The 115,650-nt window shown below is 41.9% G+C and overlaps 1 protein-coding gene and 1 non-coding gene across 2 annotated transcripts; both read right to left on the minus strand.

Moving 5' to 3' along the window:
- Positions 1 to 23,171: 23,171 nt before the first annotated feature.
- Positions 23,172 to 89,502, minus strand: LOC135505738 (A-kinase anchor protein 12-like). Its single transcript, XM_064924826.1, has 4 exons — positions 88,947 to 89,502; positions 56,415 to 56,520; positions 29,934 to 34,517; positions 23,172 to 24,125 (listed from the first exon to the last, which is right to left on the minus strand). Exons 1-3 carry the CDS (start codon positions 89,061 to 89,063, stop codon positions 29,959 to 29,961), a joined length of 4,782 nt encoding a protein of 1,593 aa, XP_064780898.1. The 5' UTR covers positions 89,064 to 89,502; the 3' UTR covers positions 23,172 to 24,125; positions 29,934 to 29,958.
- Positions 89,503 to 111,163: 21,661 nt separating this feature from the next.
- On the minus strand, positions 111,164 to 111,246 carry trnal-uaa (transfer RNA leucine (anticodon UAA)). Its single transcript has one exon. It is a non-coding gene; the product is annotated as a tRNA-Leu (tRNA).
- Positions 111,247 to 115,650: the final 4,404 nt, after the last annotated feature.

The following is a 115,650-nucleotide window of genomic DNA, read 5'->3' on the forward strand; positions in this document are numbered from 1 at the left end:
TCAGCACTCGGTGGTCCCGTTCTGTGAGATTGTGTGGTCTACCACTTCGCGGCTGAGCCATTGTTGCTCCAAGATGCTTCTACTTCACAATAACATCCCTTACAGTTGACCGGGGCATCCCTGGTGGGCTGACTTGTTGGAAAGGTGGCATCCTATGACTGTGCCACGTAGAAGGTCACTGAGCCCATTCTACTGCCAATGTTTGTCTATGGAGATTGCATGTCCATGTGCTCAATTGTATACACCTGTAGCAACCGGTGTGGCTGAAATAGCCAAATCCACTAATTTGACGGGGTGTCCACATACTTTTGTATATGTAGGTACTGCAGTCGCACAAAATACCACTCCTTTCTGACACTGACTTCAAGTCAAATCATTATTGAATGTGCCTATCACGGGACTGACTTACTTGCAAATCTGAGAAATATCCTCAAGGCAAAATGACACAAAACTAATCCACAAGTAGAAAGCTATAAAATAGGAACAAATTACAAAGATATATATATATATATACACTTACCTTCATGTCATTATGGATCAATTTTCAGCTCTTCCTTTGGGTCTAATCATGAACATTATTGTGTAGGGACTGTTCCTTCCCTTTCTCATCTCACTTTCTCCTGTCTTTCTGAGATCTGCCGTTGTTCCACAATGAGAACAAGATAAGTAGGTACAAATAAAATAAGAGAAACAAAGTAAAGATGCAGCCAGTACGATATTGATGGTGCGTCTCTGGAGCAGGTCACCATAACACAGCAAACAGAATGGGAGGTCAACACTCTCTCCTGATGCCAACATTATGCAACTCAGTGGGGAAACGATAAGTAGATAGACAAATCAGGCAACGAATGGTCCATCTTTTTATAGTTTTTTGTAAAAACATTTTTACAGATAAACATACAGCAGCATTGCAGATGACACCAAACTACACTAAAACAAGCCCTACTGTGCTGAAGAAAATTATATATATTTTAAGTATATTTTTTACTATAGGGCCTTTCCACAGGGATACCTTAAAACTGATTGCTACTGAGCAAATATAAACGATCAACCAGCCAAAGCAACAAACAGAGGGGTTTTAAGCACATGCTGCATCACAGGGATAACCCTGCACGTTGAAATTAAACCAATGCTTACAAAGTTATTGTTTTTCTATGACTCCTCCATTCCCTTAGGCAGGTTTCAGGGCATACAAGGAAAACAGCTGACCTTCAACCTACAGTGGCTTCAAAAAAGCATTTTGATGACTTACAAACTGGAATTAAATTTGATTTTTTTGGGAGGTTTGTATAATTTGATGTACACAACATGCCTACCATTTTGAAGATACAAAATATCTTCTATTGTAAAACGAACAAGAAATAAAACTGAACAGTTGAGCATGCATAATTATTCACCCCCCCAAAGTCAATACTTTGTAGAGCCACCTTTTGCAGCAATTACAGCTGCAAGTCTCTTGGGGTATGTCTCTATAAGCTAGCCACTGGGATTTAAGCCCATTATTCAAGGTAAAACCGCTCCAGCTCATTCAAGTTGGATAGGTTCTGCTGGTGTACAGCAATCTTTAAGTCACACCACAAATTCTCAATTGGATTGAGGTCTGGGCTTTGACTAAGCCATTCCAATACATTTAAATGTTCACCCTTAAACCACTCGAGTGTTGCTTTAGCAGTATGATTAGGCTCATTATTTTGCTAAAATGTGAACCTCCGTCCCAGTCTCAAATCTCTGGAAGATTGAAACAGGTTTCCCCTCAAGCATTTCCCTGTACTTAGCGCCATCCATCATTCCTTCAATTCTGACCAGTTTTGGCAAGAGCCGATGTAAAACATCCCCACAGCATGATGCTGCCACCACCATGCTTCACTGTGGGGATGGTATCCTCGGGGTGATGAGAGGTGTTGGGTTTCCGCCAGACATAGCGTTTTACTTGATGGCCAAAAAGCCATCAAGGAAAGTCTCGTCTGACCAGAGTACCTTCTTCCATATATGTTTAGGGAGTTTCCCACATGTCTTTTGGTGAACACCAATCGTGTTAGCTTATTTTTTCTTTAAGTAATGGCTTTTGTTCTGGCCACTCTTCTGTAAAGCCCAGCTCTGTGGAGTGTACAGCTTAAAGTGGTCCTATGGACAGATACTCCAATCTCCACTGTGGCGCTCTGCAGCTCCTTCAGGGTTATCTTTGGTCTCTTTGTTGCTTCTCTGATTAATACCCTCCTTGCCTGGTCCGTGAGTTTTGGTGGGCGGCCTTCTCTTGGCAGGTTTGTTGTGGTGACATGTTCTTTCCATTTTTTAATATTGGATTTAATGGTGCTCCATGGGATGTTCAAAGTTCCTAATATTTTTTTAGAACTGAACCCTGACCTGTTTGGGAGCTCACTATGGTGCCGCTTGCTTGGTGGTACCCCTTGCTTAGTGGAGTTGCAGACTTTGTGGCCTTTCAGAACAGCTGTATGTATATATATATACACAATGAGATCATGTGACACTTAAAAAGTCCACCTGTGTGTAATCTAACTATTTAATTGGATGCACCAGGTAATTGGTTGTGCCAGATCTTATTTAGCGGCTTCACAGCAAAGAGGGTGAATAAACACTGCTCAAAAAATAAAAGGGAACACTTAAACAACACAATGTAACTCAAAGTCAATCACACTTCTATGAAATCAAACTGTCCACATAGGAAGCAACACTGATTGACAATACATTTCACATGCTGTTGTGAAAATGGAATAGACAACAGGTGGAAATTATAGACAATAAGCTAGACGCCCCCAATAAAGGAGTGGTTCTGCAGGTGGTGACCACAGACCACTTCTCATTTCCTATGCTTCCTGGCTGATGTTTTGGTCACTTTTGAATGCTGGCGGTGCTTTCACTCTAGTGGTAGCATGAGACGGAGTCTACAACCCACACAAGTGGCTCAGGTAGTGCAGCTCATCCAGGATGCCACATCAATGCGAGCTGTGGCAAGACGGTTTGCTGTGTCTGTTCATATCCAGAGCATGGAGGCACTACCAGGAGACAGGCTAGTACATCAGGAGACGTGGAGGAGGCCGTAGGAGGGCAACAACCCAGCAGCAGGACCTCTACCTCCACCTTTGTGCAAGGAGGAGCAGGCAAAATGACCTCCAGCAGGCCACAAATGTGCATGTGTCTGCTCAAATGGTCAGAAACAGACTCCATGAGGGTGGTATGAGGGCCCGACGTCCACAGGTGGGGGTTGTGCTTACAGCCCAACACCGTGCAGGACATTTGGCATTTGCCAGAGAACACCAAGATTGGCAAATTCGCCACTGGTGCACTGTGCTCTTCACAGATGAAAGCAGGTTCACACATAGCACATGTGACAGAGGTGACAGAGTCTGGAGATGCCGTGGAAAACCTTTGGCTGCCTGCAACATCCTCCAGCATGACTGGTTTGGCGGTGGGTCAGTCATGGTGTGGTGTGGCATTTCTTTGGGGGGGCAGCACAGCCCTCCATATTTTCCACCATAATTAGCAAATAAATTGATTAAAAATCCTACAATGTATCTTCTGGATTTTTTTTCTCATTTTGTCTGTCATAGTTGTACATATGAGTGTACATATGAGGAAAATTACAGGCCTCTCATCTTTTTAAGTGGGAGAACTTGCACAATTGGTGGCTGACTAAATACTTTTTTGCCCCACTGTAGGTTCAGCAAATCCCCATATTGTTTGGGATACCTTCAGAGATCATTCAATACAATATCAATAATAAAAAAGCAGTTTATGGCTAAAGAGACAAGACTAACAAGGGAAATACCTGAACTAGACAGGTAGATAGCAATAAAAATGATACTACAGAGAAGTTATTTTTGTTTTTCCTCAAACTTGAGGAACTTATTCAAGAACGGTCTAATGTAATCTATTACAAAAATAAAGCAAACTGGATGGAATATGGGAAAAAATGCACAAAATTATTCCTGAATCTCCAACACAGGAACACTAACAAAAATATTTTGCAGAAACTCGTTACTGAAGACTGAGTCATCTATGATTCTCTGAATGATATTTTAAAAGAGTAAGCTAAATATTTAAAGCAGTTGTTCTCTTTTCTGACTCATCCTGTCCCACTGAATGAAGATTACGTCAAGGAATTCTTTCCAAATAATATACTTTTCAATTTTTAACAAAATGAAAGAAATATGAGTGTAACGGTCAAATCATAGGGGAAGAAATTTGAGGCAATTAAATCCTTTCAGTCAGGAAAAACCCCAGGGCTTGATGGCATACCGGTAGAGGTATATTTAGGGGTGGCAGCGTAGCCTAGTGGTTAGAGCATTGGACTAGCAACCGAAAGGTTGCAAGATTGAACCCCTGAGCTGACAATGTATGAAATCTGTTGTCGTGCCCCTGAACAAGGCAGTTAACCCAAAATCAAGCCTTTTTTGATATACTAAAAGCTCCATTGTTAGATTGCTTTAACTACTCCTATAGAAATGGTAGTCTGGAAGGTCTTATTACACTATTATTAAAACAAGACCCAGATGGCATGTATAAAAACCTTGTCTAAAAAACTGCAGGCCCCTTACACTTCAATGTGTGAAGCAAAAAGACTAGCTGAATGCATAGCACTCAGAATTAAATAAGGTTTTACCAGATGTTGTTCATCCTGATCAGACAGGTTTCTTTTTTACATGGATGATACATTGGATATAATATACAAGAACTTCTAGAAAACTTGAAACATCTAAGCCAGGACTGTTATTTATATCAGATTTTGAAAAGGCATTTGATAAATTAAGATGGGATTTTATTTATAAATGCCTGGATTTTTTCAACTTCAGTGATTATCTTATAAAATGGGTAAAAGTAATGAATAGCAACCCCAGAGTTTTTAAATTGTCAAGAGGTGTTAAACAAGGATGTCCACTGTCACCATGTCACGCCCTGGTCGAAGTATATTGTGTTTGTCCTTATTTATTTAGTTAGGCCGGGGTGTGACATGGGTTTTTGTGGTGTGTTTTGTCTTGGGGTTTTGTTAGGTATTGGGTGTGTGGCTTAGTGGGGTATCTAGCATAGTCTATGGCTGTCTGGAGTGGTTCTCAATCAGAGGCAGGTGTTTATCTCTGATTGGAAACCATATTTAGGCAGCCATATTCTTTGAGTATTCCGTGGGTGATTGTTCCTGTTTCTGTGTTTACAGAAGTTATTTCATGTCTAGTTCCTTTTATTAAAGAACATGAATAACCACCACACTGCATTTTGGTCCGCTTCTCCTTCACCAGACGAAAACCGAACACACCATATCTATGCGTTATGACCATCGAAATGCTAGCTTTTAAAATCAGATCCAACAACATTAGTGGATTGGAAATCCAAGGCTTAAAAACAAAGGTGTCCATGTGTGCTGATGACTCAAGTTTTATATTTAGTCCGCAAGCTAGATCCCTGCAATGTCTCATTGAAGCTCTAGATAACTTTTCTGGATGAAAACCTAATTATGATAAGTGTACAATATTACTGTACTGGATATTTAAAAAAAAATACAACTTTTACATTACCCTGCAGTTTACCTATAAAATGGGTTGACGGTGAAGTCGACATACTTGGTATTCATATCGGAAAATATATAAATGAGCTTTCCAAAATGAATTTCAATAGAAACTTGTATCCGGTATGAAGACCCAAATGCAGACACATCGAATTAACAATGGTTTCATAATCCAGCAGGGGCAGGCATTAGACAGGTAATGGCAGGCAGGGGTCAGTAAAATAGAGGTGATGCAACAGTACCGGACGGCAGGCAGGCTCAGGGTAGGCAGAGGTCCATAATCCAGAGGTGGGGCAAAGGTACAGGTCGGCAGGCAGAGTGATCAGGCTGGCAGGCTCAAAGGGTCAAAACCAGAAGGGCGAAAAAGCGAGAGACTGGGAAAAGCAGGAGCTGAGACACAAGCGCTGGTTGATATACAAGATATACAAGACGAACTGTCGACAGACAGAACAAAGGTATAAATACACAGGGGATAATGGGGGAGATGGGCGACACCTCGAGGGGGCTGAAGACAGGTGCAGATTCAGTCTTACAATTTTGTTTCTGCTGTCCTTTGACAGCTCTTTGGTCTTGGCCATAGTGGAGTTTGGAGTGTGACTGTTTGAGGTTGTGGACAGGTGTCTTTTATACTGAACAAGTTCAAACAGGTGCCATTAATACAGGTAACGAGTGGAGGACAGAGGAGCCTCTTAAAGAAGAAGTTACAGGTCTGTGAGAGGCAGAAATCTTGCTTGTTTGTAGGTGACCAAATACTTATTTTCCACCACCATTTGCAAATAAATCCATTAAAAATCCTACAATGTGATTTTCTGGAATTTTTTTTCTCATTTTTCTATCATAGTTGAAGTGTAACTATGATGAAAATTACAGGCCTCTTCTTTTTAAGTGTGAGAACTTTAATAACTTTAATATTTTTTTTGCACCACTGTATACCCGCTGGAGCGAGTGCTTCAGATGGGTGCTGCTATGGTGACCAGTGAGCTGAGATAAGGCGGAGCTTTACCTAGCAAATACTTATCGATGACCTGGAGCCAGTGGGTTTGGCGATGAATATGTAGCAAGGGCTTGGGAAAGATGAGGATCCCGGGTGCACCACCCCGCTGACCAGAAGCTCTCGGCGTGGAGAACACGTGGGCGGACGAAGGAGCAGTGAGCAGTGTTGTCTGTGGTGATCCATGTTTCAGCCTGGGACCACCAGACCACGGTGTGGAGCGTTTTGTATGGTCTGGTGCAGAGAGGAGAGAACAGGGATAGATAGACACATAGTGCTACGCTAACGAGAGCATACAGGTCAAAGTGGTGGGTAGTATATTTTGCTCTGGAGAAAAAAACGGATGGCACTTTGATAGACTACATCCAGTTTGCTGAGTAGAGTGTTGGAGGCTATTTCATCAATTACATTGCCGAAGTCAACGAGTTTTGACGGTGACCGGGAGGATGGGACCACCAGATTAGGGAGGGTATGGTTTGATAGCAGCATGAGTGAGAGGAGGCTTTGTCTGGATGAGTTGTAGCAAGAATCTTATGACTAAAAGGATGCAGATTACAGATTTAATTTTGGATGTTGGAGATGCTTAATGTTGAAGTCTGGAAGGAGAGTTTAGTCTAACCAGACATCCTAGGTATTTGTGGTTGTCCAACATATTCTAAGTCAGCTGGAACCTGGGGTAACCATTAAGATAATCCAGAGTAGTGATGCTCGTCACAGTAGGATGCAGCAGATTTAATTTTGGATTGGAGATGGGCTGGAAGGAGAGTTTAGTCTAACCAGACACCTAGGTATTTGTGGTTGTCCACATATTCTAAGCAGCAATAGGTTGAAGAGCTGCATTTAGTTTTACTATCATTTAAAAGCAGTTGGAGGCCACGGAAGGAGTGTCAATTGGCATTGAAGCTCGTTTGGAGGTTTGTTAAGACAGTGTCTAAAGAAGCGCCAGATGTATACAGAATGCCGTTGTTTGTGTAGAGGTGGATCAGAGAATCACCAGCAGCAAGAGCAACATCATTGATATATACACAGAGAAAAGAGTCAATCCGAGAAATGAACCCTGTGGCACCCCCATAGAGACCGCCAGAGGTCTGGACAACAGACCCTCCAATTTGACAAACTAAACTCTATCTGAGAAGTAGTTGGTAAACCAGGTGAGGCAGTCATTATTAATCCAAGGCTATTGAGTCTGCCTATAAGAATGCAGTGATTGACAGAGTCAAAAGCCTTGGCCAGGTCGATGAAGACGGCTGCAGAGTACCGTCAAGGTAGTTTTATCAATGGTGGCTATGATATCATTTAGGATCTTGAGCATGGCTGAGGTGCACCCATGACCAGCTCAGAAACCAGATTGCATAGCGGAGAAGGTAGGCTGAGATGAACTCTGCCTTGTTGGCCGCAGGTGGGATTCGAAATGGTCAGCGATCTGTTTGTTAGCTTTCGACGTAGCAAGAATCTTAGCTTTCAGAAAGTCAAGGGTAGGATAGATATAGGTCTGTAGCAGTCATCGGAAGACGTTTGGCTAGCTGTTTAGCTAGTAGCAGTGATGTTAAGACGACAAATAGCTGGCTAGCTAATCGGTAAATGATAATCACTCTAAGTCTACACACTCTAAACTACACAATTACCTTGGATACGAATGGACAGCATGAGGGTATGATGAGTGAATTAGGATGCAGATGGCTGAAGGAGAATTCAGAGTTCAGGCAACATCATTGTTGAAAGACCCTGTGGCACCCCATGAAATTTAGTAATTTAAAACTATCCTCATGCATTAGTTGGTAAGCAGCTGAGAGGAGTCATTATTAATCCATGGGAGGCCTATAAGAACGACTGACAGGAGTGCGATTGGTCTTTTATCAATAGTGTCTCCCCCTTTGAAGAGGGGGATGATCGTGAGCTTTTGACAGGCAGCTTTCCAATCTTTAGGGATCTCAGATGATATGAAAGAGCAGTTGAACAGGCTAGTAATGAGGGTTGCAACAATTTCGACTGATAATTTTAGAAAGAGGGTTCAGATTGTCTAGCCCAGCTGATTTGTAGGATTCAGATCCAGATTTTGCAGCTCTTTCAAGAACATCAGCAGTCTGGATTTGGGTGAAGGAGACGGGGGGCTTGGGCAAGTTGCTGCAGGGGGTGCAGAGCTGTTGGCCGATGGAGGTTTTGTCTCTAGGGGTTGAAGCCAGGTGGGAAGCATGGCCAGCCATTGAAAACTGCAATTTCGACTGATAATTTTTGAAATTAGCGATTATTGTAGATTTTCCCTATCCTCAGTGCATTGGGCAGCTGAGAGGTAGATTTTATTCTCCATGGACTACACTGTCCCGGAACCTATTGGAATTAGTACTACAGGATGCAAATTTCTCTGAGAAAGCGAGCCTTAGCTTTCCTAACTGACTGTGTGTGTATATTGGATGAAGCTCAAATGAACTCTGCAGGTTCCTGACTTCCCTGAAAAGTTTAATATCACTGGGGCTATTTGATGCTAATGTAGAATGCCACAGGATGTTATCGTGCCTAACTGACTACAATCTGTTGGCAATGCTAGCCTCTGAGTTCTAAAGTATAAAAATATCAGATCCGGTACACATCCTGGTTGAGGCGGGTTGCTGGTCAAGGGCAGTCAAGTCTGACTAAGCCTCCAAAACTGACATTTGTGAACCAAGAATAAGGCTATGCTGGGTTCTACAGCTGTTCTTTTTTGAATGGGGAATGTTTATTTGAGATGCTCAATATTGTTTGGACACAGAAACTGTATAGGGTTTGACTTTTTAACCTCTTGAAACTCCCCATCCCGGATGCCAGGGATCGTGACTAAAGCCTCAGGCTCATTAGCATAACGCAACATTAACGATTTCTGAAAATCTCAAATAAAAATGAAAATAATGCATGTTTGCTCTCAAGCTTACAAAGCCTTTTCTTAACAACACTGTCATCTCAGATTTTCAAAATATGCTTTTGAACCATAGAAATTGACTAATTTGTGTAAGAGTATGCAAAGCTAGCATAGCATTTTGTGTAGCATTTAGCACGCAACATTTTCACAAAAGCCAGATAACCAAATAAATAAAATAATTTACCTTTGAAGAGCTTCTGATGTTTTCAGAGGAGACTCAGTCACATACCAAATGCGCAGTTTTTCCTGAAAGCGTCTGTGTGTAGGAGAAATTGTTCCGTTTTGTACATTGCGCCTGGCTACTGAAACGAACCGAAAATGCAGTCACCTACAACGTCAAACTTTTTCCGGATTAACTCCATAATATCGGCCGAAACATGGCAAACGTTGTTTGGAATCAATCCTCAAGGTGTTTTTTCACATATCTCTTCATTGATATATCGTTCGTGGAAGCTTGCATTCTTCTCTAAATTCCATGGAAAAATACTTGCAGCTGACTTTTGCGCACCAATTTGGGCGCAGGAATCTTCAACCGGGCGGACACCTGGTAAATGTGGTCTCTTATGGTCAATCTTCCAATGATATGCCTACAAATACGTCACAATGCTGCAGACACCTTGGGGAAACGACAGAAAGGGCAGACATTTTCACTGAAAAACCTCCTCTCGCATTCACAGCCATATAAGGAGACAATGGAAAACAGAGCCTCAAATCCTGCTCATTTTGCGCACCAATTTCGGCGCAGGAAATGACACCTGGTAAATGTGGCCTTATGGTCAATCTTCCAATGAATGCCTACAAATACGTCACAATGCTGCAGACACCTTGGGGAAACGACAGAAAGGGCAGATACTCTCTCGCATTCACAGCCATATAAGGAGACAATGGAAAACAGAGCCTCAAATCCTGCTCATTTCTAACAGCGATGCCGTCTCATCTTGGTTTTGCCTGAAGCTCACGTTCTAGGGCACGCACAGAAAATATATTGGTAGTTCTGGACACGTCAGAGTGTTTTCTTTCGAAAGCTATCAATTATATGCATAGTCGAGCATCTTTTTGTGACAAAATATCTTGTTTAAAACGGGAACATTTTTCATCCAAAAATGAAATAGCGCCCCCAGAGCATCAAGAGGTTAAGGATCAGCGTGGCAGATGTAGTTCCCAGAGTCATTAGCTTAGTGATGAGCTTTGTGGGCACTGTAGTCGATGAACAGCATTCTCACATAGGTGTTCCTTTTGTCCAGGTGAGAAAGGGCGGTTTGGAGAACGATTGAGATTGCGTCATCTGTGGATCTGTTGGGGCGGTATGCAAATTGGAGTGGGTCTAGGGTGTCTGGGAGGATGCTGTTGATGTGAGCCATGACCAGCCTTTCAAAACACTTCATGGCTACCGACGTGAGTGCCACTGGGTGGTAATCATTTAGGCAGGTTACCTTCGCTTCCTTGGGCACAGGGACTATGGTGCCCTGCTTGAATCATGTAGGTATTACAGACTCGGTCAGGAAGACATTGAAAATGTCAGTGAAGAGACTTGAGTTGGTCCGCGCATGCTTTGAGTACACTCCCTGGTAATCAGTCTGGCACTGCGGCTTTGTGAATGTTGACCTGTTTAAAAGGTTTTGTTCAGATCGGCTACTGAGAGCGTTATCACACAGTCATCCAGAACATCTGGTGCTCTCGTGCATGCTTCAGTGTTGCTTGCCTCGAAGCAAGCATAAAAAGGCATTTAGCTAGTCTGGTAGGCTCGCGTCACTGGGCAGCTCACATCTGGGTTTCCCTTTGTAGTCCATAGTAGTTTGCAAGCCCTGCCACATCCAACGAGCATCAGAGCCGGTGTATTAGGATTCAATCTTAATCCTGTATTGACACTTTGCTTGTCAAATCAAATGTTATTTGTCACATACACATGGTTAGCAGATGTTAATGCGTGTGTAGCGAAATGCTTGTGCTTCTAGTTCCGACAATGCAGTAATAACCAATGAGTAATCTAACCTAACAATTCCCCACAACTACTACCTTATACACACAGGTGTAAAGTGGATAAATAATATGTCCATAAATATATGAATGAGTGATGGTACAGAACAGCAAAGGAAAGATGCAGTAGGTATCGAGTACAGTATATACATATGAGATGAGTAAAGTAGGGTATGTAAACAAAGTGGGTAGTTTAAAGTGGCTAGTGATACATGTATTTCATAAAGATGCAGTAGATGATAGAGTACAGTATATACATATACATATGAGATGAGTAATGTAGGGTATGTAAACATTATATTAAGTGGCATTGTTTAAAGTGGCTAGTGATCAATTTCCATTATAAAAGTGAGCTGGAGTTGAGTCAGTATGTTGGTAGCAGCCACTCAATGTTTGTGGTGGCTGTTTAACAGTCTGATGGCCTTGAGATAGAAGCTGTTTTTCAGTCTCTCGATCCCTGCTTTGATGCACGTGTAGTGACCTCGCCTTCTGGATGATAGCGGGGAGAACAGGCAGTGGCTCGGGTGGTTGTTGTACTTGATGATCTTTATGGCCTTCCTGTGACATCGGGTGGTGTAGGTGTCCTGGAGGGCAGGTAGTTTGCCCCCGGTGATGTGTTGTGCAGACCTCACTACCCTCTGGAGAGCCTTACGGTTGTGGGCGGAGCAGTTGCCGCACCAGGCGGTGATACAGTCCGACAGGATGCTCTCGATTCTGCATCTGTAGAAGTTTGAGTGCTTTTGGTGACAAGCTGAATTTCTTCAGCCTGCGCCTTCTTCACAACGCTGTCTGTGTGGGTGGACCATTTCAGTTTGTCCATGATGTGTACGCCGAGGAATTTAAAACTTACTTCCCTCTCCACTACTGTCCTGTCTGTGGATAAGGGGGTGCTCCCTCTGCTGTTTCCTGAAGTCCACAATAATCTCCTTTGTTTTGTTGATGTTGAGTGTGAGGTTATTTTCCTGACACCACACTCCGTGGGCCCTCACCTCCTCCCTGTAGGCCATCTCGTCGTTGTTGGTAATGAAGCCTACCGCTGTAGTGTCATCCGCAAACTTGATGATTAAGTTGGTGGCGTGCATGGCCAAGTAGTTGTGGGTGAACAGGGAGTATAGGAGAGGGCTTAGAACGCACCCTTGTGGGGCCCCAGTGTTGAGGATCAGCGGGGTGGAGATGTCTTTACCTACCCTCACCCCCTGGGGGCGGCCCGTCAGGAAATCCAGTACCCAGTTGCACAGGGTGGCGTCGAGACCCAGGGTCTCGAGCTTGATGACGAGTTTGGAGGGTACTATGGTGTTAAATGCTGAGCTGTAGTCAATGAACAGCATTCTCACATAGGTGAGAAGATGTTAAGCTTTTAGTTTACTTGTTTTTCGCTGTGTCAATTATAAAATTTGTATTTATGCAAGCGGTTTGTCTTTACCAGGGGTTGGAACCGAAAATTGTTTCGTGAATAGAACCACAACTTTTGGGGGATTCGTTTCACTATTGTTTCAACCAGTAAAATAAAGTTCTGAACCGGTTCAAACCACTAAAAAGTACCAGTTTATATTGTTCCTTTCTGTTCCTTTTAAACCTGGGAAAAACTTTTTTTTTTACATTTAGCTCATTAAAATACTTCAACAATCAGTGTGGATAGAGCAGGCAAGCTAGTTGTTTTTAGTTGTGATGGACATAAAGTGTAGCCCATGGTGTAAGATGTAACTGAAATTTTGCGAGTGGGAGAGAGCGAGAGAGAGCGAGAGAGAGCGAGAGAGAGCGAGAGAGGGTTGAGGAGGCTTGAAGCACTGGGCATCTTATTACATGCATTATCGGAATTATACCTAGGAGGAGCGGCTTCTGTGGAGTAACGCTGAATGTCCTTTGAGCTAGCTAGCTAATAAGATTGAGCTAGCTAGCTAACATGCTTATGTATGCAGAGCAGCATCAGAATTAAAACACGTCTTACCTTTTTGTAGTTAATAAGTCAAACATGATAACAAGGCCTATAGTATCCTGAACTAGCATTGAACAAGTGAATCCATTATTCAAGCTTAAGAGTTTCTATCCCCATCTTGTGTCAAGCTTGTAACATCAGTACAGTAGCCTATGCTTTGGAGGGGGGAGTGGCAGATAAAGACAAACTTAAAATACGATTTTTAACAATACCCCATAATGAAAAAGCGAAAACAGGTTTATAGAAATGTTTACTAATTTATAAAAAAAAAATAACAGAGACCTGATTTACATATGCTATGAGACTCACAATTGAGGTCAGGTACATCCTGTTTCCATTGATCATCCTTGAGATTTTTCTATAACTTGATTTGAGTCGAGCTTTGGTAAATTCAATTGACTGGACTAGATTTGGAAAGGCACACTCCTGTCTATATAATGTACCACATTTGACAGTGCATGTCAGAGAATAAACCAAGCCATGAGGTCGAAGGAATTGTTCATAGCGCTCCAAGACAAGATTGTGTTGAGGCACAGATCTGGGGAAGAGTACCAAAAAATATCTGCAGCATTGAAGGTCCCCAAGAACACAGTGCCCTCAATCATTCATAAATGGAAGAAGATTGGAACCACCAAGACTCTTCCTAGAGCTGGCCGCCCAGCCAAACTGAGCAATCAGGGGAGGAGGATCTTGGTCAGGGAGGTGACCAAGAACCCGATGGCTTCAGAGTTCCTCTGTGGAGATGGGAGAACCTTCCAGGACAACCATCTCTGTAGCACTCCACCAAGCAGGCCTTTATGGTAGAGTGGCCAGACGGGGCCCACATTAAACGGCACATGACAGCCTACTTGGAATTTGTTAAAAGGCACCTAAAGGGCTCTCAGACCATGAGAAACAACATTATCTGGTCTGATGAAACCAAGATTGAACTCTCTATCCTGAATGCCTAGCCACCAATCTGTTACAGTTTCTGTTTTATTTTGAGTGCGCTTCCTTAGGTTATCACTGGAGGGCACCCTTACCTTGTTTCTAGTTTCCAGGTTACCCTGATTGTTTCTTATTGGTTTCACCTGTGTTTGTTTCCCCCTTCTGGTCACCTGGTTGCCTGGCTATTTAGGTTCCTCTGTTGGCCGGGCATCCTGAGAGGTGTTGTGGGTTCCTGTTCCAATGCTCTCTGGTATTCGAGCTGCAGGCATCATTTCCCACCGAGCGTTCCAGAGTGGCATCTCCTTGCACTCAGGATGGGCTGTGGCCTGGGCCACGGACATATGGGAGCAACAATTAGACATTGGTTTTAATTGGCAAAGCTTCACCTAGGAGATGAGGGTTTCTGATCACCCCATCAGTGGCAGGAATGCTGCTCAAAGACTGCTTCAGCAGGGAAGCCGGAGCGTAGCCGATTACGCCATTAACTTTCGGACACTCGCGGCTGAGAGCGGATGGAATAGAGAGTAGAGTTTGACCGATTATGATTTTTCAACGCCGATACAGATTATTGGAAGACTAAAAAAAGACGATACTGACTAATCTGTCAATTTTTTTATTTTATTTGCAATAATGACAATTACAACAATACTGAATGAACACTTATTTTAACTTAATACATCAATAAAAATCAATTTAGCCTCAAATAAATATTAAAACATGTTCCATTTGGTTTAAATAATGCAAAAACAAAGTGTTAGAAGAAAGTAAAAGTGCAATATGTGCCGTGTAAAAAAGCTAACGTTTGAGTTCCTTGCTCAGAACATGAGAACATATGAAAGCTGGTGGTTCCTTTTAACATGAGACTTCAATATTCCCAGGTAAGAAGTTTTAGGTTATAGTTATTATAGGAATTATAGGACTCTATACCATTTGTATTTCATATACCTTTGACAATTGGATGTTCTTATAGGCACTTTAGTATTGCCAGTGTAACAGTATAGCTTCTGTCCCTCTCCTCTCCCTACCTGGGCTTGAACCAGGAACACATGGACAACAGCCACACTTGAAGTAGCGTTACCCATCACTCCACAAAAGCCGCGGCCCTTGTAGAGCAAGGGAAATAATTACTCCAAGTCTCAGAGCGAGTGACGCTTGAAACACTATTAGCGCGCACCCCGCTAACTAGCTAGCCATTTCACATCAGTTACACCAGCCATTAGGCTGATAGGCTTGAAGTCATAAACAGCGCTGTGCTTGCGAAGAGCTGCTGGCAAAACGCAGAAAAATGCTTATGAGCCTGCTGCTGTCTACCATTGCTCAGTCAGACTGCTCTATCAAATATCAAATCATAGACTTAATTATAATATAACACACAGAAATACGAGCCTTTGGTCATTAATATGGTTGAATCCGGAAACTATCATTTCGAAAGCAAAACGTTTATTATTTCAGCGAAATACGGAACCGTTCGGTGTTTTATCTAACGGGTGGCATCCCTAAGTCTAAATATTCTTGTTACATTGGACAACCTTCAATGTTACGTGATAAGTACGTAAAAGTCTGGCAAATTAGTTCACAATGAGCCAGGCTGCCCAAACTTGCATATACATTGACTCTGCGTACAATGAACGCAGGGTAGCCTAGCGGTTAGAGCGTTGGACTAGTAACCAAAAGGTTGCAAGTTCAAACCCCCAAGCTGACAAGGTTCTGCCCCTGAACAGGCAGTTAACCCACTGTTCCTAGGCCATCATTGCAAATAAGAATTTGTTCTTAACTGACTTGCCTAGTAAAATTAAGGTAAAAAAAAGAGAAGTGACACAATTTCACCTGGTTAATATTGCTTGCTAACCTGGATTTCTTTTAGCTAAATATGCAGGTTCTGTGTTCTGCTTCTGTGTATTGATTTTAAGAAAGGCATGGGTGTTTATGGTTAGTCGTGCAACGATTGTGCTTTTTCGCAAATGCACTTTTGTTAAATAACCCCCCAGCGTTGCATCGATTATATACAATGCAGGACACGCTAGATAACTAGTAATATCAACCATGTGTAGTTAACTAGTGATTGATTGATTGTTTTTTACAAGATAAGTTTAATGCTAGCTAGCAACCTACCTTGGCTTCTACTGCATTCGCGTAACAGGCAGGCTCCTCGTGGAGTGCAATGAGAGGCAGGTGGTTCGAGCATTAGACTAGTTAACCGTCATTGAAAATAAGAATGTGTTCTTAACTGACTTGCCTAGTTAAATAAAGGTGTAAAATAATAATAATAAAAAATTGGAAATCGGCGTCCAAAAATACCGATTTCCGATTGTTATGAAAACTTGAAATCGACCCTAATTAATCAACCATTCCGATTAATCGGTGGACCTTTAATACAGAGGCACTTCACTCAGCCATTCTGAACAGACTCGGTGACGTTCAAGGGTGAACTGGCTTCCCGGGACAACCCTGACACTCTGGATGAGCTCATCGTTCTGGCCATCCGGATTGACAACCGGCTTTGGGAATGTCGTCGTAAGAGGACAGATGGGTTCCGAGTGGTCTCCAGTGTTTTGGGTCACGCAATTGTATTTACATTTTTCTGCAGCCCTTTCAGCACCCCTTCCTGCAGCGCTGTTTTCTTCCATGTGCTGTGCCGCCAAGGCCAAATAAATGTATCAACACTTACTATCATTAATTCATTCGATTGTGGTCAGTAACTCCATATGAGGTTATTGTGTAGGTAGGCCTACTGTTACAATAATACTTAAAATAATCTATCAGCATGTAGCCTAGCATAAAATTACGAGAATAGATTCAGTAAATGAATGAAGCCAATAGTGGTTTCAACTATATTGCTATTGAAACGATATAGGCCTCATTAACTTTTTAAACAAAATATATCAAGCCATAATTTTTGAATGAAATTTAGTACCAACATGAGGTTTATTGTATAAAATCATTTTAGAATATAGGTTACATATAATGCATCATCCAACTTACATTATGTAAAGGCATAGGAAATAATGCAAGAGGAATTTTTTATATTTTTTAAATCCTAAAACACCAAATTACGCCCATTTTATTATAGATTATGACATCATCATGGTCGATCGTGAATGATAACATCCATGCTGCATACATGCTAACCATTTTATCCCAATCCGTTTCATGGGAATATACATGTCGATCTTCTTGAATGATGTAAGGAAAGGTGACTAACTAGCCTAACTAATCAAATTTTAGAGAAGATGAAGTCAAACACAGCCACCGCATGAGGAACAAAATGCAGCATTTCAGCACAATCATCCTAAATTGTCATAAGAAGTTACATGGTGTTTTTGGTATAACAGTAGCCTGATATTATCATGCTATTATATTTGGTTTGTTATGAAGAATATAATTAATAATGAAGTGATCTTGCAAGACAAAGCACCATTCTAAGAAGAGGCGTAGAGCCGCTCCGCTGTGCACCCGCAGCCCTGATTATAACGGTTGGACTGAACATCCATGAGTAAGAGACACCTTCAAGACCGCTTAGTGGAACACAAGTACGCCATAAGGGTAGGCATTGAAGACTACCCCCATGGCAAGGCACTACAAGTTCTTACACCATGGCGACCATGCCTTCCTACAAGTTTTAGGTATGGATCATGTTCCGGCCTCAATTAGAAAAAAGGGGACCGTCTTAAACAACTAAACCCAAGGGAAGGTTTTGGGATTTACAAACTACAGGCCACTAAGTGTCCTAGTTTAAATTAAGATATGGATTTCTCACTTTTCCTGTAGGGTTGAGAGAGTTCCCTTTGCCGTCACCTAGTGGACATAATGCTCTATTGCCCTCCAGGTATGTTTAGACTGCCGCGGCCCATGTTCGCTGTTCTCTAGTGTACTATAAAAATAGATGGTTCTCCTATTCTCAGTTGTAGAAGAGTACCAAATTGTCATACTTGAGTAGAAGTAAAGATACCTTAATATAAAAAGTAAAAATGAGTCACCCAGTAAAGTCTAAAAGTATTTGGTTTTAAATCTACTTAAGTATCAAAAGTTAATGTAATTGCAAAAATACACTTTACTAAAAGTTTAAAATCATTTCAAATTGCTTATATTAAGAAAGCCTGATGGCACAATAATGTACTATTTTTAAAATGTACAGAGGCACAGTCCAACACTCACACATCATTTACAAACAAAGCATTTGTGTTTAGTGAGCCCGCCAGATCAGAGGCAGTAGGCATGTTGTTTTGACAAGTGTGTGAACTGGAACATTTTCCTCTCCTGCGAAACATACAAAATGTAACGAGTACTTTTGGGTGTCCGGGAAAATGAATGGAGAAAAAAGTACATTCATTTCTTTAGGAATATAGTGAATATACTTGTCATATGAAGATAAAGTATCAGTGCGCATTGGCCATAAACATTTCACAACAAAGTTGGAAATCGCAAATTCAGCAATGAGTGATTTGGAAGGAATCAGTGCCTAACTGCAAGCATTGCAAACAATCACTGGCCTGCTATTCAGTGGAGTGGATGTGTGGTCCAAGTCTGGGTTTAGTGGTCTCTTAGACAATTTAAAAGGTTAAACATTCAGCATTGGTCAATCCAGCATGACTTTTGCCGTGTTCAAAACAACTGGAAACAACTGGAGTTCAAGAGAACTGGGAACTCTGGGGGGGGGGGGGGGGGGGTGAATAGCTCAGACTGGGAAATAAGTCTCAAACTGAAGATAACTAATGTCATGATTGGACCTCGTCCCCACCCAGAGTTCCCAGTTGTCTTGAAATAAAAACAAATCCAGAGAATGCCAGACTGATGACAGAATTTGCCCACAAAGGACCACTGCACCACCTTCCTGTTCAAGTGAGCACAGCACAACAAGAGGAGTTCAAAAATGTATTGTATGCTACTGCATAAATTATGTAATATGCCAGGGAGATAGTATTACTGTCCTAGCTACAGTATACATAAGTGTATGTTGTGTAGTAAGCTGTTTGTAGCCAATGTGACTCTCCCTAATAATGTGGTCCCTTTTCCCCCTCATAATTTAGCCGACTGTTCTGACTTGGTGGTGCACATGTAGCCTGTAGCTTGTTTTAGAGAAATGTCAAATATTTTAAGAGCTTTCATTGTCTGCTCATTTTCTTTTCACCATTATATGCCACCTGTATTTGTCCTACGGTTCTGACTTGGTGTACAGGGAGAATACTGTAAGAACGGCCTATGTTCTGAATTCTGACGCTTTAAACTTAAAGTGCTAAACATATAGTTGTATTAACTACTTCCGTCCTAGCTCACTCTGGAGCGGTGTCCCGAAATCGGGACAGTTTTTTTTAATCAATATTCAATCATGTGACTAGAATTGACATTGTCAACAACAGCCAACTTTCCGGGACAAAGACAGGACGCTTAAATTATTGCTGATCTGACTGCAGTGTTCAATTTACAGTAGCTATTACAGCGGAAAAAAATACCATGCTATTGTTTGAGGATAGTGCACAACAACAAAACACTTATCAAGTGGTTTGATTACATTCACCTCTGAAGGTAAATCATGTACTTCCATTCAGTAGTCTCGCTCTGATTTGTCATCCTGAGGGTCCCCGAGATAAAATGTAGCATAGTTTTGTTTGATAAAATACATTTTTATATCCTATCATGATCCATGTTGTATACAGCGTTTCTCATGAATTCCGACTCAACTTACATCAAAACAATTTATGAAATATAAACACTACACCATGCTTTACCCAGTCAAGTTCGATTACTGTGCAATCCACATACACTCTAGGAGGCAACCAAACTTTGTTTCACCATTCTACATTAGGTATTGGCTACACAACACCTCTTTTAGCCCATGAAGGACAGACATTACGCACCAATAAGACAGGCGGTGTTCACTTGATTGACTGTGAATTGGTCCAATGACCACTGATCGTTTTTGAAACATAACTAGCTAGCCAATGAGCTGGGCTTTACATGAGTATGTGATGGCCCTTTGTATGAGTAAAGGCCATTGTGCTAAGCTCATGCGCAACGGGATTCATTCTCCATTGAAAATAAACTGGTTGAAGAGGAGTTTGCATTATGCATAGCTCAATTAGTTCTTCCCCATACTCTGTATAATATGTTTATTTGTTTATTTGATGTATTGATGCAGGGCTCATCCGTAAAATGGTTGATGCTCATCTCCTGCTAAAATAAAGGTTAAATCAAAATAGTAATAGTAAACTTGAGTTCTAACTGATCTGGATCCTTCAGTCTGACCATTCGGCTGTCTCTGGCTCCACACTAACCCCGTCCGGACATCTAGATGTGTGAAGGTTAGTGTCTATTATGTAGGGAAGCTAATGATCCATCATGTATGACATTACTTGAAGTGTGTAAACTAAAATAATGTATTACCATAATATTTGTGCATGTTCTCTATAGTTACGTACTTGGGAATTTATCAATTGACCAATTCAGACACTTGGGTATATTTGGGCAAACTCTTGAGGGACACCAGGGATAAAAAATATTATGTAGAATCAGTCTGGTGCACACACACTGCCGCCATCTTCTGGACAACATCTAAATTACACGCATATTCCTCATGTATGGCCTTCTTTTTGCATTTCAAAGAAAACTTGTTATTTTGTTTGTTTTTATCATGAACCATATCTAATGTTATTCTCCTACATACTTTTCACATTTCCACAAACTTGAAAGTTTTTCCTTTCAAATAGTTTCAGAAATATGCATATCCTTGATTCAGGTCCCGAGCTACAGGCAGTTGATTTGGTTATGTCATTTTAGGTAGAAATTGAAAGGGTCCAATCCTTAATCAATGTCTTAATCAAAATTACGGGTTGCCTCTTAACATCCCCTTATGCCATAGTGTGTACATCTCAATTGTCAGTAGAAACCACATTTGTTTAAGCAAATCAGCCATTTCAACTATGTTTTTTTAATGGCAAAAAATGATGTTGAATTAACTGTTTCGCTGCCAGACAAGGCTCCGCTGATAGCCAGGTGTAGTGGTGGTAAGGAGTTGGGACTGCTGTTTGGACAGATTTATGTAGGCCCTAACAGTTTGTGGGGACCGTTTGTCTCAGTCATAGTTCAATGAATGTATTGTTTCGTATTGTGCTGTGTAGTGGCTTTGCTGGCATGCAGCTAAAACTTTTTGGGGGAGTTTGCCCCACCAAGATTGCTAAAATTGCCACGGCTACTTTACCCAGTTATATTCAAAGTTAGAACTACCTTTCTATGGGTTCTGATACTTCTAGACTTTATTTGCATTTTGATAACATATCTACAGTATTTCACTTTTTAATGAGTATAGTATTGCTTACTAGGTATTGTCCAATGAATTAGGTAACCTCTCCCCCTTCAAATCAGGGTTGATTGGAAAAAGCTGTTCCAAGAGGACATGGTTTTATCAGATCTTTGTACTCCCGGCCAAAGCCAAGCAGCCAAAACGCGTTGTCGTTTTTCACCTTTGTTTCCCTTGAACATGTCTTAGAAATGAATGCATTTTAATTAATTATATGAAGAGTGCCCTGGTCCTCCTTTATTTTAGATTACCAGTGTTCCCCTTCTACGAAAGTGTGCCTTCATGTCGACCAAACCCTACTATTTTGTACCTTAGCAGTGCTTCCTTTCTTCTGCAACATAGTACCATACTTGGCAACATTCTGAAGATGGAAAACATTGGTAATGCTTTTGGAATGACAGTAACAACCATAACAGTTTAACTGCTACATGCATACTTGGAAACAAAGGTCGCCACCTAACTATGCTATTTATTGACATTGCCATCAAACAAAGAAAATGTATGGTATATCACCATTCATTCTCAAACGTTATCCTACATGAACACATACTCCAAGACCCTTTGTCGATATTCGCTCTGGTAAAATGTGGCCTAATTTACTACATTGGTTACTTAAGGCCAAGAAAGCATTACTGGTGTGGCACCAGGAAAAAAACACATTGATTTATATTTTGCTTATGACAGAATTTCACACTACTTCGCCTCATATAAACATTCTTGAAATAGCAAAACATTTAGTTTAACATAACTTCAGATGCATTGCCTACTTTGCTCATTTATACGATCACCATTATCCTTTAACTAGGCAAGTCAGTTCAGAACTAATCTAATTTACAATGACGGCCTACACCGGCCAAACCTGGACGATGCTGGGCCAATTGTGCGCCGCCCTATGGGACTCACAATCACAGCCAGTTGTGATACAGCCTGGATTTGAACCAGGGGGTCTGTGGTGATGCCTCTTGCACTGAGATGCAGTGCCTTAGACCGCTACACCACTCGAGATAGTTTAGAAATGTTTGTGTCAGATGTAACCTGTTGAGAAATAACCTTTCCGATGGACTATATCAACGTTACACAGCGCATGCATTAGTACTTGTTCTTAACACATTATTGCAAAAACTATTGGCGTACTTGTACTGTATACTGTATCAAGCAAGTCTTAGGATGACATTTCAAAACCCTAGTTATTTAGATAGACAAATCAGTGGAAATGCAATCTTCATAACGAAAACATTAACTTACCTTCATAATAATATAGATACCCTTCATGGAAGAACTGTCAGCCTTTGTTTTTTCCTAAATTTGTTTGTAGATGCCATGTCCCAAGTTCTGTGGAGATCGGTCATTCAGTGGCAGAGGAGTATCGAGTGTTTTTCCACAAAATTAAAAATAGCGAATAATTCATCATGGAGGCCATTATGTGTTCTTGAGGCAAATTTGTTCCTTGTGAGGGGAGGGACCTATGTACTGAATTTCAGGACTTTAGGTCACATGGGGTGAGGGGCGTTTCCCTTTTCAATCGCTTTTTATAGCGCCACTATGTGGCCAATTGGCATTGCATGAGAGTACATAGCCTTTACCATTATGCAACTTTACATCCTCATAGGCCTTGTTATCTCAGCAAAATTTGCATTGCAGTGTATTAGTGTTTTATTGTATTTCTACACACCATATATTTCAGAAAGTAACAATACTTTTTTCACAGTCAGTCAGACAGTGAAGTATGTTTTATCTACAGTAGGAGCAGACAATATATTGTCAGGCTGAAGGTAAGTACAATGTCAAAGGTTAAAGTTTAAGATTGTTGCACTTCTATAGGCTTTCACCTCACGCCCTGTCTATTCACATTAAGTCATCCTTTGCAGTCAATGATACCGGACCATGCCATTGAAATCACATCTGTACCATTGTTAAGGTAGAATTTGTCTTACATATATATGAGAAAATAGGGCACATAATCTATACAATCAGAAATAGAAAAGATAAAGGATGGGGAGAATGAGAAAATACTCACGAAATATAAATACAATAAACAAGATAATAATCCTTCAACTCTAAGACCACACACACACACTTTCTCGAACTCACTTTACACACACACACACACACACACACACACACACACACACACACACACACACACACACACACACACACACACACACACACACACACAGACACACACCACACTCTCCATGGGACAGCATACTCCCGAGTTGCAGCAAGGGCGATGGAAGCTCATCAAGACAGGAAGCGTACATCACATTGATAATCAGCCAGGTGGGAAGCTTCAGATGTGTGGGACGAGGAAAGTGGCTTTGTGTGTGTTTAGGGGGATTGATGCTTCACCCCAGGGGTGGGGAGGGGTCACCTCTGTGTGAAGGGGCTGGTGCTGCAGGACAGGGGGTGAAGGGGGCAGGGGGGAAGGAGAGGGGTGAAGTTGTCGCTCAGTCACTCTGGGCAGGGTGGGTTGGAGCTGAGTCTCAGTGTGTTTCTCCATAGAGCATTCTCTCGCTCCCTTTTTCACTATCACTCCCTTCCTGGTCAGGACAGTCGGTCTTCCAGTCAACCATCTTGCATCTACAGCTGAGGTAGAGAGAAATACATGTTATTAGTAAATGGATACCATTATCCTTGGAAACACACGTTATAACTATAACTACTGTTCCCTGAAGGTGGGAAACAAGGTTCAACACAACTATGGGCAGTTGCACTCTAGCGACTTCGATTGAAGAACAAAAATCAGGCCAAAAATCATGGGTGATAAAAAAACACAGGTGATAAGCGTGATGCTCGGAATAATTCCTTCAATTCAGTACTGCACTTCACAGAGCCTAGGAACGGGCGGTGCGGGGCCAAACAGGTTTCCCAACTCATTTCGCTTCTTCAGGGAATAGTAGTTATATTCATAACATTACGTTCCCTTTCAGTCAGTACTCGTGGTACAACACAACCATGGGGAACTAGAATCCCGCCCCAAGCTGGACCCAACGGATACCAAATGAAATGGCCCATGGCAGACAACCCAGACCTCCACCCCTCAAGATGCAGTAGTTGGGTATTGTGGACATGGGACATGCTGCCTAATGACCCTCTCCTGTCCTAGCTGTATACATGCTGTGGGCTACGCTGGGAGCAGTGACATCCAAGCAATAAAACCTCACAAATGTGAGTGGTGATGCTCGCCTCAGCACAAATATGCCCTACAGTCAACCCTTTAAATAATGTCCAAGACGCTGCCAGACACCTGGTGGAGTGGGCGCGAAACACTGCTATGTAACCCTTGGCCCTTTCTGGTATTTGCCAAGGAGATAGCCTCCACAATACAGTGGGAGAGACGCTTAGAGAGTGCCCTGACGTGAGCTGGTAAAACAGAAAAAAAGCTGGTCACCTCACCGGAAATCCCAGGTCCGCACAATGTACGGTGCCTTGTGAAAGTATTCGCCCCCCTTGAACTTTGCGACCTTTTGCCACATTTCAGGCTTCAAACATAAAGATATAAAACTGTATTTTTTTGTGAAGAATCAACAACAAGTGGGACACAATCATGAAGTGGAACAACATTTATTGGATATTTCAAACTTTTTTAACAAATCAAAAACTGAAAAATTGGGCGTGCAAAATTATTCAGCCCCTTTACTTTCAGTGCAGCAAACTCTCTCCAGAAGTTCAGTGAGGATCTCTGAATGATCCAATGTTGACCTAAATGACTAATGATGATAAATACAATCCACCTGTGTGTAATCAAGTCTCCGTATAAATGCACCTGCACTGTGATAGTCTCAAGAGGTCCGTTAAAAGCGCAGAGAGCATCATGAAGGAACACACCAGGCAGGTCCGAAATACTGTTGTGAAGAAGTTTAAAGCCGGATTTGGATACAAAAAGATTTCCCAAGCTTTAAACATCCCAAGGAGCACTGTGCAAGCGATAATATTGAAATGGAAGGAGTATCAGACCACTGCAAATCTACCAAGACCTGGCCGTCCCTCTAAACTTTCAGCTCATACAAGGAGAAGACTGATCAGAGATGCAGCCAAGAGGCCCATGATCACTCTGGATGAACTGCAGAGATCTACAGCTGAGGTGGGAGACTCTGTCCATAGGACAACAATCAGTCGTATATTGCACAAATCTGGCCTTTATGGAAGAGTGGCAAGAAGAAAGCCATTTCTTAAAGATATCCATAAAAAGTGTCGTTTAAAGTTTGCCACAAGCCACCTGGGAGACACACCAAACATGTGGAAGAAGGTGCTCTGGTCAGATGAAACCAAAATTGAACTTTTTGGCAACAATGCAAAACGTTATGTTTGGTGTAAAAGCAACACAGCGCATCACCCTGAACACCCCATCCCCACTGTCAAACATGGTGGTGGCAGCATCATGGTTTGGGCCTGCTTTTCTTCAGCAGGGACAGGGAAGATGGTTAAAATGGATGGGAAGATGGATGGAGCCAAATACAGGACCATTCTGGAAGAAAACCTGATGGAGTCTGCAAAAGACCTGAAACTGGGACGGAGATTTGTCTTCCAACAAGACAATGATCCAAAACATAAAGCAAAATCTACAATGGAATGGTTCAAAAATAAACATATCCAGGTGTTAGAATGGCCAAGTCAAAGTCCAGACCTGAATCCAATCGAGAATCTGTGGAAAGAACTGAAAACTGCTGTTCACAAATGCTCTCCATCCAACCTCACTGAGCTCGAGCTGTTTTGCAAGGAGGAATGGGAAAAATTTTCAGTCTCTCGATGTGCAAAACTGATAGAGACATACCCCAAGCGACTTACAGCTGTAATCGCAGCAAAAGGTGGAGCTACAAAGTATTAACTTAAGGGGGCTGAATAATTTTGCACGCCCAATTTTTCAGTTTTTGATTTGTTAAAAAAGTTTGAAATATCCAATAAATGTCGTTCCACTTCATGATTGTGTCCCACTTGCTGTTGATTCTTCACAAAAAAGTACAGTTTGATATCTTTATGTTTGAAGCCTGAAATGTGGCAAAAGGTCGCAAAGTTCAAGGGGGCCGAATACTTTCGCAAGGCACTGTACGTGCGCAAAGCTCGTACTGGACACAGGGCATGTGACCTCTGTTGCTCTTCAGAAGCAAAGGGAAATTGCTCAATTTAACCTCTTGATACTACCCATCCCGGATCCGGGATCGTGAATACAGCCTCAGGCTCATTACCATAACGCAACGTTAACGATTTCTGAAAATCGCAAATGAAAATAATGCGCCTGCTCTCAAGCTTAGCCTTTTCTTAACAACACTGTCATCTCAGATTTTCAAAATATGCTTTTGAACCATAGCAAATCAAGCATTTGTGTAAGAGTATTGATAGCTAGTTTAGCATTTAGCGTATCATTTAGCACGCAACATTTTCACAAAAACCAGAAAACCAAATAAATAAAATCATTTACCTTTGAAGAACTTAGGATGTTTTCAATGAGGAGACTCTCAGTTACATAGCAAATGTTCAGTTTTTCCCTGAAAGAATCTTTGTGTAGGAGAAATCGCTTCGTTTTGTACATCACATTTGGCTAACGAAACGAACCGAAAATTCAGTCACCAAAACGTCAAACTTTTTCCAAATTAACTCCATAATATCGACCGAAACATGGCAAACGTTGTTTAGAATCAATCCTCAAGGTTTTTTTTCACATATCTCTTCATTGATATGCCGTTCGTGGAAGCCTACTTTCGTCTCAGAATCCCATGGAAAAATACCAGCAGCTGAAAATGACGCACCAATTTCGACGGAGGACACCGGGCGGACACCTGGCAAATGTAGTCTCTTATGATCAATCTTCCAATGATATGCCTACAAATACGTCACAATGCTGCAGACACCTTGGGGAAACGATAGATAGGGCAGGCTCATTCCTGTCGCATTCACAGCCATATAAGGAGACTATGAAAAACAGAGCCTCAAAAATCCTGCTCATTTCCTGGTTGCAGTTTCATCTTGGTTTTGCCTTTAGCTCCTGTTCTAGGGCACTCACAGACAATATCTTTGCAGTTCTGGAAACTTCAGAGTGTTTTCTTTCCAAAGCTATCAATTATATGCATAGTCGAGCATCTTTTTGTGACAAAATATTGCGCTTAAAACGGGCACGTCTATTTATCCAAAAATGAAATACTGCCCCTAGAGTTCCAAGAGGTTAAGACCTGTGGGACATAACCATGACTTTCAGGAAGAAGGCAGCATTCGGATGCAACGTCCCCTTACCGTTGCCAGGGGCGAACTGAGTACAGGAAGGGTATATGGGTGACGTGTGCAGGTCCCGAACACGTTTAGCTGAGGCCAAAGCCATGAGCTGAAAGGTCATGTAGGAGAGAATCTTAAGATCCACCAACTCCAGAGTCTCAAAAGGCGCCTCCAAAACCATAGCCAAATCCCATGTTGGCGCAATTGGTTTAGAGACCGTTCTGAGACAGCACACACCTTTAAGGAACCTAACAACCAGGGGTTGGGCCCCCAGTGTGGAGAATGCCCGACCCTGCTCGAAAAGCTCCTGTAGGAACGCCAGGATGTCTCTCACAAAGAACTGAAAATGAACAAGTCCTTTATCTTGGCACCAGAGCTCAAATGCCTGTCACTTATACACATACAGCCCTCTCATGGAGGGTGCCCTTGCAGACTGAATAGTCTGGGCGCGGCCCTCTCAACTAAATTATGTTGATTTGCTGATGCTCCAGTGTGTTCCGAAAGTAATCACACCCCTTAGAAAAATTGTAACATTTGTAGAAGATTAAATAAGCACACAAAAAACAAGTCTTGATTAGATAAGTATTCAACCCCCTAAGTCATTACATGTTAGAATCCCCTTTGGCAGAGATTACAGCTGTGAGTCTTTCTGGGTAAATCTCTAAGAGCCAGGTGAGGAAGGCCTCTGCATGGATATAAAAATTGTGATTCACGTGCAAGTCTAACTCAAGACCCAGGAACAGAATGCACTGCAATGGGGTCCGACAGCTCTTTTTCTGGTTTACAATAAAACCTAGAGACTGAATATGGAACACTAGCCTGGATGTGTGCAACATCGCTTGTTCCCTTGTCTCTGCTGCTATCAGCCAATCGTCCAGATAGGCCAACACACTCAGCCCCTGGCCCCTCATGGGTGCCAGAGCTGCCTCCGCTACCTTTAAAAAGGCACAAAGCGAGAGGGACAGACCGCACAACAGGACCAAAAACCCGTAGGCTATTGCCTCATAATGGAACCTCCAAAATTTCCTGTGACCTGGGAACATGGGCATATTAAAATATGCCTCCTTCAGGTTGATTGTGGTGATCCAATCGCCGGGAAGCATGGACCATAACAGCCTCTGGTTTGTGAGCATCCTTAATGTGCAAACCCTGAGTTGCTTGTTAAGGGTACGAAGGTCTAGAATGGAACGTAGACCCTTCCCTTTTCAGAATATTGACTGTACCAGTCGTTCTAGGCCTTCGACAGAAGAACCATCCTAGAAGGATGCACTATGCAGAAATCGCTCCGCCATTTCCTGGTTGCAAAAATTTGAATAGTTCACCTAATTTCAGTTTATGCGACAAGACACGGAAGACAACTGTCTGAATGTGGAGGAGGGACATGAATGATTGAAATCACATGTTGGATACACAATACTTTTTGGATGGCTAGTTTGGATCGGCGCAAAGTTAGATCGTCTTGTGTTCCCCAAAAATGTAGTTTTTAGTAGAGTGAACCGTTATTGCTCACATCGAGGTGAAGAGTGGGAAAATTCTACTAATGAATCTGAGCAAAACGCTTACACTTGTCAAAGTCGCGTTGTACCGAGAGTGCTGACTGAAAGGGAACTGGTCTCCATCTCCCATCCTGTGGATAGCAATTAGGCAATTGAGTTATCTGGAAAAGTCCATTCAGTGATTGAATTTTCTTCTAATAGATCTTTCTAAGATGTTATACTTTGAGCACTCAGAGTAGTTCAAAACAGAATAACTTTATGACTCATGTGTCTGAGTGGAGAATGTTTTTTTGGGATATATTGTAGATTACATCTCTCGCTCTCTCTCTCACTCTCCCTTCCCTCTAATAAAAATAGGGCCCAATGTTATTTTTAAAAAGCCACCATGAAAATATTGTGCGATACCCGACAAAGGAATTCTGGAAACAACAAAATAACTCTTTTCTATCACTCTTTCTTTGCTAGTGGAATAAAATAACCATAATAACATATCTAGAATTGATACCTTGGTAAAACACAAGAAAACGCTTTATTTCACTTTCTTGTGGTAGAAGACAAGGCAGAGGGTATGATCAGATGACTAACATTAACTAAATGCATTTAAAGTAATTATGGGGAAATATTTTTGGAACTCTTTGACAACATCCATTCATTGCTTAAAACAGGTAATTGTATAATATAGACTGCTCACCTGCTCACGATGCTGCTGTAAGCTCTTAGGAGACAGGTTTGATCTCCTTCACCACCTCCTCAATCACCTGCACCATCACCTCCGCACACTTCACCGATGTCGCCTTCTCTGCCGCTGCCTTCGCTGGGCTGGCAACTGTCACAGCCATGGCAACAGCAACCTCCTCTTCCATGCTGTTAACGGGGGCATCTTGGATGGCAGCCACAGCCTCTATTGAAACATACATTTGATGCTCTTCAAGTGCTGTCTGGGGGTCATCCGATACCTGTCCCTGAACTGCGGCACTGTCGTATTTCATGTTTGTTTCGACAACATCGGGAGCAGGGGCGGGGGTATCTGGTGTAGGTTCAGGAGTGGGGGTGTCTGGCGTTTGTTCAGGGTCTGTTGTATCTTCTTTGGCCGGAGCTTCCTTTGTCTCTGGTGAGCTTACAATGGCATCTTTTTCTACCACCTCCACCATGATTTCCTCCTCTGCCTCTTCAATGATCTCTGTTGCCTGTATGACCACCTGTGTGGTCTGCAGGACTACGACCTCTGCAGTTGTCCCCTCTGGCTGGGCTGGGGCTTCAGCAGTCTCTGTGGGGGCATCTGGGACTGGGGTCTCTTCTGTCACAATCGTTGCTTCTGACTTCTCTTCAGCTGTCTCTGGAGTGGGAACCTCTGCTATCACTTCCTGAACCTCAAGTTGGAATTCCTTAACTACTTCCTCTACCTCAGATTGTGGAACTTCCTGAACCTCTAATGCCTCAATGTTGCCATCTACCTCTTTGATCTCCTCCTCTGCCATTCCATCTGTCTCACTCTCTGTCTGTTCCACCTCTGTTACAACTTCAACCTCTACAACTTTCTCCACACTTACATTGACCTCCATTGCTTGCTTTAATTCGACTTCATGTTTAATTTCCTCTACTTCCTCTTTGAGAACATACTCCACCCCCTTGGTAACCTCTTCCATGATACTCTTTGTGATTTCAATTGTGACTGGAATGGTCTCAATGACCTGGACAGCCTCGTGGACTTCCTTTGGTGGTTTTTCAGCCTCGGCTGGTGCCTCTGGAGTAGTAGACACCTCTCCTGGGGTTTCTGGTGCTGGTTCCTCAACTTGGACTACAGGTGTTTCAGCAATGAAATGTTTCTCCTCTGCTACTAGTTCAATCTCTTTCTCTATCGTTGCTACCGCCTGGACTGGTAGTGCATCTTCAGTTGTGATGGTAGCAGTGGCAGAGGCCGGCGCTTTGGGTTCAAACTCTGCTTCAGACACTTTCTTCACAGCAATCTGGATAACCACCTGAGGGATGACCAAGCCCGTCTCCTCCATGGCCTCTGACTCCTTTGTCTCTTCAGCCTCTGTAATGCCAACCTCAGTCACCTGCACTTGAATTTGGTCATCGCCAGCGGGCTCTGCAACTGCCACTGAGAGCTTTTCCACTGCCACAGCCTCTGTGACCTCCACTTGCTGGGTTTCCAAGGACTCGGACAGTGGGCAGACGAGGTACGTGGTCTTCTTTACAATGGCAAACTCGAAAGCAGGAGCAACAATGGCTGCCTCGCACACTTCAGTTACTGTGGGCTGGTTGGCATCAGTTAGTGAAGTGACCATTTCTTGGGCAGCAAGCTCATTCACCTCCTCTACAGCAGCAATCTCTTCGACAGCGGCCATCTCTTCTTTACTTTTGACCTCAATGACAGGTGCCTCAGAACCATCCACAATGTTAGCGGCAATGGAGTCTTCAACAGTTGGTACAATGGGGTCCACGATATTCTCATTAACCGCAGGGGCCTCAACAATTTCAACCTCCATCTTGATATTATTGATCGTGGTGACCTTTTCATCTTCATGCTCTTTACCCTCAGTGGCTATATCAGGATCAGCCTTATCTTCTACCGGCATCTCAGCGGACAGACCATTGCTGATCTCAGGTAGACATTCCATGGTGGGAATTACAAGCTTCTCCACTGCCACCTTGGTGATCTCCTTGGTGCCCAGGTCAGTGCAGATGGCAGAACCCTCGATTTCTTCATGCACCATCAAGACAACCTTTGATTTGGTTTCGGTGAACTTGATCCGCGGTGTGGGTTCTGGGAGGGAAGCAGCCTCCTCCAGTTGGATCTCTATGATTTCCATAGAAGTCAGGCTTGGAAGATCACTGAGCAGCTCCACAGCCTCCTGCGGGACCTCCAAAGACTCTGTCTCAGGCTCATTGTGCAGAGGGGTGGTTTCGCCATACGTGGCCGGGATCATCTCTTCAGTTACCTCAAAAACAGACAGCTCAGGCTCCTGGCAAGTTACTGTTTCTGGGATCTGCTCTAAAATGTTCTTGGCATCAGAATTTGCAGTCACCTCGGCAACAGACAACTCAGGTTCCTGCTCTTGGCATGGGACTGCCTCTAAGGTCTGTTCTGCAATGTCCTCTGCGATGGTGGTGTCAGCAGATTTGGGGGTGGCGGCACCCTCTTCTGGGATGTCACTCAGCTGATCATGTGGGATCTCCTGGAGGTTTTCCAAAACAGCCGTGGCTGTGATCCAAGAGGGGGATCTCTCTTTAATGGACAATTGGACCTGAGTGATTGGTGCTGCTTCCTCAGAGTCCTTTGTCTCTACTGTCATTTCGGCTTCAGCCTCTTCTTTACTCTCGGCGTGCTCATTGTCGTACTCTGAGAGAGGGACCACGGCTGGTGTGTCGGAATCTTCCTCACCAGACCCCAGATTGGAGGAAAGCAGCTTCTTCTTTCTGCGTCCAGGAATGAGTTTCCTCAGAGAGAAGGAGGAATCTTCTTTGGGAATTTCACTGTCTGAGATTACCTGTTCGCCACCAGATTCATCTGTCCTCTCCTTGTTTTTGGGCTTCTTTCTATGGGTGACAAGACGCTTGAGAGTATCCCATGTGGAGTCTCCTGCGGCGGGACTAGTGGATGGTTCGGGGGATGACACTGTGTTTTCCTGATCTGCCTCTCCAGAGCTGCCAAAAGGAGAGACTGCTGTCTTAACCTGCTCTTCCCCAGTTGGTGGTGCCTCCTCTTCGATTTTGGTCTCATCTTCAGAGTCAGAGGTCTTCCTGGTCCTCTTCTTGTTTCCGCCCATACACATCAGGGCCTCCCAGGAGAGTGAGGTGTCCATCTTCATCTTTTTGGGGTCCTCTGTGGTGCCCTCCAGGTCCTCTGTGGTTTCGGCTTTTGGCTCCTCTTCAGGGAGTCCCAGCGCCTCTTTCTTTTTCTCCACAAACACGGCACTGTCAGTGGAGAACAGGGTGGCTGACATGGCCTTCTCAACAGTTGCCTCGTCCTCGCTCTCAGAGGGCCTCTTGACTCGTTTCTTGGGTGTCACCAGCTTCTTGAAGGAGGACCAGGGTATTATACCTTCTTTCTTCTTCCCTTCGTCTGAGCTTGTTACCTCCTCATCAGCCTCTTGGCTGGCCTCAGCTTGGATGGCTTCCACCCCGATGGCATGTTCACAAGACTCCTCTGGAGATGATGCCCCACTGTCAGGTTTCTGGATGTCTGCCGACTCTGTAGAGGACTGGAGCTGTTCAGCCGCCTGTTCCCCAGACTTGGTCAGCTTGGTCTCCGTATCTTTCTTGTCTTTCTTCTGTTTCTTGGTAGAGAGCTTCTTCAGGCCAGCCCCAGTAAACAGCTTTTTAAGTGGGCTACCCTGGGCTTTGACTTTCTTCTGAGATGAGAAAAGCTCAGCCTCGGTGGTGACCTCAACTGGGGCCTTGTCTGATTCCACAGCTTCATCAACATTCTCCTCCGCTTGTTTGGCGTCATCAGTAACAGCAGCTTCTAAGGTTTCCATGGCAAATTCGGCTTGGATCTCCTCTTTGATCTCTTCCTCAGATACTTCAGGTGTTTCAGTTTCTGGTGTTGTCACTGGCTCCACCTCCTTCACCCCTTCCTTTGCTTTCTCTCCCTCCTCCTCCACCCCAGCCTCTGCTTTCTCCTCTCCCTCCTTTATCATCTCCTCAGCAGCTTTCTCTTTTGGTTCCTTCTCTTTGGCACTTTTGATACTTGCCTTCTTATGCTGATTGGAGAAGATTCCCTGTGTAAAGAACCTTCTGAAGGGGGACAGGGGGGCCTCCTGGCCATGTGGGGTAGTTGCAGCTGCAGCTGGGTCCGAGGGCTCTTTTTCTGCAGCCTCTCCATCCACAGTCTGAGATGGGGAATCCACTGGAGTTGCAGCCTCAGTTGTGGTTTCAGAGAAGTCAGCCTCAACAGTGGCGGTATCTGGCTCCGCTGCCTTCCCCTCCTCTGCAGTGGCGGCTTCGTCCTTAGTTTCCTCAGACCCCTTAGTCCCTCCTTCCACTTCCTTGTCCATCAACTTCAGCATCTGCACCGTGTCAGTCTTCTCATTCTTGTCCTTCTTCAGAGTGAACTTGAAGCCGATGAAATTGAAGATCTTCTTGAAGCCCACCTCATTGGCCTCGCCCGGTTTCTCCTCAACAACCTTCTCTTCAGGCCTGGTGATGTTGTTGGCATCAGAAGACTCATTCTCCTCCTCCTCTCTGTTAACCTGAGAGGCCACCACAGCCTGGAGGGAGTCCATCGTCTCAAGAACCTCCTCCTTCCGAGACACGGACACGCCATCAACTGAAATGACAGAGATAAGTATTCATCTTTAGGTTGAGGTAATACACATTCCCACAAACAAAAACCGGCAGGCACTCTTTCTCTCACACGGGCACATAGGGTGGAACCAGACTAGAAACAAGACTGTCAGGGCAGAAGGAAAATGGGTAGAAAACAATAAAAAATATAAAACTGATATAATGTACAGTTGAAGTCGGAATTACATACACCTTAGCCAAAAACATTTCAACTCAGTTTTTCACAATTCCTGAAATTTAATCCTAGTAAAAATTCCCTGTTTTAGGTCAGTTAGGATCGCCACTTTATTTTAAGAATGTGAAATGTCAGAATAATAGTAGAGAATTATTTATTTCAACATTCCCAGTGGGTCAGAAGTTTACATACACTCAATTAGTATTTGGTAGCATTGCCTTTAAATTGTATAACTTGGGTCAAACATTTCAGGTAGCCTTGCACAAGCTTCCCACAATATGTTGGGTGAATTTTGGCCCATTTCTCCTGACAGAGCTGGTGTAACTGCGTTAGGTTTGTAGGCCTCAATGCTCACACACACACTTTCAGTTCTGCCCACACATTTTCTATAGGGTTGAGGTCAGGGCCTTGTGATGACCTCTCCAATACCTTGACTTTGTTGTCCTTAAACCATTTTGCCACAATTTTGGAAGCATGCTTGGGGCCATTGTCCATTTGGAAGACGCATTTGCGACCAAGCTTTAATTTCCTGACTGATGTCTTGAGATGTTGCGTCAATATATCCACGTAATTTTCCTGCCTCGTGATGCCATCTATTTTGTGAAGTACACCAGTCCCTCCTGCAGCAAAGCACCCCCACAACATGATGCTGCTACACCTGTTCTTCACGGTTGGGATGGTGTTCTTCGGCTTGCAAGCATCCCCCTTTTTCCTCCAAACATAATGATGGTCATTATGGCCAAACAGTTCTATTTTTGTTTCATCAGACCAGAGGACATTTCTCACAAAAATATGATCTTTGTCCCCTTGTGCAGTTGCAAACAGTAGTCTGGCTATTTTTGGTGGTTTTGGAGCAGTGGCTTCTTCCTTGCTGCGCAGCCTTTTAGGTTATGTCGATATAGGACTCGTTTTACTGTGGATATTGATTATTTTGTACCTAATTCATCCAGCATCTTCACAAGGTCCTTTGCTGTTGTTCTGGGATTGATTTGCACTTTTCGCAACAAAGTACGTTCATCTCTAGGAGACAGAACGTGTCTCCTTCCTGAGTGGTATGGCGGCTGCGTGGTCCCATGGTGTTTATACTTTCGTACTATTGTTTGTACAGATGAATGAGGTACCTTCAGGCATTTGGAAATTTCTCCCAAGGATGAACCAGACTTGTGGAGGTTTACAATTTTTTCTGAGATCTTGGCTGATTTCTTTTTATTTTCAAGCAAAGAGGCACAATGACTCCAACCTAAGTGTATGTAAACTTCCAACTTCAACTGTATCTAAAGATTCCATCTTCAACATTTGAAGATCACTACATTACAAAAACAATAGCTGAGTGATTTTGACCCCCTGAGTGGATTCAATCATTTGATAGATTAATTGCAGTCAGATTAAGTAAAAAAAATAATGGTTTGATCATTGACACCAGCCAACAACAAGCCCTGGAGGAGACTGCAGCATGTTTCACAATGAAAACAATTCCATTGCCATCGCTTGAACAAATATTTAGTCTCAAAACAAAGAACGCTTACAGACAAGGGTATACTGTAAACCTCTCGGCTGTGTTGCTTTTTCCAAAATTATAGCTGACTTCATCCTTTCATGCATCTACTGTAAGACATATTCTCTCTATTGTTTAGGTTATAAAATGGCGCCAAAAGAAAAGGCAGCAGTTTTACGGGCGCCTCACCAATGTGTTTTTTTTTGCGTTATTTGTAACTTATTTTGTACAACATGTTTCTGCAACTGTATCTTACAGCAAAAAATTGGTCTGTGTATATTTGTAAACAACAGCTGGTGCACAAAATCTAAGGAAGTCTCTGGATTTTGCTCGCCTGAAGTAGAGTATATTGTGATACATTGCAGGCCGTACTACTTGCCGAGAGCTATACTTTTCGCGGCTGTTTATTTACCACCACAGACAGATGCTGGCACTAAGACTGCACTTAGTCAGCTGTATAAGGAAACAAGCAAACAGGAAACCACTCACCCAGAGGCGGCGCTCCTAGTGGCCGGAGACTTTAATGCAGGGAAACTTAAATCAGTTCTACCTAATTTCTATCAACATGCTGTTGTTTTTATATCTTTACTTAACTATTGTTCACCTAATACATTTTTTGCACTATTGGTTAGAGCCTGTAACTTGTATCACCTTACCTAGATACACACCCAGACTGGGAGACACACACAGTCTCTTAATCAGACAAACATGCTCATATCCTCATAGTGACCATGCCACTCTCTCTTCTGACTGTCTATCTGCCAGATCAACACTCACACACACACAAGCCCCTAATCCCCCGCCACACACACACACACACGCAATTTACCCATAAAACAACAGTATTAGAATACAGTTCAATATGAATAATTTTCCCTCTGACAACCTTGCTAATGTTAGGATTATCTTCAGACATGTATTAGATCTTTTTAGAGCCAACTAATGAAAAATCTCTCATCAATTTCTCTAAGGGATGAAAGAATGTGAAATACACAAGGTAATATATCAAAAGAAACGTTAAACTAAGATATAAGACATTGGAGCATGAAGTTTCAATTTACATTAAACAGTATATACCGTGCATTCAGAAAGTATTCAGACCCCTTGACTTTTTCCACATTGTGTTATGTTATAGCCTTATTCTAAAATTAATCAAATATTTTTCTCAATCTCTACACAATACCCCATCATGACAAAGAAAAAACAGATTTATAAATGTTTTGCAAATGTATAAATAAATAAGTATTCACACTCTTTACTCAGTACATCCTCGAGTGTTCTTGGGTATGATGCTACAAGATTGGCACACATGTATTTGGAGAGTTTCTCCCATTCTTCTCTGCAGATCCTCTCAAGCTCTGTCTGGTTGGATGGGGAGTGTTGCTGCACAGCTATTTTCAGGTCTCTCCAGAGATGTTCGATCGGGTTCAAGTCCAGAATCTGGCTGGACCACTCAAGGACATTCAGAGACTTATCCTGAAGCTACTCCTTCGTTGTCTTGGCTGTGTGCTTACGGTCATTGTCCAGTTGGAAGGTGAACCTTCACTCCAGTCTGAGGTCCTGAGCGCTCTGGAGCAGGTTTTCATCAAGTACCTCATTTCATCTTTCCCTCCTCCCAGTCCCTGCCGCTGAAAAACATCCATACAGCATGATGCAGCTACCACCATGCTTCACCGTAGGGATGGTGCTTGGTTTCCTTCAGATTTGACGCTTGGCATTCAAGTCAAAGAGTTTAATCTTCGTTTCATCAGATCAGAGAATCTCTTTTCTCATGGTCAGAGTCCTTTAGGTGCCTTTTGTCAAATTCTAAGTGGTGTGTCATGTGCCTTTTACTGAGTAGTGGCTTCCGTCTGGCCACTTTACCATAAAGGCCTGATTGGTGGATTGCTGCAGATTGGTGGAGTGCTCCCATCTCCACAGATGAACTTTGGAGCTCTGTCAGTGACCATCAGGTTCTTGGTCACCTCCATGACAAAGGCCCTTTTCCTCGATTGCTATGTTTGGCCAGGCGGCCAGCGCTTGGTGTTTCCAATCTTTTTCTATTTAAGAATGATGGAGGCCACTGTGTTCTTGGGGACCTTCAATGCTGCAGACATATTTTTGGAACCCTTCCCCAGATCTGAACTCTACGTTCAACTCCTTCAACCTCATGTAAATAAGGTATTTGTTTTTTATTAGTAATACATTTTCAAAAAATCCAAAAAACCTGTTAATCCATTTTAGAATATTAATAACAAAATATGGAAAAGGGGAAGAGATCTGAATACTTTCAGAATGCACCGTATATCCCTAAAAACATTTATATTTTAAGAGAGATATGTGAGGCTAGGGCTGTGGCAGTCATGAAATGTCATCAGCTGGTGATTGTCAAACAATTAACTGTCGGTCTCACAGTAATTGACCGTTAATTAACAAACACATTTATCATCTCCTGGCTTCCACACAGCCTACAAGCCATTTTAAAAAGTCTAAGAAATCCATGTAATATAGCCTACACCTTCACAATAAATCCATTATTTATTTTAGACCGGTCTAACAGAATCATGATTATGAAGAAAATGTAGTCCATTTTAGAAAAAAATTATAGCATATTGTTAGGTTCTAATTATTATATTAAGAACTTGGACACAGAAAGCTTAAACCAAGTTTATTCTTCCCAAAGGATCAATCAGCTGAATCGACGAAAACATATTCACACGAGCACTTGTATTTAACCCTTTCTCCTATGCCGAGTCTCCTCCTACACATCTGAACAGCCAATGCATCTCTGTTGCTAGACAGAACCTGTAGTGATACAGTGCCTTGCGAAAGTATTCGGCCCCCTTGAACTTTGCGACCTTTTGCCACATTTCAGGCTTCAAACATAAAGATATAAAACTGTATTTTTTTGTGAAGAATCAACAACAAGTGGGACACAATCATGAAGTGGAACAACATTTATTGGATATTTCAAACTTTTTTAACAAATCAAAAACTGGAAAATTGGGCGAGCAAAATTATTCAGCCCCTTTACTTTCAGTGCAGCAAACTCTCTCCAGAAGTTCAGTGAGAATCTCTGAATGATCCAATGTTGACCTAAATGACTAATGATGATAAATACAATCCACCTGTGTGTAATCAAGTCTCCGTATAAATGCACCTGCACTGTGATTGTCTCAGAGGTCCGTTGAAAGCGCAGAGAGCATCATGAAGAACAAGGAACACACCAGGCACGTCCGAGATACTGTTGTGAAGGAGTTTAAAGCCGGATTTTGATACAAAAAGATTTCCCAAGCTTTAAACATCCCAAGGAGCACTGTGCAAGCGATAATATTGAAATGGAAGGAGTATCAGACCACTGCAAATCTACCAAGACCTGGCCGTCCCTCTAAACCTTCAGCTCATACAAGGAGAAGACTGATCAGAGATGCAGCCAAGAGGCCCATGATCACTCTGGATGAACTGCAGAGATCTACAGCTGAGGTGGGAGACTCTGTCCATAGGACAACAATCAGTCGTATATTGCACAAATCTGGCCTTTATGGAAGAGTGGCAAGAAGAAAGCCATTTCTTTAAAGATATCCATAAATAGTGTCGTTTAAAGTTTGCCACAAGCCACCTGGGAGACACACCAAACATGTGGAAGAAGGTGCTCTGGTCAGATGAAACCAAAATTGAACTTTTTGGCAACAATGCAAAACGTTATGTTTGGCGTAAAAGCAACACAGCTCATCACCCTGAACACACCATACCCACTGTCAAACATGGTGGTGGCAGCATCATGGTTTGGGCCTGCTTTTCTTCAGCAGGGACAGGGAACATGGTTAAAATTGATGGGAAGATGGATGGAGCCAAATACAGGACCATTCTGGAAGAAAACCTGATGGAGTCTGCAAAAGACCTGAGACTGGGACGGAGATTTGTCTTCCAACAAGACAATGATCCAAAACATAAAGCAAAATCTACAATGGAATGGTTCAAAAATAAACATATCCAGATGTTAGAATGGCCAAGTCAAAGTCCAGACCTGAATCCAATCGAGAATCTGTGGAAAGAACTGAAAACTGCTGTTCACAAATGCTCTCCATCCAACCTCACTGAGCTCGAGCTGTTTTGCAAGGAGGAATGGGAAAAAATGTCAGTCTCTCGATGTGCAAAACTGATAGAGACATACCCCAAGCGACTTAGAGCTGTAATCTCAGCAAAAGGTGGCGCTACAAAGTATTAACTTAAGGGGGCTGAATAATTTTGCACGCCCAATTTTTCAGTTTTTGATTTTTTTTTTAAAAGTTTGAAATATCCAAATATATCCAAATGTCGTTCCACTTCATGATTGTGTCCCACTTGTTGTTGATTCTTCACAAAAAATACAGTTTTATATCTTTATGTTTGAAGCCTGAAATGTGGCAAAAGGTCGCAAAGTTCAAGGGGGCCGAATACTTTCGCAAGGGGACTGGTACCAGACTGTATCTCGTCTCCTCCCAGAGAATCCCTGATGGCTAGCAATAACATATCCTGACATAATATACGCGTTATCCATTACCCTCTCTTCCTTAGTGACGTGAATAAGTATATTTCCTATTCTAAGAACCCAACATACTCTGAGCTGTCCTTATGTTTGATCCTGATGTGGCTATGCCAAATGGCTGTGGGCTACACAGGTTAATTTAGCAGAAAATATTTGTTTAATATTCTGTGGCATTATTTTATAGTATGAAAAATACAATTGAACAAAGTTGAATAAAATACATATTTTCTCCAAACGGCTATTCTGTCTTGAGCGGTTAAGAAATCAGTACTCCTACGTATATGCTTAATTTAGAGTTATTAATGTAGCTTTAATTGTTCCACAAAAATTGGGCTATATGTTTGGATTTTCAATACATTGTAAGGCTGCATGATGACTGTTGATATGAAAAAAGTCGCTTGAAAGGCATGAGCTCTGCTTTGTTTGTTTGTGTGTAAGCTGTACACACTCCAATAGTCTCTCATTCACAATTTGACAAGCACTTGATAATGCCTCGAGTTTCTCGGCGGCATCCCCTTCGTGGCCGTAATGCACCCTAAACAAATCCATGCCTAATGCAACCCGGAGTGCTGCGTTGTGCCTTTCATAAACCTTGACTTATTCCACATTGATGTGTTGGCCTGAATTAGAAAATGTCTCTCACCAATAACACACAATATCTCAATGGAAAAGTGAAAACATGTTTTTATGAAATTGTTCAAAATGCTTGAACATATGAAGAATGGTACTAAGTGACGTGTTGTGTGGTTTTGCCTCAAACCATTTCTTTGACATTTTTAGCAGTCTCACTATAGTGCCTTATTGCAAACAGGGTACATTTTGGAATATTTGTATTCTGTACAGGCTTACTTCTTTTCACTCTGTCATTTAGGTTAGTATTGTTGAGTAACTACAATGTTGATCCATCCTCAGTTTTCTCCCATTACAGCTATTAACCTGCCTAGGACTGCTAGCGGATGTTTAAAAAAATATTAGAAAATAAATATTTAAAAAAAACAGAAAACCCTTTGGAAGTCCTCTACACAATATTTTGCTGCCTGTGCCATGTCCCATAGCAGTCTCTTTCTGATGTAAAGTAGAGGCAAACTGAACAAGTGGTGCAGTTCATGCGACACAGAACACAACAACGCCTCCATGCTGTGCCCTTTTGGCCCTGAGGCACAGTCATGCCTGCAGTAATGAACTGTGGCCTATGAACACCACTGGGGGCAGAGGCAGAGCGGGCAGCTTGGCACCGGGGGCTCCCAGTCGGAGTCGCTATCACTGTGAAAGAAAACATAAAACAAATGTTTGTATTGTATGAGCCTTTTATCATCACATAAAATAAACAGATAAGTATTGTATAGAGCAGAGGGAACAGTCACTAAGGTGAAGTGCTGTTCCATTCAACTCCGGCCATTGTTGTGGGCCTGCCCTCCCCTGAACAGCACTCAATGGCTATTTCATATGGAAATGGAGAGGAGTAGCAGGCGCAGTGGCCATGTGTGTGTTTGCTGTTCTACTCCATTCCATTTGAATAAAAAAATGGAAAATATAATCTGACATGGAAAAATATATATATATTACACTCACTCACACACACACACATATATATACACACACTTACCTCATTGCAAAATAAATATATTTATTTTGCAATGAAGTGTGTGTGTGTGTGTATCTATCTATCTATATATATATATACTGCTCAAAAAAATAAAGGGAACACTAAAATAACACATCCTAGATCTGAATGAAATATTCTTATTAAATACTTTTTTCTTTACATAGTTGAATGTTCTGACAACAAAATCACAAATAATTATCAATGGAAATCAAATTTATCAACCCATGGAGGTCTGGATTTGGAGTCACACTCAAAATTAAAGTGGAAAACCACACAACAGGCTGATCCAACTTTGATGTAATGTCCTTAAAACAAGTCAAAATGAGGCTCAGTAGTGTGTGTGGCCTCCACGTGCCTGTATGACCTCCCTACAACACCTGGGTATGCTCCTGATGAGGTGGCGGATGGTCTCCTGAGGGATCTCCTCCCAGACCTGGACTAAAGCATCCACCAACTCCTGGACAGTCTGTGGTGCAACGTGGCGTTGGTGGATGGAGCGAGACGTGATGTCCCAGATGTGCTCATTGGATTTAGGTCTGGGGAACGGGCAGGCCAGTCCATAGCATCAATGCCTTCCTCTTGCAGGAACTGCTGACACACTCCAGCCACATGAGGTCGAGCATTGTCTTGCATTAGGAGGAAACCAGGGCCATCCGCACCAGCATATGGTCTCACAAGGGGTCTGAGGATCTCATCTCGGTACCTAATGGCTGTCAGGCTACCTCTGGTGAGCACATGGAGGGCTGTGCGGCCTCCCAAAGAAATGCCACCCCACACCATGACTGAACCACCGCCAAACCGGTCATGTTGGAGGATGTTGCAGGCAGCAGAACGTTCTCCACGGCGTCTCCAGACTGTCACGTCTGTCACATGTGCTCAGTGTGAACCTGCTTTCATCTGTGAAGAGCACAGGGCGCCAGTGGCGAATTTGCCAATCTTGGTGTTCTCTGGCAAATGAAAAACGTCCTGCTCCTCCTGCTTCTCCTTGCACAAAGACGGAGGTAGCGGTCCTGCTGCTGGGTTGTTGCCCTCCTATGGCCTCCTCCACGTCTCCTGATGTACTGGCCTGTCTCCTGGTAGCACCTCCATGCTCTGGGCACTACGCTGACAGACACAGCAAACCTTCTTGCCACAGCTCGCATTGATGTCCCATCCTGGATGAGCTGCACTACCAGAGCCACTTGTGTGGGTTGTAGACTCCGTCTCATGCTACCACTAGAGTGAAAGCACCGCCAGCATTCAAAAGTGACCAAAACATCAGACAGGAAGCATAGGATCTGAGAAGTGGTCTGTGGTCACCACCTGCAGAACCACTCCTTTATTTTCCATGATATCTTCAATGAAATTGTTGAAAATACAACTTTCCGAAATACTGCTGCACGTAACAAGCATCACAGCAAGTCCTCTGATAGTCAAGGCGAGAATGGAGTTCCTTACGCGTGTATTTACAAACAAGGAATGGTGGTCCAACCCAAAACCATTACATACTGGCGTTTACCTCAGCTCATTGGCTATCTACCCAGCTAGATTTCAAGAAGATCAGTGGTCATTGGGCAGAAATACAGTCAATCAATGAAGCTTCGCAAAAATTATTGGTGCGCAAGAAAGTAATTGCTCGTTGTCTTCAAATCAGTTCACTTCGGTCAATACTCAGCGCAAAAAAAACAATGACGTTTGGCTGTGTTGCAAACATCCAGAGGAATGCACTGAAACCAACCTTGACTAGATAAACGATTGTTTACGGTGTGTAATCACGTCGAATGCTCTGTAAAAAATTGATAGAGATGGAATTCACGGCACAAACGGTTTACAAAATGTTTCGATTTAGGCTATAAAAATATGTATTTCATCAAAGAAAACGGCACTTCATTTGATCACTGGGACCCTTTGAAAGAGAAATAAGAGCAAGATATCAGAATGTAAGTCATAATCTTACCTTCAGATGTGTAAAAACTGTCATGGTGGAAAATGTTTCTGCTGTTGATTGCTCTTCTCAAACAAAAGCATGGTATTTGTTCTCTGTAATAGCTATTTTAAAATCGGAAAACGTAGTTTGATTACCAAGATTCTAATATTTTGAAGGATGTAAGACACTTGCATTTTCAAGAATGTTTAATGTTACGACATTGTATTTTTAGTTGTCACTCTGAAATTTCCCCTGATGTTGATCCCTGTACAGGGATCGCAACAATAATAGGTTGAAGTACTTTCAAGTACTACAGATGCCCTTCATATAAATAACTTAAATGCAATATGTAGTTAATTCATTTGTATGGAGGATCATTTAAAGGTGGTCTATCAACTTTAGCACTGATGACATTTCTTAAAAGTTGAGTCATGAAATCTTAGTCACATTTAAAATGAAGCCCTCAATGTGAACATACCATAGAATAACTACAAAAAAATAGAATACAATTAACTTAATTCAATCAAAACAAGCACAACTTGTACATATCAAATATGGATCAATGTGATGTACCAATATGCATGTCCATTATGCAGGTCCCTAAGGTCAACATTATAAAACATTCAGAAAACCATTCTCTTTGCCTTTAACACTATGATCAGCAATTTAAGTTTTGAATCGCATTAAACTCATGCGAAAGGCAAGAAATGTCCTTCTGTACTGAGGTGACGGCAGTAAATAAGTATTACAGTGGGGCAAAAGAGTATTTAGTCAGCCACCAATTGTGCAAGTTCTCCCACTTAAAAAGATGAGAGGCCTGTAATTTTCACCATAAGTACCATTCAACTATGACAGACAAAATGAGAAAAAAAATCCAGAAAATCACATTGTAAGATTTTTTAATTAATTTATTTGCAAATTATGGTGGAAAATAAGTATTTGGTCACCTACAAACAAGCAAGATTTCTGGTTCTCACAGACCGGTAACAACTTCTTTAAGAGGCTCCTCTGTCCTCCACTCGTTACCTGTATTAATGGCACCTGTTTGAACTTGTTATCAGTATAAAAGACACCTGTCCACAACCTCAAGCAGTCACACTCCAAACTCCACTATGGCCAAGACCAAAGAGTTGTCAAAGGACAGCAGAAACAAAATTGTAGACCTGCACCGGGCTGGGAAGACTGAATCTGCAATATGTAAGCAGCTTGGTTTGAAGAAATCAACTGTGGGAGCAATTATTAGGAAATGGAAGACATACAAGACCTGTAACGGTTCTCGTCTGTCGAAGGAGAAGCGGACCAAAATGCAGCGTGGTGGTTATTCATGTTCTTTAGTGAAAAAGAACTCGACATGAAATAACTAACTATACAAAAACAACAAACGGAACGTGAAAACCTATACAGCCTATCTGGAGACAACAAACACAGAGACAGGAACATTCACCCACGAAATACTCAAAGAATATGGCTGCCTAAATATGGTTCCCAATCAGAGACAACGATAAACACCTGCCTCTGATTGAGAAAAACTCCAGACAGCCATAGACTTTGCTAGATAACCCAACTAAGCCACACACCCAACACCCCACAAAACCCCAAGACAAAACACACCACAATAAACCCATGTCACACCCTGGCCTGACCAAATAAATGAAGACAAACACAATATATTACGACCAGGGCGTGACAAGACCACTGATAATCTCCTCGATCTGGGGCTCCACGCATGATCTCACCCCGTGGGGTCAAAATGATCACAAGAACGGTGAGCAAAAATCACAGAACCACACGGGGGAACCTAGTGAATGACCTGCAGAGAGCTGGGACCAAAAGTAACAAAGCCTACCATTAGTAACACACTACGCCGCCAGGGACTCAAATCCTGCAGTGCCAGACATGTCCCCCTGCTTAAGCCAGTACATGTCCAGGCCCGTCTGAAGTTTGCTAGAGAGCATTTGGATGATCCAGAAGAAGATTGGGAGAATGTCATATGGTCTGAAGAAAACAAAATATAACTTTTTGGTAAAAATTCAACTCGTCGTGTTTGGAGGACAAAGAATGCTGAGTTGCATCCAAAGAACACCATACCTACTGTGAAGCATGGGGGTGGAAACATCATGCTTTGGGGCTGTTTTTGTGCAAAGGGACCAGGAAGACTGATCCGTGTAAAGGAAAGAATGAATGGGGCCATGTATCATGAGATTTTGAGTGAAAACCTCCTTCCATCAGCAAGGGCATTGAAGATGAAACGTGGCTGGGTCTTGCAGCATGACAATGATCCCAAACACACCGCCCGGGCAACGAAGGAGTGGCTTCGTAAGAAGCATTTCAAGGTCCTGGAGTGGCCTAGCCAGTCTCCAGATCTCAACCCCATAGAAAATCTTTGGAGGGAGTTGAAAGTCTGTGTTGCCCAGCAACAGCCCCAAAACATCACTGCTCTAGAGGAGATCTGCATGGAGGAATGGGCCAAAATACCAGCAACAGTGTGTGAAAACCTTGTGAAGACTTACAGAAAACGTTTGACCTCTGTCATTGACCAAATACTTATTTTCCACCATAATTTGCAAATAAATTCATAAAAAATCCTACAATATGATTTTCTGGATTTTTTTCTCTCATTTTGTCTGTCATAGTTGAAGTGTACCTATGATGAAAATTACAGGCCTCTCGTCTTTTTAAGTCGGAGAACTTGCACAATTGGTGGCTGACTAAATACTTTTTTGCCCCACTGTACATTTTAGTTACTGTACTCTATACCTAGCTAGCTTGATTGTTTTTTTTCTTGACCATTACGATTTGTATAGGGTTTAGATCTTTCAGGTAAGTCCCTCTACACCCAACGTCTCCTCACTCCCCTTGTACACCCCCAAAACCCCTTCCTCCCCATCTCATTGTGTGTGTTCGGAACCCAAGCAGCATGAAAGTCCTGCTTGGGTGAAGGGTGCATGGAGGAGAGAGGTATAGCTCTCGGTAATACCAGATCTCTTTGGGAGGAGGTCTTTCTACACTACCCCTCTCCCCTTTCTATCCTATTCTGTCCCCCTGTGTCCTTCAAATACAGTTCCACCAGACTTTAGAAAAGCAATTGGAAATCAGTCTGAAACCCCTCTCTCTTCACTCACACCCTTTTTCTGGAGAGTTGACAGCTCACTGCTCATGGCAAATGTCACCAGTCATGAAGGGATGTTTCCAGAGTCACTCCACTGAGGCAGTGTAGAGACTTCAAACTCTTTGGAGTTCCTTGCAAAGAAAGATTACTATATTAGCAATGGAAGGAAGTAGTATGGAGTCAATGAGCCTTAACGCAACTTAACCTCTTGAAACTCTGGGGGCGCTATATCATTTTTGGATAAAAAGACGTGCCCGTTTTAAGCGCAATATTTTGTCACAAAAAGATGCTCGACTATGCATATAATTGATAGCTTTGGAAAGAAAACTCTCTGACGTTTCCAGAACTGCAAAGATATTCTCTGTGCGTGCCCTAGAACGTGAGCTACAGGCAAAACCAAGATGAAACGGCATCCAGGAAATCAGCAGGATTTTTGAGGCTCCGTTTTCCATTGTCTCCTTATATGGCTGTGAATGCGAGAGGAATGAGCCTGCCCTTTCTGTCGTTTCCCCAAGGTGTCTGCAGCATTGTGACGTATTTGTAGGCATATCATTGGAAGATTGACCATAAGAGACCATATTTACCAGGTGTCCGCCCGGTGTCCTGCGCCGAAATTGGTGCGCAAACCTCAGCTACAAGTATTTTTCCATGGAATTCAGAGAAGAAAGCAGGCTTCCACGAACGATATATCAATGAAGAGATATGTGAAAAAACACCTTGAGGATTGATTCCAAACAACGTTTGCCATGTTTCGGTCGATATTATGGAGTTAATTCGGAAAAAGTTTGACGTTGTTGGTGACTGAATTTTCAGTTCGTTTCGGGTGCCAAATGTGATGTACAAAACGGAGCGATTTCTCCTACACAAAGATTCTTTCAGGAAAAACTGAACATTTGCTATGTAACTGAGTCTCCTCCTTGAAAACATCCGAAGCTCTTCAAAGGTAAATGATTTTATTTATTTGGTTATCTGGTTTTTGTGAAAATGTTGCGTGCTAAATGCTACTCAAAATGCTAAGCTAGCTTAGCATACTCTTACACAAATGAGTGATTTGCTATGGTTCAAAAGCATATTTTGAAAATCTGAGATGACAGTGTTGTTAAGAAAAGGCTAAGCTTGAGAGCAGGCGCATTATTTTCATTTTATTTGCGATTTTCAGAAATCGTTAACGTTACGTTATGCTAATGAGCTTGAGGCTATAACTGGATACAGGTTTTTTTCATAGCCAAACGTGAACAAAACGGAGCGATTTGTCCTACACAAATAATATGTTTTTGAAAAACTGAACATTTGCTATCTAACTGAGTCTCCTCATTGAAAACATCTGAAGTTCTTCAAAGGTAAATGATTTTATTTGAATGATTTTCTTGTTTTTGTGAAAATGTTGCTGGCTGAATTCTAGGCTTATAGCTATGTTAGCTATCAATACTCTTACACAAATGCTTGTTTAGCTATGGTTGAAAAGCAAATTTTGAAAATCTGAGATGACAGTGTTGTTAACAAAAGTCTAAGCTTGAGAGCAAATATATTTATTTCATTTCATTTGCGATTTTCATGAATAGTTAATGTTGCGTTATGCTAATGAGCTTGAGGCTATAAATAGAATCCCGGATCCAGGATTGCGCGACGCAACAGGTTAAGACACCAGAACCACAAATAGCCTTCTTTCTTTATTCCTACACTTCCCAATTATTCTTCTCAAATGGGTGCTAACGTCTCTAATTGAATACTTTCTGGATGGATCCCCACACAGTGTTCTGAGATGGAGCCTCATAATGCATATGAGGACAAATACCCCACAATAGAACAAGCAGTATATTAAAATGGCAAGTCCGTTCCTTCAGAAGCAATAATTATTCAGAAACAAAATTATCAAGATGGAATAAACTATTGCTGTGTGATTTATTAGTTAGTATATACTTTGAACTGATTGAGGCCACACTAATTTCTTATTTACAAAAAAGATGATTAAGATCAGTACATTAAAACACTTTAAAACTACACACACAGACCTCAGAATTATCAGAGGAACAGAAGAGTTGCTGCAGGGCAAAATACACACATAGTCAAATAGAAGCCTCTGAAAAAGTCCAACGCAATGAAAAACATAGCATCTTCTTTTCACAACACTCAACACGTCCTGTTAGTCATGTCTTTAAATTTGTTAATTTGAGAAATGAACTGAAATTAAATAAAGGCTTCATGTTTCTCATACGGGAGGGGTGAGGTGTTACGGCTTTCTAGGTGGGAAGAGAGTCAGACCAAAATGCGGCGTGTAGATTGCGATCCATGTTTAATAAACAAACGTAAACCACGAATCAATTACAAACACTACAAAACAAAGAACTTAACGAAAACCAAAACAGCCTATACTGGTGTAAATAAACACAGAACAAGGGCATCAGGACACTAAGGATAATCACCCACGAAGCACTCAAAGAATATGGCTGCCTAAATATGGTTCCCAATCAGAGACAACGATAAACACCTGCCTCTGATTGAGAACCACTTCAGACAGCCATAGACTTAACAAGAACACCCCACTAAGCTACAAACCCAATACAAACACACCACATACAAAAACCCATGCCACACCCTGGCCTGACCAAATAAATGAAGACAAACACAAAATACTTCGACGAGGGCGTGACATGAGGGGTGAGAGGAATGCCAAGGGGACACTGACCCTTAAAACATATCTCTATTTGGGAGTACAGGGAAAGCCCCTCTCACAGTGAAAATGGCCTGAAGTTTCTAGAGGAAAGTCTTATCCTATTAGAGAAAAGTCTGCTTTGTTCAACCACCGCTTACTATTGTAATACTTCTCTCATAGTAATTTAACTGAAGTACAAGAGCAAACAAGTAAGTAAAAGTTGTTTTTAACATGTCATAAACATACGTCTGGAGATGAATGTACAACATAAAACATGCCCATATTGAAAATTTAGTTAGAGTCTTTGAATGAATAAGGTTAATATTGGATAGCTTAACTAGAGTTCACACACAGGTACACCCACTTATTAAATTAGTGGCGCCAACATTAATTCACCAAGAATGTGGCTTTGATGACACCACTGAGGCTCTCTGTTATAACAGTGACTAATTACGAAGTGTGTATTTCTCTCAGCAACCTACTGAACTGTATTACTATGGTGTTATAGTAGTATTATAATGCTGAGTTGACAGTGAGTCAGGGAGAGAGGAATGTTACTCTGTCTGATGAGGCGAAGAATACTTTGGATGGGGCGTGTCGTCCTGTATCTCTTCCTATCCACCTGTATGGACCAGTGCTTCCGCTCTGTGAGAGTCATCATCACCGTCACATTCCTCGACTTCCATACATACTGGCACACACTCCCGCATAGATATATTGGACAGAGCTTAGTGTAATAAAGTGTAGCATTGATGACTGTGTTGGTTGGAATATGTTGCCCAAACACTAAGACTGTGGGTTCAAACCTACTTGGAAAGACGATGTGTGTTGTATTTACTGAGGAAAAGCCTCAATATCATGAACATTTCATTACAGTAAGCCTATCGCATTTTCATAGCATTTCTATAACAAACATGAAATAGACATTACATAACCACAGCTACATAACCATTCCTGAACCGTATATCCCCAAAATATAGGTATCTGGAGTATATAGATATCTCGGCACCACCAAAGTTTTATACCAGTGACGCCCCATGTATCTCCAGCATAAAAAAAACAGGACTTAAGTTAAAGCCCCCATGCAGTCTTTATAATGAAACATTTTAAATCACTGATGTGTAATAAGTCACTGTTTATTTTACGAAAATAACAAAAAAATATATTTATCATTTATTTATTCTTAATGTTTTGTGCACAGTGTATACACTGAACAAAAATATAATTGTCAGGCGCATCTCTAGAGTTACACCGACCTCAACGGACTGTTAGTGTGTGTCACTTCCGGTCACAACTTGCAGACTTGTTTATGTGCTGCTGTGCGTTTTGTTGCTAACCTTACTTTGCTACCTGACAATTTGATGGTTTTACTTTTTAATTACATTTAAATTTTTAGTTTATCCCTCACTCAACTTTTTTTTCATTAAACTTTTTCACTCCGGACGCTTTATCTGGACGTGGTTCGTCAGGACATCCACTAGCCGAAGCTAAGTAGTAACATTAACATGATGCCTTCTAATTTCAGTCATTGTACTCATAATATACAGGAGAACGATTGCCTTACGGCGAGGATAGCTGTGCTTCAGACGCAATCGTTAGGCAAGGGTAATTTCAGAGTAGGAAAGGATAAAATAGCATCTGTGCCATCAGTAAGTACAGATAGTAGTATAAATCCCCTCGCACAGTCCCTGCAGCTGGACACATTTCTCATGGCTTCTGGAGGGAAATGCTGTAGGAATGCTCAACCGGTGTCGCTCATTCATCCGACAGCAACTTTCAAACGGTTCTCTCCACAGAGGCCGAGCCTTCTCGGGTCTCTACTCCTCCCGTTACGGGTTCTGAGACGCCGAAGCCTCGCACCATTAGCTCTGACAAATTGAAAACCCTAGTCATTGGCGACTCCATTACACGTAGTATTAGACTTAAAATGAATAATTCAGCGAACATACTGTTTACCAGGGTGCAGGGCTACCGACTTTAAGGCTAATCTGAAGATGGTTCTGGCTAAAACTAAAACTGGCGAGTGTAGAGAGTATTGGGATATTGTTATCCACGTTGGCACCAACAATGTTAGGATGAAACAGTCAGAAGCCACCAAGCGCAACATAGCTTCAACGTGTAAATCAGCTAGAAAGATGTGTCGGCATCGAGTATTTGTCCCTGGCCCCCTCACAGTTTGATGAGCTTTACAGCAGAGTCTCACAACTCAATCGCTGGTTGAAAACTTTTCTGCCCCTCCCAAAATATAGAATTTGTAGATAATTGGCCCTCTTTCTGGGACTCACCCACAAACAGGACCAAGCCTGGCCTGTTGAGGAGTGACGGACTCCATCCTAGCTGGAGGGGTGCTCTCATCTGATCTACGAACATAGACAGGGCTTTAACTCCCCTAGCTCCAAAATGAAATAGGGTGCAGGCCAGGCAGCAAGCTATTAGCCAGCCTGCCAGCTTAGTGGAGTCTGCCATTAGCACAGTCAGTGTAGTCAGCTCAGCTATCCCCATTGAGACCAAATGACACATTTTTGGAGCCATCATCGACGACATCGACTCAGTAGGTTTTGTCCAAAATGTCTCTGGACCTACTCACTACCACAGTCATACTCTGGACCTAGTTTTGTCCCGGGGAATCAATGTTGTGGATCTTAATGTTTTTCCTCATAATCCTGGACTATCAGACTACCATTTAATTACATTTGCAATCGAAACAAATAATCTGCTCAGATCCAAACCAAGGATCATCAAAAGTCGTTCTATAAATTCTCGGACAACCCAAAGATTCCTAGAAGCCCTTCCAGATTCCCTCCGCCAACCCAAGGACGTCAAAGTACAAAAATCAATTAACCACCTAACTGGTGAACTCAATTTAACCTTGCAATAACAATACCCTAGATGCAGTCACACCCCTAAAAACATTTGTCATAAGAAACTAGCTCTCTGGTATACAGAAAATTCCAGAGCTCTGAAGCAAGGCTCCAGAAAATTGGAATGGAAATGGCGCCACACCAAACTGTAAGTCTTCCGACTAGCTTGGAAAGACAGTACCATGCAGTATCGAAGAGCTCTCACTGCTGCTCGATCATCCTATTGTTCCAACTTAATTGAGGAAAATAAGAACAATCCAAAATGTATTTTCGATACTGTCGCACAGCTACCTAAAAAGCTGGATTCCCAAAGAGAGGATGGCTTTCACTTCAGCAGTGATAAATTCATGAACTTCTTTGAGGAAAAGCTCATGATCATTAGAAAGCAAATTACGGACTCCTCTTTAAATCTGTGTATTCCTCCAAACCTCAGTTGCCCTGAGTCTAAACAACTGCCAGGACCTAGGATCAAGGGAGACACTCAAGTGTTTTAGTACTATATCTCTTGATACAATGATGAAAATAATCATGGCCTCTAAACGTTCAAGCTGCATACTGGACCCTATTCCAACTAAACTACTGAAAGAGCTGCTTCCTGTGCTTGGCCCTCCTATGTTGAACATAATAAACGGCTCTCTTTCCACCGGATGTGTACCAAACTCACTAAAAGTGGCAGTAATAAAGCCTCTCTTGAAAAAGCCGAACCTTGACCGGGAAAATATAAAGAACTATCGGCCTATATCGAATCACGCATTCCTCTCAAAAATATTAGAAAAAGCTGTTGCACAGCAACTCACTGCCTTCCTGAAAACAAACAATATATATGAAATGTTTCAGTCTGGTTTTAGGCCCCACCATAGCACTGAGACTGCACTTATGAAGGTGGTAAATTACCTTTTAATGGCGTCAGACCGAGGCTCTGCATCTGTCCTCGTGTTCATAGACCTTAGTGCTGCTTTTGATAACATCGATCACCACATTCTTTTGGAGAGATTGGAAACGTCAAATTGGTCTACACGGACAAGTTCTGGCCTGGTTTAGATCTTATCTGTTGGAAAGATATCAGTTTGTTTCTGTGAATGGTTTGTCCTCTGACAAATCAACTGTAAATTTCGGTGTTCCTCAAGGTCCCGTTTTAGGACCACTATTGTTTTCACTATATATTTTACCTCTTGGTGATGTAATTCCGAAACATAATGTTAACTTTCACTATTATGCGGATGACACACAGCTGTACATTTCGATGAAACGTGGTGAAGCCCCAAAATTGCCCTCGCTGGAAGCCTGTGTTTCAGGCATACGGAAGTGGATGGCTGCAAATGTTTTACTTTTAAACTCGGACAAAACAGAGATGCTTGTTCTAGGTCCCAAGAAACAAAGAGATCTTCTGACATTTAATCTTGATGGTTGTACAGTCGTCTCTAAATTAAACTGTGACGGACATCGGCGTTACTCTGGACTCTGATCTCTCTTTTGACGAACATATCAAGACTGTTTCAAAGACAGCTTTTTTCCATCTACGTAACATTGCAAAAATCAGAAACTTTCTGTCCAAAAATGATGCAGAAAAATGTATCCATGCTTTTGTTACTCCTAGGTTAGACTGCAATGCTCTACATTCCAGCTACTCTGATAAAGCACCAAGTAAACTTCAGTTAGTGCTTAACACGTCTGCTAGAATCTTGACTAGAACCCCAAAATTTGATCATATTACTCCAGTCCTAGACTCTCTACACTGGCTTCCTGTTAAGGCAAGGGCTAATTTCAAGGTTTTACCGCTAACCTACAAAGCATTACATGGGCTTGCTCCTACCTATCTTTCCGATTTGGTCCTGCTGTTCATATCTACACATGCGCTAAGGTCACAAGATGCAGGCCTCTTTACTGTCCCTAAAATTTCTAAACAAACAGCTGAAGGCAGGGCTTTCTCCGAAAGAGCTAAATTTTTATGGAATGGTCTGCCTACCCATGTGAAGGTCTCAACCTTTAAGTCTTTATTGAAGACTCATCTCTTCAGTAGGTCCTATGATAGAGTGTAGTCTGGCCCAGGAGTGTAAAGGTGAACGGAAATGCACCTGGAGCAACGAACCATCCTTGTTGTCTCTGCCTGGCCGGTTCCCCTCTCTCCACAGGAATTCTCTGCCTCTAACCCTGTTACAGGAGCTGAGTCACTGGCTTACTGGTGCTCTTCCATGCCGTTCCTGGGAGGGGTGCGTCACTTGAGTGGGTTGAGTCATTGACGTGATCTTCCTGTCTGGGTTGGCGCCCTACCTTGAGTTGTGCCATGGTGGAGATCTTTGTGGGCTATACTCGGCCTTGTCTCAGGATTGTAAGTTGGTGGTTGAAGATATCCCGACAGGGGTGTGAGGGCTGTGCTTTGGCAAAGTGGGTGACGCTTGACGCACTGCAAGTCCCGCCTCTGCCATCTCCTCATTGATTTTTAGGAGCATATACCCACGTGGGTGATTGAAAGATGAACTGAGTTCTTCACTCCAGTCCAGTTGGTAATGCACCTTAAAGTTGGTTGCCAACCGCCATATAAAGTCCAGAGAAGAAGAAGAATCCTGAAGGAGGAGAGATTACTAGAAGTTTTGCAAAAACTTAGAAAAACCTGTTTTCGCTTTCTCAGATGTTTTATTTATTTAATCCATTTTAGAATAAGGCTGTAACGTAACAAAATGTGGAAAAAAGTGAAGGAGTCTGAATACTTTCCTAATGTACTGTATGTCTAATCTCACCAGATCTTTCTGAGCTCTACTAAATATTTAGGACGTATGTTGTTAACAGGTGTCTACACACAGTCTTACACCCGATTACCTAGAACAACTAAGCCTCCATGCAGTATTGTGCGTTGGCTATGTGAGTGTGTGAATGCTATAGAGATGCAAAACAAATACGCATAAATGTTATTCCTTTGGCCGCGCGTCAAACTCGGTTTCTGTGGATTATAATCTGTGGATTATTGTCGGAGTAGAGGACCTTGTGCATTTCAGGTAAAATAACAACCCAATGTTTATATCCCAGGACAAATTAGCTAGCAACAGCAAGCTACATTTCCATTTATGTTTAATGCTTTTTGACCTGTCCCCAAATTAATATAGTTGGTTCAGATTTCATTTTGAAATTTCAACCTGCGTGTCCTGATTGCGTCTGGTGTGGGTGAACAAAATTACGTGCGAGATGTTGCACATGGACGGTCTGGTCACCGTGTGAGGGACCTGTTTCAAAGCTCCAATAGGAAACTGTAGGTGTCCCTTCAGCGTTGACAGAAAGATTAGTGAAGGATCAAGAGTCTCTCGAGGGACATAGTTGCAGGGATCTACAGATCACACAGACACCCACACCCACACACGAAGGGCCAGAGGCTGAACATGGGTGGCATTGTATTTTGTGTCAGTCAGGGGCCATACCACACTCACACACACACTCTCTCACACACCCCCCACCCACCTGCACATCGAATGCACAAATACGATCAGGGACAAACTCAAACAGACACATCCATACATAAACACAAGCTCACAGACAATCACAATCATATACATAAATAAACAACTGTCTCTCTAACCTTCCTCTGCTAGGGTGTTGTCCTCTGAGTGGTCATTGAGCTGAGTCTGTTCATCTGCCTTCCCATTCAGACTGGTGATGGAGATCTGTCCATTCTTCTGCTGGAACTGATGAGGAAGGGGCGAGAGGAGAGGAGAGAGAGCACTGAAAGATAACTTCAACAACACAGCAGAGATACTCATCAGTAAAAGCACAGCATCTGCACAGTATTCAATCCACACATTGTCATGTCAAGAGAGCAGAAAAAACAAATGGTTTTCATCAAGGTTTCAAAATAAAGAAACATGTATCATAATAATATTCCTCCATCCAACAATGACATATAATGTCAAATTCGTAACAAAGTAGCTATACACCTCCCAGAGGTGTCATGCCCATAGGGTGCACAAGGGTAAGTGCCATCTCAGACTTAAAACAGTGCAGTAATAATACCTGTGCCTAGACACAATCCTGTCTCGGCGCTCTACGGACAAATATTTTTGTCCAAGCCATGGCTTGGTTTTTGCTCTGACATGCACTGTCAACTGTGGGACCTTGTAAAGACAGGTGTGTGCCTTTCTGTCACGCCCTTGACATTAGGTATCTTTGTTTTCTTTATTATTTTGGTTAGGTCAGGGTGTGACAAGGGTGGTATGTGTGTTTTTGTCTTGTCTAGGGTTTTTGTACATCTATGGGGTTTTGGTTTGTCTAGGTAAATGTAGGTCTATGGTGGCCTGAATTGATTCCCAATCAGAGGCAGCTGTTTATCGTTGTCTCTGATTGGGGATACTATTTAGGTTGCCATTTTTCCATTTTGGTTTGGTGGGTTATTGTCTGTGTAGTTGCCTGTCAGCACTCGGGTTATATAGCGTCACGGTTATTTTTTTTAGTGTTCTTTCTTTATTAAAATAAGTATGTATTGAAATCACGCTGTGCCTTGGTCTCATCAATACGACGAACGTGACACTTTCAAAATCATGTCCAATCAATAGAATTTACCACCGGTGGATCAAGTTATAGAAACATCTTAAGGATGATCAGTGGTAACAGGATGCACCTGAGATCTCATAGCCTATGGTCTGAATAAGGACCTTTTTTTAATACATCTGCCCCAAAAAATGTTAAACCTGTTTTCGCTTCATCATTATGGTGTATTATGGTGTAGATTGATGAGGAGAAACACTAATATAATCCATTTTAGAATAAGGCTGTAACGTAACAAAATGTGGAAAAGGTCAAGGAGTCTGAATACTTCGGGATATATAAACTCAGCAAAAAAAGAAACTTGCGTTTTCGTTAAAAATCATTCGTAAAAATCCAAATAACTTCACAGACCTTCATTGTAAAGGGTTTAAACACTGTTTCATGTGCTTGTTCAATGAACCTTAAACAATTAACGAACATGCACCTGTGGAACGGTCTTAGAGACACTAACAGCTTACAGACGATAGGGAATTAGGCAATTAGGGTCACAGTTAAGAAACCTTAGGACATCAAAGAGGCCTTTCTACTGAATCAGGTAAAACAGAAAACGAAAGATGACCAGAGTCCCTGCTCATCTGTGTGAACATGCCTTAGGCATGCTGCAAGGAAGCAAGAGGACTGCAGATGTGGCCAGGGCAATAGATTGCAATGTCCGTACTGTGAGACGCCTAAAACAGCGCTACAGGGAGACAGGACGGACCACTGATCGTCCTCGCAGTGGCAGATCACGTTTAACAACACCTGCACGGGATCGGTACAGCCGAACATCACACCTGTGGGACAGGTACAGGATGGCAACAACTACTGCCTGAGTTACACCAGGAACGCACAATCCCTCAATCAGTGCTCAAACTGTCCGCAATAGGCTGAGAGAGGCTGAATTGAGGACTGATAGGCCTGTTGTAAGGCAGATCCTCACCAGACATCACCGGCAACAACGTCACCTATGGGCACAAACCCACCGTCGCTGGACCGGACAGGCCTGGCAAAAAATGCCCTTCACTGACGAGTTGCGGTTTTGTCTCACCAGGGGTGATGGTCAGATTCGAGTTTATCGTTGAAGGAATGAGCGTTACTCCAAGGTCAGTACTCTGGAGCAGGATCGATTTGGAGGTGGAAGGTCCATCATGGTCTGGGGCAGTGTGATACAGCATCATCAGACTGAGCTTGTTGTCATTGCAGGCTATCTCAATCTTAAGCGTTACAGGAAAGACATCCTCCTCCCTCATGTGGTAACCTTCCTGCAGGTTCATCCTGACATGACCCTCCAGCATGACAATGCCACCAGCCATACTGCTCGTTTTGTGCGTGATTTCCTGCAAGACAGGACTGTCAGTGTTCTGCCATGGCCAGCGAAGAGCCCGGATCTCAATCCCATTGAGCACGTCTGGGACCTGTTGGATCGGAGGGTGAGGGCTACGGCCATTCCCATCAGAAAGTTCTGGGAACTTGCAGGTGCCTTGGTGGAAGAGTGGGATAACATCTCACATCAAGAACTGGCAAATCTGGTATGGTCCCATGACGAGGAGATGCAGTTCTGCAGTTCTTAATGCAGCTGTTGGCCACACTAGATACTGACTGTTACTTTTTATTTTAGACCCCCCCTTTGCTCAGGGACACATTATTCAATTTCTGTTAGTCACATGTCTGTGGAACTTGTTCAGTTTATGTCTCAGTTGTTGAATCTTTGTATGTTCATACAAATATTTACACATGTTAACTTTGCTGAAAATAAACACAGTTGACATTGAGAGGACTTTTTTTTTTGCTGAGTTTACATTTTGTACTGTTATCATTTTAAAATTGATAACACATAAGCTCAACAATATGTAAACAATGTGCATTGCAAATGTCCATAATGCTAATGCCATCATACTTTAGGCCAGTGCTTCCCAATTGGTCCTCGGGTACCCCCAACAGTACACAGTTTTATTGAAGCACACGTCATTCAACTTGTCAACTAATCATCAGGCCCTCAATTAGTGGTGATGCAGACATTCAAGATACTCTCAATGGTGCAGCTGTAGAACCTTTTGAGGATCTGAAGGCCAATGCCGAATCCTAACATCTTAACACAGGCAGCACGCTGTGAAGGCAGATTTGTTTTCCTTGGTAGTGGAATCTTTCCAGATTTCTGGGCACATCCCACACACCAAGCAACAATTGAAATTGGGGTGAAAATGTGGTTGGTTGTAACTCTAAGCAATTTGCCGTTCCTAAGCAACTTTGTAATATTTTGCTTTCTTACATTATTAGCCCAGAATGTTGTTTTGTGTTATCTGCCAGCCAATTCAAAGGTTAAGTTATTGAAAACAAAGACTTCCGCCTCCCAAATTGCAGTTCCTCTGGCTTTCACTAGATGTCAAGAGTCATTATATATGGTTTCTGGCTTGTATTCTGAAAAACCAACGAGGAATAGTTGTTTATCCTCAGGGGGTCCTATGGCAAAACCAGTCTCATTGCGCGCGTGACCGAGGGAGCGTGCTGCGTTCTTTTCCTTTCCTATTGAAAATAGTTTGCTCCGTATTAAATATTGTTTATTTGGATATTAGAGTACCTAATAATGGATTAGAAACGTTGTTTGATTTGTTTGGACAAACTTTACTGGTAACCTTAGGAACTCCTATGTCTGCATTCTGAAAGGGTGGATTACTGAACTCAATGACGCCTACTAAACGGACTGTTTGGGATATAAAGAAGGAATTTATCGAACAAAATGACCATTCATTGTGTTCCTGGGACTCTTGTGATCGTGATCAGAGGAAGGTCTTCAAAGGTAAGTGACTTATTTTGTCGATATATGGGATTTTGTGACACCTGTGCTTGTTTGGATATTATGCTGTTGTGGGGTGCTGACCTCAGATAATCGAATGCTGTGCTTTCGCCGTAAAGCCTTTTTGCAATCAGACGATGCGGTAAGATTGCCAAGATTCTAAGCTAAAGAATCATGTGTGACACTTGTATTATCATGAATGTTAAATATTGCGTTTATTGCATTTTGAATTTGGCGTGCTGCAATTTCACCGGATGTTGTCGAGGTGGGTCGCTAGCAGAACGCCTGCGCCAGAAAGGTTAAAGACTTGATAGATCAGACACATAGTATATTAAGGAGTGAAAGAGACTGGGTCTCTGTAGAAAGACAGATAGCTGTGGAATGTGTAAAGGAGCAATAAAGGTGTGGTATCCTATTACCCTCTTTCGTATCTTCCAGTAGAGCCATAACATGTAAGGATTGAGAGAAGGAGTGTCTTAAGTGGGATATAAATATCTGGATGTGACAAATGTTGGGTTGTCTGATTACAGCTGTACAGAACCGTTGGGAAGAATTAAACTTGGTTAAAGCTTCTCTAGTGTCCGTGGGTTATCAGCTCTGAAAAATAAGAACCTAACAGATGGCGAGCCAGCCAGGAGTTCATCATGATTTGTAGTCAAATCAAAGAGTCCAGATCAGTGGAGCAGAGCTGGCAACAAACAAGGTAGGCTAGTTCCTTTATCTGTTTCCACTAATTTTGACATCTTGCGGAGATGAGAATCGTTGGCTGAACTAATTATGGGATTTGGACCTGGAGAGCCTAAATTGAATTCTATAGGCCCATTGTGTGACGACCGGTCATAGCTTTATAGTAAATGGTAAGTCCCGGAGGAAACTCATACAGGCTGGTTCCCTGCATAGCCCTGTTGGGGTGATGAACCATGGCAGAGTATGTGGAAATAGGAAAACAAGTGTGAATAATTTTGATGATGTGTTTATAGACGGGGGTGAAGAAATCTAAAATACCCTGAACACCGTCGGGAATGTTCAGGGAATAATAACTATTGATATGGCGACAAACAGACTTGTTTCTCCCTGTAATATAGAGATAGCTGTCATGCCCTGACCTTAGTGAGCTTTTTATATCTCTATTTTGGTTTGGTCAGGGTGTGATTTGGGTGGGCATTAAATGTTCCTTTTTCTATGTTTTGTATTTCTTTGTTTTGGCCAGGTATGGATCTCAATCAGGGACAGCTGACTATTGTTGTCTCTGATTGGGAACCATACTTAGGTAGCTTTTTCCTACCTATGTTTTGTGGGTAGTTTTCTGTTTAGTGTTTTCGGCACCTGACAGGACTGTTTCGGTTTTGTTTTGCACTGTGGTCAGTTAAATAAAAGTCATGAACACTTAGCACGCTGCCCTTTGGTCCGATTTCTCATCCGACGACGACACCCATTACAATAGCGAAATTCAATAAAGCCATGGAGGCGCTAAAAGAAGTGCACGAGCATTATACCAATTCAGCTGGAATATGGGAAAAATGTAGCAATTAGATCAAATTGGATAATATTTTCCTGCTGACGGTGAATTCAAATAAAGAATTCTGGGAGGCAATTATGACTTGGCACAAGGACATAAAACCAGAATCAAAAGCCTAATATACCAGTGTTTTAATGTCAGCATTCTATTAACAGAAAATGCATAATGATAAACCCAGAAAGTGTAACACCAGTACTTTAGTACAGAAGGACTTGGAACGGGAGTGAATTGATAGAATTTGTGCTTCTGCTTTAATGACGGGGTTGAACCCTGTGATCAAACGATAATTGCATTAGTAAATTTAATTAGAGACAATGTTTTGAGAGTGGAATATGACTCCGCTCGCCTCACAGACATGTGAAGAGTTAGTAGAGCCATAGAGGAAATCACTAACGATAGTTTCAATGGCCAGGATAAAACTAAGAAACGTAGTGAAAAAAAAACAAAGTGTAAGGAGATGGCTCCCTGTTTTAGATGTGGGACAATCGGGCATTGGAAGAATGAGTGTAAGGTGATACTGGAACCTAGTGCATTAGCAGGAAAGGCAGCTATACAAGAGTTTGCATCTTTTTCAAAAGAGCAACAACTACTCGTTTTGAGGTTAGCAAGAATGGAACTGTCACCTAGCGGTGTATAGTTCTGTTCGATCGATAAGTGGTTCTGTCACACCCTGGTCTAAGTATTTTGTGTTTTCTTCATTTATTTGTTCATGCCAGGGTGTGGCATGGGTTTTTGCATGTGGTGTGTTTTTGTATTGTTTTTTTTCACATGTATAGCTTAGTGGGGTGTTCTAGGTGAATCTATGGCTGTCTGAAGTGGTTCTCAATCAGAGGCAGGTGTTTATCGTTGTCTCTGATTGGGAACCATATTTAGGCAGCCATATTCTTTGAGTGTTTCGTGGGTGATTGTCCTTATGTCCTTTTCCTGTCCTTGTTCGGTGTTAGTTTACACCAGTATAGGCTGTTTTCGGTTTTCTTGTCACGTTTGTTGTTTTTTGTATTTGATTCGTGTTTACTTTTGTTTATTAAACATAGATCGCAATCTACACGCCGCATTTTGGTCCGACTCTCCTTCGCACAAAGAAAAACGTAACAGGTTCATAGAGATTACGGTTTCTATGTGATGGAAGACGTATTAGATCACGTTTTACCTCATTTTCAGTAGAGTACTGAAGGGATTTAAAAAAAGTCCCACGTGGTATCATTTTGCATTGAAACAATCGTTAAAAGGGTGTCAATTGTAGGTTCTGTGTTGGTACAATACGTGGATGAAAGAAACTCACATGTGACCCCGCACCACATTGGTAGACAATTTGGCGGAACAGGGTCATAAAGCACCATATGACAAAGCACAACTACCAAAGCAAAAGGTAACATATTTTGGGGTTTTCAATTTTTAAGGGCAAGATACACATTACCCAGGATCCGGTAGAAAACCATGCGTTCTTTGGCATGGACAAACACTCCTCGCACTCTCAGGAAAACTTTAGGAGTTTTCAATTTCGTTCAACATTTTATTCCAACATTCTCTGAAATTGCTGAGCCGCTTACAGAGTTGACGTAAGGGGGGAAGGGGCCACATGAGAAGATGAAGTGTTTGTCGAGTTAAAGAAGCAATTGTCTCAAGCACCAGCATTGGGATTGCTAAACCTAAAATTACATTTTAAAAATGTGTTCATGAACAAGAGGGACATTGTAGAGCGGTGGTTATGCAAAATCATGGGGGTAGAGAAAGACCAGTAATGTACTGGAGTAAATCGCTAGACTCGGTGGCAAAAGAAATGTCACACCGTGCCTTAGAGCTATACAGGTGACTGAAATGGTGTTGCATAACATGGCTTCCATTACAATGGGTCAAAAAGTAGATATGTCTATACCACACGCAGTAGCAACCATAGTGAACAGCACGAAAGCACAACATGTTTATAGTGCAAGATGGACAAAATGGTAATTAACGTTAAATGGGGGAAAATCTACAATTTCATAAGATTGGTGCTTTGAATCCTGCGTTATTAATGTCGTTGCATGGGGATGGTGAATCACATACATGTGACCCAGATCAAATTACTACAAAACCTAGACCTGATTTTCAAGAGACGGCATTGGAATCGGGAAAAATATGATATACAGATGGCTCTAGTTACATGAACACAGACGAGAATAGAGTAACGTAGTAGACTGTGTGTGGTATGCATTTGGAGTAGTTCATGATTTCGGTACCTTGTGGTCATCACGGGGCATGTTATCAGCGACAGAAGAATGTCAGTTAACCAGTAAATTAGCAGTGGTGAAATGTGTAGCTCATACTAGTCGTAGGGATACAATCGCCATAGGCAATCGTAAAGCAGACTAAATGGTTAAGGCGGCCGCCTTGGTGAGAGAAAGTGTTGTAGAACCGCGGATTTCCTACAATGAGAAATTGGCTAAATTTGCCACAGGAAATTTTTCGGTTGAAGATTTTAGGCGAAATGCCAGGGGAATGGATTCTAAAGGTAACACATTTAAATGATATGGCCAAACACTCCTTGCAAATTCAGAAGTTTTTAGGGTTTGTTTAAATCATTAGGCATTTTGTGTGGTTTTATATTTAAATACATTTACGTTTGATGTCGTCTTATTCTGGAATGGGATTCTAGAATGGACGAAAGGGTGGAGGTGTCACGAGGAATTAGAATTGGGGTTACCAAACCTAAAATTAACTTTTGTTTATTCTGTGGTATGATGGTTACAGAGAAGAGGATGAATTGTTTTGAAGAGGTATTTAAATGGGTTTCCAAAGGACAGGGATAGGAAACATTTTAATGGGGTCGAAAACCCTGAATGTTAAACATTTCTAATGAAGAATGATCAACTTCATCAAGAGACACCAGGTGGGGGTGTTGGAACAGCATTGGTTTGAGAGGCACACTACTACGAATAGTACCTGCAGTGGTTAAGATAGTCATGTCTCTCCTTGGAGGGTGCATAGTTCTCACATGAAGTGAGGTCCACCTGCATAATGGGTGAGTGAAGACACCATGACAGAGGAAGCGGAGCGAGAGAGAGACTAGATTCCACTGTAAGACATATGGATAGATTGGTTCTGGGAACTACTATAAACATCATAGTTGGTTTGGGGTTTAACTGCTTTATGGGTTAATGCATCATATGATAGAGGATTGTCCAATGTACTGTGAACAAAATGTTGAAGGCATTGATGTGAAAGCATATACGGTGCTGTTTTACCTCAAGAGGTGGCCACTGAGCTTATGTATAACACACGGGTTTATATGTATAGGCCCACTATGTGGAGAGAGCCAGCAAGGGAGAAGACCCCTATAAATAACAAGCCTTAATATTCTTGCACTAGTAAAAAGAGAAGCTGAGATGTGCATCTTTTAGTACGGTGATGGATTACGGAAACGCACTTGCATATCAGGTGTTGTGCCTATCAGGTGAAATCGAGAAGATGGGCAACAAAGTGAAAATGACATGACTTGGGAACACCTCTTGGGACCTGGGGCCTAAAGACAGGGCAAAAGCATGAGGAAGCTTTTTAGAACTTTCATTTCTGTGGAGTCCAGCAGGAAAGTATCCTGGAGGCATAGAGTCAGGTGAAGAGAGAGCGGGAATTGTCATGGTCTCAGACTTTGGTTGTCATGCATATATATTTATGCATTGCTTATCACATTGTTAATAATGTTATGTTTTGTGTGTCTTTTTGTTGCTTTCCAAGTCTTGTGCTATCACTCTCTTAGGAAACAGAAAGGGGAAGTGGAGAAACTAAAAGCTGCTCCCTATGCCATTGAATAAGACCGCAGATTCAGCTGGAATGGCATTTTGTTGTGTGATCATAGTTTGGAGGCCATAAGTCTCTGAATCTGTACACCTCGCGGTGACTGTTTGTTCATTTGTTTGTTTGTTTAATTCTTGTTTTATAATCATTTGTTTGTTTTTTATGTTTTATTATCATTGTTTATACATGTATTAGTAATTTCCATGTTTATATGAATTGAACATTAGGATGCTATTGTTCAAGAGGAGGGACTGTTGGGTTCGACATTTGGAACCCTGGGATATTAAAGACATGACAGATCAGACGCATAGTATATTAAGGAGTGAAAGAGACTGGGTCTCTATAGAAAGACATAGCTGTGGAATGAGTCCTATGAGAGGAGAGCAACGTGTGAAACAGGAGAGACAGATGGACCTCTGTGGATTAGATGAAGGAGGGGTTGAGGTCAGGAGGTGAGGACTGATTCTCTTAAAGGAGCAATAAAGGGTTGGTATCCTGTTACCCTCTTTATTAGCTTCCTGTAGAACCATAAAATGTAAGGATTGGATTGGAGAGGAGGAGTGTCTTAACCTCTTGAAACTAGGGGCACTATTTTCATTTTTGGAAAAATAACATTCCCAAAGTAAACCGCGTATTTCTCAGGACCAGATGCTAGAATATGCATACAGTGGGGCAAAAAAGTATTTAGTCAGCCACCAATTGTGCAAGTTCTCCCACCTAAAAAGATGAGAGAGGCCTGTAATTTTCATCATAGGTACACTTCAACTATGACAGACAAAATGAGAAGAAAAAAATCCAGAAAATCTAATTGTAGGATTTTTAATGAATTTATTTGCAAATTATGGTGGAAAATAATTATTTGATCAATGACACAAGTTTATCTCAATACTTTGTTATATACCCTTTGTTGGCAATGACAGAGGTCAAACGTTTTCTGTAAGTCTTCACCAGGTTTTCACACACTGTTGCTGGTATTTTGGCCCATTCCTCCATGCAGATCTCCTCTAGAGCAGTGATGTTTTGGGGCTGTTTCTGGGCAACACGGACTTTCAACTCCCTCCAAAGATTTTCTATGGGGTTGAGATCTGGAGACTGGCTAGGCCACTCCAGGACCTTGAAATGCGTCTTAAGAAGCCACTCTTTCGTTGCCTGGGCGGTGTGTTTGGGATCATTGTCATGCTGAAAGACCCAGCCACATTTCATCTTCAATGCCCTCACTCAAAATCTCACGATACATGGCCCCATTCATTCTTTCCTTTACACAAATCAGTTGTCCTGGTCCCTTTGCGCAAAAACAGCCCCGAAGCATGATTTTTCCACACCCATGCATCACAGTAGGTATGGTGTTCTTTGGATGCAACTCAGCATTCTTTGTCCTCCAGAAGGGCAGGGGTGAGGGGGTTTCATGATTAACGACTCATGGTGTTATTCTAGGAACATGCAGGAACTAAAGTCATTTTGTTCACCTGACCTAGAATCCCTCACAATTAAATGGCAACCATATTATCTCCCAAGAGAATCCTCCTCCGTCATCGCCACGGCCATTTACATCCCATCTATAGCCAGAACCTCAATGGCCCTCAAAGAATTTCACTGGACTTTATGCAAACTGGAAACCACATATCCTGAGACTGCATTTATTGTATCTGGGAACTTTAACAAAGCAAATCTGAGGACTAGACTGCTGAAATTTGATCAACATATTGACTGACCTACTCACTCCACTAAGAATCTCAAACATTGCTAACATTGCTATTCACCCTGCTATCATCCAGAAGGTGAGGTCAGTACAGGTGCATTAAAGCTGGGACCGAGAGACTGAAAAACAGCTTCTATCTCAAGGCCATCAGGCTGTTAAACAGCCACCACTAACATTGAGTGGCTGCTGCCAACACACTGACTCAACTCCAGCCACTTTGATAATGGGAATTGATGGGAAATTATGTAAAATATATCACTAGCCACTTTAAACAATGCTACCTAATATAATGTTTACATACCGTACATTATTCATCTCATATGTATACGTATATACTGTACTCTATATCATCTACTGCATCTTTATGTAATACATGTATCACTAGCCACTTTAACTATGCCACTTTGTTTACATACTCATCTCATATGTATATACTGTACTCGATACCATCTACTGTATCTTGCCTATGCTGCTCTGTACCATCACTCATTCATATATCTTTATGTACATATTCTTTATCCCCTTACACTTGTGTGTATAAGACAGTAGTTTTGGAATTGTTCGTTAGATTACTTGTTGGTTATTACTGCATTGTCGGAACTAGAAGCACAAGCATTTCGCTACATTCGCATTAACATGTGCTAACCATGTGTATGTGACAAATAAAATGTGATTTGATTTTGATTTGATTTGATACTTCCGGGATGCTTATAAGGCCTTCCCTGAGTCATCCTTTAGGCAAATCTAACCACGACTCCATCTTGCTCTTCCCATCCTATAGGAAGAAATTCAAACAGGAAGTGCCCGTGCTTCTTACTATTAAACGATGGTCTGACCAATCTACTGGACAACCAGCATTTTATGTATTAACAACATTAACCCTAACATCAAACTAACTATGGAGTACAGCAAGGATGTCATTCATTTTATGGACCTCGACATGACAAATGTTGTTTGCACACATCAATCTTTAGGAAAGCCTACAGATGGGAATACCATTCTGAGGGCAGACAGCTTTCACCCCAAAAGGCTAAAAGAGAATATTCCATATGGCCAATTCCAAAGAGTCCGCAGAATTTGTGATCAGGAAACAGACTACAGTGTCAAATCTGGTGAATTCGAGCATCGCTTCTTGAATCGGGGCTACAGCGTTCAGGTCCTGAAAGATGCTGGTATCAGGGCTGGATTACTTGACAGAGAGAACTTGTTGAGAAGGGGAGTGCCTCGTGACACATCGGAGAGAGTGTATTTTGTTACAAAATAGAGAACATTAAAATAATCACTAAAAAGAATTGGGGAATCATCCAAAGTGATACGCTACTACGCCAAGTCTTTCCTGAGCCATCAGTCATAAGCTTTAAGAGATGTCCTAACCTAAATGACAAATTAGTCCACAGTTATCTTCCGGGTGACTCTCAAAAAACTTGGCTTGACCACAAACCCAAGGGCTCTTTTAAATGTAACCATTGCAACCATTGCAGTAATATTGCACAGAAGAAGTATTTTGTTGACACAGCTTCCAAAATGGGGTATTACGTCAAGCATTTCATTAACTGCAAAACCACTCATGTCATCTATAGATTGGAATGTCCACAGTGCAAGGTGTTCTACATTGGATGGACAAAGAGACGCCTTCATGACCGCTTAGCGGAACACAAGTATGCCATACGGGTAGGCAATGAAGACTACCCCATGGCAAGGCACTAAAGTCCCTACACCATGGCAACCCTGCCTCCCTACAAGCTATGGGTATTGATCATATTCCCGCCTCTATTAGAAAAGGGGACTGTCTTAAACAGTTAAATCAAAAGGGAAAGTTTTTGGATTTACAAACTACAGGCCACTAAATACCCTGGTTTAAATGAAGATATGGATTTACAAACTACAGGCCACTAATTACCCTGGTTTAAATGAAGATATGGATTTACAAACTACAGGCCACTAAATACCCTGGTTTAAATGAAGATATGGATTTACAAACTACAGGCCACTAAATACCCTGGTTTAAATGAAGATATGGATTTCTCACCCTTCCTGTAGGGTCATGATGGGTCCATTTGCTGTCATCTAGTGGACATTTTGCTCAATTGCCCTCAGCTATGGTTAGACTGTTGTTCATGTTTTGCTGTGTTCTAGTGTACTATGAAATATATTGCTTTCTTATTCTTGACACTTCTCCTAGTCATATTTAAGGTTAGAACTACCTTTTAGTGTTCTGATACTTCTATCTTGGAGTTGTATTTTTATGATAGCATAGCTACAGTATTTCACCTTTTAATGTGTATAGTACTGCTTATGAGGTGCGTCCAATCAATTGTATGACCACTCCCTCTTCCAATTAGGGCTAATTGAAAAGCTGTTCAAAAGAGGACAATGTATTCCTTTTTTGGTCTCCCTGATGAAGGCCATGCAGCCTAAACGTGTCGGTTTTTAAAAACTTTGTTTCTATTGAACATGCGGCAGGGTAGCCTAGTGGTTAGAGCAACCGGAAGGTTGCAAGTTCAAAACCCCCGAGCTCACACGGTACAAATCTGTCAGTCTGCCCCTGAACTGTTCTTAGGTCACCATTGAAAATAAGATTGTTCTTAACTGACTAGCCAATTAAAATAAAGGTAAAAAATAGGCATTTTAATCAATTCTATGAAGAGTGCCTTGGGCCCTCCTTTCTTTTTGATGACCTTCTATCTACCGAAATGCACTATTGTGTACCTTAGTAGTGCTTCCCTTCCTCCTCTTTCCACTAGTTATACGTTCGAGTTTGGTTGTAGACCAAAGTTGGAACCAAATGTATGTGTTTTACTTAAAGATGAATATCTCTAAATGGGTCGCAATTCAACGGCTCAGACACGAGTCGTTTGTGGCAGGGACAACAGACAATCATGGTCTATAAAAAGAAAACCAGCCACGTCGCCGAGACCGACGTCTTGCTTCAAGACAGGCTAAACACATTCTTAACCTCTTGAAACTCCCCATCCCGGATCCGGGATTGTGACTAAGCCTCAGGCTCATTAGCATAACGCAACGTTAACGATTTCTGAAAATCGCAAATAAAATTAAAATAATGCGTTTGCTCTCAAGCTTAGCCTTTTCTTAACAACACTGTCATCTCAGATTTTCAAAATATGCTTTTGAACCATAGAAATTGACTAATTTGTGTAAGAGTATGCAAAGCTAGCATAGCATTTTGTGTAGCATGTAGCACGCAACATTTTCACAAAAGCCAGATAACCAAATAAATAAAATCATTTACCTTTGAAGAGCTTCTGATGTTTTCAATGAGGAGACTCCCAGCCACATACCAGATGCGCAGTGTTTCCTGAAAGCGTCTGTGTGTAGGAGAAATCGTTCCGTTTTCTACATTGCGCCTGGCGACCGAAACGAACCGAAAATGCAGTCACTACAACGTGAAACTTTTTCCGGATTAACTACATAATATCGACCGAAACATGGCAAACGTTGTTTGGAATCAATCCTCAAGGTGTTTTTTCACATATCTCTTCATTGACATGCAGTTCGTGGAAGCTTGCTTCTCTCTCTGTGCCCCATGGAAAAATACTGGCAGGTGACTTTTGCGCACCAATTTCGGCGCAGGACACCGGGCGGACACGTGGTAAATGTGGTCTCTTATGTGGTCAATCTTCCAACGATCTGCCTACAAATACGTCACAATGCTGCAGACACCTTGGGGAAACGACAGAAAGGGCAGACTCATTCCTCTTGCGTTCACAGCCATATAAGGAGATCATGAAAGACAGAGCCTCAAAAATCCTTGTCATTTCCTGGATGCCAAGTCATCTTGGTTTTGCCTGAAGCTCACGTTAAAGAGCACGCACAGAGAAGATATTTGTATTTCTGGACACGTCAGAGTGTTTTCTTTCGAACAGTAGCAATTATATGCATAGTCGAGCATCTTTTTGTGACAAAATATCTTGTTTAAAACGGGAACGTTTTTCTTCCAAAAATGAAATAGCGCCACCATAAGTGTAAGAGGTTAACACGCTGTGAGGATAACACAGTGCAACCAACGCGGCCCGCTACCAAGGACTGTGGGCTCTGCTTCTCCATGTCCGATGTGAGATTTTTTTTTAAACGTGTTAACCCTCACAAGGCTACAAGGTAAAGACCTCACACCTAGCCGCGTCCTCAAAGCATGCGCAGACCAGCTGGCTGGTGTGTTTACGGGCATCTTCAATATCTCCCTATCCCCATCTGCTGTCCCCACATGCTTCAAGATGGCCACCATTGTTCCTGTACCCAAGAAGGCACAGGTAAATGACTATAGCCCAGTAGCACTCACCTCTGGCATCATGAAGTGCTTTGAGAGACTAGTCAAGGATCATATCACCTCTACCTCACCTGTCACCCTAGACCCACTTCAATTTGCTTACTGCCCCAATAGATCCACAGATGTTGCAAGCGCCATCGCTCTGCACACTGCCCTATCCCATCTGAGCAAGTGGAATACCTATGTAAGAATGCTGTTTATTAACTATAGCTCAGCATTCAACACCATAGTACCCTCCAAGCTCATCATTAAGCTCGAGGCCCTGTGTCTGAGCCCTGTGCAACTGGGTCCTGGACTTCCTGATGGGCAGCCCCCAGGTGGTGAAGGTAGGAAACATCACCTCCACTCTGCTGATTGTCAACACTGGGGCCCCAAAAGGGTGCGTTCTCAGCCCCCTCCTGTACTCCCTGTTCATCCATGACTGCGTGGCCAAGCACGTCTCCAACTCAATCATCACGTTTGCAGACGACACAACAGTAGTAGGCTTGAATACCAACAATGACGAGACAGCCTACAGGGAGTAGGTGAGGGCTCTGGGAATGTGGTGCCTGGAAAACAACCTCTCACTCAACGTCAACAAAACAAAAGGAGATGATCGTGGACTTCAGGAAACAGCAGAGGGTGCACCCTCGCTGGCCAGACCTGTGCGCATCCTCATCACAGGACAATGTCTCCCAAAGGTCCAGAGCAGGCAAATCCCCCCCACTGCCCAATACTTCAGCATCTGGTCTCATTACTTTTGAGATTAAAACATGGGAGTCAAATCAATTTGATTCATCGAAGGGATGCCATCTGTCATTTGAAAAGAGAGGCAGAGAATGTACGTGTGTTGGGGAGGAGGAGGGAGTAGATTCATATTTGAATGTGTGTTTAAGTGTATAACAATGGATCAATCCAAAGATCTCTTCCTACTTACAGTATTAAGTTGACTGGAACCCTAGCTGGGCGGAGGGTAACATTTTCCCATCAGATCCTACACACATCCTTCTGGCAAACTAGAGATGATGAGCATGTCTCCCCAGTATGACTCTCTTCATGGGGGCATGCTGCTTCTGCTGTGTGATTCTGCATCTTATGTGTTCACTGGGATACCATTTATGCATGAGATATATGGCTGTAAATGGCTGTTTTCCATTACAGTATGTTAAACCCCAAAGGTTAGGGTATACCATATCTAGCTGGGGTATGTTATAATCAAATTAATGTAAACTAAATAACAATGGCATGACTGATGGAATGGGGGACATGGTATTTTACATACAGACATAAATGTGGGAACATTGCATGAGTTAACAGTACTCTGCTGCCAAGATAGAAAAAACCCACACCCACCTAAATTCCCTTTTCCCCTTTTCCCAAGAATGAAAGCAGATACCAACGTGTTTGTTTTCCATAGGATTTGAATAGAAAGCGTTCCAGCATCCGGTGGAAAAACCAGCTCTGAGTGCCACACTTTCTAATGCACGTTTATCACAGTGACAAGACAACAACAATACAACAATTTAACATATTCTGATTAATCTGTCAATAATAACCAGATGAATAAACAGACATCTGAACTGGAGAATCCACAGACACAGTGGAATAAACCTGTCCGGTGCTGTGTGTAAAATATGACAGGACTAGAATAAAAGAAAACCAGTTGGATTAGAGAGCCACAGACCAGACGGCTCTCCATGTGATGTTTCCCTTATCCCTATAACGCAAAATAACTAACAGAGAAACACAGACAGACACTAATGCTGTCTCAAGGATGGCCTCCAAAGAGGGGGTAAGCCTATTTCAGGAACATTTTAAGATAAATGATATTATGATTATGTAATTCCCTGAAACTCATTATCATGTAACGGGATTGAACTCCCCGTCAGAGGGAGCGAGGGGTGAGAAATTTACAAAAGAACAAGAGCCTCCTCTTCTTTTTAAAAGCCCAAATACACAAGTCCATTATTTTCAGAGCTGAGCTGGCGGTGGATCTGACATGGCCAAAATGGGGGGATGGAGGACAAACTAATTACACACAATCTTCTTCCCATTTCTCCTCCATTAAGAGAGAAAGAGAGGCAGGAGAAGAGAGCTCGTACAGAGCAGTGAGACATAAAGACCAAAACAACAAAAAAAGTACACACTGGGAAGAGAACATTGTAGCGTTACTAGTAGGGTTGCACATTTTGAGTTATGAGGTGGAAACATCCGTGGGAATTAACGGGAATATATGGGAATTAACAGAAATATATGCAAATGAATATGAATCCCATTTAAATGTATTTTTTTTGCATTGGATATAATTGCCATATCACATGGAGAGAAAAACATAAACATTTTTACCTTATCATAAGAAGACATAATTGCAAATTATTCAATTCTGTAAAATGATAGTCTAGAAACTAAAGCTTTGGTTGTCTTCCTCTCAGGCATTCATGTCTTCTCCCTGGACCACAACAATGTCTACCACTTGAACATCAGACTCTGAGTCCTCATCTTCACTGTCACTTTCCAACCTTGTTGTGGAAGGGTGGTTGTCAGGTTCAAAAAGCCTCACATTTGCCCGGATGGCCACCAGTTTTTTAACCCTTGTACTGGTCAGCCTGTTGCGGGCTTTGGTGTCTGTTGGTGGGATTTGGAGGATGATGGAGGAAAATGAGAAAGGGCCTCAGATCCACAAAGTCCCTTCCACCAGGTGGCTGATGAGATATGTTGGCACAACTGCCATATTGCATCTCAAACCCGAAGCCCTTGCTTGGAAGTGTACTTGCCAGACAACCAAGAACCTTTCCCTCATCCAAGGCCTTGTTGATCTCTGCACCAGACAGGATGCGCTTGCTAGCATACTTGGGGTCCAACATGGACGCTGTGGCGTGTATGGGCTTCAGGCAGGGCTTCACACTTTTTTATGTATTTCAGAACTGCAGTTTCCTCTGCTTGGCGCATCAGGGAAGTGTGCAGGGTAGTAAAGATTTATTCTATTACATCTGCAAGCAGAGTCTGAACATCAGACAGGATGGCATTGTCTCCCTCAATCCATGCAATGGCTACTGCTATTTAGGTTTCAGGAGTTTCAGGCTGCTTACCTCTCCCAAAATACATCATCCAGGAGGATCCTCTTGATGGAGCTGTCCATATCGGTAGACTATGATATGGCCATTTCTTGGAGAGACTCCTTCCCCTGCAGGAGACTGTCAAACATGATGACAACACCACCCCAACGGCTTCAATGTGGTGCTCTCTAGTAGAGTGTATCCATTGTTTTCAGTGGCAAAAGGAGCAGATTCAATGCATGAGCAGCACAGCCAATGGGTGTGATGTCGGGGTAGGACTCCTCCACTTTAGACCAAGTAGCCTTCATGTTCGCAGCATTGTCTGTCACCAGTACAAATACCTTCTGTGGTCCAAGGTCATTGATGACTGCCTTCAGCTCAGCTGCAATGTGGAGACCAGTGTGTCTGTTGTCCCTTGTGTTTGTGCTCTTGTAGAATACTGGCTGAGGGGTGGAGATGATGTTGTTAATTATTCCTTGCCCACGAACATTCGACCACTCATCAGAGATGATTGCAATACAGTCTGCTTTCTCTATGATTTGCTTGGCGTTCACTTGAACTCTGTTGAACTCTGCATCCAGCAAATTAGTAGAAAAGGCATGTCTGGTTGGAGGGGTGTATGCTGGGCGAATAACATTCAGAAATCTCTTCCAATACACATTACCTGTGAGCATCAGAGGTAAACAAGTTGCATACACACCTCGAGCAAAAGACATTCGTCAGCATTTCTCTGACTACGTTCCTCCATTGAGTCAAAAAAACTTCTGATTCCAGGAGGACCATGAGCTGTTGCTATTGATAAGGTGTCTGATTCATCATTTTCACCGTGAATAAAAGTAGAGAGACTTTTGTCAGAGGTTGCTTGTTGTGAGCGCTGAGGTGTTGTGAGCGCTGATGGAACTTTATGCACTTGGCCAGATGTTTCTGCATCTTTGTTGCATTTGTCACATATGATTTGGCACAGTATTTTCAAATGTACACAGCTTTTCCTTCTACATTAGCTGCAGTGAAATGTGCCCAAGGCATTTTCCTGTAAAGATTAGAAACAAATCTGTAAAAATATATATATATATATAATTCCATGTACAGATAAATAGTTAAGCAGTTAGACAAGTCCTTTGTAAGAAAAATGTTTTAAAATGAAACACGTATGGAAACAGGTGAATTAACACTCCTCAGTTAGCAGGCTCAAGCAAGCTAAAACCCACATGGTAGCAAAACCTAACTAGCAGAATTTGTTTACAAGTTAGAAATGATTTTAAACACACTTTGCTGTAGACCACTATTTACTAGTTAACAAAAAATAATGTTTGTCGTATAAAATATATTCACCCCACCCAGTATTGTAATCAAAACTTACCAGATAGCGTAGTAGTGTGGACTCAATAGCATCTCATTAGTGTGCAAGATCTTAAGAATCAGCTGTACATGTGATGGAAGAGTATATGGAAGAGTGTACTGTACGTGTGATGGACGACCGCACTGTGCATGCAGAGAGTTGCAATTCCATTGAATTGGGGATAGTTAAACCAAAATATGGCACAAGACCTAGAATTGCCTTATGTGTGTTCCACAAAAAAATGTTTGCTCTTATAAGCTTACTTTTTTTCATGAATTTAAGAAAAATTAACTTCCCATGTAAAATTTCCGGAACATTTCCGACCCTTTGCAACCCTAGTTACTAGTTTAAATCAAACAAGACATGCTTGATGACAACAATACTCCCAATCAGGGAGAAAATAAGCATATCAGATAAGATAAAGAGAATTCCAATTCTATTTCCCTTCCCAAACTGCTTTTGCCTTCCCTAATTCTCCTTTCTTTGACACCCAAGGGAGCAATTCCAATCACTCATCCCCATTCTAGTGTCCATAGCGATTGATCTTCGCACCTCCAATCACCTCACAATTATCTATGCATTCTATACATGGTTTGGCTTATATTGGGCTGACCATGAGTTAGAGAGGATATATAGAAGATAAAGAGCTAAGATGGAGATCTTTGCAGGGACCTGTTTATGTGAGGAAGGAACAACTTATCACTTTGGGAGGTGACACATTATGGGGTGCTCAGTTTTCCTGGGGGAAAATGGCAATCAAATACATGGACAACACAATCTTGTGCACTTATATGCACATGAGAACGGTACCATCGCAAATGGACTGTATATGTGTTGCACATGCATTCTGACTCTTGCATACATCTCCGTTCAATGTATGCACCTCCATATATCCCTCGAGTGGTGTGGGGGCAGTGCTCTGGCAAAGTGGGTGGGGTTATATCCTGCCAGGTTGGCACTGTCCAGGGGTATCGACGGACGGGGCCACAGTGTCCCCCGACCCCCCCTGTCTCAGTCTCCAGTAATTATGCTGCAACAGTTTATGTGTCGGGGGATAGTGTCAGTCTGTTACAGTGGCTTGTGAAAGTATTCATCCCCTTGGCATTTTTCCTATTTTGTTGCATACAATATGGGCTTTGACTAGGCCATTCCAAGACATTTAAATGTTTCCCCTTAAGCAGTATGCTTAGGCTCATTGTCCTGCTGGGAGGTGAACCTCCGTCCCAGTCTAAAATCTCTGGAAGCCTGAAACAGGTTTCCCTCAAGAATTTCCTTGTGTTTAGTGCCATCCATTATTCCTTCAATTCTGACCAGTTTCCCAGTCCCTGCCGATGATGTTGCCACCACCATGCTTCACTGTGGGGATGATATTCTCGGGGTGATGAGAGGAGTTGGGTTTGCGCCATACATAGCGTTTTCCTTGAAGGCCAAACAGCTCAATTTTAGTCTCATCTGACCAGAGTACCTTCTTCCATACATTTGGGGAGTCTCCCACATGCCTTTTGGCGAACACCAAACATGTTTGCTTATAATTTTCTTGAAGCAACTGCTTTTTTTCTGGTCACTCTTCCGTAAAGCCTAGCTCTGTGGAGTGTACGGCTTAAAGTGGTCCTATGGACAGATACTCCAATCTCCGCTGTGGAGCTTAGCAGCTCCTTCAGGGTAATCTTTGGTCTCTTTGTTGCCTCTCTGGCTAATGCCCTCCTTGCCTGGTCCATAAGTTTTGGTGGGCGGCCATCTTTTGGCAGGTTTGTTGTGGTGCCATATCCTTTCCATGTTTTAATAATGGATTTAATGGTGCTCCGTGGGATGTTCAAGTATAACCCAACCCTGATCTGTACTTCTCCACAACTTTGTACCTGACCTGTTTGGAGGGCGTCTTGGTCTTCATGGTGCCGCTTGCTTGGTGGTGCCCCTTGCTTAGTTGTGTTGCAGACTCTGGGGCCATCCAGAACAGGTGTATATATTGTGACGTACAGCAGGTCAGCCACCAGGGGGAGACTCGGCGAGGCCTGGTGAAAGACGGAGTATACATCATCATACATCCTCTGCTGGACGTGCCAGGTCTCAACAGGTTCTCCGGCCAGGACTAATTGGGCTGATTGGGGATTGGTGAGTAATCAAGGGATGATTGCTAACCAGCTGTACAACTCCCATAAAGGGCAGCACACAAGGGAGGGGAGGGGGACTTGCGTATAGTTGGGTGCCGGTACCAGAGGTAGCAGGAGGGAGTTCAGTTTTTGATCCCCACAGGATATAGCAAGACCCGGAGCCCAGAAGACGGTATCCCGAAGACAGTAACACCTTTTGAAACTGAGGTAGTCCTACTCTGTGTCTGATCTGTGTAAACGTTTCGACCCAACACCCTGGTCTGCCACAATATACTGAGATCAGGTGACAGATCATGTGAAACTTAAATTGCACACAGGTGGACTTCATTTAACTAATTTTGTGACTTCTGAAGGTAATTGGTTGCACTAAATCTTAGTTAGGGGCTTCAAAGCAAATGCATATGCACGCACCCCTTTTCCATTTGTATATTTTGCAAGGCACTGTATATTGAGTATTTCTGTCTTATTTGGTGTCCTGTATAAATTTAAGTATCCTCCATCTAATTCTTTTTCTCCCTCTCTCAGAGGACTTCAGAACTACCTGGCCTGATGACTCCTTGCTGTCCCCAGTCCACCTGCTCGTGCTGCAGCTCCAGTTTCAGCTTTTCTTCCTGCGGCTATGGAACCCTGACCTGTTCCTCAGACATGCTACATGTCCCGGACCTGCTGTTTTCAACTCTCTCTCTCTCTCTCTCTACCGCACCTGTTGTCTCTCACTAAATGCCAACTGGCATTTAGTCCTGAGGTGCTGACCTTTGGCACCCTCTACAACCACTATGATTATTATTATCCTGCTGGTCATCTATGAACATTTGAACATCTTGGCCATCTTCTGTTATAATCTCCACCCAGCAGAGCCAGAAGAGAACCGGCCACTCCTCAGAGCCTGGGTCCTCTCTTTGTTTCTTCCTAGGTTCCTGCCTTTTCTAGGGAGTTTTTCCTAGCCACTGTGCTTCTACATCTGCATTGTTTGGGGTTTTAGTCTGGGTTTCTGTACAGAACTTTGACATTGGCTGATGTAAAAAGGGCTTTATAAATAAATGTGATTGACCTCCAGAAGCCTCTTCCATTCATGTTTAACTGAATTATGTAATCAGGTGAGGCTCCTATAACATGAACCTAGTCAATGAAAGGTTGAATCTAAGGCATGCATGTCCCAGTCTTCAATAGCAAACTCTCATTGTCTTTCCTTTGTGATCAAAGATCTGACAGGAATGGAGAGGTTAATGCTATATTGTTGCATCCTATCCAGTCTTTCCACCCCTCAGTTCTCATGAAGAGAAGAAGTTGGGGAACGGAGGGAGGCCTTGTGAGAGTATTGGGACCTAGCTACAGACTCCTACTTAGTCCAAAGTCTCCCATTAACCCATAGCTGCAGATGAGAGAAGAGGTACTCGATCCAACTAGCTCTCTCAGTCTCATGTCAGAATTAGACGTTCATCTATGTTTCTCAAACGTCAAATTTCAAAGTTAAGGCAATAACTCTGAAATTGTAAGGGTTAAGTTCGGGCTCCCAAGCGATGCAGTGGTCTAAGGCACTGCATCTCAGCGCTAGAGGCATCACTACAGATCCTGGTACGACTCTAGGCAGAATCACAACCGGCCGCGATTGGGTGTCTCATAGTCACAATTGGCCCAGCGCCGCCAGGTTAGGCCGTCATTGTAAATAACTATTTGTTCTTAACTTCTTGGGATATAGGGGGAGCTATTTTAATTTTTGGATGAAAAACGTTCCCATTTTAAACAAGATATTTTGTCACGAAAAGATGCTCGACTATGCATATAATTGACAGCTTTGGAAAGAAAACGCTGATGTTTCCAAAACTGCAAAGATATTGTCTGTGAGTGCCACAGAACTGATGTTACAGGCGAATCCCATTTTTTGAAACAGCCTCATGCCAATGACTCCTTATATGGCTGTGAAGCAGCTAGGAGTCAGCTTACGTTTTCCACGTTTTCCCCAAGGTGTCTGCAGCATTGTGACGTCTTTTTAGGCATTTCCATTGGAGAATGGCTGTAAGAGACCATTTTTTTCACCTTTATTTAACCAGGTAGGCTAGTTGAGAACAAGTTCTCATTTGCAACTGCGACCTGGCCAAGATAAAGAATAGCAGTGTGAACAGACAACACAGAGTTACACATGGAGTAAACAATTAACAAGTCAATAACACAGTAGAAAAAAAGGGGAGTCTATATACATTGTGTGCAAAAGGCATGAGGAGGTAGGCGAATAATTACAATTTTGCAGATTAACACTGGAGTGATAAATGATCAGATGGTCATGTACAGGTAGAGATATTGGTGTGCAAAAGAGCAGAAAAGTAAATAAATAAAAACAGTATGGGGATGAGGTACGTGAAAATGGGTGGGCTATTTACCAATAGACTATGTACATCTGCAGCGATCGGTTAGCTGCTCAGATAGCAGATGTTTGAAGTTGGTGAGGGAGATAAAAGTCTCCAACTTCAGGGATTTTTGCAATTTGTTCCAGTCACAGGCAGCAGAGTACTGGAACAAAAGGCGGCCAAATGAGGTGTTGGCTTTAGGGATGATCAGTGAGATACACCTGCTGGAGCGCGTGCTATATATAGGGCGAGTGGACGCATGGTGTCGAGTGGACGCACGTTGCGTAAAATACTGAGGTAGCCATTTTTCCAATAGTTTCTTATGAGAAACCAACTGCCTCCACGGATATATTATTGAATACATATGTTAAAAACACTTTGAGGATGGATCCTAAACAACGTTTGCCGTGTTTCTGTCGATATCATGGAGCAATTTTTTTATTTTTTATTTTGCGTTATACTTGAAGTATTTTCGGTCGATTTCTCAGCCAAGCAGGATGAACAAACATGACGTTTTTCGCCTCCAAAAATATTATTTTTGGAAAAAAGGAACATTTGCTATCGAACTGGGAGTCTCCTGAGTGAAAGCATCTGAAGTTCTTCAAAGGTAAATTATTTAATTTGGTTGCTTTTCTTGTTTTGTGAAAATGTTGCCTGCTGCCAGCACAGCCTAGCATAGCATTATGCCATGCTAAATTTACACAAATGCTTGTCTAGCATTGGCTGTAATGCATATTTTGAAAATCTGAGATGACAGCCTTTTGTTAACAACACTAAGCTTGTGTTTCAATATATTTATTTCATTTCATTTGCGATTTTCATGAATAGGAAACGTTGCGTTATGGTAATGAGCTTGAGGCTATGATTACGCTCCCGGATACGGGATTGCTCGTTGCTAGAGGTTAACTGACTTGCCTTGTTAAATAAATATAACGTTTAGGCATTAACTCCAAATAGTCAAGGTAAGGGTTAAGGTTTGGGATATGCTTAGAACAGAAAATTCAAAAAACAACTTTCTATTGCTGGATTTGAACCTGCAACTTTTGCCCATCTGCCAACCCCATCTACAATCAAAAATTGAAATCTACTTGAAGGTAACACCGCTCATTGTTGCCAGTTTCCACGTCATCTTCCAACTTGTTCAGACATGGATGGACATCGAATACTGACTTGTATCACGGGTTGGCTGGCTGCCTAGATCTCCTCATTAGACTCTTTCTTTACCTGAGTCCGTTTCACTCTCTACCCCTGCTGTCATCAGGGTCCTTTTAACCAAGGGGAACAAGAACAATCACCCGATTCATCGGTCTTTATGTCACCCTGGCAGGTCCACATTTCACTCCACCTCTTGGTCTCTCTCTCTACCTCTCTTCCCCTATCTCTCCCACTCTCTGTCTCTCATCCTTCCATCCCCCCATCCACCCAAAACACTCTCCTTCCTGGCTGTTTTGGGCTTGTGCACACTCAAGCCTGTCTCCCTCAGCCAATCCTCAATGGCTCCTAAATTTGGCTTTATGCCATCCCCTCCTCCCCCCTCCTCACCCACTCCCATCCCTCTATGCCTGCCTCGTCCTTCAGTCCTAAACAGGATAATAAGAGTCATAATGGAGCTAGACCAGCCAAAGCTCAAAATAAAAGAACGTATGGGCCTTTAAGCAATCTACTCATTACATTACCCATGTCAATGTTTATAATCACCCGCTACTGTGTTCTGCTGAGAGCAAGTGAATGGCCCTCTATTGTGAACTGCATGTAGCATGACACAGACATGTGTAAACAGTGTTTGTATGAATGCATGTACTGTATGTGCTTATGGATGGATGGTGTTCGTGTTACATACATTTCTTGATTGACACAGGTATTGTGTGTCAGGAGCCAAACAATGTATTTAGTTGTGCTGGGAATTGCCAGCAACCTCACGATACAATATTGTCACAATACTTAGGTGCCGATACGATATGTATTGCGATTCTCACGAATCGAAATGTATTGCGAGACGATACGGCGATTCTATTGCAATTTGATGGTCCAAACATATTGCTCACTATATGTCTGCTACAGAGAGATGAGAGAGCATGAGAAAATAAGTTTTTATCAGTCAGGGAAATAAAAGTACTGAAAACATGTTGGCTCATTATTTAAAAAGAAGATGGATAACAAGCTATAGGATGAAAAATAACCGAGTTTTGGTGCAAGTAGTGCCGACTAGCGGTAGTTATCACTAGCTATATTAGCTAGTAAGCTTTTTAAAAATCGATACTAGGAGTCAGATATCGATATTCTATCTTCCAAAAATAATATTGTGATAAGTAAATATAGATCCCCCCCCCCCAATTACTAGTATTTAGGATCCCGCCTATTCTCACATAACCATATATCAAAATCACGATGTTGTCATGTGACAGGTTAAAGGAAATGTGACAGGTTAAAGGACATATTCATAGCCTGTTGTACATTAAAAAGTATTAGTAAATTCATAGTATGTGAGGATCTTAAAACATCTAAGGTTAAAAAGATGCATTCAGTATTAGTTGATAGAGATTGATAACATTCATATAATTGTGTTAAAGTTCAAATCTGTCAAAGTGTACGAATTGTGAGAGTAATGTGTAAACGTTATATTGATTACTTTATTTTGTAGTGCCTAACAGTGTTAACCTGTGATCTACGAAATGCTCTTAATCTATGAGCAGGAGATCGATTGCTCTGGTCTCCACCCATATTCCTGGGGAAATCGCGGTCTTTTCTCATTGAACTAAAAGATGAATTGAGAATACAACACCGTATCACTCTCGTGATTATTTCTCCCCTGTTTTCAGGTACTTTATTGATGATAAATATAGTAATTTAAATGTTATAACTCGCTAACATGTCAAGAGTGTTTAAGGTGTGTCTTAGTAACGTCTTGAGGAAGTAAGAGTTAAGTTTGAAGAGGGTAATATTAGCCCTGCTCGGTTGAAGTGAAGAATAGCATCGTACTGAGAGTAGCTGTCATCTTATGTCGATTGTGAATGAACATGTGCGTTGTTAATAAGATATGTTGCTGTGCTATTTGTATAATGGTTTTTCTGTTGTTTTGTAATGTGTTACTTTTGTGAAATGATTACACTAAACGTTGAATTGAGAATACAACACCGTATCACTCGTGATTATTTCTCCCCTGTTTTCAGGGGCGTAACAGTCACGCCTCCTTTTGAAACAGCTAGAACGGACCGCTGGATTCCAGCAGCTACATTTTGATGGATGTTACATTTCAAGAACCCTCCTCACATGCCCATAGAAGGGGTGCGCGTATTATTCACTAATTTCCGAGTCGATGAAGGCAACAACTACTCTGCTTGAACACTCTACAACACTCTAAACTAAGCAGATGCCGTAACAGGCAGCGATACAACCAGTGCTCTCAATGTTGCAGCTGTAGAACCTTATGAGGTTCTGAGGACCCATGCCAAATCTTTTCAGTCTCCTGAGGGGGAATAGGTTTTGTCTTGCCCTCTTCACGACTGTCTTGGTGTGTTTGGACCATTCTAGTTTGTTGTAGTATGTGATGTGGACACCAAGGAACCTGAAGCTCTCAACCTGCTCCACTACAGCCCCGTCGAAGAGAATGGGGGCATGCTCGGTCCTCCTTTTCCTGTAGTCCACAATCATCTCCTCTGTCTTGATTATATTGAGGGATATTGTTACTCTGGCACCACCCGGCCAGGTCTCTGACCTCCTCCCTATAGGCTGTCTCTTTGTTGTCAGTGATCAGGCCTACCATTGTTGTGTCGTCTGCAAACTTAATGGTGGTGTTGGAGTCGTGCCTGGCTATGCAGTCATGGGTGAACAGGGAGTACAGGAGGGGACTGAGCACGCACCTCTGAGGGGCTCCAGTGTTACGGATCAGCGTGGCAGATGTGTTGTTACCTACCCTTACCACTTGGGGGCGGCCCGTCAGGTCCAGGATCCAGTGGCAGAGAGATGTGTTTAGTCCCAGGATCCTTAGCTTTGTGGTGAGCTTTGAGGGTACTATGGTCCCTGTAGTCAATGAATAGCATTCTCACGTAGGTGTTCCTTTTGTCCAGGTGGGAAAGGACAGTGTGGAGTGCAATAGAGATTGCATCATCTGTGGATGAGCTGTATCCCCATCATTCCTGAGATGGTCTGGCTTCTCATTGCCACTGGGTGACAATCCTACATTTCAATATCATAAAGATGGTATAACTATGTTATAACAGGTCATGGGGGTCTAATCAGTCAGATGGGCTGGATTATATGACATATGAGGTAAGCGAAATCTCAAACCACAAGGTAGGCTTAAAGACAACGGCAAACGTCTAAAGCTGGCTGGATTTGCATTCCGACCAAGACTCATGATGGCCCTGAGAGAGAAGGTCCTAGTCCAAATGACAAAGACTCTGCCATAAACATGCATTGAATAGGTGTGTATGCAACTCATAGCTACTTCAGGAAGGATTTGATATCCTCCAACTTAGTTGGGTAAAAATGCAAGAAGTTACTAAAATTTGAGATTGGTGAGAAAGCAAACATTTTTGAAGTAGCAAAGTAGTCAGAAGGTGAATTCACCAATTTGTAAGTCGCTCTGGATAAGAGCGTCTGCTAAATGACTTAAATGTAAATGTAAAGTAGCAAGTTGCTTGAATAGTCCTACAAAGCTGCTACAGTGGGGAACATATTATCATCTTGTCACGCCCTGGTCTATATTTATTATGTTTATCTTCATTTATTGGGTCAGGCCAGGGTGTGACATGGGTTTATTTGTGGTGTGTTTCGTCTTGGGGTTGTGTGGGGTGTATAGCATAGTCTATGGCTGCCTGAGGCGGTTCTCAATCAGAGTCAGGTGATTATCGTTGTCTCTGATTGGGAACCATATTTAGGTAGCCATATTCTTTGAGTGTTTTCGTGGGTGATTGTTCCTGTCTCTGTGTCTTCACCAGATAGGACTGTTTAGGTTTTCACGTTTCTGTTTTGTTGTTTTTGTATTGTTCGTGTTTTTTTGTTCTTCAATAAATATGTCTCAAAAGTACCACGCTGCATTTTGGTCCGCTCCTCCTTCAACAGAAGAAAGCCGTAACAGAATCACCAACCACAACAGGACCAAGCAGCATGGTAACAGGAACAGCGAAAGGAGGACTGGACATGGGAAGACGTTTTGGATGGCAAAGGTTGTTACACTTGGGAGGAGATACTAGCTGGAAGAGATCGCCTCCCATGGGAACAGGTGGAGGCACTTAGAAGAGCAGAGGCAGCCGGAGAGAGGAGCCGGCGATACGAGGGAACACGGTTGGCTAGGAAGCCCGGGAGTCAGCCCCAAATATTTCTTGGGGAGGCTCACAGGGAGTATGGCTACGCCAGGTAGGAGACCTGCGCAAACTTCCTGTGCTTACCGGGGGACTAAAGAGACCGGGCAGGCACCGTGCTATGCTGTGGAGCGCACGGTGTCTCCAGTGCGGGTGCATAGCCCGGTGTGGTACATACCAGCTCCTCGTATTGGCCGGGCTAGAGTGGGCATCGAGCCAGGTTAAGTTGGGATGGAGCAGCCAGAGCTGTCAGTTTGCATGGAGCAGCCAGAGCTGTCAGTCTGCATGGAGCAGCCAGAGCTGTCATTCTACATGGAGCAGCCAGAGCTGTCAGTCTACATGAAGCAGCCAGAGCTGTCAGTCTACATGGAGCAGCCAGAGCTGTCAGTCTACATGGAGCAGCCAGAGCTGTCAGTCTGCATGGAGCAGCCGGAGCTGCCAGTCTACATGGAGCAGCCAGAGCTGTCAGTCTGCATGGAGCAGCCGGAGCTGCCAGTCTGCATGGAGCTGTCAGTCTACAAGGAGTGGTCAGTCTGCAAGGAGCTGTCAGTCTGCAAGGAGCTGTCAGTCTGCAAGGAGCTGTCAGTCTGCATGGAGCAGCCAGAGCTGTCAGTCTGCAAGAAGCCGCCAGAGCTGTCAGTCTACATGGAGCAGCCAGAGCCGCCAGTCAGCATGGAGCAGCCAGCTCCGTCGGTCAGCCAGATTCTTCCAGATCTGCCAGTCAGCCAGAATCTTCCAGATCTGCCAGTCTCTTCCAGATCCGCCAGTCAGCCAGACTCTTCCAGATCCGCCAGTCAGCCAGACTCTTCCAGATCCGCCAGTCAGCCAGACTTTTCCAGATCCGCCAGTCAGACTTTTCCAGACAGCCAGACTTTTCCAGATCCGCCAGTCAGCCAGACTCTTCCAGATCCGCCAGTCAGCCAGACTCTTCCAGATCCGCCAGTCAGCCAGACTCTTCCAGATCTGCCAGTCAACCAGACTCTTCCAGATCTGCCAGTCAGCCAGGATCTGCCAGAACCGTCAACCAGCCAGGATCTGCCGGATCCAAATACCTGGCTGAGCTTCCTCTCAGTGCTGGGCTTCCTCTCAGTCACGAGCTTCCTCTCAATCCCGGGCTGCCCCTCAGTCCCGAGCTGCCCCTCAGTCCCGAGCTGCCCCTCAGTTCCGAGCTGCCCCTCAGTCCAGTGGGGTTCTGGGTGAGGACTACTAGGCCATGGTCGGTGGCGAAGGTGGACTATCCTAGGACGCGAGGAGGGGGGACTAAGACATTTATAGAGTGGGTTCCACGTCCCGCGCCGGAGCCGCCACCATGGACAGACACCCACCCGGACCCTCCCTATTGTTTTGATGTGCGTCCAGGAGTCCGCACCTGTCACGCCCTGGTCTATATTTATTATGTTTATCTTCATTTATTGGGTCAGGCCAGGGTGTGACATGGGTTTATTTGTGGTGTGTTTCGTCTTGGGGTTGTGTGGGGTGTATAGCATAGTCTATGGCTGCCTGAGGCGGTTCTCAATCAGTCAGGTGATTATCGTTGTCTCTGATTGGGAACCATATTTAGGTAGCCATGTTCTTTGAGTGTTTTCGTGGGTGATTGTTCCTGTCTCTGTGTCTTCACCAGATAGGACTGTTTCCGTTTTGTTGTTTTTGTATTGTTCGTGTTTTTTCGTTCTTCAATAAATATGTCTCAAAAGTACCACTCTGCATTTTGGTCCGCTCCTCTTTCAAAAGAAGAAAGCCATAAACACATCTAAAATACATGCATGCCTATTTCTCTGTTCTTGCTAAAATCACAAATCACAATACCCTCACTATTACACACCATGACATCAGAAGCAAACACAGCACACAGAAAAACAAGCTTGAGGGAATGCTTTGTTTGTGCTCTACAGCTGCATCAAAATATAAGGGAAATGGATATTTGAAAGTCTCTAATATTTACTATTAATTTGCTGTTCAGCATAGAATGGTAATATTAAAATACTCTTTGATGTAGCTGTTGACCATTAAAATACAACGAAATAAAGATCAACTTGACTTTACACCTTCTGGCTACTAAAAGGTCAAGAAATGCATTATGTGCAATGGTGCTTCAAAAACAGCAGGTGGCCAAATGTACCAAGCCATTAACTGAAGTCCTCCTAAAGCTGAATTATTCACGCATATCCTACAGAAGCATTCACACAGAGGCAATATATCCATAACCCATCTGGAGTCAGTGGGCCTATCTCCTCTTATCTTACAGTAGAACAAAAACATCACTGATGCCTATCCACAGCTCCCAGCTGCAGAGTGTATCGTGTGTGTGTGTGTGTGTGTGTGTGTGTGTGTGTGTGTGTGTGTGTGTGTGTGTGTGTGTGTGTGTGTGTGTGTGTGTGTGCGTGCGTGCGTGCGTGTTTGCGTCGGTGCGTCTGGATCTTAAGTCATTTTTCTTTTCACATGGTGCAAATTGAGACATGCCTTCCCAGCGCTGCTGAGTCTCGGGGCACTGCACTGTCCACCACAGCAGAATCCGTGTCAGTCATATGGACCTTGTTGTCAACATGGTTCATTGTTCACAATATAACACAGATGTGGCAGTTATGCACCCTACATACTAACATGGGACCAGCAAATTGTTTGATTTGACAGCTATGTATGAGCTGGGACAAGCACATTGTAATCAAAACATGGCATTATCATGTGACACAAAAAGCTAAAAGGTAATTACTGGCCAATACCTTTTTTAGGATTTTCATCATTTTATCTAGGGTATCTTTGAATATGTTTCAAAAAGTGCAGGAAACTATCTAGATGTGGAGGCTAACTATGAAGACCAAGACATGCAGCTGTCAATCAACTTGGGGAGTGCCATTGATTACAAGCTACAAAATATTGCAGCCTGTATTGTGACTGCATGTGTGTTATGAATATAAATGTTTCATAAATCTCTGTTTTATTCTTCTTCTTATCATTCTCCATCATCAGCAGCAGCAGATCCATGTTAGGCTGCTATAGGCTATTGAAACGCACACAGGGACTGTTGATGCCGTGAGCCCATGGTATTGAGCCGTAAATCGTGACCACGGCAGACCACAGTTGGCGTTTTTATTACTGCGGGAGTAGAGTTTAGTCCGCTACTACAGCCTACTACAGACAGGCTAACTGCAGCGACCACAGGCACCTCATAGCATTACTCAGCAAAAAAAAGTTGCACTGCATCGCAGCATCGTGAGTTTATAATTTCTTAAAAATATTCAACATTGATGCCCAATATTTTATACTTTGTTTTTCTATCAAAATAAACTAAAATATATTTATAAACACGGGGTGTAGGCTAAGCCTGAGGGTAGTAGATATTGACATTGTCAGCTGGAAAGTGGCCATTACTGGGTACCGTTGTTTTACCTTGGATTCGACGACGCTATCTACCTCCAAAATCGCGTTCACCGCTGATCTCAGATTCTCGGCTGAAGCATCCTCTTGGCTCTTCCCGTCCGGATGCGCTGAGGTCTGTGCTCCCATCGCGAAACCCGCACTTATTTCACCTTTTTGGCTCCTGCTCGTCCGGAAACCACGGCAAATGCGATAAAAGCAATAAGAAAAGGTAGTCAGTGATAGCAAGTATGCATCCACGCGCCTAAAATGCGTCCTAGGACCGAGACGGGGTAATCGAGCGCTCAAGTGATGAAACGTGAGAGGCAGCGAACTCTTTTAGGACCCCGCTCCTCCCCTCCCTACAACATGGCCAAGGCCAGTGTGCCATAGCAAGCGTTGCATAATCACTTAATTTGGTAGCAGCATCGTGTCACTGTGACTTTCTACCTGCTACACAGAGCGCGTTGTTTTCAGATCAAAGGGGAGGAGCATCTTTATTCTATTTTCCCTATTGTACTGTACCATATGTATTGTTTATGCCTAAATTGTCAAGTATTGGAAATAAAAAAGTATAATTTTGGATCCTATAGGCTGTGTCGATTTTGGCATGTATATCTTAACAGGCAAAAAAAAAAAACATATGGGCATGCCAGCAAAGCCACTACAAAACACAAAACTAAACAATGCATGAATTGCACTATAATGGTGACAAACACTGCCCACAAACTGTTAGGGCCTACATAAAGCTGTCCCAACAGCAGGCTCAACACCTTACCACTGCGACACCTGGCGATCAGCGGAGCCTTGTTGGAAGCGAAACAGTTCATTCAGCCTCATTTATGGCCTTTTAAAAAAACATTGCTGACATGGCTGACTTGCTTAAACAAATGTGGTTTCTACTGACAATTGAGATGTAGAAACTATGGCATAAGGGGATGACAAGCGGATAAGAGGCCATCCATAATTTCAATTAAGACAATGAGCAATCGAGGATGAACGTAGTCAATAAAACTATTTGTTCAGCACTTTTGAAATGTACAGCGACAGAATTCAGAACATGGTCCATTCTTACAGTGTTCTCCCTGTACACAAAGTCAGAACGGTAGGATAAATAAAGACTGCATATAAGCAGACAATGAAAGCACTTACAATATTCAATGATTACATTTCTCAAAAACAGGTTGTGGGCTACATGTGCACCATCAAGTCAGAACAGTAGGCGAAATTAAGAGGTGAAAATAGACCAAATTAATAAAGTGAGGCACATGGGCTGCACAACATACACTTAGTATTACTTTCTTAGCTACAGTATACATATCCCCTTGGCATATGACATCATTTATGCAGCAGCATACAACACATTTTTGGACTCACCTTGTTGTGCTGTGCTCACTTGAACAGGAAGGTGGCGTGGCGGCCATACGTAGGCAAACTTTGCCATCAAAGTCTGGCATTCTTTGGATTTATGGTGCTTTCAATACGATGACATCAGTGATCTTCAGGGCGTAGATCTAGAAAGAGGCCCGAGTTCCGAATTTACAATTCCGAGTTGGATGAAAGTTCCAAACTGTCACGCCTGCTCCCGCTCCCCCTCTCTTACGCTCGAAGGTGCCAGGCCGCCCATCATTACGCAAAACTGTCACCATAATTACGTGTATCAGCGCTTCATTGGACTCACCTGGACTCCATTACTTTATTGATTGCCTCCCCTGTGTCAGCATTAATGTTATGTTTCCCTTGTCCAGAAGCTGTCCGGGTTTTGTTTCATGTCTGTTATTTATTAAATATTCACTCCCTGTGCTTGCTTCGCATCTCCCAGCGTCTGTCCATACACAAACGTATTTTCCCAGTCGTAGCTAATTTTTTCCCTAGCTCCCAGTAGTCTTGAACTCACTAAAGTCTGCAGTTCCGAGTTAACGATTTTGCAGTTACGAGTTAACAGTTTTGAGCGCTGAACAAATCATGCTTCATTGATTCCTTGGCCAATGTTGAATATTTATCATTTTAAAATAGTTAAAGACAGCCTTAATCTTAGACTTGGGACCACACAACCACTCCACTGAATAGCAGGCTAATGGTTGCTTTGCAATGCTTGCAGTTAGCCACACTGATTCCTTCCAAATCATTCATTGTTAGAATTTGCGATTTCCAACTTGTTGTGTAATGTTTATGTCCAATGGACGATGAGCACCGATACATTTTATCCATAATTTCTCTTCATTAATACTCTTCATATACAAGGATTAAAAAGGATTTGCCAGGAGATTGTCGACTTCATTCATGATTATGATTGCTAGCTAAGATTTTGAAAGTATGATGTTGACATGATCAGTCCAATCAAAGCTACTGTAGATATAATGTGATTTGACGTAATGTTATCTGTGGCCACTGACCTTGACCCTTTTTGGATGGGCACTTCTAATGTAACTCTATGGCAGCACTCAAGGAGCTTGAATGTTCTAGCTCTACCCTTAGACGTGATTAGGTGATTTAGTGTCCCCATGAGTGATAGAACACTGAGCCAATCACGGCGCAACTCAATATTTTCTGCTGGCTTGCCCCACCACCACAGAAAACACTGAGTTAGGCTGAAACACCTGCATTTTGTAGCTGCTTTACTGAAGAAAATTACATTCTTAACTCATATATATATATATATATATACACACATATTATTTACATTGTTTGCAAACTGATATGTGACATGTATTCATGCCTAAATAAAATGCAAAACAGGAAAGCCCCACCTGCCCTGAATGAAAGGTTGCCACTGCCTATAGGATTCTCGCAGTCCTAAAGTATTTTGTGTCACCTGTATCAGAATCCAAATGGTATCATATTTGACAACTTTCTCCCCCGATTGGAAATCAAAAGTAATTATATTGTTCCATATATGATAGGATTTTGTATCACCTATATCAGAATCCTATAGGACTACTTTTGTTCCTACTGGAAATCGAAGTAATTCGATTGAATCTTATGGTTATCAATACAAAACATACACATATAAACGTCAACATATTTAAACACGCACAACATCAACCTTGCCCAGACCCACCTGCTCACACCCCCATCTCCAGCGCCCCAATCTGTATCAGTTTACCTGTAAGAAAGCATGTCCCTTTAAGAGTTACTGATGACATCACAGCTAGCACGAGCTTGCAGTGTTAATTAGCCTAACTCCCAAGGTCAGCTTCAGAGAATCTCTGGTTTTCTAACGTTATTATTCTAGAAATGTTTTTTCTTGTTTGTTATTGCTAAATATACAGTGCATTCGGAGAGCATTCAGACCCCTTTACGTTTTCCACATTTTGTTATGTTACAGCCTTATTCGGAAATGGATTAAATAAAATAAAATGTCCTCATCAATCTACACACAATAGCCCATAATGACAAAGCAAAAACAGGTTTTTAGAAATGTTTGCAAATGTATTAAAAATTAAAAACAGACCCTTTGCTATGAGACTCGAAATTGAGCTCAGGTGCATCCTGTTTCCATTGATCATCCTTGATGTTTCTGCAACTTGATTGGAGTCCACCTGTAGGAAATTCAATTGATTGGACATGATTTAGAAAGGCACACTCCTGTATTTATAAGGTTCCACATTTGACTGTGCATGTCAGAGCAAAAACCAAGCCATGAGGTCAAAGGAAATGTCCATAGAGCGCCGAAACAGGAATGTGTCGAGGCACAGATCTGGGGAAGGGTACCAAAACATTTCTGCAGCATTGAAGGTCCCCAAGAACACAGTGGACTCCATCATTCTTAAATGGAAGAAGTTTGAAACCACCAAGACTCTTCCTAGAACTGGCAATCAGGGGAGAAGAGCCTTGGTCAGGTAGGTGACCAAGAATATGATGGGCATTCTGACAGAGCTCCAGAGTTCCTCTGTGGAGATGGGAGAACCTTCCAGAAGGAAAACAATCTCTGCAGCACTGCACCAATCCAGCCTTTATAGTAGAGTGGACCGACTGAAGCCACTCCTCAGTAAAGGGCACATGACAGCCCGCTTAGAGTTAACTGTATGTATGTATGTATGTATGTATGTATGTATGTATGTATGTATGTATGTATGTATGTATGTATGTATGTATGTATGTATGTATGTATGTATGTATGTATGTATGTATGTATGTATGTATGTATGTATGTATGTATGTATGTATGTATGTATGTATGTATGTATGTATGTATGTATGTATGTTTACCATCAATGTATGTATGTATGTATGTATGTTTACCATCAATGTATGTATGTATGTATGTATGTTTACCATCAATGTATGTATGTATGTATGTATGTATGTTTACCCCAAAAATATATGGGGGATTGGAAATACAGACAATTACATTGATGGAAGCAACAATCTTCCCACAATATTAAAGCTTATCCACCCCTGATTGTTTTTCTTCTCAAATTCAAAAACATTCAATGATTTCAAGGACCCGTGGGAACCCTGTGCAAGTTACCAGGCTGTGTGAGAAGTTTCTCTCTTACGCAACATATCCATATGAGGAAATATCTGATTAAGAGGAACAATTTGGCAAAGTCACAATGTACAGCATTCATGTTTACTGTTAACATGTGATGCATAAACTCTCTTACACACACACACACACACACACACACACAAATGTATTTTCAACCTGGATAAGAGCGTCTGCTAAATGACTTAAATGTAATGTAAATGTAAATCATAAATGTGCTTGTGTGTGTGTGTGTGTGTGTGTGTGTTTGTCCATCAAGATGTGGTTACGTTGTACGGGTTTGAGTAGCAGCGTTCATTGCGGGTTTGGCAGCTTGCCATACAGTAAGATTTTGTTTGGAATTTCAGAATTTGTGAATTACAGGCCTCCTCAGCAAGTAACACCAAGTTTGCAAATACCCTGGTAGATTGACTGATAACCTGGTTACAGTTTGAAGCTTTTTTTTAGTTGGCAGATTGATGAAAGCCCATCAATATTAAGGTCACTCTCTGTGTATATCTCTCTGTTGATATCACATACATTATCATTTCACAAATATTATCCAGACTGACTGTTAACACTTGGTGGTCTATAGCAACTCTCCACAAGAAAGGGCTTCAGGTGAGGCAGGTGAACCTGTAGCCATATTACTTAATGAGGATAGGGGAGACGCTAGTGTCTCAACTGGCCAATTTCCAGGGGAAATGCAGTGCGCCAGATTCAAATAAAATGCTATAAAATTCAAACTTTTTTTATTTGAATCTGGAAAAAAAATTAATCTGAACAGTTAGTCCTCTGGGTTTTGCCTGCTACATAAGTTCTGTTATACTCACAGACATGATTCAAACAGTTTAGAAACGTCAGAGTGTTTTCTATCCAAATCTATGAATAATATGCATATCTTATATTCTTGGCATGAGTAGCAGGAAGTTGAAATTGGGCACGCTATTTATCCAAAAGTGAAAATTCTGCCCCCTAGCTTTAAGAGGTTTTTAAACAGTATTTAAATTTAGATCCGCTTTACAGGAATGTGGCTCTGAATATAGACCCTAACACCACCCCTGTTGGCATTTCTGTCTTTTCGGTTCGATGTTATAACCATGTATTGCTACTACTGTATCATCAAAGTTATTGTCTAAGTGAATTTCAGAGATAGTCAGAATATGAATGTTCTGTTACAAGTTATTTATTACAAGCAAGTTATTAACTTCATGGACCTTGTTTCTTAGGCTACATATGTTAATATGGGCTATTTTTTAGCACTTTCTGGGTTGCTTGATTGTTTTTTATGCTTTACTGGGAAGCTTATCAGAAGTAGATGTGCTCATGTTATTTATATATTAGCGCAGGGTGAGCTGCACACGGTGATCTTCCTACTATGGCACACCGCCGCAGTGCTAACAGTATAACTCTGGTTCAACGGCTGATGATTACTGCATATAATAGCTGTAGGATCAAAAGAGGTATTCAGGGCAATTAGGGGGACATAATTGAAGTTACTTCCATTGTGTCTGCTAATGCCCCTAGGATCACGTACATTTGATGCAGCACTATGACGACTCATTGTCACAATGGTAGGGATTAACTGAGCTTGTCTTGGGTCATTGATTCAACGCAGCCTTGATTTGGATGGACGCCGTCATTTCTGTAGAGTATCTACTGTTTCCAGGTGTCAAAGTTATCTATAAAAGTGATTCCAATAAAACATGTTATTGTATATTACTGCCTTTATGTTGCTGGAACCCAGAAAGAATGGGGATACTTAATAAATACAAAGGTTTTATCAAATAATTTTTGTAAAAAAATATGTTATATCTAAAGGGGTCCTAAAATTCAAAATCAAAAATGTAAATGATCCTTGGTATAACCATCTTAAAACAATTCCCTATGTTAGCATAGTAGAACCACCCCCCGGCTTCACCTCTTAAATGGATGAGGCCCTTTGTTTACTTCCCCAGAGTCAGATGATCTAAGGGATCCTATTTTTATGTATCTGTGTCCAGTATGAAGGAAGTTAAAGGTAGATGTGTGAGCCAATGCTAACTAGCATTAGTGCAATGACTGGAAGTCTATGGGTATCTGCTTGCAGGGTAGGGGGAACCCTATTCTAAGAGTATGTATTAAGTTGTTTGAGAGAAGGTTTAAATCCCAATCAAGCCATTCAATGTGACTACATCTGTTGTTGAAGTACAGTAAATCAATACAGCTACAGTACTCAAGCAGTAGTCAAGCTGCTAATGCTGAAAGTCTTTTTTCCAGAAGGTCTGATAATAGCATAAATCCTGCCACCATACATTATTACTGTGCATTATAACTATTTGAAATCGCTTAAAACAACATGACTGTCAATGGCAGCCTAAAGTTATTGATTTTCAAAATGTTTCCAGCTCTTTAACAGTTTAAGCTACAGACACTAGATCAACTGTAAAAAGGTCTTACAATTACATAATGATTTAAAAGTGCCTCCATTTGCATGAAAGGAATACTTTTACCAAAGTACATAACTTCCACATTATGTATTTTCTGAATAGTCACAGGTAAATGTGACTGCTTCACGTGCCTTGATTATATTAAACAGTTACCAACATATTAAAGTAAAGCTGAAATATGTAACTTTTTTGGCCACCTGACCAAATTCAAATAGAATTCTCATTGAAGCAAATCTAAGAAGTGGTTGGTTTTTGAGCAATTTCTATGCTTCCTATTAATAATTTTTTTGTACACCATCTTCAAACAGCTGAAAATACAATTTCACAGCAATTTACATGACAATGATGATTCCCTACACTATACATTGCTTGATTTGTCACATAAACCAAAGTTCGGTGAACTATTCAAATTTTGCATATGGCAAACATCGCTTCATACAATTAAATTCTTCCACCAGAAAATATAGCCCAGACAAAATCTGGTTGTTAGCTCTGTTGGTCATGTTGTGGCAGACGGGTTGGTTGTTTAGCCATTTGTACACTGTAAATTGACCACAAGGAGCCCAAACAGCTTGCTAGTTAACATTAGTTAAAACAAACCAATGGGGGTTAGCTAGTTAGCTTGGTTAAAAGTTATCATATGTGCCTTTTTCTGCAGATTATTCCATGCATTGTTCTGTTTGTGTATCACAACGTTAGATGTTGAACATAGGTACTAGCTAGCCACCCAGCTTGCTAACGTTAGCTAGCTACATTAGCTAGATATCTAGCTAGGTTAAGTAACATTTGAACATTGATAGCTCCTGAAAGTTAGCTACCTAGCCAGTTATTTAGCTAGCTATTTATGACTATTCCAGAAATATAAATAATCTGGCTATGCATTGTCTTGATCTGGCTATCTAGTTAATGTTATTAACCAGAGATACATTCAGGTCTTACCTAGCTACGATTCTTAGCTAGATGTCTAATGCTAGCTGTAAACAGCCGAGTTGACTTCCTATTTTAAAAGGCCTTGATGAGTAGAATAACTAGCTAATTAATGTTATTATTTGAAACCATCTAGTCCATTTAAACACCTATAATTTACAAAGCTTTATTTGTTTCTGGCAGTCATACCTGATATGATGTAAAAAAAAACTAAAAAAAAAACAGTCTACATCAAGGATATCCACCTGTAATCCACCAACACATTTGAAAATACAGTACAACCCCAATTAAGTACAGAATATTTTTTTTTACAGTTACCCTTTGCTCAATATTGTAATATTGCAATTACAAGATGTTCTACTGGAAACTTGCCTATATACTGCATATATAAGTGGGTGTGTGTAACAATGTGTATATCTCCCGCAAATGTAACACCCCTAGATGCGATCCCTGCTTTGAGAAGGGTCTGGAGGAGGTGACCCGCTGCATAGAGGAGATGGATTCTATCTTTGACCAATCCCAGGAGGAGGAGAGGAAGAGGATCAGCAATGATCCACAATGAACGTCATCAACAATGAGAGGATGGCTACACTTGCAGTCAGACTGTTACAAGGAGGGTGTGTAGAGATTGGGTGGTTTTTCTTTATCACATCTCTCAAGGATACTTTCTGTCATGCCCTGATCTCTCATTTCCCCTTTCTCCCTCCCATTTCTATCCTTCTCTTTCCCCCTTTTCTCCCTCTCTCCTCTCTTCCAGTGTGAAGACTGTGCATAATGAGCTCCACAATGCACTCATGGCCATCAATGAGCGAGACAAACTGTGCTGATGGAAGAATACCCACAGACCAGCCTCAGTTCCAGGTGCAACACACACATGGCGGGCTAATGGCAGTTAATGGGGCCTAATGGAGTGTACTCTAATATGGGATGATTCCAGCCCCTATGTTAGTTTGTCTAATGTCGTGAACAGTGTTTCAAACTCATGTAGCAGACTTTATGACAGTAGTGTATGTTACAAATATGTGAATATTATTAGAAACTACTGGAGGGAAATATAAAAGACCGGTCTGCTTTGTTGTTCAATGGAGTCCAATAAAATCTTTCTTTCAGCAGTAGCACCCAGAAAATAAAATATTTTTAAAATTAAAAAATTTTAATTAAAATCTTGGATATCAACCCAGCAGATTATACAATTTGCTTCAGTTTTGTCTTCACATTCTGTAATTGGTTTGCAGGGCGACGTCAGCTGACTTAGGCTACATTAACTGCAGCAGTATATTTGATCTGGGCTTGTGACTGCACCAGCAGTGCAAGCCTTTCTCTATGCTATGTGTGAGTGAAGTTCATAAAAACTGAAAGTAGGTCTTTGCATCTTAGAAATAGTTTTCACATACACATTTTATATGTCTGAACTCAGAATCAAATAGGCTTCCCCAAAAGAACATGGTGGAACGTTTATTTTGTTTTTATTTTGTTTGGTGATTTTGTGTTTAAATGTGTTTAAATGTGTTTTATGTGGCAAAATACCTCCCTGCACATTCTCACTGAAAAAGCTGCAGATTAGGAGCAACGCGCAGAGGGGTGTGTGTGTCTGTTCGTGTGTCCTCAATTTCTTTGTAACATCATCTTTGAAATGCAAGAGAAAGACCATAATGTATTATTCCAGCCCAGGCGCAATTTAGATTTTGGCCACTAGATGGCAGCAGTGTATGTGCAAAGTATTATCTGATCCAATGAATGTTGCATTTCTGATCAAAATGTTGTATCAAGACTGTATAAATGTGCCCAATTTGTTTATTAATACATTTCCAAGTTCTTAACTGTATACTCTCCTCAAACAATAGCATGGTATTCCTTCACTGTAATAGCTACTGTAAATTGGATTGTGCAGTTAGATTAACAAGATTTTAAGCTTTCTGCCAATATCAGACATGTCTATGTCCTGGGAATTGTTTTTGTTACTTACATTACTTCAATACTTACATCACATTATGTTACATTAGCTCAACCATCCCACGGGGACCCCCCCGATCCTGTAGAGGCTATTAGATTTACTTTGACTGTCCCATGTGTAAAATTTCCACAACAATTTGGCATCAGGATTATTGAATCTGTCTGCGGAGCTATCCGGTGGGGGTCAGCGAGGAAAACAGGTGGCGTATTTTATGAAGCGTGAGGGAAATTCTCATCTGACCAAAAGAGGACGAGGACCCACGCAGACCAGACACTCACTGTGAGCTGCCCATGAGGAGACACATCATCCGTGAACAATTGAGGGACATGTCTTCTCAATTTCAGTAAGTCAATTAAATTAATTGGTATAAAAAATAAATGATAAAACCAATAAAATTAAGTCAAGTAACGCATAAAATGGTATCCATAGTCTTATGAGAAGACTAGAGTGAGGGCGTAACGGTACCATGGAAAACCCTGGTGACAGCTATCTGTAGGCATTTATAAGAGAAGTGTCTTCGTGGTCTGCAGCCTTCGGAAAGTATTCAGACCCCTTTACTTTTTCCACATTTTGTTATGTTACAGGCTTATTCTAAAATGCATTGAATGCTATTTTCAGGTCTCTCCAAAGACGTTCGATCAGGTTCAGGTCAAATCAAACTTTATTTGTCACATGCGCCGAAAACCACAGGGTCAGAACTTGCAGTAAAATGCTTACTTCTAAGCCCTTAATTAACCAACAATGCAGTTCAAGAAATAGTTAAGAAAATATTTCCGAAATAAACTAAAGTAAAGAAATCAAATAAAGTCAATGTGCAGGGATAAAGGTTAGTCCAGGTAATTTTTGAGGTGACTATACATAGACAACAAACAGCGAGTAGCAGCAGTGTAAAAACAATGGGTGGGGGGGGTTCAGCAGTCTTATGTCTTGGGTGTAGAAGCTGTTAAGTAGCCTTTTGAAACCGGTACTGTTTGCCTTGTGGTAGCAGAGAGAACAGTCTATGACTTGGTGATGGCATTCCTCTGACACCGCCTAGTATGTAGGTCCTGGATGGCAGGACGCTTGGCCCCAGTGATGCAGTGGGCCATACGAACTACCCTCTGTAGCGTCTTATGTTCGGATGCTGAGCAGTTGCCATACCAGGCGGTGATGCAAAGGGTCAGGATGCTTTTGTTGGTGCAAGTGAATAACTTTTTGAGGATCTGGGGTCCCATGCCAAATCTTTTTAGTCTTGTGTCCTCTTCACAACTTTCTTGGTGTGCCTGGACCATGATAGTTTGTTGGTGATGTGGACACCAAGAATCTTAACTCACAACCCGATCCACTACAGCCCCGTCAATGTGAATGGGGGGGTGTTCAGCTATCCTTTTTCTGTTGTCCATGAGCATCTTCTTTGTCTTGCTCACATTGAGGGAGAGGTTGTTGTCCTGGCACCAAACTGCCAGGTCTCTGACATCTCCCTGTAGGCTGTCTCATCTTTGTCTGAGATCAGGCCTACCACCGTTGTCATCAGCAAAATTAATGATGTTGAAGTCGTGCTTGGCCACACAGTCGTGGGTGAACAGGGAGTACAGGAGGGGACTAATCATGCACCCCCATGTTGAGGATCAGTGTGCCAGATGTGTTGTTGCCTACCCTTATCACATGGGGAGGTTACCTCCACTTTCTTGGGCACAGAGACTATGGTGGTCTGCTTGAAACATGTAGGGAATTACAGACTCGGTCAGGGAAAGGTTGAAAATGTCAGTGAAGACACTTGCCAGCTGGTCCACGCATACTGTGAGTACACATACTGGTAATCCATTTGCCTCCCGCAGCTTATGAACGTTGACCTAGTTAAAGGTCTTGCTCACATCGGCCTATGGAGAGTGTAATCACACAGTCGTCCAGAACAGCTGGTTCTCTCATTCATGCTTCAATGTTGCTTGCCTCGAAGGGAGCATAAAAAGCATTTAGTTAATCTGGTAGGCTCGTGTCACTGGGCAGCCCGCGGCTGGGTTTCCCTTTGTTCTTCGTAATAGTTTGTAAGCCCTGCCACATCCGACGAGCATCAGAGCCGGTGTAGTAGGATTCAATCTTAGTCCTGTGTTGATGATATGCCTGTTTGATTGTTTGTCTGAAGGCATAGCAGGATTTCTTATAAGCGTCCGGATTAGTGTCCCGCTCCTTGAAAGCGGCAGCTCTAGCCTTTAGCTCGGAGCAGATGTTGCCTGTAATCCATGGCTTCTGGTTGGGATATGTACGTACAGTCACTGTGGGAACGATGTCGTCAATGCACTTATTGATGAAGCTAATGATTAAGGTGGTATACTCCTCAATGCCATTGGATGAATCCCAGAACATATTCCAGTCTGTGCTAACAAAACAATCCTGTAGCGTAGCATCTGTTTCATCTGACCACTTCCGTATTGAGCGAGTCACTGGTACTTCCTGCTTACTTTTTGCTTGTAAGCAGGAATCAGGAGGATAGAATTATGGTCAGATTTGCTAAATGTAGGGTGAGGGAGAGCTTGTGTGTGGAATAAAGGTGAGTCTTTTTTGGTTGCTCTGGTTGCATGTGACGTGCTGGTAGAAATGAGGTAAAATGGATTTAAGTTTGCCTGCATTAAGTCCACGGCCACTCGGAGCACCAAATCTGGTTCGCTTATGGCCTTATATAGCTTGTTGAGTGCGGTGTTAGTGCCAGCATCGGTTTGTGATGGTAAATAGACCGCTACGAAGAATATAGATAAACTCTCTTGGTAGATAGTGTGGTCTACAGCTTATCATGAGGTACTCTACCTTAGAAGAGCAATACCTCAATACCTTAATATTAGACATTGACAAATAGACACACACCCCCACCCCTCGGACGCAGTTGTTCTGTCCTGCCGATGCATGGAACACCCAGCCAACTGTATATTATCCATGTCATCGTTCAGTCATGTCACTGTGAAACATAAGATATTACAGTTTTTATTGTCCCATATATGTCTATCTGTATATATTCTGTTTACTTTGGTCAGCACCATTTCATCAGGTTAAATTCCCCGTACATGTAAATGTACATGACAAATGAAAGTGATTCTGATTCTAATCTAAATGTTTAATCTCAAAAGATGAGGTGTCTGTCACATTTACTCAGGAGACAAAAGTTAAAACAACCTATGGATTGCAGTATGGACATGTCTTGTCCTTAGCTCGGGTTGTAAACCATGCCTGGCCAGACATCTGAGGACAGCTACATGATACCACCGCTAATCAAACAGACAAGCAATGTCTCCATTGACCTACACACACCAGCGCATGCACGTGAGCAATCCAGTCTCTCAGGTAGGTAATATGATTGCACTTCCAAAATTAAAAATAACAGTCAACCCTTGCCCTCCAAAGCAGACAGGGACATAATCATCTTGAATTTCTCTCCACCACAAAATACTATTATAGAACAAGCTTGCAAAACAGTCTCCTCAGCCATGGAGAGAATGCCCACTCCTTCTCTCAAAGCTACACAATCTCATCAATATTTGTTTTGTCTTTAATTCTAATCAGATTTATTAGGGTCAATTAAATAAATGATTCCTCAGACCTTGGATATTGTTGATGTTTTGTTTTATAAAATTCCCACAAACAAATAATTACATTTAAATTGGATAAAAACAAGCAGATATTGTTGTTGTGTTCCTATTCCATCTGGATGAGATCTGCAATCAACAAGTCATGTCTTGTTGGATCTTATTCTCTGTAGGTTCCTGTGGTACCAGATATCATTTCCCACTGCTGTGACTTTGACCTATCCCAGGCTCCAGCACAGTGTTAATCTAATTCACTCCTTCCTTCCAACCATTACTGCAATGACCTTATACCTAAACAGCCCTGCCCACAATAACTATGTCTCACCGATCTTAAAATGACTTGAAAATTGTAAGCAGCATGGTTATAATGAAGAAGCATGATGGTGGCTCCCCAGATCTATACTTTAGTCAGCTATGTATTTTTTACTCCATACTGAACACACCTATGTGGCAAATCTGAATGGCAGAGTCTGCAAAAGCATCAACTGTGAATCAGGCCCCTCAGGCCGTCGGCTGTTTGTCTGTATCTCTCCAGTTAGTCACCAGTCACTGGTCTTTAATAATCTTGTGGTCAGAAGAGGCTTCATCCACATGAGCCTAGGTTCATTTTAAGACTTTAACTCTGGGTCAACATATTTCACACTGTACCGCTATAAAGGTATTACAGGGACAATGTGCACAGGCTGAACGTAAATGTCTAAGACTGGGAACCTCAGTTATCATCGTGGGACTGACTAGGGGAGCTCAAGTCTTCAGGTGCCAGGCAAGGTTAATCATCACTTGAGTAACCACCTCTCTCCTAGCTGTATGGTTGGCCCAAAGCAGGCAGAGTCTTGGCCAGTGTTCTCTTCACACATCCTCTGTATGGCATAGCAGAGGAATGACAAGCTCTAAACAATGTCACAGGCCAGTGCTACACCATGCTAATGCTAACAACCACCAAGTGCTTACACATAAATAAGATAGCACTCTGTCTCATTGTCATAGGTTCACATAAAACCCCATATACTGTAATGCTAGAATTGTTGGAGAAATGAATAACTTCTCCAACTGGTGTATAAACAAAGTGTGTTATATTGGGACATTTTATAATGACCGGACATAGCAACCTAATTCCTGCACACTCTTACATCACAAGCCAGAAGGCTTTGCAGAAACGTGACAAGCCCGTCTATTTAGCCTACTTCCTTTCACATACTTCCATGATGATATAGCATGGCATACGACGCCTCAGACTCGTTGGCGATCTTGCACACCAGGTCAATCTCTGCCCTAGTATTTGTCTTGTGGAGTAACCAAGAATACCGTAACCTGAGAGGCAATCAGAGGAACAAACGTAGCGCAAAGAATGGTGTGGTGTGACACAGCCATTGGGACACATGATGTATTTAAATGAGAGGGCAACCTTGAGGTATTTAAAGCTTGAATCCTTCATTGAAACAAAGCCACCTCCCCGCCTTTCTTTTGGTAAAAAGCTGAGGGATGGACCTGGAGAAATGTAACCACACTCTAATAGCTGCTGACAGGCCACAGTTCCTGTGTAAACTCCTCAGTTACACTGACAGACTAATGCTAGGTCAAACAAATTCAGCTCTCTAAACACTGACCTCAACTACATTACGCAAGTGTGTGGTCACGGACGCTCATGTGTTTGCGTATCTTTGTCGCAAACTGATCTAAATTCTAAGACCATACATGTTGTGACTGCATAAATGCATTGCATGCTTTTAAGAAATATGGGGTCAGAGAGAGAGAGAGGAAGAGACCCAGTCCAGCTGAGGATACAGCTGTTGAGCTGCTCAGACTGAAATTCTTACTTGAAGATGTTGAGAGCCACGACCACAAGGACTCCAAACAGGTGGGCTATATGGATCTGCTTCTTCAGGTTACTGATGGAGCCCTCCGCCACCATACTCAGGTTCTACCATACTCAGGTTCTACGATACAAAAGGGAAAGAGACAGAGAGAGAGATAGAGATTCATTCCAACCTAATGGAAACATAGTAAGTCAATGTGAAACTCAATGCTAAATGTAAATTAAATTCATCATGGTCAGAAGTGCAGTGGTGTTGGATGTCAGGCACAGAGAATGGGTAGGTATTCATCTGTATCATTTCAACAAGGGGAAGCTAACTACCTGATTACACTGATTACAAGAAGCTTGACCAATGACTCAGGACTTCTTACTCATACAGTATGACACGGTGTGTGTGTTTGTAGGCAAGAGATGGCTATTCTCCCCCGCCCTTCTGCTTCTCGTCACAGCCCTCACATTTAACTTAGCTAACCCACTTCATTATTTGCTCAGCTGAGGAGCTGTCTGAGAGGGCAGTGATTTAAACCAGGAGTGGGGTTTCGAACATACACCCCAACCTCCTTCGTCTCCATTTAACCCCCCTCCTTGACTGGAGACCCAGGCCAAGGTTCTATTTGCCCTGTGTCCTGACGTGGCCCTTTTTGGGTATAGCTAGTGGCTTCCCTCTCTCTCTCTCTCCTACACCCGGGTTCTGTTATCTCAGGTCGTAAATTCACGGAGGAGATGCTCTCCCCCTGGCCATGCAGAATGAGACACATAGAGAGAACAAAGGATTTCACATGGTGAACTCCTAAATTCTCAAAATGTCTTGTGAGAAGGTGGGGATTGTCCGTGGACACTTAAGGGATGGGTATGATGAGTGTGCTTCATTCAATTGGTGACCTCTGAGAGGACAGGAAACACACATGACTATATCTCTGAATATGTACATGTCTCAATTATGGGGTTTGCAATTTGTTGTATGAAATGAATTAGTAAAGATATGTCTTTGTGAAGAACTCTTTGTGAAATGATGAAATATAATGTTAATATTTAAATGTGTAAGAATTGCATTCTCTATTAAAGTTGAACTAAGTCTTTGGTCCGCCCCTGTGAGCACAGACATGATCTGGCGTCATGGAACAGCCCTTTTCTACTGTTATAAATAAACCACCTCCGGAGGAAATCCTCTTCAGACCCCGCATACCTCGATGGACACCGATGGGGCACAGGTTGAGTTTAGACCACAAAAACCTCAGCATAAGCTAAGGTTGGTATGGTTGTTGAATTCCTAACCATACCACATGGAGCAATGGCTACACAGGTGGAAATGGGATCAATAGTCTCAGAGTTGAACTGACGGAATAAGAGCAAATCTTAGATACTAATTACTAGTCTGCAGCGAGAAATTATGTCAACCTGGGATCCGAAGACCGGCAACCGCCGAAACTATGAGAACATTTCTGAATAGTACTCTGAAGTAATCATGAAAGACTGATCTTCAGAGAGAGACGCTCGCATGAACTCTCCAACAGACAGACGGACGATTCCAAAAGAGATCACGACGACACACTGAGCGTAAATGAGCGTAAATATATAATTCCCGAATGAGTAAGCGTTCATGTGCAAAAGATTAGCATTTCAATGAATATAATTATCAACTGTGTAGTGATTCCTTCTTTGTCAGTCCACACCCACTTGCCTTTGTCCACCAAGCCGTCATATCGGCTTAGCCCACTAGGGAACCTCCCCTATTATTTTTTTAGTATCATATCTACTGTGTTGTTTGTTTATGCATTTCTGTGATTATTTAGTTAGTAAATCAATTATTATGACAATTGGTGTGTATGGATGATTCATGTATGGATGATTCAAAGTTCATAGCTGGGTTTGTGCAGATAACCAACAATTAACAACGTTCGGAATGAGACTAACGTGAGTTAAAGAATAATTAATTAATTAGGAGACAAATTGATAAGATATGAAAATATCTGAAGAGGTATATAAGGAAAAATCTAACTTTGTAATCTGAAGTTTTTCATTGGTGCCTCGATTTCCTAGTTAAGGACATTTACATGATTAGTTTAATCACGTAGTAATAACCACAGAGAATGTATTTGATAAAATAACAGACTTCACTTTAATGATGCCAAAGACACGACACCTGCTAATCAAATGATTACTTCAAATCATGTTAGAGAGGAGGGAGCGAAAGAGAGATAAGAGAATGAGGCCCAAGGGGGCGGCTTTTATTTATTAGGTTACACATGAGCCTACGCCTAAGGCGACAACTAGTCTCACTGAAGTGCGACACAATAGAAATACATTACAGAAAAAAGACTTTACATACATTTAAAAATATTAACATGTGTGTTAGCTATGTTAATTGTGAGGTCTGTAATGAGAAGCAGAAGGGCTGGGGAGTCTCTCCCCCTCGCCCTCCCCGAGTATGGTGGCGGAGGACTGCATTGGTAACCTCAAAAACCAGATCCATATAGCCCATCTGTTTGGAGCCCTTGTGGTCATGGCTCTTATCGTCTTCAAATAAGAATTCCAGTCTCTTTCAGTCTGAGCAGCTCAACAGCTCTAGCCTCAGCTGGCCTGGGTCTCTGCTTCTCTTTGACCCCAGATTGTATACAAGTATGTATTGCAGACATAAACACACACAGAGTCTTGTATAAATAATCTTGTGGGGACACACAATTCAGTCACATTCAAAACCCCTAACCCTAAACCTAATTGACCTTGTGGGGACTAATAAAAGGACCCCGTTTGGTCAAATTTGTGTTAGTTTAGTCTTGTTGGGACTTCTGGTCCTTCTGGCACCTGAGCTCAATTTCGAGTCTCATAGCAAACGGTCTGAATACTTATTCTAAAAAATACATACCTTACTTACAAAACTATTCTCCTTAATGTTGTTACGTCACAGCCTTAATCTAAAAATACACATCTTATTTACATAAGGCTGTAACATAACAACATTTTGAAAAAGTCAAGGAGTCTGAATAATTTCCAAATGCACTGTAGATTTTAACAGATGGACCCACAGTGTTAATATACTGTAAATAGTGAAGAGAACAGGTCCCAAAATCGACCCCTGTGGTGCCTCCTTTATGTATTTCAAGAAATTCAGACTTAACCCCATGAATCACGATGTCCTGATTTCTGTCACTAAGATAATCATGAAACCATGAGCAGGAGTTAGAACTCTGGTCTATCGTAGACAACTTATTCAATAAAATAGCATGATCAACAGTATCAAACCCAGCGAGCAATGAGAAATCGGCCCAGAAGCAGCACCCCAGAACTGATTGAATCAGCCTGGAATCGGGTGTCGGACTGGGCCCGGGATCAAAATGAATGACTGCCCAGAATCGGCCCAAGTACATCGGGCCGTTTCCATTTATTGGAATTCAGCCGACTTTGACGGGATCTTACTGGAATCCCCCCAGAAGCAGCCCGATGCAAATTTTAATAAATGAATACAAAATTAACCAAAGAGAGAAAGGAGAGGAGAGAAGGGTCTGGAGTCAACATCAGAGTTATAGATGGGAAGTAGTATACGTTAAAAGGTACACTATGAAGAAATCTCTCCGCCATTTACTGGTTGATAAAATTCAAATAGTTCGCCTAATATCAGTTTATTTGAAAAAACAAGAAAGTATAGTGGAGAGAATCATTATACCATCAAAACTGCAGTGAAATATCTTTTCCATAAATAAACATTCTATTTTCAGCTGGTGTACAAAACTGAAAGTAAAAGACGCAAAAATGAAACTGCACAGGAAGCATACAAAAAATGAACATAGAACAGCTCAACCACTTCTTAGACTTAATTTCAATGACAATGACAGATCTTTTATGTGGATTTGGTCAGGTCCCCCCAAAAATAAATATATTGCAGTTTTAAGAATAGGGAAGGGCATAATGAGTCATCGAGTATCTTTAACCAAAAATATATTTTTTTTCAAATACTGTAAAACTATATTTTTGTCTTGAGGAATACATTAATTTTCTTTGGCTCTAGTGTTCCATTTGTACATGTGCATTTGCGGGGCACAACAAAAAAGAAGCCAAGCATCACACAGTTCTTCTCCCTAGATTCCCTTTCCCCTCTGTGTCTCACTCCCTCAACTGCATTAGGACTTTTCCCTCTAACACACCCGTGCTGAGCACACACACTAGCAAAACGTGGCGGACTGGCCGTAGGGACATTTCCCGGTGGCCTGAGGGTCGTTTTGGCCTGCTGTGAATAATCAACTTGACCAGCAATAATATAGCAAGCAGGAATAAGTTGATGGAGAATCCACGCATCAGGTGCGACTCTCCATCTCTCGCTGCAGTGTCCCTGAGGGTGAAATCAAAGTTAATTTGTCACATTCACCAAATAAAACAGGTGTAGACCTTACAGTGAAATACTTACTTACAGGCCCTAACCAACAGTGAAATGTTTAAGAAAAAATTTGGTATTAGGTGAACAATAGATAAGGAAATAAAGAACAACGGTAAAAAGACAGTGAATAATAACAGTAGCGAGGCTATATACAGTAGCGAGGCTATATACATAAAGTGACTATGCATATATGATAAACAGAGAGCAGCGGTAGCGTAAATGAGGGGTTGGGACGGACACAAACACACACAATGCAAATAGTCCGGGTAGCCATTTGATTAAATGTTGGGTGGACAAAATGTAAATAGTCCGGGTAGCCACCTGTTCAGGAGTCTTATGGCTTGGGGGTAAAAGCTGTTGAGAAGCCTTTTGGTCCTAGACTTGGCACTCCGGTACCACTTGCCATGCGGTAGTAGAGAGAACAGTCTTTGACTGGGGTTGGTGGGGTCTTTTACAATTTTCAGGGCCTTCCTCTGACATATGGTATAGAGGTACAGTGATGTACTGGGCCATACCCCCTACCCTCTGTAGTGCCTTGTAGTCGGAGGCCTTGCAGTTGCCGTACCAGGCAGTGATGCAAGCAGTCAGAGAGCGTCCTATTGCAGCTGTAGAACCTTTTGAGGATCTGAGGACCCATTCCAAATATTTTTATTTTCCTGATGGGCAACAGGCTTTGTCGTGCAACCATCTACCTGCTTCACTACCGATAACATTTTAGACAAGTTGCACGGTGAAATGGACAGTCAGAAAAAGGAAAGGTAGGGCAGAGAGGGGGAGAATAAAAAAGAGAATGGCCCTTGCCACAGATACAGCTACAGTTGAAGTTGGAGGTTTACATACACTTAGGTTGGAGTCATTGAAACTCGTTTTTCAAGCACTCCAAAAATGTCTTGTTAAAACCTCTTTGGGCTAGGGGGCAGTATTTTCATCAGGATGAAAAGTGTGCCCAAGGTAAATGGCCTGTTACTCTGGCCCAAGCTAGGATATGCATATTGGTATCATTGGATAGAAAACACTCTGAAGTTTCTAAAAATGTTAAAATAATGTCTGTGAGTATAACAGAACTGATTTGGCAGGCGAAACCCCAAGCACAATCCATCCAGGGAAAATATTATTTTAGTTCATTGTGTTTTCCAATGCTTTTCTATGGGAAAAGATGTTAACAGTCTTTAGAAATTGTTCGATGTTTTTCTTTTGAGAAATTAAGAAGTAGTCCTATTCTTTCCATGTGTCACTCAAACAGACTGAAGTCTTTTGGTGCGTGTGAACAGGAGCATGCTCCTCGTTATTTTTCTCCGGTTTTGGAAACAGTGTATCCCGTTTTAAATTTTAGCGATTATTTACATTTTAGGGTAACAGAGGTTGGATTAGAAACGTTGTTTGAAATGTTGTTTGAAACGCGCCAAATAAATGGACATTTTGGGGATATAAAGAAGGAATTTATTGAACAAAACAATCATTCATTTAAAAAATTCAGTCTCTCGATGTGCAAAACTGATAGAGACATACCCCAAGCGACTTACAGCTGTAATCGCAGCAAAAGGTGGCGCTGCAAAGTATTAACTTAAGGTGGCTGAATAATTTTGCACGCTCAATTTTTCAGTTTTTGATTTGTTAAAAAAGTTTGAAATATCCAATAAATGTCGTTCCACTTCATGATTGTGTCCCACTTGTTGTTGATTCTTCACAAAAAAATACAGTTTTATATCTTTATGTTTGAAGCCTGAAATGTGGCAAAAGGTCGCAAAGTTCAAGGCCAAATACTTTCGCAAGGCACTGTAGGCTATAGGCAGCTGACATGTCACCATTAGGCTACATGCTAAAACATGCATGAAATTAGTCAACATTTGATATTAAATGTTGACTACACTGGCAGCAGTATCTGTATCAGGTCTTGCACTATGTTTTACATAATGCCATGTATTTACAAAGCTACTAGTTAATACAATGTTTACAGTTATTTTATTACTGTGTAATTACATAGATATATGGAAACCTATCATAAAGTATTTACTGTCTGAGATATATAATACTGCTTTAATTCTTGTAATGTAAATTATGTTGTGCCCTTGGCCTGAAAATGATGTAATTGAATGGGCATGTATTGCAGGCCTACTCATAAAGGAGTTCTAATGACCCCTTGTGTCCAAAAGAGGACATTGCCCTGTCATTTAATCACTGATGAAAAAATATATAACTTTATTCTAAACACAGATCTAGCATGAATGAAGCTCAGGAGTAAAATAGTAATAGTCAAGTGCACGTTCTGTATTTCAACAATAAGTACACTCTACACGTTTTTTGTGAACATAACTCATTGCTATTACAACATTATTATATCGGAGTTAATCAAGACAATACATTACATTGGCCAGTAGGAGGTAGCCATATACCCTTTATCATTTGACAAAAACGAGAAATAAACAGTAATACAATATATTAAACTGCTTCTTATATGACATAAAGGTGTTACAATAATAGTAGCCCTACTATCAGACATGATTTTGCGATCTAACACACTGATAATGGTGCCGGATTACGTTGCAACATTCTAGTTTCGTTTATTGCTACAAATTGAATGCAGCATGTTACAAGCAATACACTACGTTGTGGAGAGCATCGGCATACAATACAAACCCTTCAATTGAATAACAATGCCGCATATGTTTGTATTCATGAAAGATGGAAATGGGTCTAATTTCACGGAATTCCTTGAGAAAAATATTCTACCAGGAGTGGGGTTCGAACCCACGCGGACACATGTCCATTGGATCTTAAGTCCAACGCCTTAACCACTCGGCCATCCTGGTATGTACAACAATTTGTCATGACATTTTGATCTATAAACCTGAGACTGAACAATTTTTACAACGGCGATAGTGGCATGTACGCGAAAATGCACAGTAATATTTCCATATTCACTGTAAACACTTTACTTTGCTTATCTTAATCGTCAAGGTCAAAAACGAATTAAGCATACGCCTATTAAAATACCCTAGTTGTGTTAGAATACCCATACTAACATACTGTATAATACATTCTTAATAAGGAACGTCATATACTACCTACTATATACTAATACATAATTTTAGTATACCATAAATGAACGGTATTCTTTCAACTGAGAGTACATTTTGTTTTGTTTACGTTTTAATAAGTCTAAATAGTTTTCCAAATCAGATAACAAATTAGGAAAAGGGGCTTTTTCTTCATAAATGTTGATTCGTGTATGAAACATTTTCCTAATAACACAAAGAGATGCAATAACATACGTTCAATTGTGAAATCAGTATAGTAAAATAATATGTTAAACTTTGATATTTCCATGGTTGTATGCATTTTGTTGCAAAGATATAGTATTACATCAGTCCAGAACACTATGTGAACAAATTATTATTTTACAATGACAGGGTTCAGGGGCAAAATTACAGAATTTTACATTGTCAGCTCAGGGTTTCAATCCAGCAAACTTTCAGTTAGTGGCCCAATGCTCTAACCACCAGGCTATCTGCCACCCCAATATATTCAGTTTATAGTTCACAAAAACTGCATTTACTGGTACCATCAGGTCTATATTTAGAAATCAAACTATTTCACGGATAGAATTTAAGGATAATCTTATTGTGCAGCAGAGATGAGGATGGTGGAATTGTGTGTCTTCACAAAAAAGTAACTTTGTTATGTTAGATTTGTTAGAAAAACAACTCAGATTCAAATTGTGTAGTTGTACTTTTTTGGGGTGGAAGGAAATATGGGCATTTCAAATTTGATTGAAATGTCTAACTTGCCAGCTACTTCCAAACACCTCACACTGACCATTTCACTTGCCCTAGCAGAGCTGGTTAGTCTGTTTTCATGTAACCCAGAGAGTTGTTGACTGTAACGGTGCTGCTTAATTTAATTCCTTTTTTTTTGCCAACGTTTACTGACACTGGCCATATTCAACGGGTGTTGAGCGTTTGTAAATGAATCTGTTATTCTTCGCTCTGAAATGAATCGGAGTGGAAGGAAATACGGGCATTTCACATATCAGTTTGCAAACAGTGTATATATATATATATATATATATATATACAGAGTGGGGTGAAAAGGTATTTAGTCAGCCACCAATTGTGCAACTTCTCCCACTTAAAAAGATGAGAGAGGCCTGTAATTTTCATCATAGGTACACTTCAACTATGACAGACAAAATGAGAAAAAAATAAGTATTTGGTCACCTACAAACAAGCAAGATTTCAGGCTCTCACAGACCTGTAACTCCTCTGTCCTCCACTCGTGACCTGTATTAATGGCACCTGTTTGAACTTGTTATCAGTGTAAAAGACACCTGTCCACAACCTCAAACAGTCACACTCCAAACTTCACTATGGCCAAGACCAAAGAGCTGTCAAAGGACACCAGAAACAAAATTGTAGACCTGCACCAGGCTGGGAAGACTGAATCTGCAATAGGTAAGCAGCTTGGTTTGAAGAAATCAACTGGGGCTCCACACAAGATCTCACCCCGTGGGGTCAAAATGATCACAAGAATGGTGAGCAAAAATCCCAGAACTACACGGGGGGACCTAGTGAATGACCTGCAGAGAGCTGGGACCAAAGTAACAAAGCCTACCATCAGTAACACACTACGCCGCCAGGGACTCAAATCCTGCAGTGCCAGACGTGTCCCCCTGCTTAAGCCAGTACATGTCCAGGCCTGTCTGAAGTTTGCTAGAGAGCATTTGGATGATCCAGAAGAAGATTGGGAGAATGTCATATGGTCAGATGAAACCAAAATAGAACTTTTTGGTAAGAATTCAACTCGTCGTGTTTGGAGGACAAAGAATACTGAGTTGCATCCAAAGAACACCATACCTACTGTGAAGCATGGGGGTGAAAACATCATGCTTAGGGGCTGTTTTTCTGCAAAGGGACGAGGACGACTGATCCATGTAAAGGAAAGAATGAATGGGGCCATGTATCGTGAGATTTTGAGTGAAAACCTCCTGCCATCAGCAAGGGCATTGAAGATGAAACGTGGCTTGGTCTTGCAGTATGACAATGATCCCAAACACACCGCCCGGGCAACGAAGGAGTGGCTTCGTAAGAAGCATTTCAAGGTCCTGGAGTGGCCTAGCCAGTCTCCAGATCTCAACCCCATAGAAAATCTTTGGAGGCAGTTGAAAGTCCGTGTTGCCCAGCAACAGCCCCAAAACATCACTGCTCTAGAGGAGATCTGCATGGAGTAATGGGCCAAAATACCAGCAACAGTGTGTGAAAACGTTGTGAAGACTTACAGAAAACATTTGACCTCTGTCATTGCCAACAAAGGGTATAAAACAAAGTATTGAGATAAAATTTTGTTATTAACTAAATACTTATTTTCCACCATAATTTGCAAATAAATTCAATAAAAATCCTACAATGTGATTTTCTGTATTTTTTTTCCTCATTTCGTCTGTCATGGTTGAAGTGTACCTATGATGAAAATTACAGGCCTCTCTCATCTTTTTAAGTGGGAGAACTTGCACAATTGGTGTCTGACGAAATACTTTTTTGCCCCACTGTAAGTACCACCAGTCATTTTCAGTTTTGTGTGTTGAATTACACTCTTAGAAAAAAAGGTGCTATCTAGAACCTAAAAGTGTTCTTTGGCCATCCCATAGGAGAACCCTTTGAATAACAATTTTTGGTTCCAGTTAAAACCCTTTTGGTCCCAAGTAGAATCCGTTTCGCTTCCATGTGGAAGCCTTTCCATAGAATGTTCGACATGGAACCAAAAATGGTTCTCTTATAGGGACAGCCTTTTTTTCTGAGTGTACTATTTATTCTAATTGTTGTTGACCTTTATTCAGAATTGTTGTGTATCACTTCGCTTTGGCAACATTGACCTGCCATTCATGCCAGTAAAGGGGCGAGGGAAGGAGAGGGAAAGAGAGAGATACACACACTATGTCAACAATATTGTGGCTGATAATCAAATTAAATGTGACATTGAGCTCATGTACAAAATACCCTTCACAGAATTATTTAATACTTGTATAATATATAATTTATAGTTGTGAATGTAATGGTCAGACAGACAACAAATATTCAATTCACTTTTATCTAGCAGTTAATATACTGTTGAGGGTAGAGAAAATTAATAGGTTGGCAGGAGGTCCTATATTTTTTATAGAAAGGCAATGATATATGTTAGATATCAGAAGCATGACTAGAAGCATGACCTAAGATGGCCAAACAATTTAATAATTTAATTGTTTAATTGTTTAAATATCCAAAGTAAATATTGCATTGGTACGCCTTAAAGGGTGGTTGATAGGAGTGTTCAGACTTTAAAGCGATAATGAATGTTTCACATTTATCATGTTTGAAAAAAGTCAACTCTCACATTAAAAATGTTTTACTTCCTGTCCAGAACAACTATTTTCATCCTACAAGTGCATAGACATGCTATGACATCTGAGTCACTCAGTGACTAATTCTAACTTCTTACGCAACACATCTTCACGCATAAATCTCCAATTGACATTAATATACAGTTGAAGTCGGAAGTTTAAATACACTATAGTTTTGGCAAGTTGATTAGGACATCTACTTTGTGCAAGACACAAGTCATTTTTCCAACAATTGTTTACAGACAGATTATTTAACTTATAATTCACTTTATCACAATTCCAGTGGGTCAGTAGTTTAAAGAACTTTAAACAGGCTAATTGACATCATTTTAGACAATTGGAGGTGTACCTGTGGATGTATTTCAAGGCCAACCTTCAAACTCAATGCCTCTTTGCTTGACATTGGGGAAAATCAAAAGAAATCAACCAGTACTTCAGAAATAGAATTGTAGACCTCCACAGGTCTGGTTCATCCTTGGGAGCAATTTCCAAATGCCTGAAGGTACCACATTCATCTGTACAAACAATAGTACGGAAGTATAAACACTATGGGACCAAGCAGCCGTAAGGAAACAGGTACAAAATTATCTATATCCACAGTAAAACAAGTCCTATATTGACATAACCTGTAAGGCTACCCAGCAAAATTGCCATAAAAGAGCCAGACTAAGGTTTGCAACTGCTCATGGTGAAAAATATTGTACTGGTCTGATGAAACAAAAATAGAGCTGTTTGGCCATAATGACCATTGTTTGTAGGAAAAGGGGGAGGCTTGCAAGCCGAAGAACACCATCCCAACCATGAAGCACGGCGGTGGCAGCATCATGTTGTGGGGGTG

The sequence above is a fragment of the Oncorhynchus masou genome, chromosome 19, assembly GCF_036934945.1.
Source record: "Oncorhynchus masou masou isolate Uvic2021 chromosome 19, UVic_Omas_1.1, whole genome shotgun sequence".
In the NCBI taxonomy this organism is placed as follows: Eukaryota; Metazoa; Chordata; class Actinopteri; order Salmoniformes; family Salmonidae; genus Oncorhynchus; species Oncorhynchus masou.

Coding starts and splice junctions, on each gene's coding strand:
- LOC135505738 (XM_064924826.1), bottom strand. CDS start 89,063: ATGGGAGCACAGACCTCAGCGCATCCGGACGGGAAGAGCCAAGAGGAT. Junction 56,521..88,946: donor ATAGCGTCGTCGAATCCAAG/GTAAAACAACGG, acceptor CTTCCTCATCAG/TTCCAGCAGAAGAATGGACA. Junction 34,518..56,414: donor CAACACCCTAGCAGAGGAAG/GTTAGAGAGACA, acceptor CTGTCATTTCAG/TTGATGGCGTGTCCGTGTCT.